Genomic DNA, 126,806 nt, shown 5'->3' on the forward strand with positions numbered 1-126,806 from the left:
GGCATGTGTTTGCATGTTTTACACAATATAACCCGATTTATGCAAGTATGTTATTTAGCAACCACCTAGCAATCACTTAACACCAGAGCAACAACCACGGATACCATAGCAATGCCTTGGCAAACACCTAGCAACACCTTAGCAACTGCTCAGCAACATCATAGCAACCACCATGGATACCATAGCAACGCTCTAGCAACCACCTAGCAACTGCTTAGCAACATCATAGCAACCACCATGGATACCATAGCAACGCTCTAGCAACCACCTAGCAACTGCTTAGCAACATCATAGCAACCACCATGGATACCATAGCAACCACCTAGCAACACCTTAGCAACCACCTGGCAACTGCTTAGCAACACCATGGCAACCAGCATGGATACCATAGCAACACCTCAGCAACCACCTAGCAACACCTTAGCAACCACCAAGCAACCGCTTAGCAACACCTTAGCAACCACCACAGAAACTATAGCAAGCCCATAGCAACATCATAGCAACGACCATAGCGATCGGTGGGAGTCATTTTAGCTGCAGTTTTTAGTGCATTCCCAACACGTTGTCACAATTTACAGCACAGAAGATGGTAACTTGCTCTTATAGCCTACAACACATCGGCTAGGCAAACAACCATTAAATAAAATATAGTGAAATACCCAATTAAAGGAAGCTCTAGTGGGCGAGACTACACACTGATTGTTTAATTCAATCTCTGTGGCGTTGAACTGTATTCACTGGGTTTATTTGGGTTAACACTGAAAAATTCAACTGTGTCAAATAACTCCAACACTGAACACCATTTAAATGTGAATAAGTTAAAATTACACTTTGAGAGGGAAAATCAACTCTGCTGTTTAACTCTTCAACTCACCAGTTTTTGCTGTGTTCTCTCTCACTATTATTGCCTGTGTTGCCTGTGTCGCTTAAATAACAACGGTGCTAGTGAATATACCTACGCCAATGGGCATTTGGTCTGGAAATGAGGTGTGTTCGGGTAAATTTATTACCAGGTGTATCACTATTTTGGCAAGGGAAATCACAGGTACGCCACTGACTGATTAGAACCTAGACAGACATCCACAGTCAGATGTTTATTGCAATCTTAGCGCCGCATATTTCACACACAAATGGACACACAGTAGCACAAGCCCAACTTTTACATCAACAATAAACAGAATACAGAATAAAATAACATTGCTGTTTCCATAAATGAGCTGCTTGTGCATCTTCAGAAGTGCTGCACCATTAATATACCAATGCGCAAAAGTCAGAGTGCACCTGGCATTTAAAGGGAATGAAGGCAAGTGACACTATGATTTATTTCCCCTTACAGCCAAAACACACCTATGATTTATTAACATGACTAGTACATGCATTTTGTGCGTTGCCAGCCACATAAGGTATACTTTTCCTGTCAATACGATAATAAAGACACGCCCTAACTCAAGCTGCACGGTGCACAGTTGATGCTTCACCTATAGATTACTAAAATATTTTTTTTCTCTCACTCTTTTAGCTCTCATTAACTCTTTATTGCTTGTGCTAAAAATATATATGTATTTCTGGGATATTGTATATAATTTGCAGGCATTTGCAGGAGACCCTATTAAAATGTGGTAGACTTACGGAACATCCAGGAAAGGTGGGATGTATGGCAATGTTGTTCTGTTAGGAGTGGATCAGATGCAGCAGTGCTGCTGGAGTTTTTAAACACACAGGCTTCACAGTGTTAGTGCTGTTCATTTCTCTAAAATTCTTTGTATCCATTTCTTTTCCATGTTGATGCAGAAGAAGCTGCGATCTGAAGATGTGAAGATATTTCAGCAGCTAGAGGCTCTCAATGAAGGCATGGAATGTATGCGATGGCTATGGGAGGAGAACATCCCTCAGACCAGTCTCTCCACCAATCAGAGCAGCCAGAACCCAACATTCATCGCAACCAACCAAACCATTTCAGACCTAGATCAAGACAACCTCCAACCACCAAGTCTTACAACAGCAGAACATGATAAAGGTCATGGATAAGAGACTGTAGTGGGCCAAAGAAGCTCCAGCCAATCAGTGGTGAAACCAGAGACCCAGAGAATGGTATTAGGTCAAGTGGAGAGTCTTGGTGCACACTGCATTGAGACTCCAAGGCTTGTGACATTTCAGAACAAGGACCAAGACCAAGATCCAGGTCTGCTCAGGGCTGGGCAGCTCCTGGGTTATGATATCCATTGGCGCTGGGTGGAGCATGAGGATGATGTGATGTTCCTTTAATGGATCAGAGCTTATATGTTTTAATGACTATTTACATTGTAGATTCTCCTTGAAGGCATCAAAACTATGAATGAACACATGTGGAGTTTTATGTACTTAACAAAAAATGAGCTGTCCTCCACAGTCACCGGACCTGAACCCAATCCAGATGGTTTGGGGTGAGCTGGAGCACAGAGTGAAGAAGGCAAAGGAGCAGCAAGTGCTAATAAACACCTCTGGGAACTCCTTCCTTCAAGACTGTTGGAAAACAATCACCGTTTCAGGTGACCACCTCTTGAAGCTCATTGAGAGAATGATGCCAAGAGTGTGCAAAGCAGTAATCAGAGCAAAGGGGGATATTTTGAAGAAACTAGAAAATAAAACATGTTTTTAGTTATTTCACCTTTTTTTGTTAAGTATAAAACTCCACGTGTTCATTCATAGTTTTGATGCTTCAATCTACAATATAAATAGTCATGAAAATAAAGAAAACACACTGAAAAACAGAAGGTGTGTCCAAACTTTCGGCCTGTACTGTACGTTGGTCATAAATTTGAACACAAAGTTGCTGAAACTCTTCTCTTTGGTTTATCAAATAAATATGACTAAAACAAATACATTATATGGACAAAAGTATTGTCAATCCTGCTCATTCACTGTTAATTCTAAAATTGAGTTTATTAAAAAAGATATAATTTTGCTTTTGTTGGAGAAACACCTCGAATGTCCATATAAGGACATGTCAACTCCTTCCATATTCACAATATCTGCTTTAGGGGGTCCTGTTTTAGCAGTTCTGCTCTACAGGGAACAGCTTTTGCACTGTCTTGTTGAAAAATGCATGGATGTCCCTAAAAACAATGCCGTCTTACATTTCATCTGAAAAATATCTGGAAGATTGATTCATCTGACCACATTACACATTGCCACTGTGTGGTGGTCCATCTTATATCCATCCAAGCCCAGTAGAGAAGTGTACACGGCTTCTGCACATGGTTAACATAAGGCTTCTGTTCTGCACAGTAAAGTTTGAAGTGGTATTGATGAATGCATCTCATGTATTGTAGAGACTAGTATGAAGATGATCCGTGCAGAGACTCAAGAGAACTCCAGACAAACTCCAGTCCAACTAAACTACTTTAATATATTTACATTCTACTAAAATACATTCATTTACAATCAGCATATATGCAGCTGAAACAGGGAACAGCCTAGTGCAAAATCCCAAATTATATTATCAACATTAACATTTTAATAATATAACATTATAGCTCATTATAGCTTATAGTAAAATGTGTTTTGGGAGGGGTGTAGTGCACTATAGGACTCTGTGGGCGTGGCCTAAGCTTTTGTTCTTAATGGCTTTATTATTTTCCTCTTACATTACATTTACTTTAATACTTTAAGTAGTTTTGAAACCAGTACTTTTATACTTTTACTTAAAGAGTAAAAAGCTTGAGTTGATACTTCAACTACTACTGAAGTATTTTAAACTCTAGTATCTATACTTCTACCTACACAGTAATGAATGGAGATACTTTTCTCACCTTTAACAGGAATCAGCTTAGTGATGTGGATCATGCTTGTAGAACAGCTTAGTAAAGTTTGATTATATTGATGGTCTATCTTGGTCAAGTTGATCATGCTTGTAGAACAGCAGGATTAATAGTAATGATTAGACAAATTAGATCCTCTGTTCTGAGCTTTCAGCTTCCACTTTATTATTTATAAGATATACCCCACAACATTACAAGATTACAGGAATACAATCTGAGTACATTACAAATAAAATCTAATTAATACAGAGAACTGTGTAGAGTTAAATGATAAAATGCTCAAACAAATCAACTCAACATAGAAGCACATATATTAGATTAATTAGTTTAAAACTGCTTTAACACAAAAACCTTGTATCTACTGTATCTTACCTTTATACATTTACAGCTGTTGATCTTCATACTGTGTCAATATTTCCTGATTAAAGACAAGTATTTTCAAAATTTCATTTTGCTGTAAAGTTGCTACTTTGGAGATATAACTGTTTTATGTGACAGCGATGATAAGTATATGACATTAAATTGTTTCAATATTAATTAACGAATGTGTTTCCTTTATCTGTGGATTATTCATTAGGGATTAATCAACTGTAGCTTGACTTGCCACGAACAGTAGGTACAGATCCCTCCCTCAGACAAAGTCTGCCTGCTGTGTACTGTCTCAACTGAGGTTCTTAACCAAAATGATCAAAATGTTTTTTCTTAAACTGATCTAGTGTGAGGGGTGGAGCCAGGGTGGTTCTATGCAGGTTTCCTTATTGTTACGTTACAATTAGAAGGCATCCAAACAGTTCATAGAAACAAATGATTCCTGACACCAAACTCTCTCAGCTGATTTATATAAAATTGATGGATAGATTTTGGAGCTTGGATTGTTTATAACATTTATATGGTCAGTCGAGACCCAAGCGGAAATACAAAAGCTAAAAGCGAGTTTTACATAATATGTCCCCTTTAACTTCTAAAAGGTTAAAATCATGTTTTGACTCTCTGGAAAATAAATGTGATTAAAATATTAGTTTGCAAATTTGATAGCTCTGAACGGAATCTATTTTTTTAATCTAATTTATTTAAAGAACTGAAGAATTGAGCTACAATCAACAAGTTAATGAGTATAGTGTACAGTAATTTAAGTGTTTTTCTATTATATTTTATATTTATATGTTGTATATATTGTGTTCATTCTGCATACTAAGTAGGGTCATGCACCCAGGTTTTTACACACATGCACTTATGTACCTGATTTATTTGATTTTAATTTTGATTTTTTAAGTTTACAATATCTCCCAGCACTATTATAACTTTATTTGATCAGTTCTACAGTCTAGATTCTGCAGTTCTTATCTGATCTCATCCAGCTCTTCCCTTTGTTCTGCATGTTCATCTATTTTGCTGAAAGTAAAAGATTTACTGATGAGTTGAAGCTCAACCCAAACCCAGCGTAGAGCGGCTGAGTGAAGGTGGTCTGGACTCTGTGGATGAGGGTCATGGTATCAGAGATGCTGTAGAAGGACAGAGTTCCTGCCCTGTGATCCACATACACTCCTACTCTAGAGGAGACGGGCACTCCAGAGATTTCAGTATCTCTGTTATTGTATCTGAATATGTATCTGGAGGAATCACAGAACAATCTCCAAGACTGATCATTACATCCAAACCCACACTCCCAGCCTCCTCCCTCCCTGGAGATGCTTTTATAAGACACTGCTATATCAACCCCTCCATCTCCTCTCCACTCAACCTCCCAGTAGCAGCGTCCACTCACACTCTCTCTACACAGAACCTGAGACCACATAAAAATTAGATGGAATGTTTTGCTGCGGGTCACCACTGTGTTCCTCTCAGACAGGAGGAGGCGTTTATGGGCTGTGTTTGGATCCAGTGTGAGCTGACAGGAATCTGAAAGAGAGAGAAAACCCATCAGCTTTTAGAAAACAATCTAAAAACAGCCCCTAAAACTGAACTATGTTTTAAAAATTTAATTATCATAAAATTTATTATTCTAGACTTATATCGTGTTTAATTTGTTTAATTATATTTAGGGGACTTCTTTAAATCCCCCCTAACTTAATTTTTAGCTTTACAGCTTGCAGTGGTTGAATATACAAAAATTATAATAAAACTGTAAGATTAGATGTGATTGGGTTGTTTTGTAGTTAGTAAACTGTAGAATGGTTATTTTGGTATTGGAGATGAATTATAGCTAAAACTTTTTTATTTTCCATTTTTATTTTCAGTTTTATGTTTCTACTCTGTTAACAGTAATATTAGAGCTGGGCGATATGGCCCAAAAAAAATTCTTCAATTTTTAAAAAAAATAATCAGATTTTCGATTTAAATCGATTTTTTTCCCCTACTAAAAATCAAACTAAAGATGATAAAGAAATGGTTAAAAACTAGTTCTTATTTAATTTGTTTTCACTTAAAATGTTCCCATTGTAGTTAAAGTGCAACCAGAAACAAGCAAAATAACAATTGTAAACAGTGAGAACATCCAGTAACTTTTAGAAAGCTTTCTCCAACATATTTTAGGTACTGACACAATGCACCCTCAAACTTAAAAAATAAATAAATAAAAAAACACACATTTTAAAAAACAAGTAGAAAGAAATAAAATGGTGCCCTTTTTGATAAAACTTAAAGTAGAAAATAGAAAACAAGTACAATTTAATATGCTATTAAGTAAATACTTTTCCCCGTTGGGCTAGAATTGCCCAATGAGATGATCTTTTCTCATGAATATGCAAAGTGCATACAGAACCTGATACACGGTTGGAAGATGTGTCAGGGACAGTTGCTTGTTTAATGTTGAATGGTGCACTGGTGCTGCTGCTGCGTTCATTCCGCTGGGAGCAGCACTTCTCCCACTCTGCTGCATTTTTCAGGTGTAGAGATAAATTTGTCGCGCTGCTTCGTTTAGAAGCAATCGGTTTAAACACACCTTACAGCGAGAACTTGTTCGGTCTACGTCCGACGCCGCAAAAACCGAACCAATTCAGATCACGGAGCTAGTAGCTCAAGCTCCGCCGTCATGTGTTGTGTTGTGTGTGTGTGTGTGTGTGTGTGTGTGTGTGTGTGTGGAGGGGTACGCGCGCGGGAGAGAAGGAGGGAGGAGAAACTCATAAAAACACATCGTCCTTAACTGTAAATTCGAATTAATCGATTAAAATCGATTAATCACCCAGCTCTAAGTAATATAATAAAATATAAAATGCCAATAACTAAACAATATGTATTTTATGTCTGTCCCAGTGTTCTGGTTGGCTGTGCAACTTTTTTATATTAAACTGATGAAAAAATTTTCAAAACAGTTAAAACATTAACACTTAATTTTTTTCTCTCTTTGTTTTAACGTAAAATGTTGAGGATAAATAAACAGTAAAATAATTTAAACATTTTATTGTGATCTTTCAGGAAATCTTCCATTCAGTTTTAAATAAACGATAATGTGTTAAAAATGAATAAAATTCTGTATTTAGACGTGCTGTATAATATAGTTTAAGGTTATAATATGAAGTTGAAATGTAAAAAAATTCTGTTCTGTTAATGATATAAATGGTTTAAACTATTTAACGCTGAATCGGAATGAATTGGTCCATTCAGGAAATGTACCTGCACTTCTAGACTGGGACAGACGTAATCTCTGTTCAGCCCATCTGGTGTTTTTAATGGAGAGGTATACTTATCAGATTAAACTTTGTGTATTTGTAGATTGTGGTGTTATTTCTGAGAGTGTGTGAGAATGAAAAGGTTAAAGAGAGAGAGAGAGAGAGAGAGAGAGAGAGAGAGAGAAAGGGCTGGACTTACACTCCAGAAACTCTTCTCTGCTTTTGGGTTCGGGAGGAAGAATGATCTGCACTTCCTTCACTACAGGAAAATGTACACAGTTACTACACAGCATCACTGAGCTTCTGTTCCCTCTGTACATTTACTACAACATTAAAATAATCTAATACTGGATTTTCTCTCCATGTAGATGTAGAGTCTTAATCTACCCTACCTGGACTTTCAATCACAATAAAGTCACACCTTATATACAGTCTCAACCACTTCAGTCCAGAAACTACTGACCACTTCATCAGGATTTAGAGAAGAACCTACAGTGCATTCTGAAACTCTTCACACTCTTTTACTTTTTAAAAAATCCTAAATTGTTTTTACTTTGTCATTATGAGGTACTGAGTGTAGAATGATTATTTATGGACTTATCATTTCATATATTTACATAGAAAATGTGATGAGATTTATTTAATATACCTGCAGCTGATGTCTTCTCAAATTCCTCTTTCCAGAATTTGTCTAGTTTTCCTCTCAGCTGAGAAACAGACTTCATAACAACTTCAAAAGTGTTGAGAGGACTGAGAGTAAAAGCAGGTGATGCTGAAGATCCAGGAGGAGCTGAGAGAGTCTGAAAACTCTACATGTAGACAAAAACAAACACATAAAACTAATATTAAATCAAACCAGGTTAAAGTGGCCTCAATCTGATCTTTTTTGTCATTCGTGATTCAGATTAATTGTGTATGAGACTGTGTAAAAGGCAAAAAAAAGTCTATGGTATTAAAATCTAAGACTTATCCAATACACAGCAAAGTGACAGACACATTAGAATTCCTACAACATTTAATATTTGGACTATATTTGGATTTAAACTAAATTAAAAGGTACACATTACAAGTGCTCTGTCTTTCAAGAAATTTCCAATAAATTAGCTGAACACAACCAACAGATGGCGCTGCTGCAGCATCAAAGAAAAGTAAAAAGTTTAGAATTGTTTGAACAAAAGAAATGAATGACAGAAAGAGGCCATTTTACATGCCCTTTTTTTTACAGTGAGCTGGAACTCATTCTCTGTTAAGATCAGCTTTCAGTCACTGGTGAAACTGAAACTTCATGTGAAGCTCTGCTCTTTAGTGCATGAGCTTCAGTTTAAGAACTGTTCAGACTAATATCAGATATAGATCACATTAAAAAGATGGTGTAAACAGTCTAAAATAAACTTTGTATTTGTTACCTGGAGGAAATGGATGTGATCCTCTGTGAATGAAAGCTTCTCCAGATCAGCATCTCTCCTCTTCAGCTCTGTGATCTCCTGCTCCAGTCTCTTCAGACGTTCTTCAGCTCGACTCACTGCAGCTTTCTCCTGATCTCTGATCATCTGCCTCACCTCAGAGCGTCTTCTCTCAATGGAGAGGATCATCTCAGTGAAGATCTTCTCACTGTCCTCCACTGCTGTCTGAGCAGAGCGCTGGTAGTGGAATCACAGAGAGAGGAGAATGTTAGGAGCAGTTCATTCACATCAATAAGTGGATTTACATGCACTTCATAATCTGATTACTGAGGAACATCAGAGTTTATCAGTAGTCAGATTTTTTATTTGCAACCAGCCAATAATTTCACAGAATAAGACGTGACATAAATATTGCGTAAATCCAAACTTCATGCTGTGGCTTCTCTTAACTCATGAAGCTGTAAAGAACAAAATAAAAAAAAAATTGATAGTTGATGACTAAAACTAAAATAAAATGTGACTTTAAATGACATTTAAAAAATGAGGACACCTTTAGTTAAGTAATTAAATAATTACCCTTAATGGGAAAAATCAGATCTTTATTCTTCCACTTATTTTAAAAATCACCTTGTGAGTCTCCACAGCTTCTATTAACTCCTGAAGCTCCTTCTCTCTCTGCTGGATTTTCTCCTTGTATTTCCTCTGTGTTTCCACCACCTGCTTCTGAATATAAACCAGCCAACAAAACACATTAATTAAAAATTAAAATGCCACATGTCATGGGACAGGTGATGGTATTAGGTCCTATAATCTGGAGCAGCTACTCCATTTACACACTGACCTGTTTCTCAGATTTTTCTGCTGCAAGTGACACTGTATCATGTCCTCTATGGTCATCCATGGTGCACTGCATGCAGATACACTGCTGGTCGGTGCGACAGTAAACCTCCAGCAGTTTATCGTGCTGAGAGCAGATCTGCTCCTGGAGTCGTCTGGAGGCTTTGACCAGCTTGTGCTTCTTAAAGGCTGGAGATTGGTAGTGAGGCTGGAGGTGAGCTTCACAGTAAGAGGCCAGACACACCAGGCAGGACTGGACGGCTTTGTGTTTTCTCCCAGTACAGGAATCACACTCCACATCTTCAGGATCAGCAGAAGAGTGATCAGGAGGAGCAGCCTGGAGTCTCGTCTTCTTCAGTTTCTCCACCACCTCAGCCAGCATGGTGTTTTTACTCACGACAGGTCTTGAGGTGAAGGTGTGTCTGCAGTTAGGGCAGCTGTAGATCTTCTTCTGATCCTCCTGATCCCAGCAATCATTAATACACACCATACAGAAACTGTGTCCACAGTGAATAGTCACTGGATTCTTCAGGAGATCCAGGCAGACTGAACAGCTGAACTCATCCTGAGCCAGTGAAACATTGGGTTCTGCCATTTTACAGTGTGAAGATCTTGTTTTCTGGTTCTCTGTTGGAGAGAAGTGAACAGAACTATCCTGTAATTCTACTTATTAGCCAAGATTACAATACTCACACTGTCTGACTCAAACATGAATTATTGTACAGACTCAGGAAAACTTACATAAATGACAAAACTGTAGCTCCAGACACGACACACACCGATTCACGCACTCACTCACCTGCAGGTAATCCAGGAAATGATTAGATTTTGCTTTCAATCTCACTTAAAAAGACAGACTGCACGTTTGTGAGATTTGGGGATTTGGAGACCTCTCTGGTGAGAATGTGTAATTGCACCGAATATTCAGAAGAGTAGACAAGATAAGACACAACAATCAGATGGAATTTGGCCTCAACAAAGGTGTTCAAGAACCAAACATGCACCTTTTTCACTCCGTGCTCATGTTGAAACAAGTGAGGCTGGGGGTACGCTTCAAAACTGAATGATTCAGAATATCCATACGTTTCAATGGCAGCATCTGTGTGGTTAACTAACCTCATACACCAACCTGAATTAATGGTGAAAGTTGTCGAAAAATGAGCAGAAAATAAGTGCAAGATTCCCCAGGCTGTTTTTTAATAAAAGGCTACAGTAACTGGACATGAAACATAGCTAGGTAATCACTTTTGTTTGCTGTAATGAAAACTCACATGTTAGCTTGCTTGCTAGCTAGTTAGGTATTAAGTAACTTAGTGACTAGAAAAATACCCTGTAGTTCGTCTTACTACAGTCCTCCTTAAAGGCTTCACTCAACTATTTATCCAGGCAAATAATATAGCCACAGCATCCCTATCCTCTCCTGATTTTTATCTGGTACTCCCTTCTGGTCCACTCCAACTTCTTCTGCAGAAACACAAGAAAATGAATGTTAATACTGCTACTTACAGTAGAGTTTAGATTATCTGCCTGAGCCCGAGCCGAACCAGAACTCGGGCCCGGTTTGGTCCAGCTTTGCTTATTTTGGCTCAGTTTGATTTGGCCCTTCTTTTCGCAGTTTGGCCTGGATTTGGTTTGGGTCAGTTTGGTCCAAGTTGACACAGTTAAACCTGGGTTTGACCCAGTTTGGCCTGTTTAATGCAGTTCGGCCTGGTTTGATCCAGTTCCCTAAATGGATATTTGTATGGGGTCAGCAATGAGGGATAACAGTATTAAAGAATGCTAATGGTTGCAAAGACATGTCATAAACATGTGAGCAAGGTAGAAATAATATTTATATGTTAGTTTGGAGGAGGGTGCTTCAGGTGTGTTCATCCCCCCAAAAGTTTCGGTCATGTTCGGTTATACAAACTAAAGAGCCAGAATTCCAATGATTGCAGTATGTAAACTGATGGTTAAGTTTAGTCAGGGTGTGGCATGAAAACTTCTTAAACGTTGTGAGGTGTTTATTGTAAGTGAAGTTCAACACTGGCCAGAGGGCTCATGGCTTTCTTTAGGAATGTGGAACATGTAGTCAAACCTGTAGGATAAGATACCAGCAAACACATCTCTACTGGATTCACTGCAGTGGAAAAATAAACTTCATGTGTTTCCTTGATGTGCTTTCTTCTTTTCTTTTGCTTAAAGAAATCTCTGTAAAGATAATAGAAAATTATTTACAGTAATTTCCACACGTCCCCCCCTCCCCCCACACTCCAGCAAGAACCTAGCAGACGTATGTAGCCTAGTATGAAGATGATCCGTGCAGAGACTCAAGAGAACTCCAGATAAACTCCAGTCCAACTAAAGCTTAAAATCTTTAATATATTTTCATTCTACTAAAATACATTCATTTACAATCAGCATATATGCAGCTGAAACAGGGAACAACCCAGTGCATCCCAAATTGTATTATCAACATTAACATTTTAATGTAGCATTATAGTCATTATGGCTTTTAGAAAAATGTGTTTTGGGGAGGGGGGGTAGTTGGGGGGTAGTAAAGCCTGCTCAGCGTATCTGGCCTCACAGATAGAGATTAATATAAAAAAATAATCCTAGAGCTCTCTTTAGTGTTATTTCCACTCAGACCAGCAACGCTTTTATGGACTTCTTCGATAAGAAAACTGAAAACATTCAGGTTAAAAATCAACAGATAAATAGCACATCCTCTCTGTCATCTGGTGTGGCTGATATAGAACAAAACTCAGTTACCGAAGTTAGGTTGGAAGTCTTTATAACCCACTTCCACAGCTAGAACTAGAAAAAATGATCTCCTCATCAAACAGCACAGCCTCCACACTTGATGCAGTCCCCGCAAAATTACTAAAACAGGTACTACCAGATATAATTAAACCTCTGTTAATGATAGTAAACTCATCACTCACCCTGGGGCATGTACCCAAAGCCTTTAAAACAGCTGTAATTAAACCTCTGATCAAGAAACCAAATCTTGATCCTAGTGTAGTGTCTAACTATAGACCTATTTCAAACCTACCCTTTATTTCTAATATTCTAGAAAAAGCTGTAGCCCAACACTTTTACTCTTACCTGCAAAGAAACCAGATCTATGAAAAATTCCAATCTGGATTTAGGCCTCATCAGTTGTAAAAGACACTATATAAATACATTTGGTTTGATATGATTTGATGTGATCAAGTGTGTTCCTCACCCCTAAAGTTAGTTATTTTAATAACATCACTAAATTCTGTCATGTTATATAAACTAACGTGCCAGAATTCCAATGATTGCAGAATGTAAACTGATCATGAAGTTTAGTCAGGGTGTGGCATGAAAACATTCACACCTGTAAACGAAGTGAAGTTGAACACTGGCCAGAGGGCTCACGGCTTTCTTTAGGAATGTGGAACATGTAGTCAGACCTGTAGGATAAGATACCAGCAAACACATCTCTACTGGATTCACTGCAGTGGAAAAATAATCTTCATGTGTTTCTTTGATGTGTTTCCTTCTTTTCTTTTGCTTAAAGAAATCTCTGTAAAGATAAAAAAAAATGATTTACAGTAATTTCCACACATCCTAAATCAACTGTCCACATGCCATACTGATATTTATCTCCTTATCAGGTCTGGTAGAAAACATAATTTTACCTGTTTCTCAGCTCTTTCCACTGCAGCTGAAAGTATCTCATGACCTTTGTGCTCATCCGTGGTGCAGAGCATGCAGATACACTGCTGATCGGTGTGACAGTAAATCTCCAGTAGTTTAAGAAGAAATGTTGGTTATCTATACTTTACTGTAGTAATTATGTATCAGATGACTTTTTACTTCTACTTCTTACATTTTCATCCAATTATCTGAACTTTCTACTCCTTACATTTTAAAAATAGCCTCGTTACTCCTGTTTCAATTCAGCTTGTTTTTATTCCGGCTTCTCATCGTTCAATAAAACCCCTATCCAGATAAATCTCTCCATCCAGATAGAGTGAATCTGTTTGTGACTGGATGTAGAGAAGTATAAACATATACCATTCCGACACCCTATTGGTTTATACTGTGATCCATCACACCTGCACACGCATTTGACACTTTAGATCACAGAATACTATTGGACAGGTTGGAGAACTGTGCAGGACTTTCTGGAACTGTCCTTAATTGGTTAAGGTTATACTCAGAGAACAGGAATTACTTTGTCACTATTGGCAGCTTTGAATTAGACAGGATAGCACTGACATATGGAATCCCCCAGGGGTCAGTTCTCGGACCTCCCCTTAGGCCAGATGTTACAGACCAATAACATTAACTATCATAGTTATGCAGATGATACACAGATATCTCTGGCTGTCTCTCCTGATGATTTTTAGCCCTGTGGACTCATTATGCCAGTGTCTGGACCACATAAACAATTGGATGAGCCAACATTTCCTGCAGTTAAATAAAGATAAGACAGTGTTCAAAGGGTTTGGTTGCAAAGAAAAGAGGACTTGTGTTACTGAACATCTCCGCACTCGGGGGATAAAAACTAAAGACCAAGTATGAAGCCTTGGTGTTGTAATGGAGTCAGATCTCTCCTTCACTAGTCATATTAAAACCATCACAAAAACAGATATTTATCATCTGTATAGCCAGAGTCAGGGGTTTGCAAGATCTAGAGAAGCTCATCCATGCTTTTATTTCAAGTAGAGTTAATTATTGTAATGGCTTAAAAAGACCATTAAACAGCTACAGCACATTCAAAATGCTGCTGCCAGAGTTTTAACCAGGACTAAGAGAAAGGAGCACATCACACCAGTTCTGAAATCTCTACACTGGCTTCCAGTTAGTAACAGGAATCAGGATAGACTTTAAAGTGCTGCTGATAGTCTATAAATCACTAAACAGTTGTTGTGCGGAATACATTGCAGGTGTTTTTAGAGAATATTGACCCAATCGATCTCTTAGATCCATGGACTCGGGTCAGTTAGTTGAACCCAGAGTCCAGTTCAAACATGGAGAAGCAGATTTTAGTTATTATGCTGCATATAACAGGAACAGACTACCAGAAAATATTATAAATTACCCAAATGAAGGAGTGTTCAAATCCAGGTTAAAAACTTTTAACTAAAGCACTTTATTTCACTCTTTTACCTTATCTTATAATCTTACTTTATTTATATTTTTATTAATGTTTTACATTTTAGTTTTTCTTTTTAATGCACCTTACTTTTAATTTTATTTTAACAACTGTCCTCTTAACAATGCTTTAACAACAGATGTCGCCCAAGACATCTGCTCCTAGTGTTTTGAAAATCAATATGTAAATGTAATGTAAAATGTAATAATTAAACAAAATTAGACACTCTGTGCTGAGCTTTTAGCTCCCACTTTATTATTTATAAGATATACCCACAACATGACAAGATAACAGCAATACAATCTGAATACATTACAAATAAAATCAAATTAATACAGAGAACTGTGTAGAGTTTGGTATTCGGATATTTGTTTTTTTCCTTTCCTTAGCTCCACCTCACTCTAACATCACACTTCCATTCAGGTTAATGAAGGCATAAGAGATGCAAAATTCCGAGAAGCTCAGCTGTTTGACAACATTTTAAATTGAAAGTAGACAAGACAAAGGCAATGTGCCAAATATGTGATATTCAACTAGCATATCATGGCGGCACATCAAGCTTGAGGAACCATCTAAATGCGGTAAGTATTATTTCTTGACGGTGTAAAAAAACAAGATTATTCCTACTAGCAAACTTATCTTAAATAGTATCTGCCATGTACTGCCATGATGAAGCTGTGTCTGTCTGACATTAAAAACTGGGGTGAAAACACAAAATAATCCGGGTTGAAAACACAAAAAAGTACAGATATAATCTGTCTCTAGTAGATATTTAATGAGAAATAAGAAGAGTGTGAATTTAAAAAACAGATGCCTATCACAGACCATTTTTTGTTGGAAAGGGGGTCCATGGAAAATTTTGCGGTGGATTAAGGGGGCTGTGAGTTGCAATTTTTTTGTACTTTAATCCATTTTTACTCCGTTTTTTAAAACAAATTTTCGAACATTCGCTATTAATCAGTGCCGAATATCCAGAGCTCAAAAAAATGCTATTGGCGCCAGCCCTAGTAGAGTTAAACGATAAAAAGCTCAAATAAATCAACTACATATCACATATATTAGATTAATTTGTATAAACTGCTGTCACACAAAAACATTGTATCTACTGTATCATATGTGTACAGCTGTTTTTCTTCATATTGTGTCAATATTTCCTGATGAAAGGGCAAATAAAAATGCTCCCAAAATGTCTTTTTGCTGTAAAGTTGCTACTTTGGAGATATAAAAGATCTCACCAGCTTCCCACCATTTTCATTCTCTTTCAGTATAAGCCATTTAAAGGCACTGTCACCTTTATGCAAATAAGCTATTGCTGTATTTTTTTTTTAACTTGGAGTGTTTATAATGTTTACAGGGTCTGTCGAGCCCAAAGTGGAAATACAAAAGCATGCAAAAAGTATGTTTGACATAATATGTCCCCTTTAACTTCTAAAAGGTTACTGAATAATTAAGTTACAATCAACAGTTCAATATTGTAAAACTGTGTGTTTGTAGTGTAAGTTAATGTGTGAAGCTTTTTTAACCTTTAATTTAACCAGGCAAGTCATTAAGAACATATTCTTATTGACAATAACAGCCTGGGAAGTAGGAGAAGCTACCTGAGAGAAGGGTACATCAAAAACTGTCCGAAGAAAAATGAAACGAAGACAGAGAAAGAGCAAGAGGGGAAAGAGAGGAAAAAACAGATAAAACACTTAGGAAATAGCATAACAGTGCAAGTATTAGTAAAAATATTCTCAGCAATTGGAATCAATATCTCTAATTGTAATGTTTTCTGAAGTATGTTCCAGTCTTTGGCAGCAGATTCCTGAAAGGATAAGAAGCCAAGAGCGGAGTGTGTTTTGTGTATCTGCCTTTCTGTAGACTACGTCACCGTAATCAAACAGAAGGAGTAAAGTCATCTGAACCCTGAAAGTGATCTGAAGTGAGTTGTGCACCACGAGAGAAACATGAACAATTTCTATACAAAAAACAAGTTTCATTTGTAAATTTGTGATATGAGGTCAGAATGAGAGTGAACTATCCAATCAGACAGACCATGCTAAAAAATGTCACTGAATCCTATATTGCCAAGCCTTTACGTTAGCAGTATTTTTTCTATTATATTTTACTATACGTTGTGTATATTCTTTTCTTTCTGCATACTAAGTAGGGCCATGTACCCAGGTTTTTCTTTCACCTGTACACCTGTACTTATGTGATGTGACAACAAGCCTGATTTTATTTGATTTGAATTACGATTTCTTAGGATCACAATATCTCCCAGCACTATTATAACTTTATTTGATCAGCTCTACAGTCTAGATTCTGCAGTTCTTATCTGATTTCATCCAGCTCTTCTCTTTGTTCTGCATGTTCATCTATTTTGCTAAAAGTAAAAGATTTACTGATGAGTTGGGGCTCATCGCAAACCCAGCATAGAGCGGCTCAGTGAAGGTGGTCTGGACTCTGTGGATGAGAGTCATGGTATCAGAGATGCTGTAGAAGGACAGAGTTTCTGCCCTGTGATCCACATACACTCCTACTCTAGAGGAGACGGGTACTCCAGAGATTTCAGTATCTGTTTTATCGTATCTGAATTTGTATCTGGAGGAGTAACAGAACAATCTCCAAGACTGATCATTACATCCAAACCCACACTCCCAGCCTCCTCCCTGCCTGGAGATGCTTTTATAAGACACTGCTATACCAACCCCTCCATCTCCTCTCCACTCAACCTCCCAGTAGCAGCGTCCACTCACACTCTCTCTACACAGAACCTGAGGCCATACATCAAATCTGTCTGGATGGTCAGGATATGGCTGGACTGTGTTGCTGCGGGTCACCACTGTGTTCCTCTCAGACAGGAGGAGGCGTTTATAAGCTGTGTTTGGATCCAGTGTAAGCTGACATGAATCTGAAAGAGAGAGAAAACCCATCAGCTTTTAGAAAATGATCTAAAAACAGCCCCTAAAACTGAAATAACCAGAGAACATACTGGAAGCATCTATGCAAAGTGTTTGATTATGTGAATAAAATATGAATTCTCATTATTATTAAATTACACTACATAACATTTATTACATATATTTTTTGGTCACAGGTGTTAGGTGTGCTTTGTTCACAGGTACACACCTGTTCACAGATGTTAGGTGTGCTTTCCTAATTCTTTGTGCCTAAAATGAATACACAAAAATTACTATTCCCCATAAACTTTGCTTTTGTGGTCAGCACAATGATATCTGAAATGTATCTATTTTTACAAATATTTGTAAAATATATATAGTGCTGAGTATACTGTAGACTTCCAGACGCTTCAGGAACAGTAACAACTATCAAGAAGTTTCCAGAACTGTACAGAATCATCTAGAACTTTCTAGAGCTTTAAAGGACTGTCCAGAAGTGTACATACCAGTGTAAATACAGTTTACAGTTTAATCACTTCATGTTGGCGGTGCAAGCAGTCACAGCAGCCACTCCGGGAACAAAACCCGATGCAAGCGTTGCGCAAGTAACCGGAAGTGTGGTAAAAAGCAAAGCACAACTATGCAGAGAAGATCCTTAACCACTTCCAGGACACTGTTGATACTTGGCAGATGTGGCAGGGCATCCAGGCCATCACCAACTACAACTACAAATACAAGACACCTCCACCTGCTTGCAACAGTGATGCCTCCCTTCCAGATGCGCTGGAAGGTTCAAAACACCCTCTATGCAACGTTCAAAACACAAAAATGCACAAAGGCAAGGAAGACCACACCTCCTCCAAATGACCAGGTACTGTTTTGACATGCTTCAAGTCGACCACCATTGTTTCTGTGCCAAAAAGCCCCAAGTGTCCTGCCTCGATGACTACCATCCCATTGCATTCACTCCCATTATCATGAAGTGCTTAGAGAAGCTGGTCATGAGGCACATCAAAAACCTGAGCTTGCTGGGCCTGAACTCCTCCTCTGCAACTGGGTTTTGGACTTCCTGACTGAGTAACCACAATCAGTCAGGATCGGAAACACCGCCACCATACTGAGCACCGGTGCCCCCCAGGGCTGTGTGCTCAGCCCACCACTGTTCATGCTGCCGACCCAGCAGCGCCTCTACTTTAGAAGAATCACCAGAAACATTTTACAGTAGTGTTTTGTCTTAGTTAGCTAGTTATAACTTACGAATTAAAGCTAGGTTAGCTAGTTACAACTTATAAATTAAAACTAGGTTAAGTAGTTACAACTTATAAATTGAAGCTAGGTTGGCTATCATAACTTATAAATTAAAGATAGGTTGGCTGTTTATTCATAACTTATACATTAAAGCTAGGCTAGCTAGTTATTTATAACTTAAAAATTAAAGCTAGGCTAGCTATTTCTTCATAACTTATAAATTAAAGCTAGGTTAGCTACTTATTCATAACTTATAAATTAAAGCTAGGCTAGCTTGTCATAACATATAAATCAAAGCTAGGTTAGCTAGTTATTCATAATTTATACATTAAAGTTAGGTTAGCTAGTCATAACTTATATATTAAAGCTAGGTTAGTTAGTCATAACCTAAAAAATAAAGCTAGGTTGGCTAGTTATTTATAACTTATAAATTAAAGCTAGGCTAGCTAGTTATTCATAACTTATAAATTAAAGCTAGGTTAACTAGTTATTCATAATTTATACATTAAAGATAGGTTAGCTAGTTATTTATAACTTATAAATTAAGGATAGGTTAAGTAGTTACGACTTATAAATTAAAGATAGGTTAGCTAGTTATTCATAACTTATAAATTAAAGCTATGTTAGCTAGTCTTTAACTTATAAATTAAAGCTATGTTAGCTAGTATTTAACTTATAAAGTAAAGCTGGGTTAGCTAGTCTTTAACTTATAAATTAAAGCTAGGTTAGCTAGTCATAAATTATAAATTAAAGCTAGGCTAACTAGTTATATATTATAAATTAAAGCTAGGTTAGGTAGTTATAGAGTATACATTTAAGCTAGGTAGCTAATTATTTATAAATTATAAATTAAAGCTAGGTTGGCTAGTTATTTATAACTTAAAAATTAAAGCTAGGCTAGCTAGTTATTCATAATTTATACATTAAAGCTAGGTTAGCTAGTTAGTCATAACTTATAAATTAAAGGTAGGCTAGCTAGAAATAAATTATAAATTAAAGCTAGACTAACTAGTTATAGATTATAAATTAAAGCTAGTTTAGCTAGTTATTAGCTAGCTATGTTAGCTAGTCTTTAACTTATAAATTAAAGCTATGTTAGCTAGTATTTAACTTATAAAGTAAAGCTGGGTTAGCTAGTCTTTAACTTATAAATTAAAGCTAGGTTAGCTAGTCATAAATTATAAATTAAAGCTAGGCTAACTAGTTATAGATTATAAATTAAAGCTAGGTTAGGTAGTTATAGAGTATACATTTAAGCTAGGTAGCTAATTATTTATAAATTATAAATTAAAGCTAGGTTGGCTAGTTATTTATAACTTAAAAATTAAAGCTAGGCTAGCTAGTTATTCATAATTTATACATTAAAGCTAGGTTAGCTAGTTATTCATAACTTATACATTAAAGGTAGGCTAGCTAGAAATAAATTATAAATTAAAGCTAGACTAACTAGTTATAGATTATAAATTAAAGCTAGTTTAGCTAGTTATTAGCTAGCTATGTTAGCTAGTCTTTAACTTATAAATTAAAGCTAGGTTAGCTAGTCTTTAACTTATAAATTAAAGCTATGTTAGCTAGTCTTTAACTTATAAATTAAAGCTATGTTAGCTAGTCTTTAACTTATAAATTAAAGCTAGGTTAGCTAGTCTTTAACTTATAAATTAAAGCTAGGTTAGCTAGTCTTTAACTTATAAAGTAAAGCTAGGTTAGCTAGTATTTAACTTATAAATTAAAGCTAGGTTAGCTAGTCATAAATTATAAATTAAAGCTAGGCTAACTAGTTATTTATAACGTATACATTAAAGATAGGTTAGCTAGTTATTCATAACTTATAAATTAAAGCTATGTTAGCTAGTCTTTAACTTATAAATTAAAGCTATGTTAGCTAGTCTTTAACTTATAAAGTAAAGCTAGGTTAGCTAGTCTTTAACTTATACATTAAAGCTAGATTAGCTAGTCTTTAATTTATACATTAAAGCTAGGTTAGCTAGTCATAAATTATAAATTAAAGCTAGGCTAACTAGTTATTCATAATTTATCATAGACTGTGTATAGCTGGACAGAGCATCGTCTCTTAAAAGTGAAGCCACCACAGGTCGGGCGCCCCCTGCTGTTCGGCTGCAGAAAGCTGTGTAACTCCACCCATCCCCATAGGTTTCAATGGCAAAACAGAACAACATTCAATCACGTTTTTTTCTAATATACTGTAATTCTACCTCCATTATTTAAATGCAACAGCTAGTGTAACCTCTGCTTATATAAATTTTATATAATATAATATAATATAATATAAATTTTTATATTCCCACAGAATTCGGTTTTTAAAACTTTATTCGGCTCTATTCAAAAAAGGTGTGGTTATGGTAAAAGGGCTGCTTATGGGCGGGACCAATAACAGACCGTCAGCTCCGCTCCGCCCCGCTCTGCAGTCTGTGACCGCGAGGCAGCCCTCAGGGGCGGGGTTATTTAAATGAGTAGGCGGTCTCTCCACAGCCTTTCTCCCTCCTCTGGTCTCTACTGCGCAGACTCTGGTTTCTGAATCGCCAAAATGGCGGTGTCAGGTCTGGTGCTGAAGATCTTCAGTCTCCCAACTACACTTCCCAGAACACACCACACTCTGACATCACGCACTCACCTGATCACCTGCCACCATCCGGAAGCCCTGAATATTGATTATCCACACTATAAAAACCCCCTTCACTTACACTCTGTGCCGAGTAATTGATTGGTTAGCCCTCATTACAAAGTGTATCTCTATATTTCCTATATTTGATCTCCTGGTTTTTGACTCTCTGTACTGTTCTACCTCGATTCTGATTTTTGCCTTCTCTCCGCTGTTTGGATCTCTGTTTACTACTTGGACTGTTACCGTTTCTGATTTTTGGATTACCTCTGTTTCTCGCCTCCCCGTGTATGAACTCTGGACTGTCCCTCTATCTGGTTTGTGCTATTTCTCTCTGGTTGTTGTTTGCTCCCGCTGACCTTATTCTTCAGTCTGACTACCCTGCTAGCTGGTTATTCATAACTTATACATTAAAGCTAGGTTAACTAGTTATTCATAATTTATACATTAAAGCTAGGTTAGCTAGTTATTCATAACTTATAAATTAAAGCTAGGTTAACTGGTTATTTATGATGTATACATTAAAGATAGGTTAGCTAGTTATTTATAACTTATAAATTAAGGATAGGTTAAGTAGTTACGACTTATAAATTAAAGATAGGTTAGCTAGTTATTCATAACTTATAAATTAAAGCTATGTTAGCTAGTATTTAACTTATAAATTAAAGATAGGTTAGCTAGTTATTCATAACTTATAAATTAAAGCTATGTTAGCTAGTATTTAACTTATAAATTAAAGCTATGTTAGCTAGTCTTTAACTTATAAATTAAAGCTAGGTTAGCTAGTCTTTAACTTCTAAAGTAAAGCTAGGTTAGCTAGTCATAAATTATAAATTAAAGCTAGGCTAACTAGTTATAGATTATACATTAAAGCTAGGTTAGGTAGTTATAGAGTATACATTTAAGCTAGGTTACCTAATTATTTATAAATTATAAATTAAAGCTAGGTTGGCTAGTTATTTATAACTTAAAAATTAAAGCTAGGCTAGCTAGTTATTCATAATTTATACATTAAAGCTAGGTTAGCTAGTTATTCATAACTTATAAATTAAAGCTAGGCTAGCTAGTCATAAATTATAAATTAAAGCTAGACTAACTAGTTATAGATTATAAATTAAAGCTAGTTTAACTAGTTATTAGCTAGCTATGTTAGCTAGTCTTTAACTTATAAATTAAAGCTAGGTTAGCTAGTCTTTACTTATAAATTAAAGCTAGGTTCGCTAGTTATTAATAACTTATAAATTAAAACTATAGGCTAGCTAATCATAACTTATAAATTAAAGCTAGGTTAGCTAGTCATAATTTATAAATTAAAGCTATAGGCTAGCTAGTTATTCATAACTTATAAATTAAAGCTAGGCTAGCTAGTCATTCATAATTTATAAATTAAAGCTAGGTGGCTAGTTATATATAACTTATAAATTAAAGCTAGGTTAGCTAGTTATTCATAATGTATACATTAAAGCTAGGTTAGCTAGTCATAACTTATATATTAAAGCCAGGTTAGTTAGTCATAACCTAAAAAATAAAGCTAGGTTGGCTAGTTATTCATAACTTATAAATTAAAGCTAGGTTAACTAGTTATTTATAACGTTTACATTAAAGATAGGTTAGCTAGTTATTTATAACTTATAAATTAAGGATAGGTTAAGTAGTTACAACTTATAAATTAAAGATAGGTTAGCTAGTTATTCATAACTTATAAATTAAAGCTAGGCTAGCTAATCATAACTTATAAATTAAAGCTAGGTTAGCTAGTATTTAACTTATAAAGTAAAGCTGGGTTAGCTAGTCTTTAACTTATAAATTAAAGCTAGGTTAGCTAGTCATAAATTATAAATTAAAGTTAGGCTAACTAGTTATAGATTATAAATTAAAGCTAGTTTAGCTAGTTATTCATAATTTATACATTAAAGCTAGGCTAGCTAGTAATTATAAATTAAAGCTATGTTAGCTAGTCTTTAACTTATAAATTAAAGCTAGGTTAGCTAGTCTTTAACTTATAAATTAAAGCTAGGTTAGCTACTTTACTTATAAATTAAAGCTAGGTTAGCTAGTTATTAATAACTTATAAATTAAAGCTGTAGGCTAGCTAATCATAACTTATAAATTAAAGCTAGGTTAGCTAGTCATAATTTATAAATTAAAGCTATAGGCTAGCTAGTTATTCATAACTTATAAATTAAAGCTAGGCTAGCTAGTCATTCATAATTTATAAATTAAAGCTAGGTGGCTAGTTATTTATAACTTATACATTTAAGCTAGGTTAGCTGGTTATTCATAACTTATAAATTCAAGCTAGGTAAGCTATTTCTTCATAACTTAGAAATTAAAGCTGGGTTAGCTAGTTATTCACAACTTATAAATTAAAGCTAGGCTAGTTATTCATAACTTATAAATTAAAGCTAGGCTAGTTATTCATAACTTATAAATTAAAGCTTATGGAACAGCCTGGATACAATAAAACACAAAGACAAGAAACAAGTTTGCGGTTTATCTAAATAAATAAAGATCTTTGACAGGCCATTATCACAAAATCAAAGTTCATGAGGAATGTTTGTGTTTTTATATCAAGTTTATACATAATTACTTATTTAATATAGACGTATAAATGTCAATTTAAACTTTGTGAATTTGGATATTGTGTTGTTATTTCTGAGAGGGTGTGAGAATGAAAGGGATAAAGAGAATGAGAGAGAGAGAGAGAGAGAGAGAGAGAGAGAAAGGGCTGGACTTACACTCCAGGAAGTCTTCTCTGCTTTTGGGTTCAGGAATGATCCGCACTTCCTTCACTACAGGAAAATGTACACAATTACTACACAACATCACTGAGCTTCTGTTCCCTCTGTATTTACTACAACAAGCTTCAAATAACCTTATACTGGATTTTCTCTCAAAATCCACCCTACCTGGACTTTCAATCATACTTTATGAACAGTCTAAACCACTCCAGTCCAGAAACTACTGACCACTTTATCAGGATTTAGAGAAGAACCTACAGACCATTTTGAAAGACTTCATCACTTTTACTTTATATTGCAGTTTTGTGCTAAAATAAAATTTTCATTATGAGGTACTGAGTGATGGGTTTCTGTATATTCCATTTTATATATTAACACAAAAATGTGATGACATTTATGTATATACCAGCGACTGATGTCTTCTCAAATTCCTCTTTCCAGAATGTGTATAGTTTTTCTTTCAGCTGAGAAACAGACTTTATGACAACTTCAAAAGTGTTGAGAGGACTGAGAGTAAAAGCAGGTAATTCTGAAGATCCAGGAGGAGCTGAGAGAGTCTGAAAACTCTACATAAAGAAACAAACAAACACATAATAACACATTTATTAATTTATAAATCATATCTACATTGCATTAAAGGCAGAAAGGAGCCTAAATCTAATCTTATTTGTCATTTGCCATACAGCTTGATTACGTGTGAATGGTAAAAAAAAATCTGATACATATTTGGGAAAGTGACTCTCCAAACGCATTCTCTGATAAGCTAAGCTTTCAGTCACTGGTGAAACCGAAACTTTATGTGAAGATCTGCTCTTTGGTGCACAAGCTTCAGTTTAAGAACTGTTCAGACTACTGTCAGATATAGATCACATTAAAAAGATGGTGTAAACAGTCCAAGTAAAAACTGTATTTGTTACCTGGAGGAAATGGATGTGATCCTCTGTGAATAAAAGCTTCTCCAGATCAGCATCTCTCCTCTTCAGCTCTGTGATCTCCTGCTCCAGTCTCTTCAGACGTTCTTCAGCTTCACTCACTGCAGCTTTCTCCTGATCTCTGATCATCTGCCTCACCTCAGAGCGTCTTCTCTCAATGGAGAGGATCATCTCAGTGAAGATCTTCTCACTGTCCTCCACTGCTGTCTGAGCAGAGCGCTGGTAGTGGAATCACAGAGAGAGGAGAATGTTATTTAACATCAATAAGTGGAAATACTAATACTAATGAAAAGTACTTTAAATTGCATTGTAAAAACAAGGACACCTTTAGTTAAATAATTAAATAATTATCCTGAATGGGAGAAAGTTTTAACTGTTATTGAAAGATTTCTTTTACTGATATTTATTCTTCTATTTATAAAAAAAAATCACCTTGTGATTCTCTACAGCCTCTGTTAACTCCTGAAGCTCCTTCTCTCTCTCCTGGATTCTCTCCTTGTATTTCCACTGTGTTTCCACCACCTGCTTCTGCAAATAAACCAACCAACAAAACACAATAATTAAAAAAATCAAATGCAACATGTACATACTCCTGTCCAATGAGTTTGGGATACCACTGTAAGAAACCAATATCACAATTTACAACAAATCCTGTGTTTGATGCAAACCACACCTACATCCCAACAAGTTTTTAAAGAAGAATACTGTACTTGTATTTTTACTTGGGCTGTCAACGTTAAAGCGTTAACGCATGCTGATATTTTTTAATCAGTAACGCATTACTATTTTTAATAGTATTGCGCTTTTTAATTAAGGCACCAAGTTTGATCCCTACTTCCGCCGTAATCTGCCCCGCCCCCGCTCAACGCACCAATCTGTTTTTTGGCTGAATGATTAAACGGCGCTATCTCTCTCTCTCTCTCTCTCCCCTTCTTTCTTTCTTTCTCACACATGCACGCGCGCACACACACACACACAGACCTCTGCTTTCCTGCCCTGCGAGATTTTTATACGCATCAAATTAAGTTCGAAATCAGAAATCCTCACAACCAAGCTGAGACATTTACAATGCAATTTATCATGCATTCTTTATTCCAGCACCCTATGTTGATTTTATCTCCCCTCAAAATTGTATATACTATAATTTTAATTAACACTGCTAAAACACCAAAATACACCAAAATAAATAAACTAAAATAAAAAATAAAACTTGCCACTAACATAACTTACATATAGTTGCATTTTACATTCATTCTTTTTTACATTTAAATATTCACTATAAAAATTTGCATCTCAAGAAAAACAAATGCAATTAATCGCAGTTAATCACAGAATTTTGTTGTTATTAATCTAATTAAATTTTTTTTATCAATTGACACCACTAATTTTTTACCTGTTTCTCAGATTTTTCTGCTGCAAGTGACACTGTATCATGTCCTCTATGGTTATCCAGCATACACAGCATGCAGATAGACTGCTGGTCGGTGCGACAGTAAGCCTCCAGCAGTTTATCGTGCTGAGAGCAGATCTGCTCCTGGAGTCGTCTGGAGGCTTTGACCAGCTTGTGCTTCTGAAAGGCTTGAGATTGGTAGTGAGGCTGGAGGTGAGCTTCACAGTAAGAGGCCAGACACACCAGGCAGGACTGGACGGCTTTGTGTTTTCTCCCAGTACAGAAATCACACTCCACATCTTCAGGATCAGCAGAAGAGTGATCAGGAGGAGCAGCCTGGAGTCTCGTCTTCTTCAGTTTCTCCACCATCAGCCTGTTTTTTTTACTCATGGCAGGTCTTGAGGTGATCCCAGAACCAGTTAATACATACCATACAGAAACTATGTCCACGGGGAAGAGTCACTGGATCCTTCAGCAGATCTGAACAGCTGAACTCGTCCTATACCACTGACATACTTACTGGCTTTAGTCTTTTACAGTGTGAAGATTTTGTTTCCTGGTTCTCTGTTGGAAAGAAAGTGAACAGATCTGTCCTGTAATTCTACTTATTAGCCAATATAACAATACTCACACTGTCTGACTCAAACAGGAACTATTGTAGAGACTCAGAAAAACTTACATTAATGACAAAACTGTAGATCCAGACACGACACACAGTGATTTACACACTCACACACCTGCAGAGAATCCGAGAAATGATCGTTTTACTTTCAATATCACTTAAAGATACAGCCTGCAAGTTTGTGAGATTTGGAGACCTCTCTGGTGAGAATGTGTAATTGCATGGAACATGCAGAAGAGTAGACAAGATAAGACAAGACAACCATATTCATCATGCTTGTACTAGACACACAGATGTATGGTGAAGAATCCAACAGTGGCAGGTTGATGAACTAGGGTATTACACTACCAACTAGGGGTGGGCGATATGGCTCTAAAATAATATCACGATATTTCAGGGTATTTTTGCGATAACGATATACTTGGCAATATAGGAAAACTAAAATAATTAATTAATTTCAGGAATGTAGTATAATAGTATAACAGAATAATCATAATGTGGCAAAATAAATAATATAGCATACCATAATATAATGCAGCAAATAATATTGCAGAATATTTAGTGCATGCATATAAACTGCAAACTAAAACAATTATACAATAAATACACCTAAAGCTTCACAGTAAATAATAGACTACTTTTAAGACAGAACAGCCCTATTATCACGATATGGATTTTTAATATCATGATATTTCTGTATCACGATATATTGTATACGATATAATATTGCCCACCCCTACTACCAACCCTGCCATCAATAACCCAGTGTCCTAACTCAGTATTTCTCATACTTGCTGGCACCCCATGCCCTGCACATTTAGTGCTTTCTCTGCTCCCAACACACCTGAGTTAAGAAATCAGCTCTTCTACAAGCAATTTCAGAGTTGCAGTGGTTTGTTAAAGCAGGGGATCCTCTAAAATAAAAAAAACACTGAAAACACTGCTCTAACTGCTGAGTCAACACAGCAAACACAGCAAATATTGGACTACTTTAAAAGGCATTACTGTATTCATTTTAGAACTGTACATTCTAAACAGTTAAGTTATTGTGTACTGTAGAATAATGGTGAATATCATTGATTGTTTTATGTTAAAACATTAAATATTCATGTACTAATCTGTATTAAATACAAAATTATAAAAATAATATTTTGATTTAGTATTAGTCCTCTGACTAAAATGTGTAATAGTTTTAGTCACATTTTAGTCAAATTTATATAAAAATATATTTTTTATGGTTTTATTATTATTAAGACTTTAGAAGACTATTTTAGTGTTTTTTATTTTTTGTTATAGTTTATTAAAACAAATAGCCTTTAAGTTTCGTTACATTTAACAAGTGAGACAAATAAAGCCGAGTTTCTGAAATGATACACTTCTACTGCAGTGCAGATTTATACTAACATAACTGGCTTTTAGTAGACTAGCCTTTTATTACAAATATATTTCTGAAACTCATCCAGTCCAGTAACAGCAGAGTTTATTTGGTGTATAAAGTCATCAGTAGCTGTGGGTGTACAGTAATTTACAAAGACATCAATCTCTGTTCATATGCTGCTACGCAGCTTATATAATCTTCTGTACTTAGTACAATATCCAGTACAGCAAACCCTCTAACTATTAAACACTTTAAACCCCAAACAATCTCTGTATTAACAGAAACAGGGGAGAATTCTGCCTTTGTGTCTTGCGTAGAAGTTTCTGAACTAACTTTCTAAATGCCTTGGTGGTGTGGGAAATATCCCATCAGTGGTGAGACATAGAGTTTGCTGTGTTTTTGGCTGAATTTATTCTATATTTTTCACTTTGCATTTTGAGCTGAGCTGAACTTATCCCAATAATGTTAATGTAACCCGTATGTCAGTTCTCATACTATGGAAGCCCATTTCCGCCACCTGAAGAAAAAAAAACGTCCTCAACTAAGTCATAATTATGAGATAGTAAGTCATAATTATGAGATAGTAAGTCATAATTATGAGATAAAAAAGTCATAATTATGAGATAGTAAGTCATATTTATGAGATAAAAAGTCATAATTATGAGATACTAAGTCATAATTATGAGATAGAAAGTCATAATTATGAGATACTAAGTCATAATTATGAGATAGAAAGTCATAATTATGAGATAGAAAGTCATAATTATGAGATAACTTTTTATCTCATAAATATGACTTACTATCTCATAATTATGACTTTTTTATCTCATAATTATGACTTACTATCTCATAATTATGACTTACTATCCCATAATTCTGTGGGGATATAAAAATTTGACAATGTAAGCAGAGGTTACACTAGCTGCTGCATTTAAATAATGGAGGTAGAATTACAGTATATTAGAAAAAAACGTGATTGTTCTGTTTTGCCATTGAAACCTATGGGGATGGGTGGAGTTACACAGCTTTCTGCAACCGAACAGCAGGGGGCGCCCGACCTGTGGTGGCTTCACTTTTGAGAGACGATGCTCTGTCCAGCTATATACAGTCTATGGTACCCATAGTTTTTTTTTTTGTGCGTGCTTATTTTTTTTCCTTGGAGAGACAATTTTTTTTGAGAGAGAGAGACATTTTTTTTTCTTCTTCTTCTCTGAACTAAATGGACAAGCTCCATACCTACTAGAATACATACTCATTAAAGGACTGAAACGGTGCTAATTTGATTTTAAATGTGACTGAAGTGTTCTCTGGACCATTTCAATAGAGTGAATTTCAAGAGTTGAAGTTTATTTACACTCTAATTCAAGAGAACATTTGTGGTGTATCAAAGATATATATATATATATTTTTTTTTAATACTGAAGTGAGGTGTATAAGGAATTATTTTTTTATTTCTATTTATTTTTCATAACAGCAGAAAAGTACGTTCCAGTTCAAGAAATTTTGAATATATATATATATATATATATATGTGTGTGTGTATGTATATATTTTTTTCTTCTTTTGAACATACGATAGTATACAGCTATCGTAACTCTGAAATAAACATTCCTTCTTTCAAGTATTTCACATTATTTGGTATTTCATTACTTGGTTACATTTAGTCCAGTATTATTTCAACACTGAAGTCCTGCACATACAAAAAAAGAAGGTAAAGAACAATAATTTATATAAACTGGAGTAAAGAAGAAAAGTGGCAAACTTTAGCAAATGGAGCTAACTAGTTAACTAGCGATATACTCAAGCACACACACACACACATTTGTCCAGTAATGTTACTCTACAACAGACTGAAGACATTATCAACTAAATGTCACCAAATAACAAAATCTATTTTAGTTTAATGTAGAAATAGTTTATTTAGGTAATAGAACAAGTTCCTCACCAGCGTTTCTCTCTCCCAGTACAGTGTAGCTAGCGTTAGCTGTAGCTAGCAGAGTAGTACCACAGAATGGTAGCAAGAAGCTGAAAAACAGCAAGTTGTTTAATAAACTACTCTAATAAACTAAATAAATTAAAGCTTTTATCTCCATTTTTGCACTTTTCACACTCGCAATCTTCACACAGACAGACAGACTGTTTACCACCAGAAAGATACCAGCTGAAAAAACAACTGTTATGAGGGTATATAGATGATCTAACCTGCTGTAGATTTCTGTGTTTATATACAGTTTTAGAGGATATATAGATGATCTAACCTACTGTAGATTTCTGTGTTTATATACAGTTATGGAGGATATATAGATGATCTAACCTGCTGTAGGTTTCTGAGTTTATATACAGTTTTGGAGGATATATAGATGATCTAACCTGCTGTAGATTTCTGTGTTTATATACAGTTATGGAGGATATATAGATTATCTAACCTGCTGTAGATTTCTGTGTTTATATACAGTTTTGGAGGATATATAGATGATCTAACCTGCTGTAGATTTCTGTGTTTACATACAGTTATGGAGGATATATAGATTATCTAACCTGCTGTAGATTTCTGTGTTTATATACAGTTTTGGAGTATATATAGATGATCTAACCTGCTGTATATTTGTGTTTATATACAGTTATGGAGGATATATAGATGATCTAACCTGCTGTAAATTTCTGTGTTTATATACAGTTTATTAAATATTGCAAATACTGTTGAGTAATGCACCCTTATTTTAAAGTGTTACTTGTTTTGTGGGACTGTTCCTTTAGATACCATCAACCTGCCAAGTGACTACAGGTGCAGATTTGGGTAAATCTGGAACATTAACATTTTGAAATAAAGATGTTAAATAATGTGCCTAATTAATAGTGTCTCTATTAATGAAATAAAAGACAAGTGAAAGTAAAAGTAGTGCTGTGAAAGGCCGGACTTTTATTTTTTAATTTTTAATCACAATTGCTGGTTTACATGCTACACCCCACAATATGACAGGATGACAGGAACACAATCTGAATACATTAGAAATAAAAGAGAACTGTGTAAAGTTCAAGATAAAAAATGCTAAAAAATTAATGATGAACTAAGCAATAGTTAAATTAATTATTACACTGACTTTCATTAAAATTTCGACCTTCTGCTAAAATGCTTTGTTGCCACAGCTAAAAACATCCAAAGGAAATCTGGAGTCAAACTCCACTTACCAAACAGTAGCAATATTAACAATAACATAAGAAATTATTGTTACAATTAAACAATTATTGTAACAAATAAACAATTACGGTTACAATTAAACAATTACTGTTACATTTAAACAATTACTGTTACAAATAAACAATTACTGTTACAAATAAACAATTACTGTAACATTCCAACAATTACTGTTACAAATAAACAATTACTGTTACATTTAAACAATTACTGTTACAAATAAACAATTACTGTTACAATTAAACAATTACTGTTACAAATAAACAATTACTGTTACAAATAAACAATTACTGTTACAAATACACAATTACTGTAACATTCCAACAATTACTGTTACAAATAAACAATTACTGTTACATTTAAACAATTACTGTTACAAATAAACAATTACTGTTACAATTAAACAATTACTGTTACAAATAAACAATTACTGTTACAAATAAACAATTACTGTTACAAATACACAATTACTATTAAACAATTATCACATTCAAACCATTACTGTTACATTTAAACACAATTACTGTTACATTCAAACAATTACTGTTACAATGATCAATTACTGTTAGATTCAAAGGGTTTCCATTACATTAAAACTTTTACTGTTACACTGAAACAGTTACTATTACACTTGAAACGATTACTGTAACTGTTAAATAATTAATCAAACAGCAGTTACAGAAACCAGCTGAGAACAGGCCAGTTGTGTAGCATCACACTAAAGAACTGTTACTTAGCCAGCGCTTCCATTTACTAGTAAAAAAACTACAGTGTTACCTCAATTACTTAATTCAAAAACATTTTGTTACATTACACATTTGTTACTTATTGAACTTTCCAGTCAGATCATGGCTATAGTTCCCTCAAGCCTTTAGTTATTGACGTCAGAACACCAGAACATACCCAGCAGCTCAATGCTATCTAACAGCTCAACTCAACATTAAGGATAGGCTGTGGGCATCATCTTGTTGAAAAATGCATTAATATCCTTAAAATTATCTTAACATTCATGTTGGCAGGTAATTATTGACAAAGTAGCATATCTTCACCATCCACTTCATCCAAAAAAAAGACTTGGGATGCTTAGATAATAAGTAATACAAATCTTAGATATCTTTAAGTCCAAAGACGTTAGTCCTGCTTCTGGACTTAAAATACAGCTTAAAACGATCTGAAAACTAAAAAAAATAAATAATCTGAAGGCATATAGAACATAACAAATCTAAGGCCATATGGAAAATAAAAATATGGAATATGGAGCATAAATAATCTGATGGCATGCAACATAAAAATCTGTAGGCACATGCAATATAAAAAATTTGAAGGCATATGGATTTGGTTATTTGGTTTACCATAATAAGAATAAGAAGCTTTAAATAAAATACAATCCCTAAATAAAGCTTCACTATAACATTTTTGCAGCTCTACTATAACATTTTGCAGCTCTCTGGTTTCTGTACCTCTTATGCAGTCTCATAGAGGTGTAAACTTTGTTCTGTTCTTTGTTAAAAGATGTACTGATGACTGTAAGCTAAACCCAAACCCAGCGTAGAGCGGCTGAGTGAAGGTGGTCTGGACTCTGTGGATGAGGGTCATGGTATCAGAGATGCTGTAGAAGGACAGAGTTCCTGCCCTGTGATCCACATACACTCCTACTCTAGAGGAGATGGGGGCTCTGGAGATTACAGTTTCTCTGTTATTGTAACTAAATATGTATCTGGAGGAATTACAGTCCAATTTCCAAGACTGATTATTACATCCAAACAAACACTCCTCGCCTGATCCCTTCCTGGAGATGCTTTTATAAGACACTGCTATATTAACCCCTCCATCTCCTCTCCACTCAACCTCCCAGTAGCAGCGTCCACTCACACTCTCTCTACACAGAACCTGAGCCAGTCCATTAAATCTGTCTGGATGGTCAGGATATGGCTGGACTGTGTTGCTGCAGGTCACCACTGTGTTCCTCTCAGACAGGAGGAGGAGTTTATTGGCTGTGTTTGGATCCAGTGTGAGCTGACAGGAATCTGAAAGAGAGAGAAAACCCACCTAAAACAGCCCCTAAAACTGGAATAACGAGAGTACATTTTAACACTGGTGTTACGACCCTCATCATATTTTTCTTCATGAGTGCCTACCTATGCTCTGTTGTCTTTGGTTTTTCTGCAGGTGCAGTCCTGCAATTGATAAGCTGCCCTAATAAACTGTATCTCTAAGCACCTATTAAGTTATTTCTAAGAGTGTGAAAGAATTAAAGGGTTAAAGAGAAAGAGAGAAAGGGCTGGACTTACACTCCAGGAAGTCTTCTATGCTTTGGGGTTGAGGAAGAGAAAATATATGCAATTTTTTCACTACAAAAAACAAACAAACAAACAAACAGTTAAAAACAGCCCCACTACGTTTCTGTTGCTTCTTTACGTTTGCTTAGGGTGTGGAAAAGATCAGAAACTAATCTCAGTTTCATCATTTGATACACATATGCAAGAAAATGATGGTCTTCATGAATCATACCTGCATTTGATGTCTTTCTAAATTCCTCTTTCCAGGATTTCTCTAATTTTCCTCTCAACCGAGAAACAGACTTTTTAACAACTTCAAAAGTGTTGAGAGGACTGAGAGTAATATCGGATAAGCATGAAGATCCAGGAGCAGCAGAGAGAGACTGAAAACTCTGCATTTACACAAAAACAAACAAAAAATACAGCTTCAATGGGGCAATCTGCGGGTTTAAGCACAAAATGGAACAATGATGCCTACTAGAGACATAGATTGGTCATGTGTAAGAAGTGCTAATACAGCTTGTCACATTTAGAGATTATTAAAAGGCTTTCATGTTATACAGTCATATGAACAAGTTTGGGCACCCCTATTAATCTTAATCCTTTTTAGTAAATAACTTGACTGTTCTCACCATTCTTCTTCTCTGCCTTTCTGATATTTTTCTTGGCCTGCCACTTCTGGGCTTGACAAGAACTGTCCCTGTGGTCTTCCATTTCCTTACTATGTTCCTCACAGTGGAAACTGACAGGTTAAATCTCTGAGACAACTTTTTGTCTCCTTCCCCTGAACAACTATGTTGAACAATCTTTGTTTTTAGATCATTTGAGAGTTGTTTTGAGGAGCCCATGATGCCACTCTTCAGAGGAGATTCAAATAGGAGAACAACTTGCAATTGGCCACCTTAAATACCTTTTCTCATGATTGGATACACCTGGCTATGAAGTTCAAAGCTCAATGTTTTGAAAAAATTTTGTCAGTAAAAGGTAGTAAAAGTCAGTAAAAAGTAGTTAGGAGTATTCAAATCAATAAAATGATAAGGGTGCCCATACTTTTGCACCGGTCAAATTTTGGTTTAATGCATATTGCACATTTTCTGTTATTATTCTGTGCAATAAACCTCATTTCAATCCTTAAATATTACTGTGTCCATCAGTTATTAGATATATCAAACTGAAATGGCTGAAACACCCAAATATTTAGAACTAAAAATGATTAAGATTAATAGGGGTGCCCAAACTTTTTCATATGACTGTAATTGTTGAGCAGAGACCTTTAAAATGATAAGTGCATAATTTCACATATACAAATATATTAAGGCTTGTATTCATTAGGTGAGCTAGAATTTATCCACATGTTAGGGTCACTGAATCATTTTGCAGGGTTGTTACCTGGAGGAAATGGATGTGATCCTCTGTGAATGAAAGCTTCTCCAGATCAGCATCTCTCCTCTTCAGCTCTGTGATCTCCTGCTCCAGTCTCTTCAGACGTTCTTCAGCTCGACTCACTGCAGCTTTCTCCTGATCTCTGATCATCTGCCTCACCTCAGAGCGTCTTCTCTCAATGGAGAGGATCATCTCAGTGAAGATCTTCTCACTGTCCTCCACTGCTGTCTGAGCAGAGCGCTGGTAGTGGAATCACAGAGAGAGATATCTGTTAGAAACTGCCCATTCACATCAGTAGAAAAAAATACCAGTGAAATGCCAGGATAATATATTGATCACATTGAAATAAATCAGAGCTAAGTCAGAAAAAAAATGAGGCAGTAGAAGGAAAAAAAATGAGGGAGCAAGTAAGCAGATACAGTCATGCCATTGTGCCAAACGTGTTGTTGGTTAAGAAAACATTCTCCTAGTCATGTGGGAAAATTAGATTGAGAAGAGATTGAAAGAGAATCCTGATGTATGTACTGAGGTTGTAGTGAGGCACAGATAAGGCTTGCAGGTGAAGTGCATGATTAGGACAAGCTGGTTACATGTGGAGTTTGGGTAAACTGAAGCAGGCTGCTGTCACGTCAGTAAAGCAGTAGTTCTCTCTTAACATGGTGGCATCTTTGGCAGTGACCTTATCCGGCTCCAGCAGCAGAACTGTGCTCCAGCATGATTCAACCAAACTGTGCTTAATGTGAGTACACCCTAAGTGTGACAGTGCCCCTGGGGATAGGGATGTGGCCACCGCAACCTGGTAAACGGTGTGCACATGTGTCTGTGCCGGAGCTTCTCTGAGCTCAAACCAGACTCTGTAAGTTTTCCGAGGCGGCCGCGACCAACGCTCGCGAGAACTGCGACCTGCTTTCCGACCTTTAGTTCTAACAGTTCTACAAGGACTACTGGTTCATTCTTTACAAACTAACATACAGACACTCTGGCAGAAGCTGGAAAGAGACCGAATATATCTGTGAAAGCCAGAAAACGAGAAAGAGAAACTAATCCGCCTGAAACATTTATTACACTCTGCAACTGTAGGGGGAGCCCACGAGCACAAAATCTCAATCCTACCTAGTGGGGCTTTAATGGGTTTTTGGATGTTACGATAGACTGCATGTACCATTCATTCTGTGTGAACGGCGTGAACCGACTCCCAGACCGTGAAGGTTAATGATAAATACCTGTTCCCTTGATTTATCTAGGGCATTAAGTGGATTAAGTGGAATTTAAATTGTTGCTGAAGTATGTATTTTAGAAATCAGATCTTATACGTCTACTTATTTACAAACTCACCTTATAAGAATCCACAGCTTCTGCCAACTTCTGAACCTCCATCTCTTTCTTTTGGATTCTCTCCTTGTATTTCCTCTGTGTTTCCACCACCTGCTTCTACAAATAAACCAGCCAACAAAACACACTAATTTAAAATCAAATTCAATAGTACTCCCCTTTAGTATATTCCCTGATGTCCTGACCATTCCTGCTTTTACTCATATTTGAAAGAAACCTGGGCTTTATACAACCACATTTACTTGTTATAGACTTCCCTTTCTTAACTTAGGTAATGGAAAAGATAGAAGACAGTATTTTCTTTTAACTCTGATAGTCTGTAGAAGCACCATCTTTTTAAATTGTTTCAATTTCATCGAAAACATTTTAAATTATACTTGTTGAAATGTCTATATACACTGTTCAAAGTGTATATCGTCACTCATCCACATATCCATTTTGATGATTTTTAGTTTACTACATAATTTGAACAGACAGACTGTCCTTAACACTGTGCCAGAATTTATTGATGAATGCACCAATAGAAACTCTTCAAAATGACCTGAAATAAACTCTTTTTACATTGACTTCCATTGAAAACGTTTTGGAGATAAATGTTTTTCATTGGACAGCGACAATATAGGGAACACTTAACCATTATAGTATAACACAAGACAGGGCTTCAGGGATATCAATCTGCCCAGTTAGGGAGACCCATACTCTCTCTTTATTCTTCCTGACTGACACTTCTCCAGTTTTTTATATTGTTATATATGAGATGCTACAATGTCTGCTCAAATATTCCTGTAGCCATTCGTAGCGACATAGGATCAGCAATATAACCATAAATAGGAGATATGGTATTGTAGTTTTTTAAGCTGTGATGTCTTGTAGACGTATGAAATCAAAGTCTTCGCTGATTCTGTACTTCTGTATATAAGAAAATGTATTACAGAAAAGACTAATTAGTATTAAAAAGTGCATCATAACAAGAACCTGGGTTTTCTTGTGAGAGAGCATTGTTGCTTATCTGATCCTGAGCCCTCCTAAGGCGGGACTTGAATTCCCAGAGTCCCACCTTATATGCTAAAAAACATCTCACATCTGGAAACACGTAACATGAGCTCATATAGCGCACATACATAGAATATACCCAGTTCATTCTGCCTTCATGCATGTGAAGGGGGGAAAAGGAAAGGGTGAAAATGGAAAAAAAGAAGTCCCTAGAAAATACACAGGCCATTCTGTGTGGAATGAACTGTATATACAGGATAATGGTAAATAACCATGTTTACAAATGTTTATGCTTAAATATACATCACTATATAAATTTCAAATGTTGCGTACATTATTATCAGCCCTCCATGGGTTTCCATGGACTGTTATGTCACCTTGTCCTTATCTAATTACACAATGTATATCATTTTCAACATGAATCTTTAGTTTATCGAGATTTGATGTGATTTAAGTGTTTCTTTTTTTTTTACAGTGTATATTAAAATGATTTATACCAATTTTTTAACCAAAAGCCCCCTAGCATTACTATTTATTTAACAGTAGCTCACCAAAGTTAATGCCTACCCACCTTTTATCAGGTTGCCTCTGCCATAGTTTATTACAGTGCAATTATCATGGTCAAAGTACATGAAACTCAGACTACACAAATCCAACCACACCTCACATCCTAACAAGTAGTTAAAGTAGAGTATTGTAGTTTTGTCTTTCTTACCTGTTTCTCAGATTTTTCTGCTTTAAGTGACACTGTATAATGTCCTCTATGGTCATCCATGGTGCACAGCATGCAGATACACTGCTGGTCGGTGCGACAGTAAACCTCCAGCAGTTTATCGTGCTGAGAGCAGATCTGCTCCTGGAGTCGTCTGGAGGCTTTGACCAGCTTGTGCTTCTTAAAGGCTGGAGATTGGTAGTGAGGCTGGAGGTGAGCTTCACAGAAAGAGGCCAGACACACCAGGCAGGACTGGACGGCTTTGTGTTTTCTCCCAGTACAGGAATCACACTCCACATCTTCAGGATCAGCAGAAGAGTGATCAGGAGGAGCAACCTGGAGTCTCGTCTTCTTCAGTTTCTCCACCACCTCAGCCAGCATGGTGTTTTTACTCACGACAGGTCTTGAGGTGAAGGTGTGTCTGCAGTTAGGGCAGCTGTAGATCTTCTTTTGATCCTCCTCATCCCAGAACCCATTAATACACACCATACAGAAACTGTGTCCACAGGGAATAGCCACTGGATCCTTCAGGAGATCCAGGCAGACCGAACAGCTGAACTCATCCTGAGCCAGTGAAACATTAGCTTCTGCCATTTTACTAAACTCACAGCAAGAGAAACACAACTGTTCAACACAGCTGCTTGAACAAATCCAGATCTTATTTCCTGCTTGTTATACCTATCTTTCCTTTTATAGCCCAATAAAACAATACTGACACTGACTCATGATGTATCCACTGCTCTGCATTGCTGCGTTTGTTTATGTAAGGTTTGGAAAGAGCAGCTCGGCCACAGAAACTCTCCATTCCATGAGTCTCTCTACATTCTACTGTTCTTGATCTACATGAAGTTTGGAGGTGTGTAGTGATGAACTCTGACGCTACATGAAGTTTGGAGGTGTGTAGTGATGAACTCTGAAGCTACATGAAGTTTGGAGGTGTGTAGTGATGAACTCTGAAGCTACATGAAGTTTGGAGGTGTGTAGTGATGAACTAATCTGAAGCTACATGAAGTTTGGAGGTGTGTAGTGATGAACTCTGAAGCTACATGAAGTTTGAAGGTGTGTAGTGATGAACTCTGACGCTACATGAAGTTTGGAGGTGTGTAGTGATGAACTCTGAAGCTACATGAAGTTTGGAGGTGTGTAGTGATGAACTCTGAAGCTACATGAAGTTTGGAGGTGTGTAGTGATGTAGTGACTGTGCAGAAAGTTGGTGAACTCTGTGCACTATGCTCCTCAGCATCCGCTGACCCCGCTCTGTTATTTTACACTGACAGAGCACAGAGTCACTGTCGTTCCCAGTCTCTTTCACTGTTACAATATCACTGACAGTTGTCTGTGGAATATTTAAAGAGTAACTGAATCCCATAATTTTAGCTGACTCTACCCTCAGCTCAACTTTGAGAGGGGCACTGGGTGATGTATGGGTTTAGGGGCAGGGTAGAACGCAGAGCTGATTGGGCTGAAAAGTGTGGTTAATCTGTTCAGAGCTGAAGACGGAGTCAGAAATGACCCCAATAAAAGCGTTTTTAAAGTTTAGGAATTGAAGCAGTACTGGTATTTTTTATTACTCCAAAGGAACACATTTCAGCAATTAATGAAAAAAATATGGTTTAGGGTTTAGTGTCTCTTTAATAGTGAGGAAATTTCACGCCTGGACTTAGAGGCGCTTGTTTTTGCAGAACCTAATTTTGAGTAAAATATATGATAATATTCATCTTAGTTCATTTAATTCTAACGTTAACAGGAGAAGAGTGAAGCAGTTTGGTCTGGATTTGGTTTGGCCCAGTTTGGTCCGAGTTGACACAATTTTACCTGGGCTGACTCAATTTGGTGTTTTTGATCCAGTTTGGCCTGGTTTTATCCAGTTTTCTAAATGGACATTTGTATGGGGTCAGCACAATTAAAAAATGGTGAATGGTTGCAAGGACTTGTCCTAAACATGTGAGCAAGGTAGAAATTATATTTATAGGGTGTTAGTTAGGCTTCAGGTGTGTTCATCCCCCAAAAGTTAGTTACAACCCATTTGGTTTGTAAGAGGGGCGTATAACATTGTGGATGGGTTAAAGGAGTGTAAGGGTGTTTGAAACTCTGAGGGAGAAAACCACAGACGAAAGAAATTGCCATTTTAACCATTTACTGAAGCCACAAGTCAATATATACAATGATAAAAGATCCACAACCAAAATGTACAAATATACAAGAGAGTTTTTCTAAAATTCTCAAACTGAAAACAAAAGAAAGGCTGAACTCAATTCGGCACTATAGGAAAGAACATAACAAAACAAACCAAATCTCTAAACTAACTAAAAAAAAGAATAACCCCATATCTAAGAAAAACATGGAAAACAAAAACTAACTACATAAAACCTAATCCACCCAAATGTGTGAGCGTGCTCCTTCTTACCTGTCCAGCACCTAAAAAGCAACTAATAAGAAATTTATACAAATACTGTTAACCATTTAGAACTGGATCTCAGAAAAGGTGAGACTAAACTGTAATGTTAAAGAATGGTTTCTCCCCCACCAAACACCATGGCCACTGCTCCTTCTCCCTCTGTCTGTCTGTCCTCCATTTCTTCTTCTTTTTCTTCTTCTTCTGTGGTTGTTTTTTGGCAAATTGCAATCTACTTGCATTACCGCCATCTACTGGACTGAGATGTGATTATAATGGGATAAAAAAAAATCTAATCTCTTCTTGCAATCTGTGTTTTTTTTATAAGCTCTATGACTGCTTTGACTGTAGGTTCTGTACCACCTAAACTCAATATGTTTTCCAATGTAACAGTTCTTCGTTACCCTCATAAGATGCTCTCTCTCTCTTTAGAGTAATACCTGCTTTACGGTTTCTGCCTTCACACTGCCGTGTAAGTGAAGTGAATACCTCTTGTTGAATACTATATAAATGACTGCCATTTGTCTTGCATGATTTATTGAATACCGTCTTTGATTATTTCTTTGCCCTCCATTTTCCTCTAGACTTAAATAGAAGGGACTCCACCCACTGTGGAACCTCAGCAACAGGACCACACCCCAGGCTGAACCTGACATAAACATATACCCTTCCGACTCCCTATTGGTTTATACTGTGATCCATCACACCTGCACACGCCCCCCAAGACTAATAGTAATAATTAGACAAACTAGATCCTCTGTTCCCAATTTATTATTTATAAGATATATCCCACAACATTACAAGATTACAGGAATACAATCTGAGTACATTACAAATAAAATCTAATTAATACAGAGAACTGTGTAGAGTTAAATGATAAAATGCTCAAATAAATCAACTCAACATAGAAGCACATATATTAGATTAATTAGTTTAAAACTGTTGTAACACAAAAACCTTGTATCTACTATATTGTATTTATACTTTTACAGCTGTTGATCTTCAAACTGTGTCAATATTTCCTGATAAAAGGGCAAATAGAAATGTTCCCTAAATTACCTTTTGCTGTAAAGTTGCTACTTTGGCAATATAAAGTTTTTATGTGACAGCGATGATAAATATAATAAATTTAAGCTACAATCAACAGTGCCTTCCTTTTGTTATTACATTGATTGTAAAATTAAAGTTTTTAATAATAAATGATAATGTGTTAAAAATTAATAAAATTCTGTAATATAAAGTTTAAAATATGAACTCTGTTACTGTGAGCTCTGTTAATGATATAAACGGTTTAAACTATTTAACGCTAAATCTGAATAAATCTTTCCATACAGGAAATGTACCTGCAGTTCTAATCTGAGACAGACGTAATTACTGTTCAGAATTATGATTATTTATATTAACAATATCTCCCAGCACTATTATAACTTTATTTGATCAGTTCTACAGTCTAGATTCTGCAGTTCTTATCTGATCTCATCCAGCTCTTCTCTTTGTTCTGCATGTTCATCTATTTTGCTGAAAGTAAAAGATTAACTGATGAGTCGGAGCCCAACCTAAACCCAGCGTAGAGCGGCTGAGTGAAGGTGGTCTGGACTCTGTGGATGAGGGTCATGGTATCAGAGATGCTGTAGAAGGACAGAGTTCCTGCCCTGTGATCCACATACACTCCTATTCTAGAGGAGAGGGGCACTCCGGAGATTTCAGTATTTCTGTTATCGTATCTGAATGTGTATCTGGAGGATTCACAGAACACACTCCAAGACTGATCATTATTAAATCCAAACCCACACTCCCTGCCTCCTCCCTTCCTGGAGATGCTTTTATAAGACACTGCTATATCAACCCCTCCATCTCCTCTCCACTCAACCTCCCAGTAGCAGCGTCCACTCACACTCTCTCTACACAGAACCTGAGCCCATCTATCAAATCTGTCTGGATGGTCAGGATATGGCTGGACTGTTTTGCTGCGGGTCATCGCTGTGTTCCTCTCAGACAGGAGGAGGTATTTATGGGCTGTGTTTGGATCCAGTGTGAGCTGACAGGAATCTGAAAGAGAGAGAAAACCCATCAGCTTTTAGAAAATGATCTAAAAACAGCCCCTAAAACTGGAATAAAAAATAAAAAACATTATTATTAAAATGTTTTATTCTAGACTTATAACTTATAAAAACATCTATGACTTTCCCTCTAATTCAGTCAATATCTTTACAGCTTGCAGTGGTTCAGCATAAATTATAATAAAACTGTAAGATTAGATCAGATTGAATTGTTCTGTGGTTTGTAAACTGTAGAATGGTGATTCTGGTATTGGAGGTACTTTTCATGAATTCTAGCTAAAGCTTTTTTAAAAAATTACCAGTTTACCATTTTCAGTTTTATTTTCTACTCTATTTAGAGTAATATAATCAAATATAAAATGCCATTAACTAAACAATATGTATTTTATGCCTGTCACAGTGTTCTGGTAGGCTGTATTACTTTTATTATAAAATAGATTGTAAAATTAAAGTTAAAGCATTAACACATAAACCTCTTCTCTCTTTGTTTTAATATAAAATGTTGAGGATAAGTCAACATTATAATAACAAACAATTTATTGTGATCTTTCACGAAATTTTCCATTCAGTTTTTAATAAATGATAATGTGTTAAAAATGAATATAATTCTGTATTTACACGTGCTGTGGAGAACTAAAGGGTTAAAGAGAGAGAGAGAGAGAGAGAGAGAGAGAGAGAGAGAGAGAGAGAGAGAGAGAGAAAGGGCTGGACTTACACTCCAGAAACTCTTCTCTGCTTTTGGGTTCAAGAGGAAGAATGATCTGCACTTTCTTCACTACAGGAAAATGTACACAGTTACTACACAGTATGGGTGGGCAATATTATATCGTATACAATATATCGTGACACAGAAATATCATGATATTAAAAATCCATATCGTGATAATAGGGCTGTTCTGTCTTAAAAGTAGTATATTATTTACTGTGAAGCTTTAGGTGTATTTATTCTATAATTGTTTTAGTTTGCAGTTTATATGCATGCACTAAATATTCTGCAATATTATTTGCTGCATTATATTATTTTATGCTATATTATTTATTTTGCCACATTATGATTATACTGTTATACTATTATACTATATTCCTGAAATGAATGAATTATTTTAGTTTTCCTATATCGCCAAGTATATCATTATCTCAAAAATATCCTGAAATATCGTGATATTATTTTAGAGCCATAAAGCCCACCCCTACTACACAGCATCACTGAGCTTCTGTTCCCTCTGTACATTTACTACAACATTAAAATAATCTAATACTGGATTTTCTCTCCATGTAGATGTAGAGTCTTAATCTACCCTACCTGGACTTTCAATCACAATAAAGTCACACCTTATATACAGTCTCAACCACCAGAAACTACTGACCACTTCATCAGGATTTAGAGAAGAACCTACAGTGCATTCTGAAACTCTTCACACTCTTTTACTTTTAAAAAATCCTAAATTGTTTTTACTTTGTCATTATGAGGTACTGAGTGCAGTATGATTATTTATGGACTTATCATTTCATATATTTACATAGAAAATGTGATGAGATTTATTTAATATACCTGCAGCTGATGTCTTCTCAAATTCCTCTTTCCAGAATTCGTCTAGTTTTCCTCTCAGCTGAGAAACAGACTTCATAACAACTTCAAAAGTGTTGAGAGGACTGAGAGTAAAAGCAGGTGATGCTGAAGATCCAGGAGGAGCTGAGAGAGTCTGAAAACTCTACATGTAGACAAAAACAAACACATAAAACTAATATTAAATCAAACCAGGTTAAAGTGGTCTCAATCTGATTTTTTTGATTCAGATTAATTGTGTATGAGACAGTGTGAAAGGCAAAAAAAAGTCTGTGGTATTGAAATCTGAGACTCATCTAATACACAGCAAAGTGACAGACCAGAATTCCTACAACACTTAATATTTGGACTCTGTTTAAACTCAAATAAAAGGTGCACATCACAACTGCTCTGTCTTTAAAGAAATTTCCAATAAAAACACAGCCAACAGATGGCGCTGCTGCAGCATCAAAGTAAAATAAAAAAGTTTAAAATTGTTTGAACAAAATAAATGAACGACAGAAAGAGGCTAAATTACATGCCTTTATTTAAAGTGAGCTGGAACTCATTCTCTGTTAAGATCAGCTTTCAGTCACTGGTGAAACTGAAACTTCATGTGAAGCTCTGCTCTTTAGTGCATGAGCTTCAGTTTAAGAACTGTTCAGACTAATATCAGATATAGATCACATTAAACAGATGGTGTAAACAGTCTAAAATAAACTTTGTATTTGGGGAGAAAAACAGAGTCTGTTACCTGGAGGAAATGGATGTGATCCTCTGTGAATGAAAGCTTCTCCAGATCAGCATCTCTCCTCTTCAGCTCTGTGATCTCCTGTTCCAGTCTCTTCAGACGTTCTTCAGCTCGACTCACTGCAGCTTTCTCCTAATCTCTGATCATCTGCCTCACCTCAGAGCGTCTTCTCTCAATGGAGAGGATCATCTCAGTGAAGATCTTCTCACTGTCCTCCACTGCTGTCTGAGCAGAGCGCTGGTAGTGGAATCACAGAGAGAGGAGAATGTTAGGAGCAGTTCATTCACATCAATAAGTGGATTTACATGCACTTCATAATCTGATTACTGAGGAACATCAGAGTTTATCAGTAATCAGATTTTTTATTTGCAACCAGCCAATAATTTCACAGAATAAGACGTGACGTAAATATTGCATAAACCCAAACTTCATGCTGCAGCTTTTCTAATCTCATGAACCTGTAAATATTGTTTAATTTTGATAATTGATGACTAAAACTAAAAATATAATATAATAAAAATAATTGTATTAACTAATACTAATGAATAGTACTAAATATTGCTCACCTTTTTTTAAAATAAAATGTGACTTTAAATAGCATTTTAAAAATGAGCACACCGTTAGTTAAATAATTAAATAATTACCCTGAATGGGGGAAATCAGATCTTTATTCTTCTACTTATTTAAAAAATCACCTTGTGATTCTCCACAGCTTCTATTAACTCCTGAAGCTCCTTCTCTCTCTCCTGGATTCTCTTCTTGTATTTCCTCTGTGTTTCCACCACCTTCTTCTGCAAATAAACCAGCCAACAATACACAATAATTAAAAAATCAAAATGCCACATGTCATGGGACAGGTGCTGGTATTGGGTCCCATCATTTTGGTGTCTCCCATGTAAGCTTACAGAATGTAAGGAAAAAATATGATTTGCATGAGAAGGAATATCAGTGTAAATGACCAAGATGGGAGCAGCTACTCCATTTACACACTGACCTGTTTCTCAGATCTTTCTGCTGCAAGTGACATTGTATCATGTCCTCTGTGCTCATCCATGGTGCACTGCATGCAGATACACTGCTGGTCGGTGCGACAGTAAACCTCCAGCAGTTTATCGTGCTGAGAGCAGATCTGCTCCTGGAGTCGTCTGGAGGCTTTGACCAGCTTGTGCTTCTTAAAGGCTGGAGATTGGTAGTGAGGCTGGAGGTGAGCTTCACAGAAAGAGGCCAGACACACCAGGCAGGACTGGACGGCTTTGTGTTTTCTCCCAGTACAGGAATCACACTCCACATCTTCAGGATCAGCAGAAGAGTGATCAGGAGGAGCAGCCTGGAGTCTCGTCTTCTTCAGTTTCTCCACCACCTCAGCCAGCATGGTGTTTTTACTCACGACAGGTCTTGAGGTGAAGGTGTGTCTGCAGTGAGGGCAGCTGTAGATCTTCTTCTGATCCTCCTCATCCCAGAACCCATTAATACACACCATACAGAAACTGTGTCCACAGGGAATAGTCACTGGATTCTTAAGGAGATCCAGGCAGACTGAACAGCTGAACTCATCCTGAGCCAGTGAAACATTGGATTCTGCCATTTTTTTAACTCGCAGCACAGAAAACACAACTGTGTCTCAGAGCCGCTCGAACAAAGTCCAGATCATGTTTCCTGGTTGTTGTACCTATCTTGCCTTTTACAGCCCAATAAAACAATACTGATGCTGACTCATGATGTATTCGCTCCCCTGCATTGCTGCGTTTGATGTAGGGGTGTGCAATATTATATCGTATACAATATATCGTGACACAGAAATATCATGATATTAAAAATCCATGTCGTGATAATAGGCATACCTGTCAAGTTTTGGATTTAAAAATAAGGGAAATATATATATATTAATTTATATGTTTCTTTGTGTCTTACGGTGTTGACAAAATCCCAGGCTTGTCCACCAGATATGATTTTTTTTTTTAATTGTTAAACCTTGGAGATTGTATTTTCAAAGCATCAAAAGGCCAACACCTGAGACAACTATAATATATAAATATATTTTGAAAAAATATATATTTTGAAATTAAAAACCCAGTGTGTCCCTTGTCTAGAGAATCCCTGATATATACATGTTTTAATGGATTTAAAATTGAACAAATGGGTTCACAAATCCTGCAAAATGACCGTTGGTGACCTAAAAATAGTATCATGAGCTATTACAAAAAGGACATGGAACAGATACATTCCATAAATAAATATTAGTCCTAAAGGGCCTACACAAATTATAGTATTTTATTAATACTTCAGTCCAGTCCTGATCAGTTCAGTTAATTTCAGTCCTCTCCACATTTTTTCTCTCTCCAGCTCAACCATCTCTTCTACCCCTTCTAAATAATAAATTACACCAAATTACACTAACAAGCCCTAAAACTAGCCCTAAACTAGTAAAAAAAATAATTTCACAACATTCACAACACATATATACATATAAAGTAACTAGCATTTCTTTTGCAACATTCTTTCTCTTTATACTTTTCTCAAACTTGCTTAAACATTGGCACATTATTGACTAAGTTGCTGTATAGCTGCTCAAAACATATAATTACAGTAAAGAAATTGCAAAAAAAAAATTGGGGATTTGCCTGGAACCCCCCTATTTACTCAGGATATGAGGTCTTCCTGCGGTCTTACTGTGAACTACAAATGAACAGAAGTCACGTTAAATCAGTGTTTCTACACCCTGTTCCTGCATATTCTAATCTAGATAACTAGTTAGCTAACTGAATTTTCGTTCATTATAGCTTACAGTCCTGCAATCCTAAATTAATAAACACAGTTTGAAAATTAAATAGCTATAGGCTGATCTGGTACATCAGGGCAGGTTGAACATTATATATAGATTTTTCTCAAACCCTGACCATCTATCTAGCTAAATTTAAGCTAAAGTTAAGCTAACTGAGTCACAAGCTGTATTTTACTAGCCACACAGTGGGTTTGATCTGTGTGTTTTGATTCAGAGAAGAGTATTTTTAAGCAGCTATCAGAAACAATCTCATCACAGTTTACATGGTTAACTCCGTTACCTTTCTTTTAGAAAAATCTCTGTATATCCAGATTAGTTTTAACGTCAGCTGCTCCGACTAGCTGCCTGAACTCACAGCGACGGAGGGAGGGGGGGGGGGGGGGGGCTCCTCCGCGCTCCTCAAAACCAGCAAGCTCATTGGCTGTTTCTCCTGAAAGGCGGGACTTTCTTCTTGAACCGGCACCATGATTGGTTAAGACACACAGCGGTCAGTCGCCTCAATAATAAAGTTTTTTAATTTTTAGTATAATACGGGGAATTTACGGGAAAATACTAATACGGGAGGACGGCGGGAAAGAGAAGTAAAATATGGTAGTTTCCCGGCCAAAACGGGAGAGTTGACAGGTATGATAATAGGGCTGTTCTGTTTAAAAAATAGTCTATTATTTACTGTGAAGCTTTAGGTGTATTAAGTTTGGAGGTGTGTAGTGATGAATTCTGAAAATACATGAAGTTTGGAGGGGTGTAGTGATGAACTCTGAAGCTGCATGAAGTTTGGAGGTGTGTAGTGATGAACTCTGAAGCTACATGAAGTTTGGAGGTGTGTAGTGATGAACTCTGAAGCTGCATGAAGTTTGGAGGTGTGTAGTGATGAATTCTGAAAATACATGAAGTTTGGAGGTGTGTAGTGATGAATTCTGAAAATACATGAAGTTTGGAGGTGTGTAGTGATGAACTCTGAAGCTGCATGATGTTTGGAGGTGTGTAGTGATGAACTCTGAAGCTACATGAAGTTTGGAGGTGTGTAGTGATGTAGTGACTGGAGAAAGTTGGTGAACAGAAAGCCTGATGCTAACCCCAGCTAGCACTGCTGGAGCAGAATTAGCATTAGCCACTAATGGCAGCGCTAGCTCTTTTGCCGCTCAAAGGTGAGTATACTGGACTGTAGCCTGCATGTTTACTGTGTTAAAAGAAGATATGTGGGATTAACCACTACCTGATATTGCCCTGGCTTACCGGAGCACTCATGGTTCCACAGTGTAGCGCTGTCAGGTCGCATTAGCCACTAACTGCGGGGTAGCGCTAGTGGTTAGCTGCTAATGCTGCTACATCCAGCCCTAGTGGGAATCTGGAGACCTAAACTTACTGTAAATAAATGCTTTACTCGACCAAATAAACTGTTTTCAGGAAACAAATCTGTGTAGATTAACATGCAGCGCTTGTTTGATTTTAAAAGGAGATTTTTTTTAAGAATTACAGTTTTGTTTACTTAGCTTAGCTTCAGCAGACCTGCTAAATTAGATGGAAAACATGGCTAAACCCCTGTTCTTTATTAGTGTCACTTAATGCACTTTATAATCCAGTGCACCCTATAATGTGAAAAATATATAGAAAATGGGTGAAAATGTGGGAAACTTTTTTAAACAAGATGAAGTGAAAAACTGATGAAAATATGATGCAGTGCCTTACACTGGCCCCTTCAAGACGCTGATTTTTTGTATTGTTTAAAACTGCATTTAAAGAGTATTTGTTTGATTTTCTGACCAAGTATTATTATAAAAACAATAGGAAATTGAACAACATTTGGCTTTTATTTTGCACATTTTACACACCACTGTAAATACCTCTAATGCTCTGAATGATCTTTTATGATCATTTTACTCAAGTAATGTAACCTTAGAAATCTGTATTTATTTTTCAGTGCATGCAGTGCACACATTATCCACCAGAGGGAGGAAATGTGTAATAAATGAGAATATAACTGCATATAATTAATCAATCATTGATATTGTACCTCATATTTTCATAGGTAGGTCCTAGAGCAGGGGTGTCCAAACTTTATTTGTTGGGGGCCAGAAGGAGGAATATATTTGAAGTCACGGGCCACAGACTGTAATAAAATAAATAATGAATTATACCACTTTAAATAATACTTTTTTCCTGATTATTTTCATTTACACACCATTTTACTTGACTTACTATCTTTATCTATCTTTGACAGTGTTGTGTAAACTAAGATTTTTCAAATTGATGTTTAATTTCATGATGTCTCTTAATATTAAACTCCTTAACTACGGCAACTTTTAGACTCTTTGGCCAGTTTTTATGCGCTACAACTGCGCACCCTTTCCGCTTTTAGACTCTTTGGCCCGTTTTTCTGCGCAACAACTGCGCACCCTCTCCGCTTTTAGACTCTTTGGCCAGTTTTTCTGTGCAACAACTGCGCACCCTCTCCGCTTTTAGACTCTTTGGCCTGTTTTTCTGTGCAACAACTGTGCACTCTAGAGCTGGGCGATATGGAAAAAAATCTTATCACGATATAGTTTTCCATATCAGTCGATATCGATATGTATCACGATATAAATCAAATCATGTAAAAGACGGATTAAAAACAAATTAATCCACAGCAAAAATTTTCCACGGCAGAAAAAAAAACTTGGGCTATTAGCTCAATATTAAATATTTCGTTTGTTTAGAAATTATTTTATATTCTTAAACCATGTTAAATTATATTAGATTAGTAGGGCAGGCCCGAATAGCGTTTTTTGAGCTCAGAATATTCGGCACTGATTGGCAGCGAATATTCGTTTTTAAAAAGACGGATTAAAAACTGATTAAAGTAAAACAAAAAATGCAACTCACGGCCCCTTTAATTCACCAAAAACTTTTCCAGGACCCGGCCTGAAAAAAATATATTTCCCACCTTTTCCTCAGCTGGGTCGGGCTCAAGAAAATGATATGTGATGGGCTGTTTTTTTTTGTTTGTTTCAAGGATTCAAGGATTCAAGGAGATTTTATTGTCATTCGCATCTTATGTGGTACATGAGGTGGAACGAAATTGTGATCTCACGATCCAGTTTACAGTTTGTTTAAGCACTTAGGCTTTTGTACTGCTGCAGTGCAATATTTCGATTTAATATTTTGAAATTCGTTAGATTTTATTTCTTTTAGCATTTTGAACTTAGATAATTTGTTTTTTTTTTCCAATTTCACATTTATTTTTTCTGTTCGTTATGTTCTATCGGTTATTTACTTTGCGTTTTTTTGTAGTATTATTTTATTTTTTTTACTGCCTGCTGTTCAATATTTCGAATTTATATTATGAAATTCGTTAGATTATATTTCTTATTGCATTTTGAGCTCACTTTAGTTGGTTATTTTCCGAATTCATATCTATTTTTCTGTTATTATTAAATAGTTTATTAGCTTAGCTTGTCATTTTTTACATTACATTACATTACATTTGGCAGACGCTTTTGTCAAGTACAATAGTCAAGTACAATGTAAAATAAGTTTAAAGGTAAAACATCATTGGATAGGGATAAAAGGAGGTAAAAGGGGAATAAATTTTCACTGATTTTTAATGAATGTTGATTTATTAATTTAAAAGCTGTACCTAAGTATTTTAAGCCAGACAGACACTGTGTGATTTTTATTGAGTTCATCTGCACTTTTAAATGGAGGAAATACACGCGATTTATATGCTGACACTGTTGTCTGACTGAGGAGCTGCTTTCCGTCAAATGCAGCCTGTAGGCAGGAAAAAATCCAGCCAGAACCGACCATATCATGAGCCAGTTTTAAAGCCACTAATTTAGTAGAGCATTAAACTACAAATCTGAGATGTAGCTGCTGTACTTCTTAATCTCTGCCCCCAAAACGGTGCATTAACTTGCTTGACAGACGCGTCAAATGCCCCGAGAGCACGCGCAGCGCGCAGCGTACCGATTAATTCATGCGTTGAGCTTTAAACGCGCAGCTGAGCTGTAATTGGGGAAATATCACAAAAATCACAGTGTGATTTGTTACATTAAAAAACAGACCATTTTCTTTCACCTATAACCTGACAGGGCCCAAGGAAAGCGGTGTTCTGGACCAGCCCGAGTTCATGCAGCGCCTGAGTCAGGCTGGCGTTCAAGCTCGGGTTCGGGTTCGCGTTCAGGCAGATAATCTAAATGATAAATGATTTTGTGTTTTTGCACTTGGGCCATAAGCTCAATATTAAAAAGTTCGTTTGTTTAGAAATTATTTTATATCCTTAAACCATGTTAAATTATATTAGATTAGAGGAAAGTAATTTAGACATCATTCTTAAGGTGTTTTTGTCCTGTTACCGCTCCGCAAAAAAACTCTTCTTTTAATCCCGCGCCCGCCACATACACATTTTTGCCGCACCTGCCCCGCGGTCCTAATATAAATTGAATTAATTACATTTAGTGCTTAAAATTTACTTAAAATGTATTTAAAACGCGCTGAACAGTCCGGCCGTTTATTCCCACAGTCCAAACACTATCGTTGTTTGCGTGTGTTGGTCAATACTCCACTTTTCTTTAGGGTTTTTTGTTGCATGCATGAGAATAACTGCGTGATATTACAATTTTCTTAACTATTTATTAATTTGCTCCAGCGTCCTCTGGATTGGTTACACGTTTTGTGTTTTCGTTGGTCAGCTGACTTGGATCAGATCCAGCCCCAGTGGTACTTGGCTGAGCATGCAGTTCAGCGTGATCACGTGCTGCGCCCGTTTGCGGCGCTACTTAGACGGGAAATGGAAATGAATGTTTATCGAATTCTATTGCACAGGCTTATCATCGTCATCGAGGGAAAAATTATCGCGAAACAAATCGATATCGTTATATCGCCCAGCACTAGTGCACTCTCTCCGGTTTTAGACTCTTTGGCCCGTTTTTCTGCGCAACAACTGCACACTCTCTCCGCTTTTACACTCTTTGGCCAGTTTTCCTGCGCAACAAGTGTGCACTCTCTCTGCTTTTAGACTCTTTGGGCAGTTTTTCTGCGCACCAACTGCGCACCGTCTCCGCTTTTAGACTCTTTGGCCAGTTTTTATGCGCTACAACTGTGCACCCACTTGCTTTTAGACTCTTTGGCCCGTTTCTATGTGCTACAACTGCGCACCCTCTCCGCTTTTAGACTCTTTGGCCCGTTCTTCTGCGCTACAACTTCACTCTCGCCGCTTTTAGACTCCTTGGCCCATTTTTCTGCGCAACAACTGCGCACCCTCTCCGCTTTTAGACTCTTTGGCCAGTTTTTATGCGCTACAACTGCGCACCCTCTCTGCTTTTAGACTCTTTGGCCAGTTTTTATGAGCTACAACTGTGCACCCTCTCCGCTTTTAGACTTTTTTCTTTGGCCCGTTTCTGACACCTAGCGTTCAAACTTTGAATCTCACTTTATAAAAAACCTGCTTAACAGCGGGCCAACTTTCATTCTATTTCTAGAATACCTCGCGGCCGTAGTTTGGACACCCCTGTCCTAGAGGGTCTGATTCTCTTCATGTTCTCAAACAGGTTAGAGTTATTTTAGATCCGGGATGAACCAGAAATCCAGCGTAGAGCGGCCGAGTGAAGGTGGTCTGGACTCTGTGGAGGAGGGTCATGATATCAGAGATGCTGTAGAAGGCCAGACTTCCAGCTGCGTGATCCAGGTACACTCCGATTCTGAAGGAGTTGGGTTGTCTGCGGATTCTGGTCTCCTTGTTGTTGTGCCAGAAAGAGTATCTGGCGGGAGAGCAGGACAGTCTCCACGACTGATTATTACAACCAAACACAGCCTCAGCAGCTCTGCCTTCACGACTGATGCTCTCATACGACACCGCCATGAAGACCCCGTCTGATCCCTCCCATTCAACCTCCCAGTAGCAGCGTCCGCAGAACCCTTCTTTACACAGCATCTGAGGCCAGTAGCCAAATCTGAGTGGATGGTCAGGATACGGCTGGACTGTGTTCGTGTTGGTCACCACTGTGTTTCCCTCAGACAGGCAGAGGACTGTATTAACTGTGTTAGGATCCAGTGTGAGCTCACAGGAGTCTGATTAAAGATAAGATGTTAACATTAATTAGTGTAATAAATCAATATTAACATTTAATACCCTGTAGCTTTTTTATGTACTCTTTTAAAAAAAAATGTTTTTCTACATTGTAAATGAATATTGAAGTCATCAAGACTGTTAAGGAACACATAAGGAATCATGTAGTAACTTAAAAGTGTTAAACAAAACATTAAGTTAACTCTGATGAACTCATCCTGTGAACAGATGAAACTCTTAATCTTCCTTTTCTTGGGTGGTCCTGATGAGAGCCAGTTTCATAATCACATTTTTGATGGTCTGACTAGATTAACTGATCTTCATTTTTTTCTTTACTTAGTTGAGTAGTTCTTGTTTCTCATAATCTGGATTAGAACATTACTCAAATATTCACTATTCACTGTATACCTGTAACTCTACCTCTTCACTACTTTACTTTAAGTGATGCTCTCAAACACTTTATTAAGAGACAAGAAATTCAAGTAATTAACTCTTGGTGAGTTCAGCACAGCTGTTAACTGAAAGCCTGGATTCCAGGTGACTCTACCTTTTATAAAGCTGACTGAGAAAATGCAGCCAACATGTGCAATAGTAATAGAGGTCAATGTACAAATATTTTATTCATTGCCATTTTGGAGCTTTCCTATTGGTATATTCCTCATCGAAGTGGAGTATTATATTAAAAAATATATAAAAAAAGTGTATTAAGTGTTTAAAATGTATGTGTGTGTGTCTGTGTGTCTGTCTTACATTCCAGGAAGTCGTTTCTTCTAGTAGGATCAGAAGGAAGGATGATCTTGATTTTGTTTACTGTAGAATTAAACAGTGTGTTAGTGTAAAACATTCACAGCATATAAAACCATTCTCTAACACCATAAAAACACAGCTGTGTATCATATACAGCACCAGTCAAAAGTTTGGACACACTTTAAATTCAGTGTTTTATCATTATTTTAAAATGTTCTGTATTGTAGATTAACACTTAAGTAATCCAAACTGTGAAAAAAACCTATGGGGTTATTTAATAAACAAAAAAGTGTTAAACAAACCAGAATATGTTTTATATTTTAGATTCTTCAAAGTAGCTCCTCTTGCTTAGATGACAGCTTTGCAAATCTTGGCATTAACTCAGTCAGCCTTATAATGTAGAGTCACATGCTTGCTTTTATTTAACAGCTCTCCTAATGTGTTTAAAAGCATCAGTTGTAAAGTTGTGAATACAAAGAGTTGGTATACAGTGAATAACTCTATTTGATTATTGTTCTAATACATGTTATGGCAAGAACTTTTCAAAAACTCTTTAAGAAATGAAGGTCAGCCAATACGAAACATTTTAAGAGCTTAGAAAGTATCCTCAAGTGCAGTCACCGCAAAAACCATCAAAACGTTATGATGATGAAACTGGCACTCATCAGGACCACCCGAGTATAGGAAGAGTGAGAGTTTCCTCTGTTGTTCAGGATAAGTTTATCAGAGTTACCAGCATCAGAAACCACAAGTTAACAGATCCACAGATAAGATCACCTAAATGCTTCTTCACAGAGTATTATGGTTTGTTTAACACTTTTAAGTAACTACATGATTCCTTATGTGTTCCTTCATAGTCTAAAAAATAAAAACACTGATTGAACTTTGATAGGGTATGGTGTGACCAAACTTGTGACTGGTACTGTATATGAAGGGATATATACATATATATATATATATATATATATATATATATATATATATATATATATATATATATATATATATATATATATAGCAATACCAGTTTACCTTCATCAGCTATCTTCTTCAGTTCCTCCTCACAGTGCTCCTCCACTGTCTCTGCCAACTGAGAAACCGACACCACCACACCCTCAAAAGACTGGAACAGACTGAAGCTGATGGTGTTCAATCCTGTAGATCCAGACGTGGTTGAGAGGGACTGCAGATTCTACATAAGGAACCGGTGATAATAAGAAAATGTTCTAGAGATCAGTGCTATAAAATGATGAGCTTAAAACTCTTGCTGAAATAGACAGATAAATATCTCAGTATTAGTATATTACAGACTTAATGAGAAAGATTAATGTGTATAATAATAATGAGTGCAGATTTAGAGCCAAATTATTATTGTATATTCCATCACAGGACATTGTTGCCTTGATGGTTCTGTGTATAGCCAAAGTCCTTATAGATAAGTCAGTTCACTTCGTGACTGAGCATCTTTGTAATGACACCATGCAGTTATATGCACTATATGCACTCATACATTATTAACCCTTGTGTGGTGTTCGGGTCTGTGGGACACGTTTTCATTTTTCATCAAATGAGACAATTTTTTTTTTTTTTCTAACTCAAACTGATTGGCATTGGCTCATTTTTTGTGAAAAACATATCAAAACACATTTTCCATAAACACACACTGTACACCCCCCCTCTAACCATTTATATTACATACAGTATGTTTGGCCAAGGGCTAATAAACATTGCTTCATTTGTAAATTTGAAACTAAACAAATGTTCTACTCATATCTTGAGTTAAATTAATTTTCTTTTACATTTTATTAATAAACTAATAAAAAAAGAGTAGCACTTTTTGAAAGAAATGTAACATAAGAAAGGTAAAGGGCAAATATTCACCATGTAAGCTGTTTATATTGCTTGCAATTTAGGTGAAGCAAGCATGTGTAAAGCATTTTAATGTAAAATTGCTTAATTTTGCTGAATTAAGTACAAGTAACAAAGTAAACGAGTAACAAATATATGAACACCACACAAGGGTTAACATCAGTTTTATTGGTCCTAGAGTAAAACCCTGTTGTTCACTGTATGGCTCTCGTGTAATTTATTTTCATATGTCTAAAACCTTTTCAGAGTCTCAGTAGGATCAAATACTGTATTAACCAAAAACAACAACCAATCAAACCACATACTGCAAAAGCGAGGAAGCTCCACACAACAGGTGAGGAACAATTGGATAAAGATATGATAACATGTATATGTGTGGATTTCACGTCTAGCTTACTGTGTATAAACGTTCCTGTGAAATGGCTTGTAGGTGGTACTTGGAGGTTTCACTTTTTAAAGTTTCAGAACTACTGCTCTAAACTAAAGGTTAGTTTACCATTTTAGCAACATATTTAAAATTTAAGATCTGACATGAACCTCATGAACAATTTGTAGCGTTTACCTCAACAATGCACTAAAAATAGAATTTGTGGGCTTGGTATGTCTGCTGCACTTGCGCAGATCTCCATATTGAGGGAGGGCTTTCCGACTAGCCCACTGGCCCTTCACCACTTGCAGTGTAAGCAGCAAATTGATTGGCTCTTTTATGTTGTAATATGTCTTTTTTTTAACAAACGCTGGATTGAATGTTACAAAAACTTCCTCATATTTTAACCAGTCGTTGTTCTCCTTAATAACGTCTTTGTGTGTAGTTGAGCCACAATAGAGTCACCCAGGCCATTGAAACAAAATGATCGGATGTATTTTTACTTTCTGGACCTGGATTACTCATAAACACAATGACATTTATTCTTCTCACAGCCAGATCAGAGTTCATGTAGCCTTTACATTAAAACATTTACTGACAAAAAAGAGAACTGGACAACAGCAGCGAAAGAAGGGTTTAAATGGTGTTAAAACATCAAAAAGATTTGACTCAGTGTTGATATTAAGGCTTGTATTGCAAGCTCTCCATGTTTCAATATATTTCTAAAGGCACTGCTGTGGTTTCAAAGTAAAAAAAAAACACAGCATAAACATAAACAAAGACGCAAACCAAAGAAGTGGGCATTTTTTACAGCAAGGTCTAACACATTCCTAGTGATCAGTCCAGCTGTAGCCAGAGAGACATTTTTCTGTATGTTAGTTTAGGAGCATAAACTGTTTAGAGGGATATTTTTTGGACCTGCTTTGTGAATGTAGTCAAAGACAATGAAGGTTCTGCTGTAACTACATGAACCAACTATAAACCCAAACACGGAAGCAAAATATGAACTATGGCCTTGGTCTATATTTGTATAACTATATCTGATATAACTATGGTTTTCCATTGATAGTGATTGACACAGTGATTGCTTGGTAAAGTAGTTCTAGGTATATCTGTATAAAAAAGTGCATGCACTTTTAGTTAATTTACTTCAATATTTTGCCTTGAGATCATTGGTTGAGTCCCAAATAGTCTCAGCTGTTACCTGGAGGAAATGGATGTGATCTTCTGTGAAAGAAAGCTGCTCTAAATCAGCACTTCGTTTCTTTAGCTCCATGATCTCCTGCTCCAGTTTCTTCAGATGTTCTTCAGCTCGACTCACTGCAGCTTTCTCCTGATCTCTGATCATCTGCCTCACCTCAGAGCGTCTTCTCTCAATGGAGACGATCAGCTTAGTAAAGATCTCGTCGCTATCTTTCACTGCTTCCTGAGCCGAGCGCTGTTAGTTAGATAGGAGACTGTTAGAAGGTGGTTTTCGAAACACCTAAATTTCAGTTTAGCTAATGCTAAACATACCTTAACACCAAACAATCAATAATATAATAATATGGAAACGCTCAATTTCATTCTGTCTTACGTATAAGATTATGTCTGGTAGTTATTTCCTCTACTTCTGACTGGTCATGAAACGAACGGATCCAGCAGTCTCCTCTTGGTCTTCACTAATCTAAACTCACCTTGTAAGACTCAAGAGACCCTCTCAGCTCCTGAAGCTCCACCTGCCTCTCCTGAATTTTCTTCTGGGACTCCCTTCTGGTCCACTCCAACTTCTTCTGCAGAAACACAAGACAAATACCTCTTAATACTTCTATTTAAAGTAGATTTCAGATTCTCTGAGCCCGAGCCGAACTAGAACTCAGGCCAGGTTTGGCCCTGCTTTGGCCAGCTTGGCCCAAGTTGTTGCAGTTTGGCCTGAATTTAGTTTTGTATCAGTTTGACCTGGTTTGTCCCAGTTTGCCTTGGGTTAACACAATTTAAACTGGTTTGATCCAATACGGCACAGTTTGGCCCAACTTTGCTTAGCTTGCCTCAGTTTGATATGGCCCAAATTGGCATAGTTTGGCTTTGATTTGGTTTGGCACAGTTTGACCTGGTTTGGCACAGTTTGGCTCTGGTTGACCCAGTTTAGCTTGGCATAGTGTGGCCTGGTTTGATTCAGTTTGGCCTAGTTTGACCCATTTTGGCCTGGTTTGGCTTGGTATAGTTTGGCCTGGTTTGACCCAGTTTGGCTTGACATAGTGTGGTATGGTTTAATTCAGTTTGGCCCGGTTTGGCTTGGCATAGTGTTGCCTGATTTTATTTAGTTTAGCCTAGTTTGACCCATTTTGGCCTGGTATGGCTTGGCAAAGTTTGGCCAAAAAAGTCATACTAGTCAACCCCTTACTTCCCCCATCTTCCCTTCTGTGTTGTTGGATGTTGTATACAGTTTTACTTTTGTTTTGTAACCATTATAAACTTCTACCATCTCATTAAATATTCCCTGGAACTCTGTAAATTGTTTTGGCCCAGTCAGGTCCAGGTTCACGTTGAGTAAAATGTAAAACATTATCTGATGATCTGTAAATTAGAACTTTTTAAACTTGTTTGGCCAGGTTTGGCCAAGTTTGGCCAAGTTTACCCTGGGATGAACCAGTTTTCCCTGGGTTGACATAGTTTGGCCTGGTTTGACACAGTTTGGCTCGGGTTGACCCAGGTTGCCTCGGGGTGACACAGTTTGGCCTGGTTTGGCCCAGTTTAGCCTGGGTTGACCCAGTTTGCAATGGATTGGCATAGTTTGGCCTGGTTTGGTTCAGGTTTTTTTTTATTCTAACTTGAAGTTAGTTATTTTAGTAACAACACTAAATTCTGTAATGTAATATATACTAACATGCCACAATTCCAAGGATAGCAGTATGTAAACTGATCGTGAAGTTTTTCCTCAGGGAGCGGCATGGGAACGTCCACACCTGCATATGCTGTGAGCTGTTATCTTGTAAGTGAGCTTGAACAATGGCCAAAGTGCTCATGGCAAGGTGAGATGAATTATGGTAGTTGGTTGCAGATGGATGGGACATTTCACACTTTATTCCACAGTTAAGTGCAGTGTCCTTTATCTTTCATCAGACAAAAATAGCAGTATGTAGACAGTAAACAGGGTTAGGAATGTGGACCATGTAGTCAAACCTGTTAGATAAGATACCAGCAAACACATCTCTACTAGATTCACTGCAGTGGAAAAATAAACTTTATGCGTTTCCTTGATGTGTTTTCTTGTGCTGAAATAAATCTCTGTATTTAAACTAAATCGATTTACAGCAATTTTAATACATACTGAATCAACTGTCCAAATGCCAATGCTGATATTCATCTCCTTATCTATTACAGGTCTGATATAAAACATAATTTTACCTGTTTCTCAGCTCTTTCCACTGAAGCTGAAAGTATATCATGACCTTTATGCTCATCCGTGGTGCACAGCATGCAGATACACTGCTGGTCGGTGCGACAGTAAACCTCCAGCAGTTTATCGTGCTGAGAGCAGATCTGCTCCTGGAGTCGTCTGGAGGCTTTGACCAGCTTGTGCTTCTTAAAGGCTGGAGATTGGTAGTGAGGCTGGAGGTGAGCTTCACAGTAAGAGGCCAGACACACCAGGCAGGACTGGACGGCTTTGTGTTTTCTCCCAGTACAGAAATCACACTCCACATCTTCAGGTCCAGCTAGAGAAGGAACAGGAGGGGCAATCACAGGTTTGGCAGATTTGGCAGGAATGGATACCTTCAGCTTCTCCATCATTTCAGCGATCATCACGTTCTTGTGTAGGACAGGTCTTGGGGTGAAGGTGTGTCTGCACTGAGGGCAGCTGTAGATACCCTTATGGTCCTCCTCATCCCAGCAGCTGGCAATGCAGGCCTGGCAGAAGCTGTGTCCACAGGCGGTGGTCACCGGGTTATTCAGCACATCCAGACAGATTGGACAGCTGAAGTGATCCTGATCCATCGACCTAAAACTGGCCATGTTCCTACAGGAATACTCACTGGTAGAAGACAAACAATCACACAGCAGCAGTGCCAGCAACAGATGGAATGGAATGAAGTCTCTGTTTCCCTGAACTGAAGAATAAAAACAGAACAGTTTCCTCATTCTAATGATGTAAGGGAAAACAGGTGTGTCAAGTTTCATTGTCTTAACCTATGAGTCATCATCAACCATACTTAGCTTTACAGAGCAAGAGGCACATAAACGCAAACTCACACAAGACCTGACAACTTGACAAATGATTGATGTCAAGAACATTCTCCAAAATACTACAGCAGAACCTCCATCAGCACTTTATTGCCAAAAGTATTCTTTCACCCATCCAAATAATTGAATTCAGGTTCCAATCACTTCCATGAGCACAGGTGTATAATAGAAGCAGCAGCTAGGCATGCTGGGACTGCTTCTACAAACATTAGTGAAAGAATGGGTCTCAGGCTCCCAGGAGCTCAGTGAACTCCAGCACTGTGGTACCGTGATAGGATGCAGCACCTGTACAACAAGTCCAGTCGTGAAATTTCACTACTCACTACTAAATATTCCACAGCCAACTGTCAGTGTAATGATAACACAGTGGAAGAGACTGGGAACGACAGCGACTCTGTGCTCTGTCAGTGTAAAATAACAGAGTGGGGTCAGCGGATGCTGAGGAGCATAGTGCACAGAGTTCACCAACTTTCTGCAGAGTCACTACACCAATCACTACACATCTCCAAACTTCATGTAGCTTCAGAGTTCATCACTACACACCCCCAAACTACATGTAGCTTCAGAGTTCATCACTACACACCCCCAAACTACATGTAGCTTCAGAGTTCATCACTACACACCTCCAAACTTCATGTAGCTTCAGAGTTCATCACTACACACCTCCAAACTACATGTAGCTTCAGAGTTCATCACTACACAGCTACAAACTTCATGTAGCTTCAGAGTTCATCACTACACACCTCCAAACTTCATGTAGCTTCAGAGTTCATCACTACACACCTCCAAACTTCATGTAGCTTCAGAGTTCATCACTACACACCTCCAAACTTCATGTAGCTTCAGAGTTCATCACTACACACCTCCAAACTTCATGTAGCTTCAGAGTTCATCACTACACACCTCCAAACTTCATGTAGCTTCAGAGTTCATCACTACACACCTCCAAACTTCATGTAGCTTCAGAGATCATCACTACACACCTCCAAACTTCATGTAGCTTCAGAGTTCATCACTACACACCTCCAAACTTCATTTAGCTTCAGAGTTCAATACTACACACCTCCAAACTTCATGCAGCTTCAGAGTTCATCACTACACACCTCCAAACTTCATGTAGCTTCAGAGTTCATCACTACACACCTCCAAACTTCATTTAGCTTCAGAGTTCAATACTACACACCTCCAAACTTCATGTAGCTTCAGAGTTCATCACTACACACCTCCAAACTCCATGTAGCTTCAGAGTTCATCACTACACACCTCCAAACTTCATGTAGCTTCAGAGTTCATCACTACACACCTCCAAACTTCATGTAGCTTCAGAATTCACACTACACACCCCCAAACTACATGTAGCTTCAGAGTTCATCACTACACACCTCCAAACTTCATGTAGCTTCAGAGTTCATCACTACACACCCCCAAACTACATGTAGCTTCAGAGTTCATCACTACACACCTCCGAACTTCATGTAGCTTCAGAGTTCATCACTACACACCTCCAAACTTCATGTAGCTTCAGAGTTCATCACTACACACCTCCAAACTTCATTTAGCTTCAGAGTTCAATACTACACACCTCCAAACTTCATGCAGCTTCAGAGTTCATCACTACACACCTCCAAACTTCATGTAGCTTCAGAGTTCATCACTACACACCTCCAAACTTCATTTAGCTTCAGAGTTCAATACTACACACCTCCAAACTTCATTTAGCTTCAGAGTTCAATACTACACACCTCCAAACTTCATGTAGCTTCAGAGTTCATCACTACACACCTCCAAACTCCATGTAGCTTCAGAGTTCATCACTACACACCTCCAAACTTCATGTAGCTTCAGAGTTCATCACTACACACCTCCAAACTTCATGTAGCTTCAGAATGCACACTACACACCCCCAAACTACATGTAGCTTCAGAGTTCATCACTACACACCTCCAAACTTCATGTAGCTACAGAGTTCATCACTACACACCCCCAAACTACATGTAGCTTCAGAGTTCATCACTACACACCTCCAAACTTCATGTAGCTTCAGAGTTCATCACTACACACCTCCAAACTTCATGTAGCTTCAGAGTTCATCACTACACACCTCCAAACTAAATGTAGCTTCAGAGTTCATCACTACACACCTCCAAAGTTCATGTAGCTTCAGAGTTCATCACTACACACCTCCAAACTTCATGTAGCTTCAGAGATCATCACTACACACCTCCAAACTTCATGTAGCTTCAGAGTTCATCACTACACACCTCCAAACTTCATGTAGCTTCAGAGTTCATCACTACACACCTCCAAACTTCATTTAGCTTCAGAGTTCATCACTACACACCTCCAAACTTCATGTAGCTTCAGAGTTCAATACTACACACCTCCAAACTTCATGTAGCTTCAGAGTTCATCACTACACACCTCTAAACTTCATGTAGCTTCAGAGTTCATCACTACACACATCTAAACTTCATGTAGCTTCAGAGTTCATCACTACACACCTTCAAACTTCATGTAGCTTCAGAGTTCATCACTACACACCTCCAAACCTCATGTAGCTTCAGAGTTCATCACTACACATCTCCAACCTTCATGTAGCTTCAGATTAGATCATCACTACACACCTCCAAACTTCATGTAGCTTCAGAGTTCATCACTACACACCTCCAAACTTCATGTAGCTTCAGAGTTCATCACTACACACCTCCAAACTACATGTAGCTTCAGAGTTCATCACTACACACCTCCAAACTTCATGTAGCTTCAGAGTTCATCACTACACACCTCCAAACTTCATGTAGCTTCAGAGATCATCACTACACACCTCCAAACTTCATGTAGCTTCAGAGTTCATCACTACACACCTCCAAACTTCATGTAGCTTCAGAGTTCATCACTACACACCTCCAAACTTCATTTAGCTTCAGAGCTCATCACTACACACCTCCAAACTTCATGTAGCTTCAGAGTTCAATACTACACACCTCCAAACTTCATGTAGCTTCAGAGTTCATCACTACACACCTCTAAACTTCATGTAGCTTCAGAGTTCATCACTACACACCTCTAAACTTCATGTAGCTTCAGAGTTCATCACTACACACCTCCGAACTTCATGTAGCTTCAGAGTTCATCACTACACACCTTCAAACTTCATGTAGCTTCAGAGTTCATCACTACACATCTCCAAACTTCATGTAGCTTCAGAGTTCATCACTACACATCTCCAACCTTCATGTAGCTTCAGATTAGATCATCACTACACACCTCCAAACCTCATGTAGCTTCAGAGTTCATCACTACACATCTCCAGGAGTTGGGCTTGGCCACTTAGTTCCAGAACACTTTTTGGATGGCCTCTTCATCAACCAAATCATGCTACTCTATTGTTTATTTAATAAAATGTTTAAATATTAAAAATGTTGCACCATATTAAAAAATGCACCCAGCAGAAATCTAGAAAAAATATTTGGATAGCCCCAATTCACTGTACCAGGGTAATGGTGAAATATTAGAGATTTATGTATATTTTTATATATTTATATAATGTTATATATTTTTATATTTTTATAATTAATTGCAAGTTACACTATTGTAACAATCAATTAAATAATGACAGTTTTTTTTATTATTTTTATAATTAATAATTTTATATACGTATATCTAATTCTAATTTACGTATTTTACTTTATCTGTTGTATGTTCTAAGAAAACAAAATTTGATTGGTTGCCTACACCACAACACCTTTTCATTGGTTACTTCTGCGATAGACCCGCCCACTCTGGGACTGAAGGCTTATAATTGCCTACAGATGTCAAAATCCCGCCCCTTTTTGAGACCGGATCCTCGACTGGCTTTCCTGAAGAGCAGCAGCTTCCTCACTGAGGCTAAACCGAAAGTAAGAGTACCCGGATGGCGGTTCGGAAGAGCAGAAGAGGGGTTTAATACCTGCTGCAGAGCTGCACACCTTCATTCCGCTGCTGTACATCTGCTTGGGGTTAGTGTACACTGTAATTAGACTGTAATTAGACTGTACTGGGAACTGTAATTAACAAGTGCAATGAGCAGTGAACTGGGCAGTGTGAGCAGTGAACTGGGCAGTGTGTGGTTGGCACAGCAGTGCAGCTGGTAGCAGAAGGTGAGTATAAGGTTGTCATTAATAATGAATGGACAGCAGCGCAGAGACTAGAGGTAGAGCATTTGAGTATTATATATTATATAGAGTTGTACAATATAGAGTTATAGAGTTGTAGAGCTATATAGTTATAGAGGGGAATTTACTATCTTATTCTCTACTGAGGATATTATATACAGTACAGCCTGAGAAATACAATAGAATTAGTGTGTGGATTCATTGATCAGTACTGACTGGTTTTAGTTTAAAAAGGGGCAAATTTAGGTAAAATGGGAGAACTCTACAAAAACAAACAAGAGAGAGAAAGAGAGAGAGTTTTATATACATCAGGCCATTATATAACAGACATGTATATAACATATCAGTATATATTAGTGTGTCACCGCCTAAGAGTATTTTAATTGATATTGTTATTCAGTATCGTCACTTATTTTGTAAGTATTTTGTTATTTTATAGTAATTTTGTTATTGTTATTATTGTAATGTTTTAGCAAAGTCATTACAGTCATACTAATAAATCTCCTTTGATCCCTGAGAGAGAAAAGGAGAGAAAGAGCCGAGAGATGGAGAGGGAGAAATGGATAGAGAGAAAGAGAAGTTTTAGAGAGAGATAGCGAAAAAGAGAAAGAGAGAGATAGAGAGAGGGGAACAGAGAAAGTGGGAATGAGAGACATGAATAGAGAGGGTGAGTTAGACAAAAAGAGAAATACTGAAAGAGAGACAAAGAGAGATGGAGATAAAGTAAGAGAGAAAGAGAAATAAAGAAGAATTCTATTTCTACATTACATTTGTTTATACAAACAAACAAACAAACCGATATTTACTCATATAGTTTACTTGATTTTCCACTTAATCTGAACTCACCCTCATTCTTCCTTAGAGAAACATCTCCAGGTGTTTTCTTTATAATGGAGCTGCATAACTCCAGCAGGGATGGAGGAACAGCTGACCCAAAGTAAGTAGATCTGGTTTACTGGATAACAAAAAATGAAGTGATTAGAAATAAGATATGATGCATCTCACAGGTGGTGCAGTCATCTAGGATCTGATTCTGTCATTAGGAGGACACGTGTTTGATCTTATTTGATGTTACAGCCGTCCGTGTCTGGGATTTGTAGATATCAGTTTAACTCAATTAAATAAAATTAAGCTTTATTGTCATAATACTAATACAGGGTTGTACAGTACAGTGAAATACTGAACACTTAACACAAGACATAACTGAGAAAATTTTCTCTATACAGGCCGGTATGAGACATGGGTTAATCTGCATGCTGTCTGTTAAGGATACAACTAATGATTATTTTGGTAGTCGACTAATGTGTTGATTATTTTATTTATTAAATGACATCATTTTCTACTCCTTACATTTTAAAAACAGCCTCGTTACTCCTATTACATTTCAGCTCATTTTTATTCTGGCTTCTCATCGTTCAATAAAACCCCTATCCAGATAAATCTCTCCATCCAGATAGAGTGAAACTCCCTATTGGTTTATACTGTGATCCATCACACCTGCACACACCACACACACACTCACTCCAGCAAGAACATAGCAGACGTATGTAGTCTAGTATGAAGATGATCCGTGCAGAGACTCAAGAGAACTCCAGACAAACTCCAGTCCAACTAAACTTCTTTAATATATTTACTTTATTCTACTAAAATACATTCATTTACAATCAGCATATATGCAGCTGAAACAGGGAACAGCCAAGTGCAAAATCCCAAATTATATTATCAAAAATATTTTAACATTATAGTCATTATAGCTTTTAGTAAAATGTGTTTTGGGGAGGGGGAGGTAGTGCACTATAGGACTTTTATCTATACTTATACCTGAGTAATGAATATTAATACTTTCACACCTTTGTTCAAACAGCACAGTGACTCATGAAGGAGTTTCAGCCATGCTTGGAGAACTGTTGGAAGAGTGTGATACAGATGACATTAACAGCAGGTAACAGGTTCGATATCTACTGTGTGAACAGTGGTGTAACTAATACTGCAGATTTATATCTGGGATTATACTGTCTGCATTTAAGTAAAAGCCTAATTACATGTAAGAGATACTGTATTTATTTATTTTTTTATTTCTGTCCCATGTTCATACTTTTTCTAAAGAGACGTATTTTTGTGTCTGGTCAAATGTGATTGGTTTGATTTTTAGTTTGAAAGTAAATCGTGTATCTGACATTAAATATTAATGTGTTGATGTAACGTCTCAAATTTGTAAGTATTTCAGAATTTTAAGTACTTAGACTTGTATAAAGTAATTTATTAGTATAGTAAAATACATTTTTGCTGTCACACACAAAAAAAGGTATTGTATATCAAATTTTATTTATTTTTCACTTTTTCCCCCATTATTATATTTTTTGATATATAAATAGAAATGCTCCAAAACAGTTCTAGATTATAATTTTCATTGACATGTAGGTATATTCTTCTCTTTACCAATTTCAGAATCATGACTTTTTTTGTTACAGCAGTGGAGTGCATGGTGAAAATATAATAAATAATGCAAAGGCCTTTTTTCAGGAGAAAATAGAACAGGACATTTTCCGTAAATAAACATTTCTGATGTTTTGTGTTTTTCTGTTTACAGCACACTGACTCCCAGAGGCCTGTCAGCCATGTTTACAGACACATTGGATGAGTGTGCTGGAGATGCCATAAGTAACAGGTAATGTGTGGCAGTTTTGTCACCACAAATAAATTATTATATCTATTTAATGTAGAGTGTTCCAGTTTACCCAAGGGTTATAAATGACCTTGTTTTACTCAGATGAGCTTGTAATAAGGTGTGAAGTACTTATAATTACTGTGTTTTTTGCACTATAAGGTGCACTGGATTATAAGGCGCATTATGCGACACTAGTAAGGAACATGTTTCCTTGTAATTCAGCAGATCTCACCGCTGGGTGACAAGATCTGTAAAGCTAAGCTAAGTCAAGTAAACAAAACTTTAATTCTTAAAAAAAAAAAAAATATATATATATATATATATATATTTATTATTTTTTTTTTTTAAGTCAAACAAGTGCTGGATGTTAATCTACACAGATTTCTCTCCTAAAAAAAAAAATATTTGAGTGAGTAAAACGCTTCCGTCTATTTACAGTAAGCTTAGATTTCCAGATTTCCACTAAGGCCGGGTGCAGCATATTATTATTAGCTGATAATTGCTAGCGGTTAGCAGCTAATGCCGACTGACAGCGCTACACTGAGGAACCCTGAGTGTTCTGGTAAGCCAGGTCGATATTAGCTAGCGGTTCGTCCCACAGAGCTTGTTTTGAACGAGTTAGCAATTAGCACAGTTAGGGGCTAATTGCTAATGCTTCTTCAGCAGTGCTAGCCAGGGTTAGCAGCAGGCTACAGGTTGATAATACTCAATAAAAATTACTTACTTACTTGTTCAGTGAGTGGCTTTATTGCTCCTTATTTACTAGTGGTTTGTCCCACTTAGCTTGTTTTAACATGGTAAACATGCAGACTACAGTTCTATATACTCGCCTCTGAATGGTAAAAGAGCTAGCACTTAGCGCGGTTAGCAGCTAATGCTACTCCAGCAGTGCTAGCTGGGGTCAGCAGCAGGCTGCAGGCTGATAATACTCACCTCTGAATGGTGAAAGGGCTAGGGCTTAGTGCAGTTAGCGGCTAATGCTAATACTGCTTCAGTCTTGGCGCTGGAGAACTAAACTGAAATTCCTGTATAACTCTGTACTTAGTGCTTAGTACTTTACTGCTCCTAAATTCCTGACTGGTAGAATCAATTCATAAGAAATTGTACGAATTTGAAGTGTGCCTTATAGTGCAAAATTAATGGTATTTAATAATAGTGTAATTAATTCATTAAAACAATTACCATGCCAAATAAGCACAAAGAATGCCAGTTTACTGACTTTGTTTTGACTTTGCTTTGTTTGTAATGTCTCCAGTCAGCAGACCACAGGAGTGGCATCTCCAGAATCCAGCTGTAAGAGTTTAAACAGTGATCCGTCTATAGCGCCTCCTCCAGAACTCAACAGAGAATCATCCTCAGAACCACAGTGAGTCTTTAACATTTAGTGCTATCTTAAAAATAAGCTTTTTCCACACCTGAGCCTTTCTAAATACATAATTAATTAATTTCTAGGAATTTTCTTTTTTATATCTACAGTTTAATTTATTCTCCTCACTCAGTGGAGCTGATCAAATGGACAGTGAGTGTAGAAACATGGGTTGGTTATAACATTCTGACTGGACTGTGTATATATTACATACATTGTATCATATTAGCAACCACCTAGCAACACCATAGTAACACCATAGCAACACCATTGTGATACTTTATCACCCGTCTTTTAACCACTTAACACCATAGCAACCATCTTGGATATAGCAACCACCTTCTAGCAACAACCTATCAACACTTTACCACTAGTTTTAAATCAATTTAACAACACCCCAGAAACCAACTGTGATACCATAGCAGCCATCTAGCCATTTACATAATTTCCACTAATAAGCAACAACATTTTAGCAACACTTATTTAGTAACAACACCCAAGAAACCACCTTGTATACCATAGGAACCATGCAGCAGCATCAAAGCAAAACATCCTAGCAACACCATAGACACCACTTAGCACTTTTCTATGCTTTTCTATTTTCATTTAATAAAACAATTATAAAAATAGTTCAGCTTGAAAAAGATTAAACTACTGAGCTAAAGTTTACTTGCTTCCATAATAGACAGCTCTAGAAACTTTTCTGAATCAGTTTCCCTGATTTTGCTTTTTATAGGTTTATGTTTGAGGAAAATAAACATTATTGTTTTATTCTATAAACTACAGACAACATTTCTCCCAAATTCTAGATAAATATATTGTCATTTAGAGCATTTATTTACAGAAAATGAGAAATTGCTGAAATAACAAAAAAGATGCAGAGCTTTCAGACCTTAAATAATGCAAAGAAAACAATTTATATGTTTATATTTATAAAGTTTTAAGAGTTCAGAAATCAATATTTGGTGGAATAACCCTGGTTTTTAATTACAGTTTTCATGCATCTTGGCATCGTGTTCTCCTCCACCAGTCTTACACACTGCTTTTGGATAACTTTATGCTACTCCTTGTGATCATCCATCTTCCTCTTGATTATATTCCAGAGGTTTTCTATTTGGTAAAATCAAAGAAACTCATAATTTTTAAGTAGTCTCTTATTTTTTCCAGAGCTGTATTTATGTATGCATGGATGTATAGGTGGATGGGTGGATGGATAGATAGATAAATTACAATTAAACAATACTTTAAGATAGAAAGAGATTCAACTACTGAGCTAAAGTTTACTTACTTTTATAATGTTTTTCTATGTATGTAATTTTCTATGCCTGTAGTTTACAGACCCAGAGAGCAGCATCTTCAGCTCATGGTGTGTCTGTGAAGCGTGATTGGTCCACTGTGGAGTCTTCTGGATATGAGCCCTGTGAACCAAAGTAAGTCATTACCTCACATTATGATAGACTGTATGTACAGGTATCTCATATATATATATAAATATCGTGCAAATAAACTCTGACTCCCTCTGACAGGGATTTTAACCAACAGTACCTGTTGGTTGAGGATAATTAATAATTTGTTTATCCTTTATGATTAAAACAGACAGCTTGTACCTGTTTTACGTAGTCATACTTATTCTTAATTTTATTTCTTATTTTAGTTCTTCTCTTAGTTCTTTATTTCCTTTTTATTCCTTAATTATTTAATTTAATTTATTTTATTTTTTAATTATTATATATTTTTTAATTATTATTTTTTGATTATTATTTTTTAAATTGTTTCATATTATTGCTTTTTACCTTATTTTGATTAATTACTTCTTTTTTCTTTTTTTATTAATATTATTATTAATACATTAATATTTTTATTATTATTGTTTTTTTATTCATTTATTTGTATTATTATTATGCTATGCAAATGTTAGTTTTACCTTAATTTAATTTTTTTTGTATTAATCTTATTATCTTTTGATCTCAATGTCTTAATTAAAGCAAGTTCTTATTTTAAAATGGTTAAATGTAGTTATTATTTTCTTTATTATGTCAATGCCGGTATTTGTAAATGCTTGGCTACATTGAAAATGAGGGTTGCTTTCAATGTACTTCCGAGTTAAAATAAAGGTTGATTGATTGATTGATTGATGGATTGATTGATTAAGTAATAAGAGGAAGGTGACATTTCAGTACCTAAGAGTGTTATAATATATTCCTATAGGTCAAAGAGAAGTTCATCACCCAGCTGTGTGTCTATAAAGAGCAACTCGTCTAAATTGGAGCCTCCTATATTCAGTGACGGTGACGTGTCCTCTGAATTAAGGTGAGTTAACCTTCCCACAGTGTTGAAAAATAGCAGAAAGAAACATCACATGTAAAAATCAACTGATGCTTCTTACCGCTAATATTATAACTAGGGATGCACAAATATTTGTACAAAATTGGTGTAATAAATTATACTGAACAATGACACATTTATGTTAGGTCATATTGCAGTGTTTACTTAATCATTAGGCTTGTTTTCAGCAGCTGTGACACTGGATTTTAAGACAAAAAAAAAAGCAAAAAACAGCCAAACTCATCAATTCAGCAAATAATCCAGCTCGGAAAAACAGGCCTGCAGTGTTACACACTTGCTTTAACTCGGCTGTTAGCTATTGTGGCAAAACTAAACTTCAGGGCAGTGCAGTTCTGCTGCTGTGTCTGCATCACTTGTTTCAAAATAAAAGTCATCTGCAGTATTTTGTAATCACTACAGAAATATAGTAGAAACACTGTATTGTGCTTTGCTGTTTGTTTGTCTGTTGGGATGTTCAGTGGAAAACAAGGCAAAAATACATTTAGGCTGTTTCGTTTATGCAGTGGTATAATGAAATAATGAAAACCTGCAATTAAATGTGCATATTATTTGTTTTCGGTTTGAAAAAAAAAACAATGTTGCTGAATTAATAATAAAAAAATAAAAATCTTTAATTTTATATGTTTCTTTATTTTATATTGCTCCATGCTGTTAATAGTTAACTAGACTGAATTTTCCTGACTTTTACAATCTCTTACCAGATTTTTCAGACCACATTTTTCGTCGTGTTCCTCCTTTTTATGTTTAAATGGTGAACAATAATGATTTTATTTAATATAATAAATATGATATTAAGTTTTCAGACTCAGACAGCTTCTTCAGCAGCCCTAAGCTGTATATCTATGAAGAGCGACCGGTCCATGGAGCATCTTCCTGAATTCAGCAGAGGAGATAAGCCCTTTAACCAAAAGTAAGTTATGCTTTTTTAGATGCACTTATTTAGTATTTTAAGTAGTCTGGTGTATAAATAGTGAGTAAATGACAATATATTAATAGTGTTGCTGTCTTCTAGGCATCCAATTGGCTTTAGCAGACATTGTGTGATAGATATATGCCACCATATATGCCAATATTAATATTATGATATATTAGGACATGGCATCAAATATGGATATTTTCATTAATACATAGACACTCTAAACTCCCTAAGATTCTCCCTGAATTAGACTTACTGAAGTTACTGCTTTATTACTCCAAATGGTGGCACTATAATCAAATGAATAGGGTAAACTTGCAATGAAGAATATTGCTTGTCAAATTCTGTGAAACTGAAACAACAAAAAATGCATAAGTCTTGGTATTTGCTTATCCTTGTCATGTCTGGTGCTGAAAGCACACCTGTGTTCCCCTCACTCAGCTCTACCTGCGATTTCCAAGCTTCCAACTACAATACCCAGAACGCACCTCACCATGACATCACACACACTCCCGATCACAGGAAGTCCTGAGTATTGATTACCATTCAGTATAAATAGACCACGCTCACTCCTCGCCGAGTAATTGTATTGGTTCTACCCTGCATTACAAAGCGTTTCCATTGCCTGATTGTTATTTTCGTGTATGATCCTTTTCCGTGTTTTTCCGACTTTGATTTTTGCCTTGCCCGTGTATTGGATATTCTGTGTATGACCTGGACTGTTTCTCACTTGGATTTCTGCCTACTCTGTGATACTCCCTGCTCGTGTATGAACTCTGGACTGTCTCCCGTTTATGGTATGGTTTCCCCGCTCATTGTTTCTCTGGTATTGACCTGGCTTGTTTTGACTACCCCTGCTGAATCTTTTAATAAAATATTTTTATCATATCTGCACAAGTCTCCTCCTTGTCTGGCCCTGACAATCCTCTTTGTTATCTCTTTGCTTATCCTAATTTATCCTCTTCAGTAACACAGATGGCATCAAATATTGCACGGAATTGTCTCACAATACCGTGATATCAATATCATGGGCAATGTATTGTGGTGATGATATCGTAATAGTTTTATTCATGTCTCCAGTTTTCAGACTTTTCAGAGAGCTTCTTCTGCAGCACCCAGTTGTGTATCTATGAAGAGTGATCAGTCCATGGAGCATCTTCCTGAATTCAGCAAGGGAACTCGTTCCATTAACCCAAAGTGAGCTAAACTCATATTATAAAGTTGTTTGTATATGACTTAGATATTTGCTTAGTAATTGGTTTACAAGCATATTTACCACCCTGTTATTTTACCTCACACTGAAACAGCCCTATCTCCATCTCTAGGGGTTGTCCATTTGGATAGGCCATTTTTATGTTTTCTTTTATTTCAGTAATAATTTTATTTCATAATGACTAAGACTTATTTGGGAACTGTTATGCAATACCTTTGTTTGGTGTCCATCTGTCAGTCTATCCTACCTATCATTATTAGCTGAATATCAGATGAGGGAATGTTTCATAACATCATATAAACAATCCAATTCACAGCACCACTATTGTGTTTGATGTCTCCAGTTTTCAGGCTTTTCAGACAGCATCATCTGCAGCCCCTAGCTGTGTATCTATGAAGAGTGATCAGTCCATGGAGCATCTTCCTGAATTCAGCAAGGGAGCTCTGTCCAATAAACCAAAGTGAGCTAAACTCTTATTATAAAGTTGTTATACATTTTAAGTATGTGACTGATATTTGCTTTGTAATTGGTTTACAAGCTTGTTTACCACCCTGTTATTTTACATCACATTGAAACACACTGAGTTTCCAATTATGGGGCCCCATGGAAAATACTATTCTTATATATCTTATATATATATATATATATTATATATATCCTTATATAATATTGAGTCCTTCTTCTATCTCTAAAGCGTTATCCATTCGAAGAGGCACCATTTATGCTTTCTTTTAGTTTAGTAATAGTTGTATTTTGTAATGACTTTGATTATTTGGGAACTGTTATGCAATACCTTTGTTTGGTGACCATTTATCTGTCTATCCTACTTAGCATTATTAGCTATATATCTGCTGAGGGAATGTTATATAACATCATACTGTTTAAACAATACGATTCACAACACCATTATGAAATACTTGTAGTCATCCTAATTTGGGAATAACTGATTTTAGTATTCAGTAATGATTGTTTTTGATGTCTCCAGTTTTCAGACTTTTCAGAGAGTTTCTTCTGCAGCATCCAGCTGTGTATCTATGAAGAGTGACCATTCCATGGAGCATCTTCCTGAATTCAGCAAGGGAGCTCAGCCTACGTGAGTTAAATGAATTAGTAACTTCTTGTGAGTTGTTTAGTTTTTGTCTGGCTGATAGGCAAACATAATTCACATTTTTACAACACTATAGAAAAACTGTCTTGGTTCCTTCCAATGGTTCTTCCTCTTATTATGAGTTTTTCCTCGGCACTGTTGTGACTATTACTGTGGTGACTGTACCTATATTTCTGTAAAGCTGCTTTGTGACAACATTTGTTGCAAAAAGCTGTATATAAATAAAATTGAATTGACTTAAATTAAAGGAAAAAAACTTGTTTGATGTTCGTTAAAGATAAAACTAGCATTAAACAAAAAATGATAAAGTAATGACTATGTTCAATTTCTCCAGTGTTCAGACCCACAGAGTTTCTTCTGCAGCACCCAGCTGTATATCTATGAAGAGTGACCAGTCCATGGAGCATCTTCCTGAGTTCAGTAGAGGAACCAAACCATTCGACCCAAAGTAAGTTAAACTCATTTAGTATTTCACCATATTATGACTCTATATCTCCTTGTTTCTACACTTACTGTCCATCTTACCAGCTCCACTGAGAACACTTTGTAGCTCTTAAATAATAACAGACTGCAGTCCTGTATATGTTTCTCTGTATACTTTATTATTATCCTCCTTTCACCCTGTTCTTCAATGGTCAGGAGCCCACAGGATAAACCACCGTAGAACAGCTACTGTTATTTGGGTTAGTGGTCATTATTCTTAGCACTGCAGTGATGCTGGAGTTTTTAAACACCTACCTAGCTGTAGATCCACCTAGTAGAAAAAGTCAGAGACAGAAGCTCTGAATCTGTTGCTTCAGTTTGCGTTGGTGATCCTCTAGTCTTTTTGCAATACCGCTTATGGTTTTGTTTGATAGAATGTGAAATATAAGTAAGGTATAGGTATGGAAGAGTGTAATATAGTCTGTATTGGGTAAGGGAAAATATGCACAACAAGCAAATAAGCAAGGTCCAGGACAAAAAGTATATCTTATCTTATCTTATCTTATCTAGTTATTAATCAGTGATCACAAGATGCAATTAATGCCTCTACCATTTCTAATAACTGCTACTAATGTTTATATCACTTTATTTGTTCACTATTAGGCAGCAGTCCACCAAAACTGAGGTACAGCCACCTACAGTGGTGGATGGGATTAGCGGATTCCAGCAGGAGCTCAACCAACCTGAAGAAGATGTCCTGCACAGAGTTTTTGAAAGACACAAACAGCAAATGAAGAAAAAGTGTGAGAGCGTATTCGAGGTTGTCCAAACCCAAAGCAATAAAACCCTCCTGAACAGGATCTACACACAGCTCTACATCATCGAGGGGGAGAGTGAAGGAGTAAACGAGGAGCATGAGGTTCTTCAGATGGAGAAAAGACCAGGAAAGCAGCGCTTACAAGACACTGCAATCAACTGCAATTATGTTTTCAAATCTTCGCTTAATGCAGGTCTTGAGGATGGGATGAAAGAATGCAAGGAAATAAGGACAGTGATGACCAAAGGCATCGCTGGCATTGGGAAAACCGTATCTATTCAGAAGTTCGTACTGGACTGGGCTGAAGGAGAAGCCAATCTGAATGTAGATACCATGTTTGTGCTTCCATTCCGAGAACTGAACTTGATTAAAGATGGCCGATATAACCTTCATACTCTTCTGTGCAACTTCCATCCTGAGCTCAAAGATCTGGACGCAAAGATATACAGCATGTCTAAAGCCGTGTTCATTTTTGATGGCTTGGATGAGAGCAGAATTCCAATGAACTTCTCACAGTGTGAGAAAGTATCTGACGCAACTACAGTATCATCAGTAGGTGTGTTGATGACAAACCTCATCAAAGGTGAGCTGCTTCCTTCTGCTCTTATCTGGATAACCTCTCGGCCAGCAGCGGCCAATCAAATCCCACCTCAGCTTATTGATCGTATGACAGAAATTCAAGGATTCAATGATCCACAGAAGGAGGAGTACTTTCAAAAAAGGATAAGCGATCACGATCAAGCCATCAAAATCATCTCACACATTAAACAAGCAAAGAGCCTCTACATCATGTGCCACATACCAGTTTTCTGCTGGATCTCTGCCACAGTTCTTCAGAAGATCTTAGAAGATACAGATGCAAAAGACATTCCCACAACCTTGACCGAGATGTACATTCACTTTTTGCTCATTCAGACAAGCATGAAAAACCAAAAATATGGAGACTACAAAACCCAAGACCTAAAAGAACAACTCAAACCCAACAGAATCATGATATTGAAACTATCCGAACTTGCTTTCAAACAGCTAACGAAAGGTAATGTCATGTTTTATGAAGAAGACCTAAATGAATGTGGAATCGATGTCACAGAGGCATCGGTTTACTCTGGAATTTGCACTCAGATCTTCAAGGAGGAGTCTGTGCTCTACTCAAGGAAGGTCTACTGCTTCGTTCATCTGAGTTTTCAAGAGTTCCTGGCTGCATTCTACGTGTTCTACTGCTTTTCCATCCAGAACATGGAGACGCTCCGTTTTTTTAAACCTCCATACCAGGACTGGTGCGACAACGTAACCCTGGAAGAGTTGCTTGAAGGAGCGGTCCGTAAAGCCTTAAGGAGTCAGAATGGAGGCCTGGACCTTTTCCTTCGTTTCCTGCTTGGCATCTCGCTGGAGTCCAATCAGAGACTTCTACAAGGCCTACTGACACACACTCAAACCAGCTCAAACAGCATCAACCAGATCATAACTTACATTCACAAGCAAATCAAAGGAGAGGATGAGCTGGAACTGGAGCGGATTTCAGTGATGATGAAGATCCTGAACATGATGATGGAGAAGATGAAGGAAAGGCGGTGTCTTTCAATTGACAGGTCCATCAATCTGTTCCTCTGCCTGACTGAGATGCATGACCAGTCCTTGTCCAGAGAGATCCAGGAGTATCTCAGCTCAGAGAAACACTCAGAGAAGAAGCTCTCTCCTGGACAGTGTGCAGCATTAGCCTGCATGCTACGTATGTCAGAGGAAGTTCTAGAGGAGTTTGACCTGAAGAAATACAACACGACAGAGGAAGGTTATAGGAGACTGATCCCAGCTGTAAGCAACTGCAGAAAGGCTCTGTAAGTGTTTAGTATACATATCAATGCTTAATAGTTAAAGTAAATAAATAAAACACAGTCAGTATGGCCTATCAAATAAATTGATATGCTTGACTTAGGTAAGAATGTTTTGATGCGAAAAACCCTGTTTTAGACCACTTTTTCATCATAGGTTAAACATAACAATTGGTTAAAAATGTCTTACTTAGAATTGCAAAGTGTCAAAATTGCTAATCCACCACTCAGCTTTGTCAGTCATGTGAATGTGCTATGCCAGACCAGTCCTCAAGCTTGAATAATGAATGACATAATATCTGTCAAGCTTACGCTTGCTGGAATATCTCTATATATTAAGGATAAAGGATTTTTACTTAACTTTCTTTGTCATTTTTCTACCGAAAAAAATATTTTTTATAAAGATTGGAGTCCCTGAACTTAAATACTTAAATTTAGATTTTTGACTTTTGATAACAAGCTAATCTTTTGAATCAGGTGTTATAGAGCAAGGAAGCACCCAAAACATGCGAGGTAGTAGGAGAAGGACCAGAGATGAGAACCACTGCTTTATCATAATACATCTAACAAAAGTGGTCTAACTGGACCAGACAATTAATAAAACACTCTTCATTTGAACAGTGATATAAAATGTCATGGTATAGCAATAAATGATGTAAATGTAATCCTAAAGTGTTACCTTATTGAAAAGCTTGATAATGCCCACGCCTGTATAAGTTGCGAGGTGTTACCTTGTCAGTTAGTCTAAACAGTGGCCAGCGAGCTAATGGCAAGATGACATGAATTATGATCCACATTGAAGACATTATCACTCACAGTGGATAGCACAGTGGGTGGTAATGATTTTGTATAGTAGTAATGAGCTGAAATTGTCTTTGTTAACAGACAAGCGATGGCAGAAATTACATCCATATTCAACATGGATAACACCAGTGATGTGCACAGGAATCTTGAAGGGCAGTTGCTCTAACCTGAAGAAAGAGACTTTTACGAAACTTCAATCAAAATTACGAATTATAAAGAAAATCTTGTTGAAATATGAAATCATATTTACCTATGTTATTTTTTTCCCCTCCCTCGGAAGGGCAGTATCAGCCAAGGACGGCAAAAGGGCAATTGCCCAAGCACATTGGGCCATAGCGTCTGCACGTCACTGGATAACACTGTTCTAGAATACAGGTTTTAGGTGAATATTAATGTCTATGCAATTGGTAACATCAGCTTAGTTGATGCTAATACCACATTCTCTGTTTCTGCAGACTGGCTAGCTGTAATCTGTCCACTGACCTTTGTGAAATGCTTACATCAGCTCTTCAATCAGCAAATTGTCCACTAAAAGAACTGGACGTCAGTAACAACATCCTGCAGGACACAGGGGTGGAGCTGCTCTCTGCTGGACTGAAAAGTTCTAACTGTAAACTGCAGATTCTCAGGTGAACTATTCCCAAGTGAATAGTAAAAATGCTACAAATAGTTGAGTATAATGATCATTATTCAATGTTTTTTCCTGTACCTTTGCAGATTGGCAGGCTGTAATCTCACCAAAAACTCCAGTGAAACTCTAAGCTCTGTTTTGAAAACAGCAAACTGCACCCTAAAAGAGCTGGACCTTGGTTACAACCTTCTCCAGGACTCAGGAGTGGAGCTGTTCTCTGATGGACTAAAAAGTTCTAACTGTAAACTGGAGATTCTCAGGTGATCTTACTGTAAATGTATGCATGAATTATCCAAGAGATCCAAGGATTTAATGATCCAAAGAAGTAGGCATTTATAATGAACCTTGTGTAATATAAATGCTGCTTATAAGGTTAAATGGTTCAATTATTATCATTAACAATTATTATTGTAACCATAATATTTGGCACATCTACAAATAAAAAAAGTTTTTTTTAGTTATGTAAAAAATCCAAAACATCTAAACCTCATCTCATATATTTAAAGAGTAAAGTATATTTTTTACACTAATGTCCACTGACTTTTACCTTTGTAGACTGGCTGGCTGCAATCTTACCACAAAGTCATGTGAAATACTAACATCAGCTCTGCAATCAGAAAACTCCAGCCTGAAGATCCTGGACCTCAGTGACAACATTCTGCAGGATGAAGGACTAGAGAAGCTCTCTGCTGGATTGAAAAGTTCAAACTGTAAAATTGAGATTCTCAGGTGAGCTTTTTGTTTATTTCACCTTTTATACACAAGATATCCATAACAAACCCCTTTAGGAAGCAGCAACAAAATGATGGACAGCTAACTTTGGCTGCTGATTGGCTTAAAAAAAGGGACTGACATCAAAAAGCGGTTGTGTGATTTGCTTAATAATTGACATGTCCTCCACCCTTTGCTTACGCCCAATGTTTCTACAGCCTGCACCAGCATAATTCTGATTCATAATTCCTTTGGTGTTCAAACAATGCAACTGCGTGAGATTTCATAGTAACAGAATGTGGAATGTGGATCTGTTCTCGTGATGCACATTGTCAAATGCTAATTAATCAAATGTTGTCAATAGCCTGATTAGCTGGATGTAGTGTTATATGAGCAGCTTAACATAAACACCTAAACACCAGAACAAGGGTTGGAAATCACTGTACAAGAGAAATTAAACCTGAGGTGTTTTGTTCATTTGTCAGGAACAGCAATGGTGTACTAGGTCCAATGTTTAATTATCCAAAAGATGTCTGAAACCAAAAAAGTCCTAACAAGCAGTGTGAATATTTCATTATATTTCATTACATACTCATTGCTAATTACTCTATCAATATTTAGTGCAATGGTGTTTCTATATAAACATATAAAACACAATAGTTTTACATAACGTTGAAACATAACATTGCAATTTTGTTTGAGTTTTTTTTTTTTTGCAGGGGTGGTTGCAAATATGTGGATCATGGTTCATGTTATATCTTGATTACACTTATTAGGGCAAGCAAAAGAAGTTTCATACTGAAAAAATACTTTTAACTATTTTTCCTAGATCTTCAAACTTTAAAATGGGTTGATTAGACCTGTAACATAACAGGAGGGTTAAGGTAACTGTTTCCAAGACAGAGTAAACAGAGTGTAGATCACTGTTACTATGTACTTAAGGACACTTACAAGCCTCTTCCCAACCCTGCCTTTGGCATGTCTGAGTTTGCCTCTTTTCTACTGACTGCATGCAACAACTCAATCTGGAAAAACTGGCAGTTAGAAATATCCCTATAAAGTCACTATTGCAGTCAGTGGAGCATCAGCATGATTGTACCGCTACATAATGTTGCCCTAAATTGCTCACTTTTTGTCACTTTTACTGTGGTATTTGGTCACGTTTGGTTGTTGACATCTAACTGTATTAAGTATTATTCCATTTACTCTTTGCAGGCTAGCTGGCTGCACGCTATCCATCAGCTCCTGTGAAATTCTCTGTTCTTCTCTGAAATCAGCGAACACTCCCCTAAAAGAACTGGATCTTAGTAACAATGAGCTGCTGGATTCAGGAGTGGAGATGCTCTCTGCTGGACTGAAGAGTTCACAGTGTGAACTGGAGACACTCAGGTAAGCTTTCACTTTGAGACTATGTTGTGTCCCCCATTTGTTTTCAGTTGTATATGTGGAAAACAGGCAAAGGAGTGTAAATAAAGCATTAAGCTCAACCCCGAAGATGAGCACACATCCACTGTCTCAGAGTTGAAAAGTGTTTGCCTTTTGTGGTCGTCAGTGGTGTCAACTAGCAAAATTGTGTATTTTGCTAGGGGCTAAAGTGCAGAGAGGAGGTGATTCTGTATAGTGGCTGTTTCAGTGCTTTAGATGTTTACTTTTATTTCCTGTTTTTGTTTGCAAAAAGTGCAAAGAAGCTTTTCACAGTAAGGTGTTCACAGACATACTTCCTGTACACTTTCATTAACCCTTTAATAGGCAGAAACAATGTTGTGAAATATCAAATTGTCAAATGTCTTTAGTTTTTCAATTCAAGCATAACACAAAATGTTTTAATGTTAGAGAAATGTGTGTCAATTCTAATTGTAATTGTAATAGAACGTACGTTACAAATTGTTATGTCTTTTTTAATTTAATAAATTGTGTTTATTACTATTACTGATCTCAAATGATTAAGTGGAGTAGAGAATGGACAGTCAGATTCTTCAAGTGTTCTGGAGTAAAGTCTCAAATTCCAACCATTTTTTTAGAATGTATATAACTTCATTTACTGCAGATAAAAAGGGTTTGTATCACCTATACTTTTAAAGTGTACACTTCATTAACAAATGCTATTTTGTCTCTCTACAACATATCAGTGTTTTGGAAGGCGACCTTGTGGCCTATTCTTTTTTTATTTATTTCTCATAAGCTAATCTTTCTAAAATTACCTTTTTGTCTTTTTCCTGTAGACTGTCTGGTTGTTTGATCACAGAGAAAGGCTGTTCTTCTCTGGCTTCAGCTCTACATTCAAACCCCTCATACTTGAAAGAGCTAGATCTGACCTACAATCAACCAGGAGACTCAGGAGTCAAGCTCCTCTCTTCTCTACTGGAGGATCCACAGTGTAAAATTGAGATATTAAGGTATGCATATGTGTATTTTGCCCTGGACATTCTGCATGTGTGTAGCTGTGTATAAATATATATATATATTACAATACTAAAATTAAGTTTCAGTATTCAGTCTTTAGTCTCTTTTTAGAGAAAAAAGAGTGTTCTAAAACTTTTGACCATTAGTAACCTTCAATACTTTTTCACATTTGTGCAGACTAGCTGGCTGTAATCTCACTGAGGATTCTTGCAAGACACTCACATTAGCGCTACAGTCAGAAAACTCTACCCTGAAGGAACTGGACATCAGTACCAATGACCTGCAGGATTCAGGGGTGGAGCTGCTTTGTCCAGGACTCAGAAGTTCACACTGTAAGCTGGAGATTCTCAGGTGAGCTTTCAGATGGTTGTTTTGGTCAGGTGTCTGCCATAATATCTTTTTATTAAAGCTTGTGTCCATCTTTTCTGCAGGTTGTCTGGTTCTTTAATCACAGAAAAGGGATGTTCTTCTCTAGCATCCGCTCTGAGGTCAAATCCCTCACATCTGAAAGAGCTTGACCTTACCTACAACCACCCTGGAGATTCAGGAGTGAGGCTGCTCTCTTCTAGATTGGAGGATCCACAATGCAAACTGGAAACTCTCAGGTGTGTATATTTCTGTCTGTGTGAATATGTCTGTGAATATTCACATTTATTACTCTGTAGGTAAAAGTATGTAAACTAAGGCTTTTAATGTTGGCATGATGTAAGGTAGCAATGAGCATTACAATGTGCCTTGCACAAGGTGTAAGACAGGAACCAATGTCTTTGCCTTATAAGTATGATCATGAGAATTAACATTTTATGAGCATTTTATGTCAATTTATTAATCATCAGACAACATTAAAAACATGTTAATTTGTGTGAAAAATATAAAACAACAAACTAGAAAGTAAAATTCATGAATAAACCTTGTGTCTTGTTACTTTTCAGTGGCAGATGTTTTTACTTTGAGTGTTGATGGAATTTAAATAGAACTACTATACCTTACAAACACTCCTACTAAACCAGTGTCTTTACTAAAGCATCAAAGAACCCTATTTTAAAGTAGTATTTTAAATGTACAATGAAAAGATAACATAGTCTATGGTTCATGGTTCTCCTTTAAAATGAAAACATGATTCAACATTGATTTAATGTTAATATGATGTTGATTTAACCATCAATAAACAATAAAAATGCCAGCTGAATGGGTACAGGCTGTGATATAAAACATGACAAAAGTAAATGAACACAAATGAACATGAAGGCGCTGGACAACACATTACATACTCATACAATTTTGTGCATTGCCCCTTTAAGATTTAGTTAAAAATGTCAGATTGGGCAGCTCAGTTGATTTATATGTTCATTTCATTCTACCTTATCTTTTTTCAGGTTGGAGCATGCAGGGAGCATCAGGATCAACTCAGGTCTAAGAAAATGTAAGTTTAGTGATTTTAATCCACCTACACTATACATATACACATATGGACCTTTCTAAATGTATGGCACCTACACTTTTTTTCTAATTTTGTGGAACCTGGTTTGTTTTCCACTACTTCGTACTTTGAATCCCACCAAAATCTACCCTTTTAGAGTGATAACAGCCACCATGTAGAGTGCTGCTGAAGAGATGATGTTCTAGATTCTTAGTTTGTGGCTTTTTGCTCTCGTAGATTGGCCCTTCTCGACTTTTTAAAGCTACGTGAGAGCAGGTACAAAAAAGTACTCAGTTCCAGGTACCAGATCCCAAATTTACCTAATGGAAAAGCAAAAAGCTGAACATGTTAAGTCAAGTATTATGCAATGCTTTAATTTTTTTCCCCTACATTGTAAATGAATACTTAAGTGATCCAGACTATGAAGGAACAAATAGGGAATCATGTAGTAACTTAAAAATGTTAAAATGCTTGGTTTCTGAGACTGGTAACTCTAATGAACTTATCCTGTACAGAGAAACAGAGAAAACTCTTGCTCTTCCTTTCCTAGGGAGGTCCTGATAAGTGCCAGTTTCATCATACGTTTTTAAGTGTGGTGAGCACACTTAAAGATACTTTTAAAGTTCTTAAAATTCTGCTTTTTGGATTTATTGACCCTTATTTCCTCTAAAAGTTATTTTTTCTTCATTGAGTTGAGTAGTTCTTGCCATAATATGTAATATGGATTAGAACATTACTCAAATATTCACTATTCACTGTATACCTGTAACTCTACCTCTTCACTACTTTACTTTAACTGATGCTCTCAAACACTTTATTAAGAGACAAGGAATTCAAGTAATTAACTCTTGATGAGTTCAGCACAGCTGTTATCTGAAAGCCTGAATTACAGGTGACTCTATTTCATAAATCTAAAAGATGTGCAAAGCTATTTCTGGCTAAGAAAGAGGTGCTACTTTGAAGAATCTAAAATATAAAACATATTCTGGTTTGTTCAACATTTTTTTACATAGTTCGGACAAGTTTAGTATTAATCTGCAATGCAGAACATTTTAAAGTAATGAACAAACAGATTTTTTTGTTTAACTACAGATGCCTGTGAGCTCACACTGGACCCAAACACAGTCCAACAAGACCTGGCTCTGTCTGAGGGGAACAAGAAGGTGATGTCGGTGAGAGAGCAGCAGGAGTATCCTGATCATCCAGACAGATTTGACGTCTGGCTGCAGGTGCTTTGTAAGGAGCCGATGTGTGGGCGCTGTTATTGGGAGGCTGAATCAGGTGGGCGGGGTTTCGCTGTAGCAGTGACTTATAAAGGCATCAGCCGGAAAGGAGGTGGCGATGACTGTCGGTTTGGGTATAACGAAAAGTCCTGGAGACTCTACTGCACTAATTCAGCCGGAACAAACAGCTACTCCGTCTGGCACAAGAAGAAAATCATCGATATTCCAGCCCCTGCCTTCAGCTCCAGCAGAGTCGGGATGTTTCTGGACTGGGCAGCAGGAATTCTGTCCTTCTACTTAATCTCGCCTGATACAAACACACTCACCCACATGCACACGTACTACTCTAAGTTCAGTGAGCCTCTGTACGCAGGGTTCTGGATTGGTTTCGACTCCTCAGTTCGTATTGGTTAGACAGAAAAACCTCCTGTAACGTAGAGCTCTTCTCATACGAGGAGATGATATGATGGTTCAGTTCAATTCAAGTTATTATCTAATTAAATTATTCTCTTTAAACCATGCACACCTGCAGTACCATACAAAGGTTTGGACACACCTTCTCATTTAGTGTTCTTCTTTATTTATTCATGTAATTTATTTTCTACATTGTAGATTAATATTAAAGAAATAAAAACAATTAAGAGACACATATAAAATTACGCAGTTAACAGTAAACAAAGTGTTTATCCTCCACATTTATCCACTGATCTAAACCTGATGAACTGAGATTGTGATTTGAGGTGATTTAATTGGGATGAGCTGGAGCTTCACAGCGTGAAGGAAAAGCAGCAACTATTGTTCAGCACCTCCAGGAACTCCTTCCTTCAAGACACTGCGAAAACTATTCCAGGTGACTCTCCCTCATGAAGACACTGAGATTAAAATCTCACCAAGAGTCTGCAGATCTGAACTCAAAGATAAATGTGATACTTAGAAGAATCTAAAGAACAAAAACAGATTCTGGTTTGTTTAACATTTTTTGTTTACAGAATAATTCAGCATGTGTTCCTGTGGAGCTTTAATATAGTCTTTAATATAAAATTTACAATGTAAAAAAAACATAAAACGAAAGAAAACACACCGAATGAGATTGTAGAGGTGTGTCCAAACTTTTGACTGATACTGTACTGTACTGTACTTTCATTTGGAGGTATTTAATGTCATTGATGTCATGTTGCAACATTTTAGCACCCATATGGTATACAAACTTTTAATGAGCACTAGGATGTAGCATAAAAACACCATAGTAGTGAAATAATGTAGAACTGTGACTAATGGGAGAGATAACCATAAATTACTAAGATAGGAGTGAGTTCAGGACAGATGTTTACCGTATTTGTTGCACTATAAGCTGCACATAAAATCTTTTAATTTTCCCCAAAATCGTCAGTGCACTTTATGATCGGTGCTCCTTTTGTATGAATTGTACCTGTCAGGTATTAAGGAGCAGGAAAGCCACTCTGCTGAAGTACAGAGTTATACAAGAGTTTCAGTTTAGTTCTCCAGCACTGAGATTTAAATCTGAAGCAGTATTAGCATTAGCATTATATGAGTATTTTTTTTTAGCCTGTAGCCTGCTGCTAACCCCGGCTAGCACTGCTGGAGCAGCATTAGCATTACCTGCTAACCGCACTAGCTCTTTTGCCGTTCAGAGTTAAGTATTATTGACCTGTAGCCTGCTGCTAATCCGAACTAGCACTGCTGGAGCAACATTAGCATTACCCGCTAATCAAGCTAAGCATTGGCTCTTTAACCATTCATAGGGGACTATCTTGGGCTGTAGCCTGCGTGCTTACCACGTTAAAACAAGCTACGTGGAACAAATCGCTAGCTTATATTGACCTAGCTTACCGGTACACTCAGTGTTCCTCTGTGTAGTGCTTTCAGGCGCTAGTGATTAGCTGATAATGATAATATTGCTGCACCCAGCCTTAGAGGAAATCTGCAAATCTAAGCTTACTGTAAATAAATTGAAGCGCTTTTCTCACCTAAATAAACAGTTTTCAGGAGAGAAATCGGTGTAGATTAACATCCAGTGCTCGTTTGACTTTAAAAGAAAATGTTTTTTTTTTTGTTAAGAATTACAGTTTTGTTTACCTAAATTAGCCTAGCATTACAAGAAAGGAGGAAAACATGGCAACACCCCTGTTCCTTGCTAGTGTCGCATAATGCGCCTTATAATTCAGTGTGCCTTATAGTGCAAAAAATACGGTAGTATTATTGTAGCATCAGACAGGATAAAAATGTTGTATAGTCCATGCAGGCTAATCCATTTTCTTCATCACTATGATTATATGCCTTTCATAAGACAACTACGGCCCTTTTAGGCTTACACATGTACTCTTCTCATGTTCGTAATAAGTAGGTAATTCTTAACTCAGCTTAAGAATACAAAACAAAACAATTTTAGTGCTTTTTGTCGCATCTTCATGGTACATCTGGCCTTAAGGTTTGTGCATTTGAACAATTTGTTTATTTATTTATGTGTTTTGTCTGTATATTCAAGCAGGTCGTTTATTTATTGTTTATTTCATACTATGTTTAAATACTAAGCAATTTTATTCTGTTTTGTTGTCATTGAGTATTAAGTATTATTATTAATGTTTGTTTTAGCAGTATTTGTGTTGTGTACAGAGATAGTTTACAAAAGTAGCCCTCTTAAAGTGCTAGTAATCTATAAATATTTTATTTTTATCCATGAATATGGATAAAAACACACAATCATTGTATAAATTTGGTACAACAAGTGATTTGTCCAACATTATCCATTTCATGGTTGAAAATTTAGTTTTGTAACTCAGAAACTGCTTTCTACCTCATCACAAACTCGCTTTTTCCTAGCTAAAAGACACAAGCTGTACAGGGCTAGGATAGTAACGTTAGCTTAAAAAAAAAGCCTTAGCATTTGTTTGTTGACCGAAAGTCTTTCTCTGTGTAAAATTTTACTTATGGGAATGTTGGGTGTTTTGTGTTTGTGTCAAATGTTGCTGATTGGAATATTAACAGCATTAGCACCTCAGCTATTGATTGGAGGAGGTTACTAGTGTGGTGTAGGTAATAGTGAGTATTAGTGCTGGGCTGTATACGGTTCATGCGGTAATCTGGAGGGGAATTTAGAAACTATATGCATTTTTCACATACCGCCACACCACTAGAGGCGCTGCAGAGCACTGTGTAGAACAGCACCGCCAAAAAAAAGCACACAGCTCGCTAGATAATGCTAGCCAGTTAGCATAAAAAGCTAACACAGCTCAGTGGAGCCAAATGCTCCGTCCTGCCTGGAGAGAAATTGGAACAGAACTTATAGAACTTCTGCTGCTGCTCCTTACAGTAGGAGTAACTATAGCCCTGTTTAAATATATTAATAATTTAGCTTAAAGGATAATATTAATGCACACTGAACTGAATATATTTGTTAACTGGAGAACCAAGAGAATTGTGATAATCTGCTTAAATACTTTAATGCCTCTAAAGGCTTCAATAATAATACACTGTAAAATTGATATTAAACTTTTGTCTTACATTTGAGAAATATGTCTTTTGAATAAACATTAAGTATTTAGGTTAATTTATAGTGTTTATAAAACTATTTTAAATATTTAGTTTTGTAAACGATGTGTTTGGCGTGTCTCTTTTTAAGGTCTATTGTTTATATTCTTCAGCCTTTTTTCTGTGAATAAAATCTGATTTATTCATATATTGTGTAATTTTGTGTGACAAAGTAAATCCAATAGTAATCAAAGCCTTAATTTAAAGACTTAGTGTTTTATATAATATATACCCCTAACAGTACAGTAAATCACAAACCTATATAAAAGCCCAGTCATGGAAAAAAAAACTATAAATAAATTATAGTAATACAAAAATAGCGTGATATACCGTGAAACTGTCAGAATCTTGCAAAATACCGCCCAGCACCAATTAATGAGTATAGTGAGTGGGAGAGTAGAGTATAGGAGTAGAGAATGTGCCCTATTACAGCACTCTCTCTTGGTTTTCCAGTTATGAAATACATTCAGTTCTGTGTGCATTAATATTATCCTTTAAGCTAAAGTATTAATCAATTCTTACTTAGTTCATAGATCTCTTGAAATATTAAAAAAAATATCATCTCAAACATCTATATTTCAAAACTGTTATAGTGTAATGTTTATTTGACACTTTACTGTTGATTATAAATCAATGAAATCTGTTTGCAAATGATTTCAAACATTTGAACGGTAGTTTGCATATGAAAGATTAATGAACAAGTCTTTATTCTTGATCTAAGTCTGCTTAATCCATTGTCTTGTTTTTATTCCTTCCCTTCGCTTTCCTCTTGCAGTCTATTTTGTCAGACTGAGACTCCTGGCTCTCCTCTGCACTGTCCGAATCTTCATCACCCATCATCTCCTCCTCGCCCTCAAACTCCTCAGCGGGAACAGAAGACTGGGGCTGTGTGATCGTTTCATTCTGTCCCTTACATCTCCTTTTCTGAGGAACATCGCTGAAAGGTCTACCTATCCGTTTGCCCTTCTTTGTTGGTAGATACTTGGTGTCGATGCCGTGCTGTCGCAGCAGGTGGTTCTTCAGGCTGACGTTGTGGTTGAAGCACTCTCCACACTGCTCACACATGAAGGGCTTCTCTCCGGTGTGGAGACGCATGTGGGATTTCAGGTGTCCAGCCTGGTTGAAGGAACGTTCGCAAACATCACACCTGTAGGGCTTTTCTCCGGAGTGGATGAGCAGGTGCCTTTCATAACTGGTCACTTTGAAGAACCTCATGCCGCAGGTGCTGCACAGGTACCCTTTCTTGCCACCGTGGCTTTTAAGGTGTTTGTTTCGTTCATGAAAGTCTTTAAATCTCAGAGAGCAGTTCGGACACCTGTACGGTAGACCTCTGGTGTTGTGGACCTGCTCGTGGCGAAGTTTGGACTCTTTCGTGGTAAAGTTGATCATGCAGTATTTACAGAAGTGCGTATAGTTCCCGTGGAGTCTACGATAATGAACCTTTCGCCCGTTCTCTGTGAGGAAGCGTTTGGAACACAGTTCACAAGAGAAAGGCTTTATTTTACACTCACATACATGATGCTCATCCTCCACCCTGTTTAACTTACCGCAGTCTTCACAAGTCTTAAACTCGGCCGGTTGCTCTGGAGCACCGTGTACGGTAATGGCGTGTTTATGGAAGCTGACTCTACTGTCAAATCGAACCGGAAGGTCCTCCAAACTCTGGATCCCAACACTGTCCTCAGAGACGCACTGCTGACAGCAGTAGACCCTTTGGTGCTTTTTAATTATACAAGAAATTTCAACATGAGCTTCACAGTCCAAACACCAAACGTCGGGTCTGAAGGTCTTCTGAAAGGGTTTGTGGGAGGTGGAATCTTCATCAGCTTCATCGTCCTCCGAGTTCTTAGCGCTTTCACCCGAGGAACTTGGCAAGTACTCAGAGTCTGCTTGGTCCCCCTCTGCATCGTCTTCAGCATCACTCAAGGCTTCTTCTTCTTCTTCTTCTTCTTCTTCGTCTTCGTTAGAACTTGCTCCTTCCTCAGCTGATGCCATCGAAGTGTCCTAAAAGACATAAAACATACAATGCATGTTGTCAATGCTTGTTGTCTCCTCTGCCTTCTACAAAAGGAAGGATCTGCAAGGGTCCAGATTCAACAAGACCTTGGCTGATGACGGAACAGAATGACTTTTAATATAAATCAAACTGTAAAGAATTTGTCTACATTAAAAGCTCTTCTTTCATATCATCACCTCTGCAGTCTCCTGGAGAACTGAAAAACTTCTGGCCAACTTGGCCTTTCATTAATACAACTTTTGTTCCAAATCACGATTCAACAATCACCTGTTGTTTAGTTAAGTTTTCCATACTGTCTGGTGTGTGCAAAATGAATATCTAGATAGATAGAAGGAAATAAGGCAGCACACAGAGATTCTGTTCTGCTCTCTTTTCAAACTTACATTACACTCCTTCCCAGCCTCTTCATCAGCCTTGTCCAGGTTTGTCTGCATTAACAGGCTACTCTCCAGATCTGTGTCCTTTGTGTTCAAGTCCAGGACATCTTTAACATCCGACACTTCCTGGGTAATAGATGAACTGTCGGGAGTTTGAAGACAATCATCGTCAGCTGAAAGAACAACGGACACCTCAGCTATCTGCAGAAAAACAAAACAACAAAAGGAGTCATCGAGGATGTCACAGACATCCCACCCTACAAAAAAACAAACAAAAAAACAAAATGTAAAAAAAATGTAAAACCACCTCATATACCACCCCAGTGCAAGTGAAAAGTTTGGACACCAATTCCCATTCAATATTTTTCTTTATTCCTTTATTTTATGTATTTCCCACATTGTAGATTAAGGGACAACAATTAAGGGACACATATGCAATTGCATAGTAAAAAAGGGGTTTGGCCTCCACAATCAGAATTGATCAATCTGATCAGGTTAATCAGACATAACCAGCAGATCAGACATATCAAAGATTAGATAGAAGAATTTCAGACAGAAGTAGCAAATTGAAAAGAGCACATAGAAGAAGCTCAGACAGAAAAAGCAGATCAGATCATTTAGATAGAAGATCAGACAATCACACAGAAGACGATCAGACTGAAGAAAAATAGATCAGACAAATGAAGATCAGACAAAAGCAGAAGATTAGACAGCCCAAGCAGAACAGATAGTAGAGTATCAGACAAGAAGATCAGACAGCAGAAGATGATATAGATAAGAAGATCAGACAGAAGAGGATCAGACACAAGAAGCTGTTTAGACATAAAAAGATCAGACAGAAGAAAAATAGATCAGACCGATGAAGATCAGACAGAAAAAGGTCAGACAGAAGAAGATCATATAGATAAGAAGATCAGACAGAAGAAGATCAGATAGATAAGATCAGACAGCCAAGCAGATCAGATAGAAGGAGATCAGACAGAAAAAAAGAAGATCAGACAGATAAGAAGAAGATCAGACAAGTAGTAGAAGATCAGACAGATCAGATAGAAGATCAGACAGATAAGAAGAAGATCAGACAGATAAGAAGATCAGACAGATAAAAAGAAGATCAGACAGGTAGTAGAAGATCAGACGGAAGATCAGACAGATAAGAAGATCAGACAGAAGGAGCAGATCAGACAGGAGTCCCTCAGACTGTCTCACCTGCTGATCTGCTGCAGGCTCCGCGGGCTGCTGGTTCCTGGAGGGGACCGCGGTGCTCCGCAGCTTCCTCAGGCCGCGGAGGCGCGCTGAACTCCGGCCCCGCGGGCAGCAGAAGTCCCGGGGGCTGAAGTGTGCGCTGCAGATGCGCAGGTCTAGCCGCCGCAGCGCGGGGAGCGGCGTGTTTACATCCCTGCCCAAAAACCTCAGCCACCGCACCAGCCTCCGCACATCCGCGTACGGTAGCCGGTGGAAGCTCAGCGGGCCCTCCTGGCTCAGGGTGTTGGGGCAGGAGAGCACAGCGCAGCGCTTCATCATTTTATTACTATTTTATTATTATTATTACATTACTGCGCCCAGAACTGCGCAGAGAGAACCCTGCAACACAGCGCTGCAGAGCAACCACTGGAAGGACACTTTTCAAAATAAAAGACCCTCATAACTCCTTATACCTAGTTAATAAAACTACAAAACAGCATACAAACATTATCTAAAATAATGAAAACTAATGATAATATTTATAAAAAAAGCCCATAGGTAGGCATGTGTATACAGAAGCGGTTAAAAGTTTTAAAACACACTCATTTCTCCCTTTATGTTTTTTATGTTTTCCATTTAAGCTGTTCATTTCCAGTAAATAATATATTCCACTTATTTATATGTATGTGTTTGAGTAAAATGGACTACATTTCTCACAAATTCGAAATAGAAATATTGTCATTTAGAGCATTTACTTGCAGAAAATGAGAAATGGCTGAAATAACAAAAAAGATGCAGAGCTTTCAGACCTCAAATAATGCAAAGAAAACAAGTTCATATTCATAAAGTTTTAAGAGTTCAGAAATAATCAATATTTGATGGAATAACTCACAGTTATCACAGTTTTCATACATCTTGGCATGTTCTCCTCCACCAGTCTTTCACACTGATTTTGGATAACTTTATGCCACTCCTGGTGCAATAAATCAAGCAGTTCAGCTTGGTTTGATAGTTAGTGAACATCCCTCTTCCTCTTGATTATATTCCAGGAAGGTTTTCAATTGGGTAAAATCAAAGAAACTGATCCTAAGTGGTCATTTTTTTCCCCACATCTGTATAGTCTTTTTAAAGTAATGTGATAATCCCTATTCTGTCAAGAACTACTTAACTACTCAAAGAGAAAAAATGTTTAAGAAATGAAAGTCAGTCAGTCTGAAACATTTAAAGAACTTTAAAAGTATCCTTAAGTGCAGTCACAAAGACTATCAAAAATGTAATGATGAAACTGGCTCTCATCAGGACCACCCCAGCAAAGGAAGAACAAGAGTTACCTCTGTTGCACAGGATAGGTTGAGTTATCTTTAGTTAAGTTACCTTATCCTGTGCAAGGAAAGGAAACTCTTACTCTTCCTTTCTTGGGATGGTCCTGATGAGGGCCAGTTTCATCATAAAAGTTTTAATGGTCTTTGCAGTGACCGCACTTGAGTAACCTTAATTTTTTTCTTAAAATCATTGTTTCTTTACTTAGTTGAGTATTTCTTCATATTATATGGATTAGAACTCAAATAGAGGTATTCACTGTATACCTGTAACTCTACCTCTTCACAATTTGACAACTGATGCTCTCAAACACATTAAAAGGCAAGAAATTCAAGTAATTAACTCTTGATGAGTTCAGCACAGCTGTTAACTGAAAGCCTAAATTCCAGGTGACTCTACCTCATAAAGCTGACTGAGAAAATCTAAAGCCAAGATGTGCAAAACTGTCATCTAATCAAGAGGTTCTGCTTTTTCAACTAATGTCTTAATATCTGTGTATTTTATTCATGCTTTTTTTAATGATGTATCCAAAACGACACAATCATCACTGTATATTTACATTAAATAATTTTAATTTAAATAATAAAAAAATCTTTACGTGCTTACGTCACACGCACACTTTCTCACAGAGCATCCCACGCTGTATTCTGGTTACCTGAGTAACTGCAGGAGTACAGGAGCTATCTATCTTACTGTGAACATGGAGATACCAGAAGATCAGGTCCAGCCAGCTGTGAAACTGAAGAAGCCCAGAGTGAGGACAGAGGAGAGCTGGCAGGCGAAGAGGGAGCGGGACAGGGTGCTGGCTAAGACCAGGATTAATATCGGCTCTGCTTTTGAACAGTGGAGAGAGCTACGGGAGCTGAAGAGCTTCAGGAGTGATACAGAACTGGCCATTTTTCTGCTGCACAGGTAACGTGTTGTATGTATTTATTATATTTTATATATTTATTATAAGCATAGCTCCTAAAACAGGGAGCCTGATAGAGCCTCTCTTACTGTGGTGTACATTACAGCTGCAGATTTGTCTGTACAGCACATAGGTGTGCTGTCAAATTGTGCTACCTTGCCAAATCGTGCTACTGAAGTGTCCCAGACACTAAGTGAACGTTGAATCAACGCTAATAACTTTGTTTCCATCGCTAATGCACTAAAACAACGTTGATTTTTTTTTTTGTGCATATCGATTTTACGTTGATGCAACAATAATTCAACGTTAGTCATACAGGTCTATAAATATGTATATATTGTCTGTATTCTATTCAATCAATCAATCAATCAATCAACCTTTATTTTCACTCGGAAGTACATTTACATTTACAAATAGAGGGATTGACATGACAAAGAAAATAATAACTACATTTAATTATTTAAAAATAACAGTAAATAAAATATAAAATAAAAATAACAATAAAAAAACGAATTGAAAAGAAATGATAATCAAAAAAAGATGACTAATACAAAAAACTGTTTAAATTAAGCTAAAACTAACTTTCACATAGTAAAATAAAAATATATTATAAATAAATAAAATAAATATATTTTTTAAACAACAATAATAATAGTAAAAATAATAAAATAAAATAATCAAAATAAGTTAAAAAGCAATAATATGAATTTACATTTATCAGTAAAGTGATCTACACTATTCTTGCAGAACTTGTAGAAAGGAAGATTTAAATAATAAATATTATTTTTATTATTTGTGAAAACCACTTTTCACCTAAAAGAAGCATTGTTATGGGTGTAGATTCAGAGCCACAACCATTTAAAACATTTATTTCAGTAACGATAATTAAATGTCAGAATTAAAACATTGCCTAATACGCATTATCACTTAATGTTAAATAATAAAATTGTTTCAAGGTGTTTTTTTTCATAAACCTTAAAAGAAAAAAAATATTCAGGGGTATATTAAACTATTGGTAAAAAAATACGAAATAGCAAATTCTATATAATATGTTCCCTGCAGGAGTCTCTAGGCAAGATCATTCATTATTTTTATTTTTTTTGGATAGTTAATATAGCCTATTTTATAATAAATTAATAAAAAATATGAGAATATATGTATTTAGAAAAATGTATTTCAGCGCATGCGCAGTGCCCGTACGAAGCACATAACGTTGGGAGGCAGAATTCGACAGAACACCTGTTCGTATGATAGCTCGCTAACTTTGCTTGTTTTTACCGCAGTTTAAAAGATAAAACGCTAATTATTTCGGCTGCTATAGATAAACGGAGCGCTGGGTAGGTCAGATATCTCTCTGCTTAAGTGGATAATTTAGATATTTAGCTTGTATTTTTAGCAAAACTCCTGCACTCTCTGTACTAAAGTTAGCCTGTTATCTCGCCAAGCTAAGCTAAGCTAGTTAGTTTCTTGTTTGAATTTGGGGATATATATATTTAGAATTGCGCTCTTTCTCAACTTTTTAACACCATAACCTAATCGCTATACCCACTATAAACTACTATAAACTTGCTGTATTAATGTATAAAACAGAAAACATTAATAATGCTGGTTTATATTATTATAACTGACAAAGCCACAGCAGTTCCGCTTTCACTGCCAGGGTTGCCAGATTGGTACAAAACCTTGTACCTGTCAAAAGTTTGGACACAACTTAAATTTAGTGTTTTTTTATTTTTTTATTTTAAATATTCGGCATTGTAGATTAACACTACATTTAATACTAATTAGTATTAAATTAGTATAAACAAAAATAAACAAGCAAACAAAAACAGAACATGTTTTATATTTTTAAAGTAGCACCTCTTGTCATTTCCTTAGTCAGCTTTATGAGTTAGAATCACCTGGAATTCGGGCTTTCAGTTAACAGCTGTGCTGAACTCATCAAGAGTTAATTACTTGAATTTCTTGTCTCTTAATGTGTTTGAGAGCATCAGTTGTAAAGTAGTGAAGAGGTAGAGTTACAGGTATACAGTGAATAGTGAATATTTTAGTAATGTTCTAATCCAGATTATGTTAAGAACTACTCAACAAAAGGCCAATCCGGATGGGATTAGTTTCTCAGGGGGTCCTGAGTTAATTTTCTCTTTTATGGGGGGTCCTCTGTGATTTTATTCTCGTCCAGAACGACCATGTATGTGTTTTTCATAGACGTACTTTAAGAAAAATTACAGGCTTGTTTTCTTTGCAATATTTGAGGTCTGAAAGCTCTGCATACTCTTTTTTTGTTATTTTAGGCATTTTATATTTTCTGCAAATAAATGCTCTAAATGAAAATATTTTTATTTGGGAGAAATGTTGTCCGTAGTTCATAGAATAAAACAACAATGTTCATTTTACTTAAACATAAACCTATAAATAGCAAAATCAGAGAAACAGATTCAGAAACTAAAGTGGTCTCTTATTGTTTTCCAGAGCTGTACGTGAAAGTGGGTCTGGAGACTGAAAAGCACAAACTAATTAGAATTCTGACTGAAATTTCTGTGTTTTCACAGTATTTCAAAAGAAAAACCCATGGCAGAAACATACTACACTACACCCAGAACAGATTGGACTTCATCAGATGAGTCTACGAGTTCAGTGTCGGAGAGGTAAGAGAACGTGTTAAAATGTCTAAAATTCATTTCTCTAAAAAAAGGTTAACTTATTATTAAAATTGGTTAAATTAACATATATTTTTTAAATTACTAGTCCTAATTGTTAAGTTCAGAAAATGCCACAGGCACTATATCAAGAGTGTGCAGATCTGTCCTCAAAGATAAATGTGATACTTCGAAGAATCTAAAGTATAAAACATATTCTGGTTTGTTATTAAAAATAATTCTTTGTTGTTTCTGTTTAGCTTCTTTTTAGATTCTTCAATATTAAATTTACAATGTAAACACATTGAATAACATTGAAAAGGTTGTTTTCAAACTTTTGACTGGTACTGTAAATAAGCAGGACACCAATTTCCTGTGACCAAGGATGCAAGCATGACCAAAACACTGTATTTACCTATTAAACACAGATGTGGACTTGAATTTCTTGCATGTTTTTTTATGCATTTAAAGCAGGAATAATGCCACAGGCATTGAGAACAACAGCCAGTCTTCAAGAAATGGTGAAGGCGCTCATCAGCAGGACAGAGCAGCATCAGATGTGCAAAGGAAGCCGTCCTGTCGAGATGAAGAAGAATGCTCTGATTTATCTGAGTATGTTCTTTTTTACAGGATTATTTTTTAAAGGGGAAAGTGTGTGATAAAAGTCAAGGTAATGTTTATTAATCATTAATACAACCACAATGCATGCTCTTTTGTGTTTCAGGAGCAGTTATGTAATATTAAATAAGGAGGTTCTGGTGACGATGATGTTCTGCTGTTTGGAGTGCTCCGGCGAGTGCATGGTTCGAGGGAAAGGAAAAGGAGGGAATCTCCTACTGAGACAGGACTGTCTGATCTGCCGTAATTACAGAGTTTGGACCTCCCGGCCTGCTCAAATCATAAAGGAAGAGGTGTGTATATCTGGACATCCGTTTGTTTAACTTGTGTTTTCCCATTGTTCCAACAGAAAGTTGACACACAATTGTCTGATATAGTATTTGACAAATAGTAAAGTGTACACTGTTCAAAGAAATTAAGAAAAAACTTTATCATCACAGTAGAGGTGTAACGGTACAGTACGTGCAAACGCATTCAGTTTCGCATGCAGGATCAAGTTTCCCTTTCTCCAATCCAAGAGAAGTCGAACATCGAAAGTGAAGATTTTAACGAAACTTCAGTAGCAAATGACTCAACTGAGCCTGCTCAATGGTACACAGGCAGTCTTTAGGAGACTTGTGGAACCAATGAACGTTACATGGAAGTGTAGCTGTAGCACTGTTGCTATTAACAACTCGCTACTCAATTAGCCTGCCCTGAAGTTAAGCTCAGACCGGACACATTGCAGGCTGGAGCACAAAAGCAGAGTATGCAGATAATTCACTCATACTGTCTCTCTCTCTCTCTCTCTCTCTCTCTCTCTCTCTTACTTGCTGTCTTTCACTCACGCTGTCTGTCTATCACACCATCTCTCTCTCTCTCTCTCTCTGAGATATTATAATACGGCTCAAAATGATCTAGTCTGCCAGATCTAAACCACACTACACTATTCCAGCATTTAAAAAAATAATCATGATTTTAATTAATTTCTAAGTGATTGACACCACAAATTAGGGGTGGGCGATATGGCCCTAAAATAATATCACAGTATTTCTTGGTATTTTTGTGATATTTCAAGAATACACTACTGCACCAAAATGAATATTACATTTTTCTCATTACATACGGTATGATATGACACACCCTTAAAAATACAAGAATTGTATCAAATTTGTTTAACAGGAGTCAATGATCCAGAATGTCATGATACTAATAATGCGCGCTACATATCTCCATATATCCAGAATTAAAGTAAAATAAATGATACTGGACAGAGATAATCCGTCTCTACTAGATATATAATGGGAATGAGAACAGTGTGAATTTTTCTTTTGCTAAAAAAAAGTAAAAAAAAAGTAGTACTTGGAAAAAAAAGTAGTACTTGATGTAATAATTAGGGGTGGGTGATATGGCACCATATTTCAGGGTATAATATCATTCATGATATTGAAAAATGTTGGTGATATTATCGCGTACGGTACGATATGGCACACCCCTACCACAAATATAATTTTATTTTGACAATCTAATGCTGATATTTCTTAAAAAGAACTTAAACACTGAAATGCATCCAGTAATATGCTTAGGAAAAATATTAGTAGTTTAATCAGTTAAAGTAATGTTGTTGTTTTTGTTCTTAATAAAGCGCCACAATCAGGCTCATTGGATGTTTGTTCCAACAAGATAAAAAAGATGGACAGTAAAAAACAAAACCACAAAGGCAGCAATGAAGCACTAATGCAGAAGAACCTGGATTAGTTTGGGGAACCTAGGCTAGATTTTAGATATTGAGGATATGTGTTAAAATTTGAATTAATCTGTATTGGTGTGGATTAGCTTTTTATTTCCTTTTTCTCTGTTTTCTCCAGGTAGCAGATTTGCCTGTAACAAGAGCTGATAGTGATGCAGAGGAAGACTTGAGCACAGCGTGGAGAAGTCATGGTGACAATTCTACTTTAGAGCAGGAGGACAGACTGGACTTAAATGCTGTTCTAGAAGAAGCCCACGCTGTTCAGGAAAACACACAGGCTGTTCCAGAAGAAACGCAGGCCACAGGTAGCAACACTGGTGTTGCAGTAAAAAAAGAAAAGGAAGATGATGGTGAGAGGGAGGTGGAGAGTCTCTTGATGGAGACGTATGAGGATCAAGTTTCGCTTTCTCCAGTCCAAGAGAAGTCCAACATCGAAAGCGAAGACTTTAACGTGACTTCAGTAACAAATGACTCAACTGAGCCTGCTCAAACATCAGTGACTGCTCAGAAAGAAGATTCCAAGAAGATCCTTGGAAAAGGAGAGCAGGGACAATCAGAAAACGAACCAAAAACAAGCGATTCTAGTTCGTATGAATCTACGGACAGCTCAGATGAAGAACGCTGCGATAAAGACTTTACCCGTAAGCGTCAGAAGATCTTTCAGAACACTGTTAAACCAATATATTGGTGTGTAGACTGCGGGGCAGTTGCGCACATGCAGTGCACAGTCCGGAGACACCATAAGATCTTTGGCTGCCCAGCCTGTGGTGTCGAGGACAGTGCTGAGGGCAGCAAGTTTAAAGGCTTTTCAGTTCATTTCAGTGATAAAGAGAGTTTTCATAAGCATGCTATGGAAGTGCACAATGCGGTAGAAATCCCTCACGAACGCACAGCTTGCCCAGACTGTAATAAAACCTTCAGGGTTCTTCAGGGCCACGTATGCGAGTACAAAATCAAACCGTTCTTCTGCCATTTATGTCACAAGCGATTCGCCACAGAGGTCGGACAGAAGGTGCATTACCGCAGGCTGCATAAAGACTACACCCACCTCTGCAAGTTCTGCATGGCGGTATTCGATTCGAGAGCGTCCAAACTCGACCACGAACAGGACCACAGCGAAGACGAGCTGCCCTTCCTCTGCCCAGACTGTCCTGAACAGTTTAAAGACTACATCACGCGTAACGAACACCTGAAAAGCCACAGAGGTCAGAAGACTTACCCCTGCCACAAATGTGATCGAATACTTACCTCTCTAAACGGATACGAGAGGCATGTGCTCACCCACTCAGGAGAGAAGCCTTACACCTGCGAGGTGTGTGAACGTTCCTTCAGCCAGGCCGGACACCTGAAGTCTCACATGCGTCTCCACACAGGAGAGAGACCCTTCATGTGTGAGCAGTGTGGAGAGTGCTTCAACCACAATGTCAGCCTGAAGAACCACCTCATGAGGCGGCACTGCAACGATTCCGCTCCTGTCTCAGGGGACGAGAGCAAAGCAAAAGGTAGACCCACAAGAAAAGCAGGCAGAAAAAAGCGAGCAAGGAAGAGCTTCTCCAGTTTTGCTGCTGCTGGGGAGCTGGATGTGGAGTTAGATGAGGAAATGGACTATTGGGAGGAGAGCCAAGAGTCAGACGACGATGGGGAAGAGAAGAAAAGAAGATGCCAGAGGAAGAAATGGAAAGAGGAGACGGAATGAGGCTTTCGATTATTTTTTTTTTAGAAGGACTTTCCACTTGATTGGATTAATTTACCTTATTGTTATACAAGGTAGCTGTTTTGTCAAAATGTTACTAAGAGCGTTTCACACCAGCAATATTTGATTCGATTGAAACAGACTCGTGGTGCACATCAATTCAGCAGGTGTGCAATCAGTAATCACACTCGGGTAAGGACTATAAGAATCGTATCAAGGCCTGCAAGAAGCAGTGGTCTCGGTCTGGTTCCAAACTAACTCTAGAGCAGAGACTGTAAAAAAAGATGGACGTTGTGTCGCCGTTTCCATTCATTCAATGAAAATAAATCCAAAATCTTCCACCATGTTGGCGATCCTGAAACCCGAGTCTGTAGAGCGCAGTAAAGACCAGAGGAGGGAGAAAGACTGTGGAGAGACCGCCTTCTCATTTAAATAACCCCGCCCCTGAAGGCTGCCCCCACAGAGCTATACACAGTCTATGGTCCCACCCATACAGTCATTGGTCCCACCCCAGGCTAGGTGTAACCCAGCACTTTTACAATAACCACACCTTTTTTAATAGAGCTGAATAACGATTTAAAAAACGAATTCTGTGGGGATATAAAAAATTGACAATATAAACAGAGGTTACACTAACTGCTGCATTAAAATAAAGGAGGTAGAATTACAGTATATTGGAAAAAAACGTGATTGAAAGTTGGTGTGTTTTGCCATTTAAACCTATGGGGATGGGTGGGGTTACACAGCTTTCTGCAACCAAACAGCAGGAGGCTCCCGACCTGTGGTGGCTTCACTTTTGAGAGACAATGCTCTGTCCAGCTGTACACAGTCTGTGCTCTAGAGCATTAAGTTTGTGGTGAGAATATGAACGTGGGTCTCGATCCGACCCAAATCCATTTATACTACAACTCTATTAACTTTGAGCTACACTGCTGTTCAGGTGCAGTTTAACTTGATACATCAGCTCCAGGACCCCTGATCACATGATGGTTTGGTGTTGGACCATTGTTAGCACTTATTGGCCGCTGTGTTGGACTAGACTTGTACTACACATCATTTTAAAGGGAAATGTATTCTGACTGGGAGAGTGCTTCTTAGAGATGGTTGCAAACTAAACCTACAAAAAGTGTGTGTTTTCACTGCAGTCATTTCTGATACCATGGCCAGTGAGTGTTGCTAGCAGACAGACTGACTGACATTTTTTTTTTTTTTACAGATGATGTCTGTTCAAGGAGATAATAATTTGAACATTATTATGAACTTGAGTAATCAGATAAGTGAAAAAACAAACATCATGCATAGACTAATAAAACTGAAAGAAATCAAAGTGACCTGGGCTTCCTGAAAACTATCAGTCTTAGTAAATAATAAAAGAACTGAGCCAGTTCTGTTCAGAGTGATTAGTCGAACCACAAACATTGATTCAGCAAGGCCAAATATGCAGTATTTATTTAATATTACGGCCAAAAAAACATAGAAATGTGTTGAAATTAATATCATTATACATATTCTGAAATTAAAAAAAAAAAAAAAAAAAAAACAGATGCACTTGGGCCATGTAAAATTCTCTTAAACACACAAAAATATATAAATAAATAAAAAATGTATACAGTTCCAGTCAAAAGTATGGACATGCCTACTTAATCTCAGTCAATGTGTTTTCTTTTTTATTATTTTTTTACATTGCAGATTTAATGTTGAAGACATTAAAGCTCTACAGGTGCACATGCTGAACAAAAAGTGTTAAATAAACCAGAAAGTTTTGTACTTCCGATTCTTCTACGTAGCACATTGCATGGGCATATTCCAAGATGACAATGTCAGGATTCATGGGGCTAAAATTGTAAAGGAGTTCAGGGTTCAGGGAGTGTGAGATCATCAATTTCACACATGGATTGAGAGAGAGTTCACCACAGAGTCCAGATCTTAACCTCATTGAGAATCTTTGGGATGTGCTGGATGGAGAAGAGCTGCTGTGTGCAGTGGTCAGACTCTACCATCATCAATGCTGCTGCAAGATCTTGGTGAAAAATTAATGCACTTGATTAAAATAAATCTTGTGAGATTGCAGAAGCTTATTGAAATAATGCCACAGTGAATGCATGTTGCAAACAGAGATAAAGGTGGTCCAAAGACATATTAGAGTGTGACCTTTTTGGTAGGGCAGTGTATAATTTACTGTAGAATATTAGAATATGTAGTCTTCTTTTCTGTGAATTACAGACAGAAAACAGCATTAAGGTCTGAAATGGTTAAAGCACTGTCAGCTCTTGTCAGCAGGGCTTCAGTTAGTATATTTCTATTAGGACTGTGCAGTGCGTCACGGTATCTGTGTTTGTTTTGGCCTCTGACTCCACCTGCTGCTCATTCCCCAACACTAACTCCACCCCCATAGCAGAGTTGCCAGGTTCGCGCTTTTCCCGCCAAATTGGGCTTGTTTGAGAAAGGGGAGAGATAGAGAGAGGTTGAGAGAGATCACAATGTAATCAGAAATCACAAGGCGATAAAAAAATTTAAAGTGGAGAAAAGAGAGTTCAGGAAGGGCAAGAACGTAAAAGAGTAAATAAAAGTCTTTTTTGACTAATTATGTTACTATTAAACAGTCTTGCCTGGGATAAACAAAACTGTCAAAACACTAATTTGCAGTATTATGAATGACTTTATTATAAATAGCAAACTGAATAAATCCTTTATAAACAAAATAATTAGTCATACACACGCTCCAAACGTGTAAAAGACACACAGTTCTGAAAAAACATTAAGTGACTACTTCAGTTTCTGAATTAGTTTCTCTGATTTTGCTATTTATAGGTATAAGAATTTTGTTTTATTCTATAATCTACGGACAATATTTTTCCCAAATTCCAAATAAAAACATTTCATTTAGAGCATTTTATTTTGGAAAAAAAGGGGGAAATGGCTGAAATAACAATGAAAAAGCAGAGCTTATAGACCAGAAATAATGCAAAGAAAATAAACTCAAATTAATAAAGTTTTGTGAGTTCAGAAATTAATATTTGGTGGAATAATCCTGTTTTTTAAATCACACTTTCCATGCATGTGGGCATGTTCTCCTCCACCAGTCTTACACACTGCTTTTAGATAACTTTCTGCCCAACATTCAAGCAGTTCAGCTTGGTTTGAACGCTTGTGATCATCCAGCTTTCTCTTGATTATATTCCAAAGGTTTTCAGTTTTAACTAAAACTTTGGGCTGGATATTTTTGGTGGACCTGGCAACCCTGTCCCCCGAGATTCCCAGTACACAACAGAACGCGAGCCGTGCAGCAGCATGGAGGCTATACAGCCTAAAAAGCCTCGGCATTTCTCGAAAAAAATCAATGACCAAAAGAGGAATAAAACACGAGTCAATATAGGCAGAGAGTTCGGGAGGTGGAGGAGACTCAGAGATGAAAAGGACTACAAGACCGACGCCGAGGTGGCTACTTTCCTCCTGAACAGGTAAGAGAATCGGATAACTAGCTTAATTTAATCCGGTAATATACCATATGCACTAGGTAAGCTTACTAGAGACTGGTGTATGAATTAATTTAAAAAATTGTCTTCATATGTGACCAGTGGGGGAATATTTGCGCATGTTCACTGGTTATATAATTTGGACTGGCAGTAAACGGGCAGCCAGGGGTGCTTCCGACGTTTCGCGGCCGCCATAATGGATGGGTATCTCACGCGCCCCTGTTTAAAGGCACTAGGGGTGGGCGATATGGCTTTAAAATAATATCACAATATTTCAGGGTATTTTTGCCATAACAATATACTTGGCGATATAGGAAAATAATTCATTAATTTCAGGAATATAGTATAATAGTATAACAGAATAATCATAATGTGGCAAAATAAATAATATAGCATAAAATAATATAATGCAGCAAATAATATACACCTAAAGCTTCACAGTAAATAGACTCCTTTTAAGACTTTTAAGAACAGCCCTATTATCACGATATGGATTTTTAATATCATGATATTTCTGTGTCACGATATATTGTATATGATATAATATTGCCCACCCCTAAAAGGCACACTAGGTAAGATTTCCTTGATTATTGATCTTTTTTAAAGAAGTAAATTAGCAGCTTCAAACTCACTGCAGCGCTCCATTGAGGTGTAAAAGGAGAGTCAGAGTCTGTAAGTTTTCCTAGGAGGTCGCGGCAGTTCTTTCTAGAACGGCGACCTGCTTTCCGACCTGTAGTTCTAACAGTTCTGTAAGGACTACAGAAGTTCTTCTTCTCTGAAGAAGTTGGTTACTTTTTTACAGACGCTAACTAACATACAGACACAGACTATGGCAGAAGCTGGAAAGAGACCAAAGATGTCTGTGAAAGCCAGAAAGCAAGAAAAAGAGACTTTTCGGCGCAGAGACAAGACAAGAGTAAATATAGGGATCTCTTTCACTCCTTGGTGTGAGCTAAGAGACGCTAAACAGCTGAAAACAGACGTCGAGCTGGCCGGCTTCTTGTTGGACAAGTAAGCAACGTCTTATTTTGTTGCTCTGGTGTTTTGCTGAGATAATCTAGCTAGATTCATATTCATAACGTTACTTTGTAGAGATGTATGTATGTTATTTTTTGTTTTCCAGTTCATGAGGATGATTTTCTTGGCAATGACTAGTGATATCAAAGTTATACTTTTGTTTTCTGGTGTTGTATTCAGTGGTTGATGTGTCTCCTAGCAGGCAGGGTGATGGTGTCGGGTGGATTTGGGTTCAACCAAGCTGAACTGCACAAAATTTTGCACCAGGAGTAAAGGCAAAAAGTTATCGAAAAGCAGTGTGTAAGACTGGTGGAGGAGAACATGATGCCAAGATGCATGAAAACTGTGATTAAAACCAGGGTCATTACACCAAATATTGATTTCTGAACTCTTAAAACTTTATGAATATGAACTTGTTTTCTTTGCATTATTTGAGGTCTGAAAGCTCTGCATCTTTTTTTGTTATTTCAGCCATTTCTCATTTTCTGCAAATAAATGCTTTATTAATACAAAATGTTTATTTGAAATTGGGGAGAAATGTTCGTAGTTTATAGGATAAAACAACAATGTGTTTATTCATACTCAAACATATACCTATAAATAGCAAAATCCCTCAGCTCACTAAACATACCCTGGAATCGCATTCATCCGCTCTGAAAGGAGACCACATCACACCCGCCCAGTTTAAAATGATTCTTCCGCATGCTCTGTGTAATTAAATCCCCCAAATCCCCAAACTTACGGACATTAGCTTTAAAAGCTTTAAAATTGTTTATTCAGTATTAAAAAACTTTAGTATTGTGTTTTGTTGGGAAAAGTAGTCAAATGTTTTGTGTACAATGTATTAAAAATATATATCTGATTTTGCTCAATTGCTCCATAAAAACCCATTAATTTTGGTCTCGCTGAAACTCAGAGAGTCTGGCTGTACTCCCCTTTCTATTATTATACATAAATGTTGTATACAACTTCTGACGTCTAAGTAGAGACACGCATAGCTTAGAGAAAGTATGTTTAATCAGCGTTCATTTATCCATGTCTAATGTATTCATTGGAACGTCAGCGTTGATTTATTTGTATGATTATTATTTTTATTTTACATAGATTTTAATTATAGTTTATATTTTTTGTTTGTATTAAACTTACGTTACTTGCATTAAATATTTATATCTTGTTTGTATTGCATTATAATATAATAGCTTGTACTGTGGTCTTTCATTGTAAAAAGGGACATTTATTATTTATTTTAAATAAATATTTTATTACACCCTTCTGTCAAACAATATACAACAAAATACAAACTGTGACACAGGGCAGATCTACAGATACAGTTTATTATTATAATTATTGTCCATCTATTTGTGCACTCAGGTTTGACAAGGAATAAAACAATAAAGAAAAATACAAATTTAATACTAGTAATATTTCGGCTTGTTTAACCCGTTTTGTTTACAGAACAATTCAGCATGTGTTCCTGTATAGCTTTAATATAGTGTTTAATATTAAATGTAAAAATGTAATTGTACAATTTTGAGATTAAGAATGTAGAGGCATCTCCAAACTTTTGACTGGTACTGTTCTAATATGTAATGTGCAAAGATGCGGGGTGTTCTTTTAAACTTGTTTTATAAAACTGAATTCTTATTCTTTCTTTAATAAATATTTGGTTCTGAACTTATTCTGCAGTGATTTAAGACAATTGCATATTGCCACTGTCCAATACTTGAAAAACAAGTATGTTAATGTTTGCGTTATATTACATATATCAAATATACAGGGGTTGGACAATGAAACTAAAATACTTTTATGTTTTTTGGATACAATCCGGGTTAGCACCCGAACATTCCTTTCAGACAGCTTCCTCTTACAGCGTCCACAGTTAATCCTGTTGGATGTGGTTGGTCCTTCTTGGCGGTATGCTGACGTTACCCTGGATACCGTGGCTCTTGATGCATCACAAAGACTTGCTGTCTTGGTCACAGATGCTCCATCAAGACGTGCACCAACAATTTGTCCTCTTTTGAACTCTGGTATGTCACCCATAATGTTGTGTGCATTGCAATATTTTGAGCAGAACTGTGCTCTTATACTGCTAATTGAACCTTCACACTCTGCTCTTACTGGTGCAATGTGCAATTAATGAAGATTGATCACCAGGCTGCTCCAATTTAGCCATGAAACCTCCCACACTAAAATGACAGGTGTTTTAGTTTCGTTGTTCAACCCCTGTATGTAGTACATTTAAATATGTTTTTAAAAAAAAAAATACATTTTTTGGAACACAAGAATTTACTAATGCTTTTTTTCACTAATGCATTTTATTAATAAAGAGAGACCGCAAGGAAATCATGTCATTTAGCCCCTGACTGAAGACTGACATTTGTACATCCTTCTGTGTGTTTTTCCAGATTTTCTAAAGACAGACGCGTGGCAGAAACGACGTACACCACACCCAGAACCTACTGGACCTCGTCGGATGAGTCCACTTGTTCAGCATCAGAGACGTAAGAGAGAGACTGATGCTTTTTAATGGATCTAATCTTTTTCTTTCTTCATTCTCAGTCCATCTTTTCACCTCCTCTGATAATACAGGACACTTTGTAGTCCTATAATAATTACAGACTGTAGTTCTGTATCTGTTTTTCTGTATTCTTTATTATGATCCTCATTTCTAGGTGAGGGAATCTTAAGGCACCTTACGATACGATTAGCTTGCGATTCAGAGTCTCTGATGTCCAGTATAAACCGATTATCATTTAATCTTGATTAGAGGTGGGCCATATAGCCATAAAATAATATCACAATATTTCATGGTATTTTGTTTATAATTGCAGTTGGTTTGTATGTGTGTCGTACTGTATTTAGTTTATAGACTGAGTCCTTTGTATGTTTTTTTATGCACTTGAAGAGAGAATTATCAAAATGGAGCATCTGTCCGTCTACAGAACGGACAAACAACAGACGAACGGAGGAAAGCATCGTCTCAAGAGGGAGAAGGAAGCTGTGGTTTATCTGAGTAAGTCCTTTCAGACTATTTGTTTGTTTTCAGTCACATATTACTTGGTACTTGTACAGGGGTTGGACAATGAAACTGAAACACCTGTCATTTTAGTGTGGGAGGTTTCATGGCTAAATTGGAGCAGCCTGGTGGCCAATCTTCATTAATTGCACATTGCACCAGTAAGAGCAGAGTGTGAAGGTTCAATTAGCAGGGTAAGAGCACAGTTTTACTCAAAATATTGCAATGCACACAACATTATGGGTGACATACCAGAGTTCAAAAGAGGACAAATTGTTGGTGCACGTCTTGCTGGAGCATCTGTGTATCAAGAGCCACGGTATCCAGGGTAATGTCAGCATACCACCAAGAAGGACCAACCACATCCAACAGGATTAACTGTGGACGCTGTAAGAGGAAGCTGTCTGAAAGGGATGTTCGGGTGCTAACCCGGATTGTATCCAAAAAACATAAAACCACGGCTGATCAAATCACGCAGAATTCAATGTGCACCTCAACTCTCCTGTTTCCACCAGAACTGTCCGTCACCACAATAAATTATTGTGGTCTAAATCCAGGTGTTTCAGTTTTATTGTCCAACCCCTGTATCTGTTTTTGCTCTTAAAAAAAGAACCAACACATAAACGAATTAGTTATAGCTAGCAAAACAGACAACTACAGATTTGAAAACTCCTGCTTTAGATTAATTTAAACTGATTAGTATCTAATATAAAATTAAATTTGTTGCTTTCCCCCCTCACAGTACTGAAATGTGCTGTGTACCACGGTATCATGACTTTTATGTGCCATTAAACCCCTTTTGTTTATGTCTGAGGCCCTAAAAAACCCTTCAGCTTGAACCTCTTGAGCAAATTCAGTGTGGATGTTAACATGTTTTGGATCGTCTTAATTTCAGCCTTCCTACAGGTGGTGTGATGTTGCCTTCCACTCGGTGCAACAGAAGCTCATAGTGTAAATGTATCACTTCACAGGAATTGTTAATGGTGCATCATGCAAATTTATATGTTTCATTGACAATGGTTAATATTAATAATTACCAATTATTCATTGATTTAATAAGCAAATGGATCCTATTAACATGAAACAGCCGGTATGTAACATTTTTTAAAAACAGTGGTTTTATTTACATTTAGGTATTTAGGATATTTAAACATTTTATATTTTATTTTTAATGTCTGAACATTTCTTTATCAAATTTTGACTTTATTTTGAAATAGAATGAGGGTGAAACTCATTTTAATGTGGTCAGACATTCAAGGTAAGGCAATGCAAGTTTATTTTGTTTGCTGAACAGAAATATTTAAAACACAGTGCAGAACATGTTTAAAAGAAAGTTATAAAAAAAAATTAAATTAAAGGATGAAAAACACATTTATAACAAAATTAAAATGAATAAAATTGGAATATACGAAATAAATTTAAGACATAATAGAGAATAATGTTAAGAAGGAAGGAAAATTACAATAAATTATAATTATAAGAATATACAAGTAATAAAAAAACAAAGAATTAAAAAAAAACCTGTCGGGTGCATAAAATGGTCTCAGTAATACTGTTCATCCCTTTAATTCTGCTATTACGTACTGTCTGAAAACATATTAGGCCTGTTCGGTGGAATCTCTTCCATGAAGATGGTATTCTGTCTTTTACTGTCGGTTGCGGCTTCTCATCGCAGTTATACCTCGATTTCTTTTACAAATTGATCATGTCTCATATTCTGATAGTTAGCACATCAAACACATGATATCCTGTGTATTGTGTTGTGTGTTACAGGAGCGTTTACGTGAGTCTGAATAAGGAGGTTCTGGTGACGCTGATGTTTCGCTGTTTTGAGTGCTCCAGTGAGTGCCGGGTTCGAGGAAAAGGCAATGGGGGGAATCTCTTATTGAGACAGGAGTGTCTGATCTGCTGTAACTACAGACTGTGGACCTCACAGTCAGATCAAAGCATGAAGGAAGAGGTGTGTGTGTGTGTGTGTGTGTGTGTAATTTCCCCCTTTTTAAAAAAAAAATCCAACAGAAAGTTGTTACATATGTCTGATTATGTCCACCCCATTATAGATAGATAGATAGATAGATAGATAGATAGATAGATAGATAGATAGATAGATAGATAGATAGATAGATAGATAGATAGATAGATAGATAGATAGATAGATAGATAGATAGATAGATAGATAGATAGATAGATAGATAGATAGATAGATAGATAGATAGATAGATAGATAGATAGATAGATAGATAGATAGATAGATAGATAGATAGATAGATAGATAGATAGATAGATAGATAGATAGATAGATAGATAGATAGATAGATAGATAGATAGATAGATAGATAGATAGATAGATAGATAGATAGATAGATAGATAGATAGATAGATAGATAGATAGATAGATAGATAGATAGATAGATAGATAGATAGATAGATAGATAGATAGATAGATAGATAGATAGATAGATAGATAGATAGATAGATAGATAGATAGATAGATAGATAGATAGATAGATAGATAGATAGATAGATAGATAGATAGATAGATAGATAGATAGATAGATAGATAGATAGATAGATAGATAGATAGATAGATAGATAGATAGATAGATAGATAGATAGATAGATAGATAGATAGATAGATAGATAGATAGATAGATAGATAGATAGATAGATAGATAGATAGATAGATAGATAGATAGATAGATAGATAGATAGATAGATAGATAGATAGATACTTTATTGATCCCCGGGGGGAAATTCTTGGCATCCAGCAGCAGGTTACACAATACACAAAGTTAAAAAAGTTAAAATATAAAATATAAAGATACATATAAATACAATCAAATAAGAAATAGAATATACATTGCCGACTCACAAGAATTTTGAAAACGGATGGAATCAAGTTGTTTATACTAGATGTCGAATTGGACACAACAGGTTGACACACTTTTTTTTTTGTTGTTGTTGAAAGGAGGAGAACCACTCCCCTTTCTGTTAAACATTTATTACTGAACTGCAAATTTTACCATCAAGACATATGCCAACCACGTCTACCTTCAGCAATTAAAGCCATATTTACTCAAGAATCCATTACTACTACTACTACATACATCTGATTACACACTCAATTACAAAGAAAATACTGAACTGTGGATTGCTGCAAAAGTTAGATACTGTCTCTTGCTGGAAAAAGCTTAAATATACTTTTCTCACTCCCCTAAAAACGCTCTAAGGTGCTACTTTTTGGGTAGTGAGAGATTGTTGATTTCTAGTCATGCCTTTAGGATATGCTCAAACATTTTTGCCAAGTTGAGAGACTTTGATAAAGTACACATATTTGGACTAAGAGAAGTAGGATGGTATTTGGACTGATAGCCCAATAGTCTTCTAGGCCGTGTGTCACCCAGCAATTGGCTACATTCAAATTACCAGGCTGAAGTGGCTCAAATCTGATTTTTTGCTCAATATAGCTCACATCAGATTTTTTCATGGCAAATCAGATTTGAGTTCACTTTCATATGTGGTCCTGAATCGAATATGTATCCGATCCATGGACATGCGACAAATGTAAACAGTCAAATCTGAATTGATGTGTCTTTTTCCTTTTACGCATTATCATTAGAGCTACGTTCTTCTCTCTCGTACCCACACTGCATCTCTTGGTGCAGCTGTGCAGCTATAGCTGCAAAAACAGCAAAAGCAAACCGCACTTTTTTCACCTCCTGGACCTGAGCATGAACTTCAGAGCAGCTGTTTACTGTTTCTCCACTCCACCAAAAGATGCTCCACATATGAGCTGCTAACTCATCCATTTCTCTTTATAAAGCTACGAGTCTCTCGTCTCTCTATTATATGAGGTCACTTGATGTTGCTGAAGGGTGTGACGAGGCACGAGATCTCGCGAGATTAAAACGTGACGATATTTCTCATCAAGCTTAAACCTGTCTCGCGGGGAAAAAAAAAAACAGTAGGTGAGCTCCTCCTGACAGTTAAAGAGCTATGCGCAACAGTTAAAAAGCGTCGCGCGACAGTGCTCTTACTGTCCCAAAGATTCACAGCCCTAGTAAATAATCCTACACGTGACTGTTTCATTGTACTAATCCCTTAACTCTGTACTGTATTTAAAAACATGTTTTGTCTCTGTTTGCACTTCTGGCATAGTCTTAATATGACTGGTTATGGTTATGAATAGTTAAATTACAAGAGATTTAGGAGAAAAAAATACAAACCATAGTAGGGTTGGGCGGTATTGAAGTTTTTCATACCGTCATACCATCCTCAGATTATATGGCTGTATACGGTATTACCGACGGGGGGGCTGGGGTTTATATTATTTTATTTTTGTACCTGTGTTTTGATATTTTAGAATTCGTTAGATTATATTTCTTTTAGCATTTTGAGCTATTTCATATCTATTTTTCTGTTTTTATTAAATGCTGCAGAGCTTTAAAGGCGTGGATGATTTTTTATGTATATTATTTTATTTTTGTACCTGTGTGTAGACTATTTCTTTTTTGTTATTTTAGAATTTGTTAGATTATATTTCTTTTAGCATTTTGAGCTAAGTTTAGTTATTTTCCTATTTCATACCTATATTTTTCTGTTTTTATTAAATGCTGCGGAGCTTTAAACGCGCGGATGATTTATTTTTTTATGTATATTTTTTTTTAGCTTTGTACCTGTGTGTACACTATTTATTTTTCGTTATTTTAGAATTCGTTAGATTATATTTCTTTTACCATTTTGAGCTAAGTTTAGTTATTTTCCTATTTTATATCTATTAATCTGTTTTTATTAAATGCTGCGGAGCTTTAAACGGGCGGATGAGCTCGGGTTCAGTCTCGCGTTCACGCTCGGGTTCAGGCAGACAATCTAAACTCTAGTATGCAGAACTATATTATTATTGTTATTAAATTTTCCATTCTTTTAAATAGCAGGATACTTTGATTTGTATTTCTCAGCCCGGACGAGACCCGGCCCGAGGAAAATAATGGAAAATCTCGTGTCAGTCCAGGCTCCAGGAAATAGTCATCTGTTTTTAATACTATTTTTATTTTATATAAAGCTACGGCCTGATAATCACCATATAACAAAGTATTACTGTTAACGAAAACGAACGAAATAACGAAAACTGAAAGTGAAAGTTCCCCTTAACTGAAACTAATAAAAACGGTAATTAAAAGAAAAAAATAAAACGAACTGAAATTACAGATTAAATACCCTAATTTTTGTGTTTGTTAATTTATTTATAAGCACTGTATCCACTACAGCAGCTTAACAGCGGGTGGTGTTGTGCCGTTTCTGCTCGGGAAGGGGAGCCGGGGTTCAGATGTCGGCAGCGCGCTGCAGCGCAACGCCTCGCGGTCCGCGGAATTACTTATATTTACAGCTCTCGAGCTAGCTGCGAAATAATGACAGAAAACTCTAAGGAAACTGCAGAATTCTGTACGGTATTAGAATATGAGCGCAAGTGACATAAAAAAAACTGTTTTGTAGAGAAATAGGAGATGAGGAATATTTAAGGAAACAGCTAAGGAAACTTTGAGTATCTCACACTGAACACCCCATGCTGCAGGATAAACTGATAAATCTGATCATTTCAGTGGTTGGTTAGTTGTTAGGGATTTATTGTCACTTCAGCACAAATGTGGCTATTTGTGGCGGAATTTAGGTGAAAATTAGTGAAACCTGTAGAGTTCATTGAGTTTTTGCTGTATGATCTCCTCAGTGAGAATCCCCACCCCATAACCAATCAGGGAGCTCCAACTGCTTACCCCTCCTACTGCTCTTTCATTGTGGATGAGCAGAATGTCTTAAACGTCCGTTTTTCAAAGTTCAGGTTTGGCACATGACGTGGTTAATATACCGTCACTCTTTTACAATACCGTCACCATATTTAAATACCGTGGTATACCGAAATACCGTCATACCGCCCAACCCTAAACCATAGGCTTAATATGACTGGTTGTGGTTTGCACTTATTGTTTGCACTATATAAGACCTAGAAAAGTTTTATTTTAATTTTCTATTTCTTATAGAATCAATGTGTGAGAGAAACCAGTCTGTTAAGTTTGCGTTATATGATTTTGTCAAAAAAAAAATGTTTTCAAGCCATTTTTTATTTTTGAGGTTTTCTTTAAAATTTTATTTTAAAATCTCGTCTCGTTTGTTCTCGTGAACCCAGTATCATGTCTCGTCTCGTCTCGTGATATTAGTGTCTCGTCACACCCCTACCGCCCAAGAGTCTGAAAGAAAAAAGAGTAAAAATGTTCATTTTAAAAATGAGGCCAGACTCAAGCCTTTTAGACTTGTTTAAAGTTTCTTATCTTCTCTTGTTCATATAATCTCTTTCCTTTCCTTTTTCTCTTCTCTCCAGGTTTCCAATTCACCTGTAACAGGTGTTGCCTGTGATGAACACAGAGGCCTGAGCACAGAGAGGATAAGTCAGAATGAAAATTCTGTAAGGCAGGAGGACAGAGTGGACTTAAATGCCGTTCAGGAAGAAACGCAGGTTACGGGTGGCACTATCACTAGCTTTTTAGTGAAGGAAGAAAAGGAAGATGACGTTGAGAGGGAGGTGGAGAGTCTCCTGATGGAGACGTTCGTGGATCAAGGTCCGCTTTGCCCAGTCCTCAGTAATGGCCACAGTAATGTTACATCAGAAACACAGGACAGAGTCGAACATCCGCACGCATCACTGACTGTTCAGGTTAAAGTGATTCCTGATAACCATGAGGAGGAGGAAGAGGAGCAGCAGGACGATTCAGAAGAAGACTCAAAAACGGACAGCTCAGAGGAAGAACCTTGTGAAAAGGACCTTGACCTGTTTTGTCATAAGCTCATTCAGAGCACAGTTAAACCGATATATTGGTGTCTAGACTGTGGGGCGACTGTACGAATGCCCTGCCAAATTCAGCGGCACAAAAAGATCTTTGGCTGCCCGGCCTGTGGTGACGGGGACACTGTTGAAGGCTGCAGTTCTGACGACTTCTCTGTCCATTTCAGTGATAAAGAGAGTTTTCATAAGCATGCTATAGAAATGCACTGTGCTAAAGAAGTGCTGAATGAACGCACAGTTTGCCCAGACTGTAAAAAAACCTTCAGGGTTCAATCTGACCCCAGCAAACCGGGCCACGTGTGCAAATACAAGATCAAACCGTTCTCCTGCCATTTATGTCCCAAGCGATTCGCCACAGAGGTCGGACAGAAGGTGCATTACCGCAGGCTGCACAAAGACTACACCCACCTCTGCAAGTTCTGCATGGCGGTATTCGATTCGAGAGCGTCCAAACTCGACCACGAACAGGAGCACAGCGAAGACGAGCTGCCCTTCCTCTGCCCAGACTGTCCTGAACAGTTTAAAGACTACATCACACGTAACGAACACCTGAAAAGCCACAGAGGTCAGAAGACTTACCCCTGCCACAAATGTGATCGAATACTTACCTCTCTAAACCATTACGAGAGGCACATGCTCACCCACTCAGGAGAGAAGCCTCACAGATGCGAAGTGTGTGATCGTTCCTTCAACCAGGCCGGAAACCTGAAGTCTCACATGCGTCTCCACACAGGAGAGAGACCCTTCATGTGTGAGCAGTGTGGAGAGTGCTTCAACCACAACGTCAGCCTGAAGAACCACCTCGTGAGGCGGCACCACGACAAATCCGCTTCTGTCTCGGGAGACGAGAATAAACCCAAAGGTAGACCCGTGAGGAATGCAGTCAGAAAAGCTCAGCGTAAAAAACGAGTGAGAAGGAGCTCCTCCAGTTCCTCTTCTCCAGCTGCTGATGATGATGATAATGATGAGGATATGGACCTGGAATTTGAATTGGAGAAGGAACTACAGCAGGATTTAGACTGTTCGGAGGAGAGCCAGGAGCCGGACTCTGATGGAGAGAAGCAGAAAAGACCTCCTCTAAGGAGGACAGCTAGGAGAAGGAAACCAAAGCAGACAAAATGAGTCATCATTAAATCACTGGTTATTTAGGGTGTTTTCTAGGGCTGCAACTATTGATTATTTGGGCAATCGATTAGTCGATTAGTCAACGATTATTTCTGCCAAACCCTCAATATGTGCTTGCTGTGGGTATGGCTCCTGTTTCTAGATTTCCATATCAGTTCAAAATGATAGAAACATCTAAACATGAGATTTAAACGCCACAGAAATGTCCAGAATAGGGGTGTACTATACCGTATCGTTCACGATAATACCGGTATAATTTTTAAAATGGTACAAAAAAATTAATATCGCGATATTAGCGGTATTCTGCGTTGTTTACGTATGTACATCATACAGTTACGCGTGTGGCGTACATTCATTACGTGGGGCGTTTGGACACAGCAACAAGTATGTCAGAAAGCGGCTCTGCTGTGGAGAAGCCCGTTCGGAATAGGAGAGCCAGTTAAGTAGTGTGGCAGTGTTTGGTGACAAAATATCTGATACACACTGTAATATGTAAGGTATGTCCGAAGCGCATTATATCAAAACAGAAACACCCAGTTCAGTACGAGGAAAGCCAAAAAAGTCGCGGAGTGACTGCAGTGGCCAGTGTGAGTAACGCTACTCCAAGCAGACAAGTCTACGCTGATTCAGCACAACATCGCCACAGCTTTGGAAATATACACTCCCTATGACAGAAAGAGCAAACGCTGGAAATAAATTACTGAATTATCGCATTTTGTTTAGCTATAGGATATGATTTGTTTAGGATATGATGCCAATTTAAACTGTTGAGAAGAAAGGCTTTACCAAACGCAGCCAAACACAAAGGTACCGAGCAAGTAATGAAAAATAGTGGACATATTACTTCAGCGATGTGAAATTCGTAATCCTACCGTTTCTAAAAACTGCAGAGTCATCGCTGTGCGGTTAGATATATTGTTAAACAATAATGTGCGCTTCTGTTTCCTTCACGTTTGAACTTTAGAGTCCTTATTTCAGTCAGAAACTCGCGTTTAAGTTTAATCCACTGTCTGAGTTTCTCCGTGGCTCTGCGGCTATCAACGCTTGAGCTTGTAAACAATGTTTTGAATCACGGATCATTGACTTGTGAATAGATTCACTCAGTGAGTCGACTCCTCACTCAACCCAAAGCGTCTGAAAATCAAACAGATCACATGATAATTCCCTATATCCGTGGAGTTAAATGTTCAAAATTTCTTGCATATATATATATATATTTGTCATCTGTATGTTTAGTTTATATTTGTTCTTCTGTTGACTTTGAAGCTTTAGAATATTTTAGTATAATTTGTTGCAGGTAAAATTTTAAATCATGCAAAAAATTTTTTAAGGAGTTTGTGATATTTGTTACATTAGAGTCTTGAAAAGGCAAAAAAAAAATATTTAAGTGTGAAATGCATTTATACTAAATAAAGCTTAGACATATTTTTTTTTTCTGCAATACTGTTTTCTTGAAATTAATAAAATATCTTTTTTATATCGTCAAAAATATCGTTATCGCGATATTTCCCTGAAATATCGTGATATTATTTTAGGGCCATATCGCCCACCCCTAGTCCAGAACATTTAAATGCCATTTAAATGTGGAAAGTGCCGCTATTTAGTGAGGAATTGGGCGCAGGCCGAGTTGACTGTAAAAGGTGTGATTGAGCCCATTACCTATCTCCCATTGTGTTTCTGTCCACAGTAATTTGTTTAGTGCTACAAATTATCGATTAGTCGACAATACATTTTTTTTATAATCAACATAATCAATTATATCGACCAATCGTTGCAGCCCTAGTGTTTTTAAATCTGCATTATTTGGTCTGGTTTAAACAGACTCTGGTTTGTATGTACCCTTGGCGCTGTTCAGTTTGGCAGGGGTGGACCAAAACCACTGTACCGAGGACCACAAGAGGAGCTGGTTTTGGGCTGGATCCAAACCAGCTCTTCTCAGGGTCCAACCCGATTATCAGTCACACCCCTCATGTTTGAGCTAAACGGCTGTTAATTGTTATGGTTTCACACAGCTGTTTAGTGACCAAGTGCAATAAGGAACTTTTACTATGTCTTTTTTCATTGTGGATGATGATCTGGTGAGATGATCCATCTCTTTTGGTTGGACTCACCCTATTTTGGTCTTTTGGTCTGAACCCTGGTCTGAAAGTTCAGACCAAACAGGAAGGAAATAGCTCAATTTATACTTCTGAATTGAACCTATGGTGTAGCATACACATCATCGCATGCCCTACACTGTAGCCTACGGCATAGCTCGACGCACACCTCTCTGGAAATGTAACTACGTGTCGCTTGGCGTGGAAAGCCCCAGCAGATGTATAAAATAAATATATATATATATATATATATATGTATATGTATACGCGTAGGCTACGGTGCATAGTTTTGATGCAGAAGTATAAATTGAGTTTAAGAAAGCACCCTTTAGCCCTATCCACATGGGATTCGTTTCTCAGGGGGACGTCTGTGAAAAATATTTCACACTTCTACTCAGTGATAAAACTCTTGCATCTGGAATGCAATTAAAAAAACAGGAGGACCAGTGAGTTTTTAGGCTTTCTTGGTCAAGCGACATCGCGTTCAGTAGCTCCTCCATTTCTACTCGCTGTTGTGTTTTACATGGATCTCCATGGAAACAAGCACGGCCAAAGTGTAATTAAGCTATTTTGTTAAAGCGAGGTGATGAAACTCAGAGATGTGAGTCCGGATGGGACTAAAATTACCGGAGGACCACGAAAAGAGTTCAGGGAGAAATAGATAAGTAGATAATTCAGCTTGTGATTTTCTCGGAGGACGTCTGAGAAAAACACGTACATGGTCGTTCCAGAGGGGAATAAAATCACAGAGGACAAAAAAACCCATAAAAGAGAAAATTACCCCAGAACCCCCTGAGAAACTAATCGCCTCCAGATAGAGCTTTAGCGTACACATGATACTGTGTGAAAAACTCTGCTTTGTCTGTTAAACACTGGCTTGGAACTAATGATGGTTTCTGATGAACTCTTCTCACTGAAGGTGCCTTACATTCCTGTACTCATAGCAGTACAATAGAATTGGAGTATATAGTTTTCTGCTGGAGGTGGTCATTCTTTTTTACAGCTACAAAATAAACTTGATTAGAACAGAATGGATGTGCAGTGTTGGTTTGTTTTTTAAATCATTTTAATCGTACTGACAATCTCTCAATCTGTCTCAACCAGTAACAGTGTATATACTTGTATTTTAAATGACTTGGCTTAATCTGGGTAGGTGTGAAAAGTAAAGCAGCACTAGGTAGGATTTCCTTGATTTTTGATCTTTTTAAAGAAGTAAAATTACAGCTTGAAACTCACTGCAGCGCTGCATTGAGGTGTAATAGGAGGAACAGCGGTGCGCTCGTGTCTGTGCCAGAGCTCCTCTGAGCTCAATCCAGACTCTGTAAGTTTTCCGAGGCGGCCGCGACCAACGCTCGCGAGAACTGCGACCTGCTTTCCTGCTTTTTGTTAGTTGTAACAGTTCTACAAGGACTACTGGTTCATTCTTTACAAACTAACATACAGACACTCTGGCAGAAGCTGGAAAGAGACCGAATATATCTGTGAAAGCCAGAAAACGAGAAAGAGAAACTAATCGGCCTGAAACATTTATTACACTCTACAACTGTAGGGGGAGCCCACGAGCACAAAATCTCAATCCTACCTAGTGGAGCTTTAAGTGAAAGTGTTTAAAAAAGTACTTGTTTATAAAACTACTTAAAGTATAAAAGTAAAAGTAATGAAAAACTACCAGCCCCCCCTTAAAACACATTTTTCTAAAAGCCATAATAACTATAATGTTCCATTATTAAAATGTTAATGTTGATAATATAATTTGGGATGCCCTAGGCTGTTCCCTGTTTTAGCTGTATATATGTCCATTGAAAATTAATGTATTTTAGTAGAAAGTATATATATATTAAAGAATTGATAAAATAAATCAAATTAAGCTAGAAATAACTTTTACATAGTACAATAAGTAAATAAATACATGAATAATAATACAAATGAAAGAAGTGAATCAAAATAAGTTAAAAAGCATTATACAAAAAAAAAGAAAGTAAAGAACTAAAATTAGAAATAAAAGTTAAGATTGAATAAGATTAAGTAAAACAGGTACAAGCTGTCTGAAGGTGGTTAGATATTAAAAGTTTAAAATGATTTAGTAACTCCAGTGAGCTGAGTTTTAGAGTTCAGAAAGGGACAATTTGACAAAAGAGGCTGGTAAATTGCTTTCTACAGCTTTATATCACTGATTTTAAGAGATTTAATGAGATGCAATTGGGTATTTAAATGGTTGTCCCATTTGTAATGGGGAGTTATACAACTCCTTCCTTTGGAATTAAGTTACGGGAGAAGGATTGCCCATTCGAAAACAAGGGATAGGGGATCATTGGGAGGAAATCCATTGGGAGTATGACTTAAAGAAAGAAGAAAAGAGGGTCTGTAAGAACTGGTAGGGAGAAGGATTGATTTTTCTCAGGAAGCAGACACTGAATGCAATTTACATAGAACCTATGTAAATAACCTTTTTACAGACATGTTGCTTGTCTGAGGAGTCTGGAGGGCAACTGAAGGACATCACTCTGAATGTGACCCTTGTTGCCGTCTGAGATTCCTCTCAGGTGTTTCTAGGGCTTATCACACAAAAATCCTCATACAGGAAATATAAAAAAAAAAGTTAACAAACAGTTGGTGGAATATCTATACATCATGGTATGTCTTGTAAATACTAGCCTTGCACTTACAGCATTCAATGGTTGGTTGTATTCCTCTTTAGTCTTTTTTTTTTAGAAAACCCAAAAGTCAGTATGTGAGCAGTGTGCCAAGTCCTGCTGGAAAATGAAATCCGGATCTTCATAAAAGTTGTCAGTAGCAGAGAGAAGCTTTAAGATATGAAGGGCTGTAAGATTTTGTGGGAAAACAAAACTGCACTGACTTTAGACTTGATAATAAAACACAGTGGATCAACACCAGCAGATGATGGACATGTCTCTCCAAACCATCACTGATCATCAGTAAATTTTACATTTCATTTAAAGTAAATCAAGGGAGCAGAGTCTGGAGGAAGAGTGGAGAGACACACAGTCCAAACTGCTCGAGGTCTAGTGTGAAGTTTCCACCAATCAGTGATGGTTTGGAGAGACGTGTCATCTGCTGGTGTTAATCCACTGTGTTTTATTATCAAGTCTAAAGTCAGTGCAGTTCTGTTTTCCCAAAAAATCTTACAGCACTTTGTGTTTCCCTCTGCTACTGACAACTTTTACGGAGATGCGGATTTCATTTTCCAGCAGGACTTGGCAGAACACTGCCCACACTGCAGAAAGCACCAATTGGTATTATATAATATTCTAATCTTTTGAGATACTGATACTGACATCTAAATCTAGGTCTGCATCATCTGTGGGACAAAAATGTGCAGCCTCCACCATGCTTCACAGTAAATCTGCACAGTGTGTTTGGTACACAGTGTCTCTAGGTGCTCTTGGTACCCAGTGATGGCTATATTGGCATATCTTCTTAGCCAGAGATGGCGTGTTGTGGGTTTTCGTTCATTTGCATTAATTTACCAGTAAAGCAGCAATGCAAAACAAACAAAACACAACTGGCAGTTCTGCTCTGCTGGGTTTAAACTATTATATCACACTGCTAAAGCTACAGTACAGAGACACACACTGCCTCGGTTCAGCGCCTCCACCATCCGTACATCACTTCAACAGGTAAGACATTTTTTACTTAAATTTTCTTCTTTTTATATTTTATATAAAAAGTTTTTGAGTAATGCTATGGAATAACCTCTTATGGTTCCATAATATATATATATATATATATATATATATACAGCTCTGGATAAAAAGATAAGAGACCACGTAATGATATTTTTTCTAGATTTTACCGAATTGAAAACCTCTGGAATATAATCAAGAGGAAGCTGGATGATTGATCAAAAGCCATCAAACCAAACTGAACTGTTTGAATTTTTGCACCAGGAGTGTAAAGCATAAAGTTATCTAAAAGCAGTGTGTAAGACTGGTGGAGAACATGCCAAGATGTATGAAAACTGTGATTAAAACCAGGGTTATTTCAGCAAATATTGATTTCTGAACTCTTAAAACTTTATGAATATGAACTTGTTTTCTTTGCATTATTTGAGGTCTGAAAGCTCTGCATCTTTTTATTATTTCAGCCATTTCTCATTTTCTGCAAATAAATGCTCTAAATGACAATATTTTGAATATGGGAATTTGGGAGAAATGTTGTCTGTAGTTTATAGAATAAAACATCAATGTTCATTTTACTCAAATATATAACTATAAATAGCAAAATCAGAGAAACTGATTCAGAAACTGAAGTGGTCTCTTAATTTTTTCCAGAGCTGTATATTAAATGTAGCAAAATGGCAATATTGTATATTGTGTTGACGATATATATATTTTTAAAGCACTGATCAGACCTTCTCTAGTTTCCTTCGTAGAGACGTGTTCAGTTTAGAAGAACAATAGATCATCATTATAAAAATGTCACACATCTGAAATATGCTTTTTGTTAGAACTAAGCTCTTTTTCTCCAGAAATAATTTTAAAATAATCTTAAAAGGAAGAAATTGGTTAGATTCATTCATATGGTACTTTTGTCTTCATTGTTATATCCTTAATCACATTTATTAATGAAAAAAGCTGTAAAGAGCCTATCGGCTGCATTCTATACATCTGCTGGTGTAACAGAGCTGATTTACTGATTCTCATATACAAACAATTATAATTAAATAGATTTTATGATGAATAGACAGAGAAAGAAAACTATTGCAATATGTGTTATGTAGTGCTGTCATTGTTAAACAGTTAATGCACACAATTAACCTAGAGACTTTGACACAGTCATTTTTTTATATTCAAATTAATAATTTTACTGAATTTGGCCCCAGCTTTTGCCCTTAATTCATTAGTTTTTACAAAAGTTACTTGACATATTAGTGGTTTCATTTAGCGAATGTATGAGGTCAGAAGATTGATTACTTTTTATTTATGCTGAAATATGTATTAAATCTCATACATCACTCTCATTTTTACCATTCTCTTTTTCTTTAAAAGTATACATAGTTTTTCAATTAAATGCAATGGGTTCCACACAGCACATTTTTTTTTCTCCCTCCTGAAATTTCAACTTGTCATTAATTGAGATTAATTACAGAATGTTGTTGTAATCAAACTGATTAAAATATTTTAAAAAACATTAGTTTTATTTTCATTGGAAACATTATGTGATAAGTGGTAAGGGGACAGCGCATCACAAGTTTCATTTTAGGCATTATAGACCCCATATAAGGTCCAATATCTGTTCAAATGCCATTACAAAAAAGTGATTAAATATAGTACTAGACAGAACAAAGTGAAGTCCATTGTAAGACGATACTTACTGCATATTGCCAAATTTACTTTACTAAACTAACTTAAAAAAGTAAAAAAAAAAGTTTTGTATGTACAAAGTTGTATTGTTTTTCAATGTACAACATTTCCGCAAATATGTGGAAAAAAGCCAAAAAATGTCACATAAAAATAGAAGAAACTGAAGCAAAAACAAATAGTTTTTTATCAGCATGTTTCCTGGATTTGTTCACTGATTTTCACTAGGCAAAACATAAAAGGTCACCTAATGTAGAACACAGGACATCTATATTCTAGATGGGGTGTGGCTGGAATAGATCAAAGAATGACAATGATTTTTTTATATATAATTTTGTGCTTTACTAACAACAATTTGCTTCGTCTTGTCCCATTAAATATATTTTATCTTACGCACTAGCACACTAGCAGCCACTTTATCTCAAGACGTTCAGGCAACAGGGCTTTTTGTCTCTTTTTTGACACTGGGACAACGGGGGGTGGGGTTTGGGGGGGGGGGGGGGTGGGGTGTAGTTGCCCTCCATGCCCACCCCTTGAGTCCCCCAGTGCTGGTATACTTACTTTTATACAACAGTTAGTTCCGACCTCACAATCTGATTGGTTGAGAAGTGTTCTAACCGTGCTGATTTGTGATGACATCACGGCCTTCTCTCACTAAACTCCGCCGACACGTTGCCGAGTAATGGCGTATATACACACAGGACACCCGCTGCAGCGTTAGCTTAGCACAGGCTAGGGCTCAGCCACGGCACGCTCGCCTGCAGCCCGCAGCGCTGACTCGTCTTTCGTGGAAAAAAGGGAAGGAAAATCGCTCAGCTACTGCCGTCTGACAGCCAGAATGCTAACCAGCCAGGCTAGGCTAAGCTAAGCTAATGCTGAGCTAAAGCAAGCTACGCTAACCTAACCACAGTCCAGACGGATAGCTAAAACCAACACCACCCAGCAAAAGAAATGCTCAGCTTTCACCTGAATACGACTCCACGCAGCATGAGAGAGTATCGGCGTCATTTCACGGTCCTACCGTTTACCATCTTAACTTATTCCCAATTTTGCGTTCAAACTAACTTTTGTGCTGTTAGTCTGTATGAACCATGCGCCGTTTTATAGTTAAGTTTCAGTTCTGTTACAGTTGTGGTGGAACTACTTTTTGGCGAAAGGTACTGTCCCTATTAAAGCATATTCAAACTGAATTTCTTAAAGTTCTTTGATTTATTTTCTTTATTCATTTTGTAAAAATAAACTGTTGTATAAAAGCAATAGAACACTCAAGGTCGTGTGTTATCACGAGGAACATCACAGCTGTGATGATCTACGACCGAATCACAGTCGTGATGTTATTCGTGATAACACATTCCCTCTCGTGTTCTATTGCTTAATTATACAACAGTTAGTTCCGACCTCACAATCTGATTGGTTGAGAAGTGTTCTAGCCGTGCTGATATATGTGATAACATCATGGCCTTCTCACACTAAACCTGTATCACTCCGCCGATGCATTGCCTAGCAACAGCGTATACACACAGGACACCCGCAGCAGCGTTAGCTTAGCACAGGCTAGGTTACTGTGGTCTGACAGCCAGAACGCTAACTAGCCAGGCTAGGCTAAGCTAAGCAAATGCTGAGCTAAAGCAAGCTACGCTAACCTAACCACAGTCCAGCCGACTACCTAAAACCAACACCACCCAGCAAAACAAGCAGAAATGCTCAAAAATGTGCAGCGTTCACCTGAAGACGACTCCACGGAGCAGGAGAGGAGAGTAGTAGCGTTATTTCACGCTCCTAACGTTACCATCTTCACTTATTCCCAATTTTGATTTCAAGCTAACTTTCGTGGTGTTAGTCTGTATAAACCATACACTGTAAAGTTAAGTTTCAGTTCTGTGACAGTTGTTGTGGAACTACTTTTTGGCGGAAGGCACAGTCCATATTAAAGCATATTCATTCTGAATTTCTTAAAGTTCATTGTTTTATTTTCTTTATTCATTTCGTAAAAAAAACTGTTGCATAAAAGCAATAGAACACTCGAGGTCGTGTGTTATCACGAATAATTATTCGTGATAACACACTCCCTCTCGTGTTCTATTGTTTAAACAGAACCAACTCCTAAACATTTATTTAGGTTAAGGGTAAATGTTAAAACAACAGTATTAGACCACACAAACACACCACACACACACCCACACTTCCCTATCTGTGTTTACAGACGTTATCACAACAGCTATTTATGTAAATCTAATGCTAGTGAGCACATTTACAGAGCCGGGAGTTTCCTTTTAGTATAGGCTATTTATATTTATAAATCATAAAACATTAAATCACTGAGTTTTACTACAGTTTCAGGTTAATCACTAGCAATACATTTATTGCATGTTTAAGTTAAACTTTATTACATTTCTAATTATTTTTTCACCATTGTTCCCCCAATTTGTAGTAGATTATTAGGTTTTATTTTTTTAGGTTCATGGTTGATTGTAATACTATATTGCCTTTTTTGGGTTAGGTTAGGTTAGGTTTTAGGTTAGGTAATTTGTAATAAATTAATACATTATTGAGATTTATTTCATTTTTAGGTTGATAATTTGTAAATCTTTCATTATA

General features: G+C 37.0%; 8 protein-coding genes, 1 long non-coding RNA gene and 1 pseudogene across 11 annotated transcripts; 3 read left to right on the forward strand and 7 right to left on the reverse strand.

Moving 5' to 3' along the window:
* Positions 1 to 3,940: 3,940 nt before the first annotated feature.
* LOC125780520 (tripartite motif-containing protein 16-like) lies at positions 3,941 to 10,264 on the reverse strand. The gene is made up of 6 exons (XM_049482134.1): positions 9,653 to 10,264; positions 9,439 to 9,534; positions 8,815 to 9,048; positions 8,058 to 8,217; positions 7,608 to 7,667; positions 3,941 to 5,699 (listed from the first exon to the last, which is right to left on the reverse strand). Exons 1-6 carry the CDS (start codon positions 10,241 to 10,243, stop codon positions 5,185 to 5,187), a joined length of 1,656 nt encoding a protein of 551 aa, XP_049338091.1. The 5' UTR covers positions 10,244 to 10,264; the 3' UTR covers positions 3,941 to 5,184.
* Positions 10,265 to 11,058: 794 nt separating this feature from the next.
* Positions 11,059 to 27,132, reverse strand: LOC107197263 (tripartite motif-containing protein 29-like). The gene is made up of 2 exons (XM_049482768.1): positions 26,578 to 27,132; positions 11,059 to 11,112 (listed from the first exon to the last, which is right to left on the reverse strand). Exons 1-2 carry the CDS (start codon positions 26,962 to 26,964, stop codon positions 11,059 to 11,061), a joined length of 441 nt encoding a protein of 146 aa, XP_049338725.1. The 5' UTR covers positions 26,965 to 27,132.
* Positions 27,133 to 32,113: 4,981 nt separating this feature from the next.
* LOC103033477 (tripartite motif-containing protein 16-like) lies at positions 32,114 to 39,203 on the reverse strand. Its single transcript, XM_022686698.2, has 6 exons — positions 38,473 to 39,203; positions 36,768 to 36,863; positions 35,439 to 35,672; positions 34,282 to 34,441; positions 34,062 to 34,121; positions 32,114 to 33,797 (listed from the first exon to the last, which is right to left on the reverse strand). The coding sequence occupies exons 1-6, from the start codon at positions 39,061 to 39,063 to the stop codon at positions 33,244 to 33,246; spliced, it is 1,695 nt and encodes a 564-aa protein (XP_022542419.2). The 5' UTR covers positions 39,064 to 39,203; the 3' UTR covers positions 32,114 to 33,243.
* A 2,428-nt stretch (positions 39,204 to 41,631) lies between these two features.
* LOC111188270 (tripartite motif-containing protein 16-like) lies at positions 41,632 to 46,987 on the reverse strand (annotated as a pseudogene).
* A 5,893-nt stretch (positions 46,988 to 52,880) lies between these two features.
* LOC111188268 (tripartite motif-containing protein 16) lies at positions 52,881 to 61,450 on the reverse strand. Its single transcript, XM_022661999.2, has 6 exons — positions 60,420 to 61,450; positions 58,709 to 58,804; positions 58,237 to 58,470; positions 55,829 to 55,988; positions 54,800 to 54,859; positions 52,881 to 54,051 (listed from the first exon to the last, which is right to left on the reverse strand). The coding sequence occupies exons 1-6, from the start codon at positions 61,188 to 61,190 to the stop codon at positions 53,516 to 53,518; spliced, it is 1,857 nt and encodes a 618-aa protein (XP_022517720.2). The 5' UTR covers positions 61,191 to 61,450; the 3' UTR covers positions 52,881 to 53,515.
* A 524-nt stretch (positions 61,451 to 61,974) lies between these two features.
* Positions 61,975 to 64,642, reverse strand: LOC125803838 (uncharacterized). The gene is made up of 3 exons (XR_007440180.1): positions 63,958 to 64,642; positions 62,477 to 62,516; positions 61,975 to 62,236 (listed from the first exon to the last, which is right to left on the reverse strand). It is a non-coding gene; the product is annotated as an uncharacterized LOC125803838 (long non-coding RNA).
* Positions 64,643 to 65,848: 1,206 nt separating this feature from the next.
* On the forward strand, positions 65,849 to 86,351 carry LOC103032533 (NACHT, LRR and PYD domains-containing protein 12). Its single transcript, XM_049482101.1, has 21 exons — positions 65,849 to 66,344; positions 67,272 to 67,349; positions 67,998 to 68,075; positions 69,331 to 69,441; positions 70,773 to 70,871; positions 71,650 to 71,751; positions 72,584 to 72,697; positions 73,784 to 73,900; positions 74,260 to 74,376; positions 74,902 to 75,009; positions 75,359 to 75,472; positions 76,111 to 78,099; positions 79,353 to 79,526; positions 79,615 to 79,788; positions 80,084 to 80,257; positions 81,455 to 81,628; positions 82,462 to 82,635; positions 82,820 to 82,993; positions 83,074 to 83,247; positions 84,019 to 84,065; positions 85,155 to 86,351. Exons 1-21 carry the CDS (start codon positions 66,298 to 66,300, stop codon positions 85,697 to 85,699), a joined length of 4,884 nt encoding a protein of 1,627 aa, XP_049338058.1. The 5' UTR covers positions 65,849 to 66,297; the 3' UTR covers positions 85,700 to 86,351.
* Positions 86,352 to 89,410: 3,059 nt separating this feature from the next.
* Positions 89,411 to 92,834, reverse strand: LOC103032836 (zinc finger and SCAN domain-containing protein 22). The gene is made up of 3 exons (XM_007241004.4): positions 92,435 to 92,834; positions 91,235 to 91,429; positions 89,411 to 90,838 (listed from the first exon to the last, which is right to left on the reverse strand). Exons 1-3 carry the CDS (start codon positions 92,747 to 92,749, stop codon positions 89,561 to 89,563), a joined length of 1,788 nt encoding a protein of 595 aa, XP_007241066.3. The 5' UTR covers positions 92,750 to 92,834; the 3' UTR covers positions 89,411 to 89,560.
* A 1,512-nt stretch (positions 92,835 to 94,346) lies between these two features.
* Positions 94,347 to 102,859, forward strand: LOC107196829 (zinc finger protein 28). The gene is made up of 5 exons (XM_022661994.2): positions 94,347 to 94,642; positions 97,193 to 97,288; positions 97,751 to 97,891; positions 98,004 to 98,190; positions 99,745 to 102,859. Exons 1-5 carry the CDS (start codon positions 94,431 to 94,433, stop codon positions 101,320 to 101,322), a joined length of 2,214 nt encoding a protein of 737 aa, XP_022517715.2. The 5' UTR covers positions 94,347 to 94,430; the 3' UTR covers positions 101,323 to 102,859.
* Positions 102,860 to 104,150: 1,291 nt separating this feature from the next.
* On the forward strand, positions 104,151 to 117,037 carry LOC103033156 (zinc finger protein 660). Of its 3 annotated transcripts, XM_049482102.1 has the most exons (6): positions 104,692 to 104,780; positions 105,598 to 105,806; positions 108,221 to 108,316; positions 108,721 to 108,828; positions 110,605 to 110,791; positions 115,205 to 117,037. In XM_049482102.1, the coding sequence occupies exons 2-6, from the start codon at positions 105,625 to 105,627 to the stop codon at positions 116,786 to 116,788; spliced, it is 2,157 nt and encodes a 718-aa protein (XP_049338059.1). In that variant the 5' UTR covers positions 104,692 to 104,780; positions 105,598 to 105,624; the 3' UTR covers positions 116,789 to 117,037. The 3 variants fall into 3 exon arrangements, with proteins under 3 accessions (XP_015459090.3, XP_049338059.1, XP_049338060.1); XM_015603604.3 differs by lacking the exon at positions 105,598 to 105,806 and having other exon boundaries at positions 104,151 to 104,780; positions 115,205 to 117,035; XM_049482103.1 differs by lacking the exons at positions 104,692 to 104,780; positions 105,598 to 105,806 and adding an exon at positions 105,821 to 107,842 and having other exon boundaries at positions 108,758 to 108,828; positions 115,205 to 117,036.
* Positions 117,038 to 126,806: the final 9,769 nt, after the last annotated feature.

The sequence above is a fragment of the Astyanax mexicanus genome, chromosome 8, assembly GCF_023375975.1.
Source record: "Astyanax mexicanus isolate ESR-SI-001 chromosome 8, AstMex3_surface, whole genome shotgun sequence".
Taxonomy (NCBI): Eukaryota; Metazoa; Chordata; class Actinopteri; order Characiformes; family Acestrorhamphidae; genus Astyanax; species Astyanax mexicanus.

Excerpts from the sequence above, each read along its gene's own strand:
- LOC125780520 (XM_049482134.1), bottom strand. The coding sequence starts at position 10,243 with ATGGCAGAACCCAATGTTTCACTGGCTCAGGATGAGTTCAGCTGTTCA. Across the intron at positions 7,668-8,057 it reads TGAGAAGACATCAGCTGCAG|TGAAGGAAGTGCAGATCATT; the intron begins GTATATTAAATA and ends ATTTTCCTGTAG. Across the intron at positions 5,700-7,607 it reads CAGAGAAGAGTTTCTGGAGT|ATTCCTGTCAGCTCACACTG; the intron begins GTAAGTCCAGCC and ends TCTCTCTTTCAG.
- LOC107197263 (XM_049482768.1), bottom strand. The coding sequence starts at position 26,964 with ATGAGTAAAAAAAACAGGCTGATGGTGGAGAAACTGAAGAAGACGAGA. Across the intron at positions 11,113-26,577 it reads CAGAAAAATCTGAGAAACAG|AAGAAGTTGGAGTGGACCAG; the intron begins GTAAAAAATTAG and ends GTGTTTCTGCAG.
- LOC103033477 (XM_022686698.2), bottom strand. The coding sequence starts at position 39,063 with ATGGCAGAAGCTAATGTTTCACTGGCTCAGGATGAGTTCAGCTGTTCG. Across the intron at positions 35,673-36,767 it reads AAGCTGTGGATTCTTATAAG|CGCTCTGCTCAGACAGCAGT; the intron begins GTGAGTTTGTAA and ends TTCCACTACCAG. Across the intron at positions 34,442-35,438 it reads ATCACATCCATTTCCTCCAG|AGTTTTCAGTCTCTCTCTGC; the intron begins GTAACAACCCTG and ends GTGTAAATGCAG.
- LOC111188268 (XM_022661999.2), bottom strand. The coding sequence starts at position 61,190 with ATGAAACTTGACACACCTGTTTTCCCTTACATCATTAGAATGAGGAAA. Across the intron at positions 58,805-60,419 it reads TGGAAAGAGCTGAGAAACAG|AAGAAGTTGGAGTGGACCAG; the intron begins GTAAAATTATGT and ends GTGTTTCTGCAG. Across the intron at positions 58,471-58,708 it reads GGTCTCTTGAGTCTTACAAG|CGCTCGGCTCAGGAAGCAGT; the intron begins GTGAGTTTAGAT and ends TCTAACTAACAG.
- LOC103032533 (XM_049482101.1), top strand. The coding sequence starts at position 66,298 with ATGGAGCTGCATAACTCCAGCAGGGATGGAGGAACAGCTGACCCAAA. Across the intron at positions 71,752-72,583 it reads GACGTGTCCTCTGAATTAAG|TTTTCAGACTCAGACAGCTT; the intron begins GTGAGTTAACCT and ends TATGATATTAAG. Across the intron at positions 81,629-82,461 it reads TGTGAACTGGAGACACTCAG|ACTGTCTGGTTGTTTGATCA; the intron begins GTAAGCTTTCAC and ends TTTTTCCTGTAG.
- LOC103032836 (XM_007241004.4), bottom strand. The coding sequence starts at position 92,749 with ATGATGAAGCGCTGCGCTGTGCTCTCCTGCCCCAACACCCTGAGCCAG. Across the intron at positions 91,430-92,434 it reads AGCCTGCAGCAGATCAGCAG|ATAGCTGAGGTGTCCGTTGT; the intron begins GTGAGACAGTCT and ends GTTTTTCTGCAG. Across the intron at positions 90,839-91,234 it reads AGGCTGGGAAGGAGTGTAAT|GACACTTCGATGGCATCAGC; the intron begins GTAAGTTTGAAA and ends TATGTCTTTTAG.
- LOC107196829 (XM_022661994.2), top strand. The coding sequence starts at position 94,431 with ATGGAGATACCAGAAGATCAGGTCCAGCCAGCTGTGAAACTGAAGAAG. Across the intron at positions 94,643-97,192 it reads GCCATTTTTCTGCTGCACAG|TATTTCAAAAGAAAAACCCA; the intron begins GTAACGTGTTGT and ends GTGTTTTCACAG. Across the intron at positions 97,289-97,750 it reads ACGAGTTCAGTGTCGGAGAG|CAGGAATAATGCCACAGGCA; the intron begins GTAAGAGAACGT and ends ATGCATTTAAAG.
- LOC103033156 (XM_049482102.1), top strand. The coding sequence starts at position 105,625 with ATGGCAGAAGCTGGAAAGAGACCAAAGATGTCTGTGAAAGCCAGAAAG. Across the intron at positions 108,317-108,720 it reads ACTTGTTCAGCATCAGAGAC|AGAGAATTATCAAAATGGAG; the intron begins GTAAGAGAGAGA and ends ATGCACTTGAAG. Across the intron at positions 108,829-110,604 it reads GGAAGCTGTGGTTTATCTGA|GAGCGTTTACGTGAGTCTGA; the intron begins GTAAGTCCTTTC and ends TGTGTGTTACAG.